Source organism: Perognathus longimembris, chromosome 5 (assembly GCF_023159225.1).
Source record: "Perognathus longimembris pacificus isolate PPM17 chromosome 5, ASM2315922v1, whole genome shotgun sequence".
Taxonomy (NCBI): Eukaryota; Metazoa; Chordata; class Mammalia; order Rodentia; family Heteromyidae; genus Perognathus; species Perognathus longimembris.
In genome coordinates, this window is record NC_063165.1 from 37,706,242 (window position 1) to 37,828,137 (window position 121,896).

A 121,896-nucleotide genomic window follows, 5' to 3' on the forward strand; every position below is an offset into this window, starting at 1 on the left:
ATATCTTCCTGGAATCTACTACCCAAAGTGTGTGGCACATTGTCTTATAAGCTGATAAACTCATTAGAGTCTATGCATTAATGAATAATAATGTCCCTAGCTTCAGGAAATAATTTGCATTTAAACAATGTTTAGTGCATTGATGTAAAGTGGGAAGTGATCTGAGAATCTTCTGGTGCCCCAAGCCTGGACCAGCTGGGATGGCCATAGAGAGAGCCCTAAAGTAAAATCCAGTCACAGCCCACTGGAACCCGTCTCCTATGACAGTGCTCTGTGACTCCAGCTCTGTGTGTGTGTGTGTGTGTGTGTGTGTGTGTGTGTGTGTGTGTGTAGTATATGTATATAATATACCCTCAAACCCTGCATACACACAACTAGGCAAGATGCCAATTAGAGGTAATAAAAACATCCTTTCCCTGCACAGAAAAAAGCCTGTCATCTGTGATATATGTACACACTCACATGTACTACCATCAATTCATTCTTTCCCTTAGTGCTTTGATAGCTCTCTGTCTAGATTATAGTTGTACTGGCACAGAACAGTTTGGGAGTGGGGGAGGAAGGAAATTGGATTGGCATAAGGCTTAGTCCTCAAAAAGGAAAGACCGGTTGGGTACGTGGCAGATTATTAGAGCACAAACCATAAGCACATCCCTCTCTGGGGCAAGCACACAGTTCAGAGTACAATGAGTGCTCTAAAGGTGAAGAGGAGGACTAGGTCTAGATTGAGAAGTACAACTTTTTCATTAAACAACAAATTAGGAATACCAGTGCAAGGACACCAGTAGACTTCCTCTGGAAATCTGGTATAGTCAGAAAAAATTACAAGAATAACCTGAAAGCAGAAGAGGGATTGATCCATTAACAAGTCTAACAGATTTGCCCATAGCAGCTCGTTGCATCTGCTCCACGCAGACAAGCAGCACTCGCATGTGACCTGTAGAAGATGCTGCTGACCTCCTCAGGACAGAGCAGGCGCAGCCGTGCCCTTTGCCTCATGTATCAAGACCAGCTCCTGGTGGGCTGGCCCTGTGGCTGTTGAAAATGAACACATTTTCCTTCCAATTGTGATAGAATATAACTTCTTTCTCCATTCATCTGTCCTCGGCCACATGGGTTCTTCTGAATTGGCCACCTGGTGGAATGGGTATTGATCTGTCATTCCTCCAGGGGACTCCTGGCTTTGTTTACTTTATTCTGTGGACAAAGAGACACCATTGTGTAACCACATGGAATCTTTCCATGTTTTTTTCAAAAAGGCATCTTGTACGTGAAAACTCGAGGGAAACTGGCACACATTTCACAAATTATCATGGTGGACATTTTGTAAATGACTCACTAAACTCACTAAACATGGAGCCAAAGAGTCCTGAAAGCACATGGAAGTACATGTTGATTTCTGTCACAACACAGATGGAATATTACACAGGTCCCTTTTAGCATGAGATGTTGGAGAGTGTCCACACCAGGGATTCCATTTGTGGCTTGCAGGCTTCATCTCCTGGGTGCTGGCATGGCCCACCTGACACTTGTCATCTATAGAACATCTGAGCTATTCAATAAGCTGGGGGACTGCTGAGCTTCTTGAGGGACTTTGCATTGAAGGGTCTCTCAGCAAAGGGAACAGGGGAGCTGATAAAACTGTCCATGATGGATCCCGGTGAGGGGAGCACCTATCTTCTGACATCAGGCTCCCCCAAACCATCAGCTCTCAAACTTCAGTATGACCCAGAATTCCCTGGAAGACTAACACAGAAAGTGCTAGGCCCTACCTAAGGTTCTAATTTTGGAATCTGGGTGAAGCAAGTGATTTTATTTGAAAATAGAGTCTTTGCACATATATTCAGTTAGGGATCTTGGAAAATATAACATGTAGAGTTAGCATGAGCCCTAAACCCTATGACTGGTATCTTAGAAGAAGAGGAGATAGAGACAGAGAAAAAAGTCTGTGCAGACAGAGTCAGAGATTGAAGTGGGGAAGATCAGGTCACCATAATCCAAGTTGCAGCTGTCAGCAGAAGCTCCAAAGAAGCAAGGGAAGATTCTTCTCAGACCTTCAGAGGGAGCCACGCACTGATGACACCTTAAATGTCAGGCTCATATTCTTCTCGTCTCAGTTCTAGTACTTAAACTCAGAGCCTTGTGCTTTCTAGTTAAATGTTCTACAATGTGTGTCACATACTCAGTCTCTTAGTTGTTTTGAGTGTTTGCTTGTATTTTCACTTGAGGTCCATGATTTTGCCTGGACTGATCTTAGTTGGAGGGATTTCCTCTTAGTTTCACTTCTACCATAGTTGAAATTATAGATATACGGATTTCCATCACGCTTTTGCATGCTCTGGCTGCTGAACCATCTCTCTCAGTTCAGGGCATGCTTAACCTGCTTCTTTCTTTCTTTCTTTTTTTTCTTTTTATTTCTTTATTGTCAAAGTGCTGTACCTGCAACTGAGGGAAAGTGTGTGGAAGTTGCAGATTCTGAAGCAGCAGTTAGCTGATAAGGGCATCAATTCCAGACTGCCACTCAAGACAGAGACATAAGGTTAAAAGGAAGTAGAACTGTTGCAAATAGATGATTTCACATGAATAAGTATTTCTCACCTGGCACCGTGATGGTACTTCATTCACTTCATTTTCACAGCCCACCTGAAGAGAGACATTGCATGCACAAGCCTACACCTGCAGCAATTGGTCAGAGTTAGAGACAAAGAGATTGGCAGATATACCCTGAGAACTCAGAGCATCAATAAGCACTCTTCACAAGGCAACTTTCTTTAGTGGTTTTGCACAAGTGTCCACAGCAGGGCAGAGAAGGGCATATTCAGAGAGCTGTGGTGTAGGTAGAGTACAAAGACTTCTCAGACATTTCCTGGCTGCTGGGGTGGGGAACTCATCTGAAATGGGATATGAGACTATCAATCAAAAATGCAGACAGCTACACTGAAGCAAGTTTCAAAGGATACTCCTGCCTGTTTTTTCCTAGAAAACTTTCCCCTGTAAGGATATCAAAAACAAAACAAAATAAAAAACCTAATCCTTTCTATACTTTGGCTCCAAAGAGTAACTTGAGTGTTGAAAAATGTTGCCTGTTGGGTTGTGACTAAGAACTGTGAGTGCACAGTGGTTTTGGTCCATTCAAGGATGTGTGAGGAAAGAAGTGGGGGGCTGTCAAGCCTGCTGGGAAGGGCTCAGAAGAGCTGGACTGTGGTTAAATACTGTACATGTCACTATCAGGGCAGATGACACATTTGTCTGTTCTTGTCAGATTTCCTTTTCAGGTCATCTGAGGGGGCTTTTTTCTGCTTTGTCCTCACTCCAGGACTGGGGCCGAGGGAGCAGATACTACCTGAGCCTTGCTGATAGTCATGACTGGGAGAAGGAAGAGTGACAAGTTGAACACTGAGTCTTGAAAGTTTTTGTCTATGAGTAATACACATAAATGAATTGTGTACTGTTGAAAGTCACATCACACAGAAGCTTTGCAAGTGATTTTGTTTAGCACATTAAAGGATCTTGGTATGATAGTATACCAGATTTAAAGTGGGCTCCAAACCTTGTGATTCATGTTCTTACATGAACAGGGGAGGGCATAGAAACAGAGAAGTCTGGGTGAGACACAGGGCAGAGACTGGAGTGAGGCAGCTCAAATCAGGAAAACCAAGCATCCAGAAGAAACCAGGAAAAAACAAGGCAGAATTCTTTGCCAACCTTCATGGGGTACACAGTTCTATTGACACCTTAACTTTGGACTTTAGTTCCGGGAACTGTGAGAGAACAAACTTCCTTTGGTGTAAGCCACTCATGTACAGGGAACTAAGGGAGTAGCCAAAGAAAGACACACAGTCTCCTTTAGTCATAAGGATGGAGAAGCAGAATCCTGCAGGGTTAGATAGTCTTCCCCCTCGTACCTACCTCCATCCTCCATCCTCCCATCTTATGCTCTGGACCTGAAAAGGTGAACTTTCCTGAACTGCACAATCAGATTTCCACCCCTCGCCCCATCTCTCGTTTCTCAATAATGGGAGTTTTTCAATAATGGTCGTTGGGAGAGAGGGGTAGATCATGAGAGTCCTTTCTCCAGCCAGGCTGATAGGCTGGCTCTGACTTGAAGGTCACAGATACTTCAGACAACCCCTTTGTCTGTTCTCAGGGCTTCTCATTACTATTTCTTTCTCGTTGTTCCTCCAGTTGTAGAGTATGACAGTTGACACCTCTTCCCTTAGTTCATCTCTCTACAAAAACTTCATTGGGTCAAGCCATCTGTTTTCTACTGAGGCCTAGTACACATATGTATTGTGTACCAAGAAGGACAACGTGGAAGCTTTGGTAGGCAGTGACAGCCTTGCTAAACAGAGCAGCAGCATTAGCAACAATGATAGGACATGAATGAGTTACATAGCCCAGTGTTGCCTGGCTTGACCACTTCTTTTTCTGTAGCAGAGGCAGTAGCAACAAGACACAGAATAAAACTCAAACCTCAGCTGTACCACTCATTAACTGTGAGCCTCACGCATAATGGTGATTTTAACAGTTCTTTCACTGGGAGATGTTGTGAAGGTTAAGAAGGAAAATATGAAAAGTCCCTACCTGTTGTGGACAGAATAATATCCTCTGAAGAGTTCCATGCCTGACTTCTCAGAAGCAGAAGAATATATCACTTTCTATGGCAAAGAAGCATTTATACCCTAAAATATCCCATGTTCTTCCTATTGATTTTTGTCTCTTCTATGTTTACCATGCTAAATCCCTAGCAACATACAGTTTTATGTTGTTTCCTTAGGTTTCATTTTCTGGAATGTCTTGTAGATGGAATGACAGTGTGTTTTTCCCTTGTAAATAGGGAGATCCCACCCCCACTCATCTCCTTGCATTACAATTCACTACTCTTTCTGGCTGAGGGATATTTTATTTTATGAATGTACCACTTTGTTTATGCATGCATTTACTGAGCAGCATCTTGTTGCTTTACTCTTCTCAATTTTCTTAAATTTTGTAGGATATGCATAGAATCGTATGACTGTACTCTCCACCACAACCCCTGCTTTTTTCTCAAACATCCAGAAATATACATGTGCCTGCTTTCATGCACATATAAGTTTTCAACTCCATTTCACTCCAAGGAGTGAAGTTTCTGGATTTTACACTAAGGTTATCCTAGTTTTGTGATAAACTGCACAGAATGGTCACAGCATTTGGTAGTACCATAACCAAAGCATGACTGCTCCTCTCCTGCTACAATACAGCTACAATACATGTCAGCATTTGGTGTGGTGAGCTTCGTTTTTTTACCTCTCATTTTCTGCTTTCCATATGGGTGTAAGAATCCTGTCTCTATGTGGTTTGTGGGTTGATTTTTATGAAGGCCAAACTATGTGAGAATATTTTTTGTGTGGCAGCACTAAGAGTTTAAACTTAGGACCTCAGGCTTGCTAAGGAGGTACTCTACTACTTGAGTCACACCCCTTGTCCTTTTCCTGCCTTAGTTTCAAATAATGTCCCCTGTATTTTTCCCTCGGCCAGACTGAACTGAAAATGTTTGTAGTTATAATTTGCATGTAGCTAGAATGAGAAGTGCATATCACTGATCTTTCAAAGGTGTATGCCTTTTGTATTGAGATGGACTTTAACATACAGCTGGGATTATAGGCACGATCCAGTACATTTTTTCTTGAAAGAACTTATAAAATTTAAATACACTAAAAAATGAAAACAATGGACAGGAAAGCAAGACAGGTTAAACACTTTCATACATGTATAAAAATAGAATAATTAATAAAAATTAATAAAAATAGAATAATAATTGGGATTGTTTCAAGAAGGGAAAAGGTAGATGAAGGAGGGGTGATTTTGATTAAGGAGTATTGTAAATATGTATGGAACTACAACAATGAAAACCCTGTGGCTCAGTGCCGGTGGCTAACACCCATAATCCTAACTACTCAGGAGGCTGAGATCTGAGGATGGTAGTTTGAAGCGCAGGAAAGTCTATGAGATCCTTATCTTCAGTTAACCACCAAAAAGCCAGAAGTGGAGCTGTGATTTAATGAGTAGAATATCAGCTTTGGGTGAAAAAGCTCAGGAACTGTGCCCAAGTCCTGAGTTCAAGTTACTGTAATGGCGTGCATGCATGCGCACACACACACACACACACACACACACACCCTTGTACCACTAATGTATGCTAATAGAAAGGTCTTAAAAATAAAATAACAAGGCTCTAATTGATTGGAGTGTTAGGCTGTACACCATATTTTTTCATTAGTCCTAAAATGATAAGGAGCATATTATGCAAATAAGATTTTTTTCTTATAATAACATGGTGTTATCTCACTGAATTAGTAAGAATCCTAGATGCTTTTCATCTGCTGATTATTACAAAAATAATTACTATCTTTATAACTTGACATTATTTATTCCTCTATAATTCAGTCCTTCCCTGGGCATTTCTGATGTTTGTTTTTACATTATGTGAAACAGCATATGGCCCTCTTCTAATTTCAGGCTTGGCTATCATAGCTCTAGCAGATTACATGGACTAGTGAACATGAAATTTATGAGTAAGTCGGTTTTATTTTTTGCAGGGCTTCGCTCTACCCCCCCATCTACGTGGGAAGGGGTCCTGGGTTTGTCTGTCTCTTCCATGTGGGATCTCTCACATCCCCTGGCCAGTCGGGATTAATTGCGGAAGGGGGGTCCCAATGAAGCCTCAATTCGCCTGTGGTTGCGAGACCCCATGCCCTCCAGCCCAAGGAAAGACACAGGCAGTGCGTGGGAGTCCAGGAGAAAGCCTCTGGGGCATTCTGATTTATTCAAATGAGGAGCCAACAGATATACCCCCAAAGGCAGGCACAGGCGAGGGGCCACTGGTTGGCCACAAGGACTGTCCCTCAAGTGATGTCAGGGGACTTCCTCTATGGGCGGAGACCCAGCCCCTAAGGACTGGGTTCTGGGGTTCCCCGGCCATCAGATAAGTGTTTGTGTCCAGGGGTGGGGGCGGAAGGGGACGGGCTAAAGCCAGCTGTCCCTCTTAAAGGCACAGCTGTCCCCAACAATTTTTGTTTTTCTTTGCCAAGAATTTCAGATCTATAAATTGCAAAATGCTTTAGTTGATTTCTCCAGTCCAGAAACAAGGAATGTGTTGATAACTCCAAAACTTAGAAAATACAATGCAAATGATAATAGTTTAAAAGGGCAGAAAGTACATAAATTAATGAAAAGTTTGGATTATAAAGAAAATGGTATGAATATGGCCTAGGGGTAAAGTGCTTGCCTCATATACATGAAGACTTGGGTTTGATTCCCCAGCACCACATATATAGAAAAAGCCGGAAGTGGTGCTGTGGCTCAAGTGGTAGAGTGCTAGCCTTGAGCAAAATAAAGTCAGGGACAGTGCTCAGGCCCTGAGTCCAAGGCCCAGGATTGGGAAAAAAAAAAAAAAAAGAGAAAGAAAAAAATGGCTTTATGTATTAGAATGTGTACCCTACTATATTAAGTAAAAGGAAAGATCTACTTTAATAGATCTGTAACAAGATTTTTGATTTTCCATTGCTTCTATGATAGAGCTCTTTTGCAGATACTTGTATTTGGTACTTGCTATATGAAGAGGCACAACCACACTGAGAAGACCTTACAGGAAAGCACTGTCCCTGAGCTTCTTTTTGCTCAAGGCTAGCACTCTATGTCTTGAGCCACAGTACCACTTCTGTCTTTTCCTGTTTATGTGGTGCTGAGGAATCGAACCCAGGGCTTCATGCATGCTAGGGGAGTACATTCCACTAAGCCACATTGCCAGCCCTAAATACCTGATTTAACTCCTCCCTCTGTCTAATAATATTCACCTAACTAGGAGCCAACATAGACATCCAGGAAATGGAGACCAATGCCCTCAGCGTGTCCTAGCAGAGTAGATCTGGATGTACAGAATACCTGGGAATGAATAGTTCTGTTGTAAGGTATACTGAGGACGTATTTGGAACTATTACACTAAAAATCTAACTTAATCTCTTTGCGTGTATCTAGTTTTAGTTTCCTACCTTACACTCATATGTTTTGAATGTCCCTTTAAAACTGTGTTTTAACATTTTCTATGATAAGTATAAAAGATCCATATCTTAACAACAATGAGAAGAAAAGAATTCCTTGAGAATTTATGTTGAGGTTTCTATTTCTACCAAGAACTTGAACAAAATATTTTTCTAGGAGCTGATTCAGGTGAAAATAAATGGAGCAGATACGAGAGGTCATCTTACAAAAAGGTAAAATACCAGTGCCTAAAAACAAGACAACTGATTTGGTGTAACTATAGCCTACTTTTATGTAAATGATTCCTTTAGCATGTCTGACTAGAATTCGTATAGTAAAGCTTGGGGAGCCCAAAAAATAAGAATGCCATTTATCTCTGAGTGTGTGGAGGGAAAAAGGCAAACCACTCAAGAACTGACATGTTGGGAAAGGGGTTACAAAAGCAACAGCAGGCTTGCAGAGACTAATGATTCTGGCTACCACGATAATTTGATGAATTCTTTCATCTCAGCTGGTATGCTGTTAATTAGCTTCCTAATAGATTTATATTTCCAAATAAATTTTATGCAAGGAGAGAGTGGAGAGACCAGCTGACCTGATGGTCCCTTCTTTTTCATTTTAGTATTATATGAAATAGTCTAAGGTTATTGTTTGTGAATTTCTCATTATAACCAAGATTTTGGTGAATAAAGGTGTTAACTCTATAGTTTATCGAGTTAGAAAACACTGAAATGTGATGTGACTAATACTTGACCTTGATTTCATGACTCCATACTTGTATGCAGTTCTGTGAACTCTTAAATATCTGACTCAATGTACGATCAATGTTCACATGCAGTAAAGACTTAAAAGACCCCATTAAGAATAACTCCAATGAGATAACATTTAAGTTTCTGATATTTCTCATGTAGTAAAGTTGGGGTTCTTATTTAAATTGTACCCAAGTGAGAAAAATAAGTTTAAGAATCAATTAAACAGTAATAAATCAAAACTAAACGCTGTCCCCCAACTCAAGATTATTTATACTCTTGGTTTTACTGAGGTGTATGTTGAGAAACAATGAAATTCACATCTTGTAAAGAAGGACTTCAAGTTTATTATTCCAGAAGAACATCTCAGAAAAGTTTATACATTAGGGGTTTGTAGCATTTTTTCACTGGCTAAGATCAATGATAAGTAGCCCACTGTTTACTATGTAACATGATTGACATCCTGATAGATCACTCAGGAGCCTTACAACAGATTCAATCCTATACTATTGTGAGTGCCAGACCAGAAGTGACTGTCCACTGTCAGCTATACAAGTAGTGAGGAAAGAGAACTGGACATGGAGTAAGAAGGTGAAGAAACTAAGGCCATAATTGCAACCTAGGACCCATGTCTTATCAATCACAGTCTCCATGTCAAGGCCACAGATCTTCTGTAGGAGAGGCTGGTGCTAGTCACTTTGCTGCTCTATGCATGTCTGGCCAGGACTTTCCAAAGTTGATGGAGATTAGCAGGAGCTAGAAGAGGGGTGGGCCAGAATTTTAGCATTTCAGAGAGTTACTACTAATCTCTGCTAGATCATCTTTCTGATCTGGAGTCATATTTTGAGCTATCACAGTGCCTGGGCCATTTATTGGCCCCATGCATATGAAAGATGTTACTTCACTCTTATCTACTAAACCTGGTGCAAATTCTCTCATTACTAACTTCAGTCCAGAGATAGGCAAAGAAGGAAATTCTTGTTCATATCTCTCCTACATAGCTACATTGCTGCATTACCAAGTCTCCACATTTACACACTGTCAGTCACTGAAGGTCTTGTGGAGAACATAGCCTTAGTGGTTAAACCTCACACCAACAACTAGCCTACTTGATATAATCTTGTAGAATCTGTATCAGTTGGGAAGTTGTTTTTTTACCCACAAGCTCAAAGTGTCTAATTGTGGCTGTCAACTCCATAATTAATGGTTAAAAATATAGAGTCAAGGATGTGGGAAAAGTTAGATAAATTAAGTAACAATTATTTGCCAACATGATCCAAAGGAATCTTATTGACATAAAGATGTCTTCTGAATCCTACTTATAAAGAGGTAATATGGACAAGAAAATAAACCATCATTTCTTTAACATTTTTAACATTCTTTAACCTCAGATTTTTAAAGTTTTCATCTACTGAAAATTTTCTTTGAAATAATAAAAAGGGAGTTTTCTTATCATTGAGAATCAAAGCAGCATCTCCATTAACCCTGGAAGCAAAAATATTTTCCTTAATTACTACATTTTTTTCTAATTGCATTACTTAAAATGCTTTTCACACAAAATAATATATATTTGTAAATGTTTGTTTTTTCTAAGACTTAAGTTTCATGGCATTAATTGGCACTCTCCTTGTGCTTCGCCACAAAATGTCCTTTACAAGAAGAAAAATGCTCATTCTTCATAGACCTGAAAAACAGAATGACAGTGTTTCACCAGAGGAACATGCATCACACCCATGCCAAGTTCTTTCCAGAGGTAAGGAGCCTCAGCCAACTCTTCATTAGCTTCACAGGGAGGCAGGGAATTCAGGCAATTATCTGCATTTCAGAGGGCAGGCCCTGGTAATTCACACCAAGGACATGCTGGGTCACTCTCCATTTCCTGCCTCTCTTCCTCATTGAAGGAAACCATTCTGTAACTACATCACTACAACCCTAGCACACAATTCTTTCAGAAAACCTTGCCCTTGTGTTAGGGCAGTTGGGGGATTAGCAGGTTTTTCTTTAGTGCATGAGAAATAAGTAGTTATTGTACTACCAAGAAGGCTTTCCTACTCATCTCTAGTTTCCCAGTTTTTACTTCATTTTATTTTTCAGTTATGAAAACCTGTGACAACATCAAATGCATGGCAATTCATTAGGATGCCCTGGGACCTCCTCTGTGTAAGGGGAGCACAGGAGGGGCACATTTCTAAGCCAGAAGATTTCATGGTACTGCTAGGTAGACTCTGCATAGAAGACTTTAATTCCAGTGTCACAACACTTCTCAAATTGAGGCCAGAGTTCAAAGCATGTAACTGGATCTCTATAGGGCACTTAGCTCTCAGACAGCTATTTCAGCCTAAGAAAGCTCTGGAGCTACCAATGATTCTTGTATTTCACTTTAAGTATCTTCAGAATAACCAACTTTTAGTCTCTCTGTTAAAGGAGATCATTGTGATCTCTCTTAAGGTACTATTTATTGTTGTTGACCCTATCAATTTATTATGAACTGACAGAGTTATGGTATTCATATATCATCAGTAAAAAGATATATGCACCCAATTATAAAAATGAAGGGATTTTGGCTAAGTGGGCTGGCAATTATTCTAAATACTTCATACTTATTCTTTGAAGAGTAGCTAATACCACATCTCCCAATTTCCTTTAACTCACCTCTGCTAAAGGTATATCTTGTTTAAAAGCTATGTTCCTGGGACAATCTCAGTAAAACAGCAGAAGTTCTTCTCTCTCTGTCAAACATTTAGTTCAGAGTTATTTGTCTCTCTGTCATTTTGCCCATAAAATCAGGGCACTGGCCTTGAGCACTTCATCAGCAACAATATTCAATAACCACAGAAATTTAAGAGATTCTCTATGCTTTGGGAAAAATACTCAGGAGTAAAGCTGAGACCTAGAAAACAGGACTCTGACCTTATAGTCCTTCATTTCTTTCATTTTAAACAACAGTTCCCATTTTGATATAGTACAAAGTCACATACTTGTCTACCATGGACAGAGTTTACTCAGAATTTCCAGGAGATTCATTTGTGCTTTGTAAAGTCATCTTTGTTCTACATACTCCCAAATGTTCTACAAGACAAATTGAAGGTCCAGAGTTCAGAGACCACTAGTTAACCTGGAATTAAACACTTGAGATATAAATAGGATTGGCTTCCCACTCAAATGCTTAGCACTTCAGTACGAGTGACAAGTTAGGATTTAGTCAATAGGGGAGAAATTTGTTTGAACTTGGCTTTTCATTGTCTTATAAGAAAGAATTATAAAAGAAAAATAAGAAATGTCTTGGTGTACTGCTCATTCAATGTCCTGAGCCCTCACCCAACATGTTGTGAGTCTGAGCAGACTCAAATACCTGCTGTACCTTTTTTTCAAGCTCTTTTGCTTTAATCTTGAGTTTATTGACTTGAGATTCTGCTGTCTCTGCCCTTTCCCTCATTTCATTCAGCTCAAGTTGTTGCTTCTTATATTTCGAGAGGTATTGATTAGCTTGTATCTCCTATTAAAAAAAAACAAATATATTGGAAGGATAGATATTGCCATAACTGTATTTTCTGCTCTGATGTGAGAAGTGGAAAATATGAGAGAAATATGAACTTTTAAGTATTGAATGGAGCCTACTATTTTTGTATAAGATATAAGTATTAAGACTTTCTAGCAGGCCTGAAGATCTGTGTTCATAACTGCTGTTCCTTGGCAAATCAGAATCTGGTGTGTAGATTCTACCAGCTGTTCACAGGACAGCCTTCACAGACTTGCTGGGTGATGTAGCAACCACAATTGTTTATCTAATACAATTCAACATCCTATTCTTCCTCTGAATAGAGGAAGCTGAGCTTTTAAATTATATGAATCAATAAATACAATATACAGAGCAGTGCTTATCCAAATAATTTAATCAATACAAAGACCCTCAAAATTATGTGTTCTTTTTTGTAAACACTAAAGTACATGGTACTTATCAACTACATTCCATGTAGCTCTAAATACTAAGCCAAAGATGACAAGTGTACCTCAATGATGGTGGTTTGTCCACAACCATGTTCATACTCATTAGGAAACACACTAAGAACTGCTTTTATGTTCACCTAAAGTTTAGGGGGAAGGTTCTATGATGAAACTCTTCCCCAAATCCCTGCATGATAGCCTGCTCTCATTTGGTTCATTTATTGTAATACATGTATTTGAGTGTAGCTATAAGATGCAGAGAAAGTACTCTGGTTTTCCAGAAGGAAAAGAAGCATAAAGCTTTACTATGAGCAATAGTCTTAACTTGAGCAAAACCTCACAGTAGGAAAACATGAGGTCTGGCTGATCCTCCCTCTCCTAGCTCAGGTCACTGACCACAAGTAAAGGCTGGGATAGCCAGGAGGGTGCAACTGACTAGGGCACTTACCGCTGCCTCCACTTGCTGCTTGTAACTTTGTACTTTCAGCTGAAGTTTGTCCACCAGAGTCTGCATCCTGCTCAAGTTTTTCTTGTCCTCCTCTGCCTGAAACACACAGGGATGCATGCATGTGAAGAATCTAGCAGTGTACACTGGAATGCAGCCTCCCATGTGGAAATAAAAGCTGGAAACTTTATTAAGTATCCAATAACCATTGTGTTTTGTAAAGTGGGCAGGTTTGACTCTATGAATCCCCAAATTTTGAGAAATTAATGAAGACATCTCTGAGCAATGACAGAGCCTTTTCTCTGGACCCATCCTAGCATCTCAACACCTTTGCTTAAGTGGACCTGAAAGCTATTAGATTCAATATAGTCTTTAGTTATTCTGAGAAAATAGTGAAGAAACAAACAGATGGATGGCTCTTCTGACCCTCTATTTTTTCCCATGCCCCTTCAACTAATGTATTTCTACTTTAGGCCTGTTGAAATGTCCAAAGAAAAAATACTTTGACCTGCCAAAAGATGAGGCTGACTTCATAATGACCTAACCTTTTTGCTCAGGTTTTTGTTTTGCCTGGCTCCATTTTACCTCTTCATCAAGTATCAACTGCACTGGTGAATGTTATTACTTGTATCTTCCCCAAAGGCATTAAGAGCATGTGTAAAAGGCCCACTTCCAAATTCATATATGAAAAAGTAGTGGAACTTTTGTGAAAGCAAAGCTCTTGAAAAGTCCTTACGTCATTGGGGCTGCACTGAAAGGAATTGCAAGACCCAGGTCTTTCTTTTATTCTGACCACAAGATAGACAAAATTGCTCCACTATGATGTGTTGTCTCTTCACAGGTCCACTAACAACAGAGCCAAACCAGTCATGAACTGGATCTTCCAAAAACATGAGCCCAAAGACACTTTACATTTTATAAGTTGGGTGCCTCTAGAGTTTTGTTATGGTCATGGGAATTTGACTTAACACAATGACTTTCATTGTCCACACTCTGCCTCACAACAGCCAATTGCAACCAGGCTTCTCTCTCCCTATATCCCCACAGCTCTCTCTCTATTTTGTCTTCTGTATATAAGTTCTCTTCATCACTGGAAGCTGCTTCCTCCACAAAGTTCAGTCTGACAGTAGACAATTACTAACGTTAAACTTACTGAGGCAAGATAAACTCAGGGCTGGACTTGGCTGGGGAGCTGAGATGAGCCTGTGTTTTAAGCAAAATTACTTCTGTCTCTTCCTCTGCCTATTCTCCAGAAACTTAGGCATGTGAAATTTAAAGACGAACAATTATCCACCTATGGAAATCAGCACAAGGTTAATTGCTAATAATAACTTACTGAGGAGGTGATAAAGCAGGCTACACAGAAGAAAGCTATAAAAAGCTAGAAATAGTTGCTAATGTCATTGGTGTTCCTCCCACATGGGAAGGCAATGCCTAGGTTCAGATCTCAGCTCTGAGGCATTCATTAACTGGTAGCCATGGTTGTATAGCAAATGCTCCTTCCAGAGAAGAATTTGCCATATACCTGAGAGATGTGCAGATATCTGATAGCATTCACTGCAGTGCCTTTGGGATCCTCAGTGCCTTCAGAATTTGCAATGCCTTCGGGATCTGGCCCTGAGCCCACACAGTCACCAAGCTGCCTCTATGCAATAACTAGGCATATCAGTTATACATACAGAGTCTGGCATACACCAGGCTCTGCAGTCTCTTGTAGAATCCTCTAGTCGACTATAGTAAAAACCATTTTACTAGGAAGATACATTACTTTTATCTTTGTCATGATAACAGCCTTAGTGTTATTTGTGATTTAGCATACATTGAAATGTGGGGTGATCACATTGTGATATTTCCATACATGCTCCCAGTATACTTTGGTCAGTGGTATTATGAAAAAGCTATCACGAACATCCTGCTTCATAGTATGATGTGTATTCTGATGTTACAGGAGGACTGATGTGACTCAGTACTGACTTTGAATATTTCTGAAGCAGGTAGTATTATCAAGAGGGACTTCTAGTGTTTCTCCCTCTTACAGTGTCTACTGGGTTATCTCACATAAAATAAGTGCTTACAAGGTATTATCTAAACAAGAAAGGTATTATCTGATGCAGTGGTGGAAAATCATTGTGTAATTGAATGGATCTAGTCTAAGCGCTGTAAAGACACTTAGAAGAAATTAGAAATGTGCCTCCACAATATTACATGAGAAATGTGAAGATACTGCAATGAAGTAACAAAGGTAAGCCGCAGTAGAGCGCCACCACATGCCTTGAGACAACATAAAACACACAAATGAAAGAGCATAGCTTTGGTGTTTTGTTCTATAACAGAAGGGTTTTTCTTGTCAGGGAAAGGTAGAGTTTTAGTTTATTCTACCAGTCTTGGAGCTAAAACTCAGGGCTTGGACACTGTCCTTAAACTTACTGGCCCAAAACTAGCACTCTACAACTTGAGCCAATATTATACTTTGAGCTCAATATTATACTTTGTTATTTTTTTGGGGGGGAGATGAGAGTCTCACAGATATCCCTGTCTATACTGGCTTTGAACCACAATCCTCGGACCTCAGCTTCCTGCATACCTAGAATTATAGGTGTGGCCCACTGGTACCTAGATAACATAAAATTATATAGAGAAGAAAGCAATAAGAGGAATCAATGTTAAAAGAAAAAGAAGAAAATCCTGGACATTAACATTATAAAATAGAATTTTACTTCATCAATATAGATGGTTTCCTAATCTTTTTCCAAAGAACAAAATAGCAAACTTCCATATTCCAAAAGTGTTTCTTTACTTAGCCACACATACCATGGGCTCATTCTTCAGTGTCTGTGATACACTTCTTGTTGTTTAACAAAGGTTCATCTTACAAAAATTCAGTCTCTTATCCACTAATAAGAGAGCTGTCTGAGTAGCTCATTTCAACCTAATTAGCTCAATTTGATGTTTCTGGAACATTCTGCTGTTTTCTCAAACACTACACTTCTGGCTTCAAGGAGTAAAAATTCTCTGAAATTTGACAGCAGGAACTAGTATCAGGACCACAGATCCTTAACAGTCCTGTCAAAAAAGCTGCAAGAAGGGGTGCCTAAAATGAGTTTGATGAATTGTGCCATGTGAGAGGGCTAGAAAGAGGGCATTCAAGAACTGAAATATAATGTACTGCAAACCTTTATGGGCAAAGAGAAATCGTATACATGCTTGTGGTCCTTATGAACCATATACCATAACCAGTTATACTGGCATAGAAAACTTCTTATTAACTAGTTAGTGTACAGGTGAAAATGCAAGAAAAAGGGTTTCAAGAAAAGAATACCCAAGAAAATTCACAGGAAAATGTTGCCAAGAAGCTTTTTCTTTCAAACCTCAAGAAGATCCTTAAAAAGTCTGAATAGATAGAGTTCAACACCAGAAGATTTTCATTAATTAATACAGGGTAAAGTTGGTGGTGCATTATCTGCTGGTGAGCCAATCTGAAATGAATATTAAAAAGTGAAACTCAGGAATAGAGTTCTTAATGACTCTGGATCTGTGTACAATCAGAAAACAGGAGTGGGAAGGTCCCATGGAGTGAGGAGTCAGCATCCTGTGTAATCTGCTGGAGATGGCCACCCTAAGCCTCTACATCACTTCATTTACGTGTTGTTCTCACTCAGCCTCTCACAGGAAGGCATCTTTCTGAAAGCACTGTGAAAAGGGACAGGCCTCACCCTCTGACAGCACAGAGCCCTTGGAGGTGAGTCAGAGTCTGCTGCTGAGGGTGATCTAAGCTTCAGAAGACCTCGGGGTCCCAGAGGCCATTTCAGGCTGTAAGGATAGAGCTGTCATAGATAGAGCCCAGCCATGCACACAAGGATGGTTTCCTGAAGTACCTGAAGAGTCAGCTCTTTGATGCTTCGCTCCAGTCTGCGAGCTTCCCTCTGGGCCTCTGCTTTGCGATGGAGCTCACCATCCAGTTCACCTTCCAGTTCACGCACCTGAAACCAAGCCAATAGTGTCAGACCACACATGGGTGACAAAGCTGCATTGTTATTTGCAAGCTGAAAAACCATTTGGAATTGGATGAAATAGTACAAGGAAGATGTGTCTGCTCTCTTTCTCATAGACGCAATTGCAAGCTGTCTGGGAAAACCTTCACTGCAATGAGTCAACTGAATTCTGTAATCTCATAAAAGGATTGCTAAGACCCTGAAGGATGCCAAAGGCTGGTACAAATAACGGAATAAGATTCTCTTCTTATGTTACAGAGTCATACCCACACTCCCACGTGAACATATGCATAGAGATCTGCTACACACACCAGTCATAGAGGATTCAACATATTCACTGCTTGATCTTAAGCTTCTTCCTCTGTGTTTGGCTCAGGCTCTAAAGAAATCAGACCCTAAGCTCTGTCACACACGTCACACAGCCTTACAGCCCTGTGTTGTGGAAGAGCTATAGTGTGGAACTGCCTGTGTCCATACAGAGATATGCCAACACGATCAGCACAGCACACATTACACAAGATGCACCACATACCAATGCTAGTCATAGAGCTAGAACTAAAAATGCCTATGGTTGACGTATTTTGAGTTGTTGTTTTTTTTACAAAATGACATAGAGATCTGAGTTTATTCTCATATGTGGATGTCAGTTTCCCCCCTACTATTTTTTAATAAGGCTACTTTAAAAATTTTTCCAATGTATATTTTTGGCAACTTTATCATGAATCAGATAGTGTGCTCAGTGCTGATGGTTCATACTTGTAAAAAAGCGATACATTATTTTTGAAAAGACTTTTTGAACTACCTATTTCCAGTTTGGCATTCTTTGAAAAAAAGCTATTTTCTTCTACTTTGTAAAATGTGTGTGTACTGTGCTATATACATAATCAATAGAAGTTGATTTAATAACTTAGGCTGGACATAGTTGTTCATATCGGAAATATAAGCTACCCAGAAGGGAAAAATGCAAAGACTGAGGTTTGTAGCTGGCCTAGCACAAGCAGATGACCCTATCTAAAAAAAGAAAACTAAAATGAAAAAAAGGGACATGGCTCATGTGGTATAGAAAACTGACAATCTATTAAGTCTGAGGCCCTGTCAAACCCCTCTGTAAAGGAAAATAAATGTATTTAATGACTTAATAGTGCTTCCTATGTGTTTTTAAGCTTTATAGAATAGATTCTACATCATTTCTGTCAGCTTTTGTTTTAGTTGCACTTAGTCTTTTTAGGTCATGGATTGGTTTGCCTTTCTTGGTTTGCATTCTCAGCAGAGTAAATGAGAGAAGTAGAGGTAAAGAAATAATACTTCAAGACTGTATTTAGAGACAGTGGGTCATGCCATCTGTAAAGAGCAAGAGCTAGTACAGAATGGAAGGAGACATATCCTCACCTAGCAGAAAGAGGGAAGGCACAGCTCATTCATGGTGACAAAAAGTCCTACTTACTGACTTAAATTCAGGCAAAAATGGATTGATATATTGAGATCAAACACCTTTAGAGATCTGAAAGTGCTAACAGTAAAGGTGATGAGGTGGTGAGGATATTATATACTATGACATTGCAGGACAATAAACTTTTGAATTGGGAGTCATCAAGTCTCCATAGATTCTCAGGAAAACTCCTACCTTGGATTCTAGTTTCTGGATTTGCTTTCTGCTCCCCAGCAAGGAAGTTTGCTCAGCTTCATCCAGCCTTTTCTGCAAGTCTCTAATTGTCTGCTCCATATTCATTCTCATTTTTCCCAAATGGGCATTGGTGTCTTGCTCCTTCTTCAGTTCTTCTGACATCATTGCTGCCTAGGAATGAAGGAAAGGCACTGAGCTAGTACAGTAACCAATCAATATTGACATTTCTACCAACTAGCTTCAGTTCCTGTCCTAACAGGATACCATTCTTTCCTAGATATATTTAATCTCTTGCTACCATGCTGTATTTATTAATTCAGTCACTTCCGGGTTATTGACCAGTGAGGCAATGAACATCAGCAGCTGCAGAGGAGAGCCTGGGCTGAGCAGTGGTGAAAAAAGAGCATCTAAACATTGGAAGATAACAACTATGTTGAAGAAAAATGGCCAACTAAAGCATTGGGTTTTAATTGAATAACATACCCAGAATGTCATTTGTTATTCAAAAGTATGGAAAACTGCCTATAAAAATATTTTTAAAGCTCACTTCTATAGTTCTGTGATTTTCTACTGTAAACAAATTTAGGCTCTAGGAATTGGGCAGCATCTGCTGTTCTCAGTGACAATGTGACACAAGCAAGCTGAGTTATGAGGCTTGCTTTTAACTTTGGCTATCTGTACAATGGCGGGCAGCCAACCCTGAGCTAGTGTCATCAAGGAAAAGCAATGCCATCAACAATTTAAAATTTGCAGATAAAGATGGTCCACCAGACCTCAAGCATTTCTTTACTAGCCTAATCTTACTACCCAAGCAGTAGAATGGAGTGCAAAACCTAAGTTACTAAAGCATTCATTTCAGATCATCATCATAAAACCGCCAGAGGCCCCAGGACAAGGATTTATAAGGAAACATAGAAAGAATTGTTTCTAGACATTTGGTGTATTGATTTAAAACTTAAGGGAAAAACTCTTGCTTCCAAAGATTTTGCTTCTAGCAATTCAACTGTTCCTTTCCATTGCCCCAGTAAGTTGGAAGGGAAGAGCTAATTGGCCTAATTGTGCAAGCTGAGCAGAGGGAGTCACAGAGGTCAGCTAACCTCCTGCTGATCATATGGGGAATCAATGGACTGTGTGGGGCAGCAAATGGGCTCCCGCCTCTGGGTTGCTGCTCCAGTGAACTCTGGAAGGCAGGTTCAAGCAGGCAGTCAACACACCCACCTCAACAGCAGCCTTCTTGGCCTTTTCTTCTGCCCTTTGACACTGCTGAATCATCTGTTCTGTTTCTTTCTGCATCCGACCAACATCTTCCTCCAATTTCTTCTTCTGGCTGAGGAGACTTATGTTCTAAGGAAAAGCAGCATTGCTGTCAGACAACTTGAGAATAGCAGTGCAAATGCAGTTGGTCTGTTCAGGCCAAGAAATAGAGGTGGCTCTTACAAGAGAAATCTTATCCATCAGTCAGGTTCACTTAAGCAAAACTTCCAACCCCAGATGGCTTTTGGTGTCAAAGACCTGTGTGAATGGAAGGGATTTCATCTATCTAGAGGATCAGAATGAAAGAGATGGCAGGCCCAGGCAGAAAGGAGAAACTTGTCCCAGATAACCTACAGCCCAAACATGGATATGATTTTTAACTTGGTGAAGAACATTTTCCTGCTTTTAAATGTGCTGGAAACAAGTATCTACAAGGGGAAGCTGGGGTCACCTGCAGCCCTCTGGGGAACATGAGGTTGGAGAGTGAAAGTCACAGTTCCAGCATGCTGCTCCAGGAAGAAAACCAATTTTCTTCTCTACCCCACTGCCTTCCTGCTTACTCTGCAGTGAGGAGAAAGTAGGCAAAGCAGCCCACCAAAACCCTAGCCTCCAGCCCCAGGACCCCCATTAAGTGGAGGAGGCTTTGTGCACCGCAGCTGGGGCTGCCCTAATTCTTTCCTTTCTGAGTCTGACACTAAGGCCAAAGCTCCCTGTGCTACATCTGGTCTGTCTTTGAAGCACAGCCTTTTTGAGGGTGTGAAACTTTAGCACATAGCACGTGTATAAAAGGCACCACTTTCTAGCTTTTATTTCTTCTTTCAGTTCATCCTTCATATTATCCTTTCCCTTTTCTATAACTAGAGCCTCTCTCAGGGGAAGGATTAATGCTTGGAAGTAGAGAGAAAGACATTCCAGCCTCACTGACTCTGCTTACCCCCTCCATGGCATAAAAGATCAAGACTGCTCCCCTCTGTCCTGTGGAAAACCAGGCCCTGTGCACCCTAAATCCCCTCCACCACACACACACACACACACACACACACACACACACACACACGTGACCTAGAAGAGGTGAGTGCATTTACATGAAGTGTTTTATGAGAGTTCACTCTTTATTTGTAAAGGAAGGCACACATTGGAGCACTCATTTGTTTGCAACAGAATCACTTAAAATGTGCTACAGACATAGCAGTTAAAATATTTACAAGTTGAAGAGCTCTATGATTGATACTTTTTCTTCCACGTTTCTGACTGTATTTTTCCTTCTCCTCCTTTTTCTCCTTTTCCCTGACTCACTCCTCCACTCTCTTCCTTTCCTTTACTCTCTTACTCTTGCTTTCTCTGTATCTATGTCTTTATCTCTCTCACTTCCTCCCCAGCCCCACAATGGGTTTAGGGTTTTTTTTTTTATCACACTGGGAATCCTGGTGCTTTATCAGTTATGATATGTATGCCACTATCAAGTAATTGATCACCAATTAGTTATTAAGTACTGCAGACACTAGATAACTGACCTTAAAAATTCCATATCCTAGATTCCACAGAAGGCTCAATATAGAACTCCCCTATGACCCAGCAGCCCCACTGTTGGGTATCTATCCAAAAGACCACAAACAAAATCACAGTAATGCCACCAGAACAACAATGTTCATCGCAGCACAATTTGTCATAGCGAGAAGCTGGAACCAACCCAGATGCCCCTCCATAGATGAATGGATCAGGAAAATGTGGTACATTTACACAATGGAATTTTATGCCTCTATCAGAAAGAATGACATTGTTCCATTTGTAAGGAAATGGAAGGACTTGGAAAAAGTTATACTAAGTGAAGTGAGCCAGACCCAAAGAAACATGGACTCTATGGCCTCCCTTATTGGGAATAATTAGTACAGGTTTAGGCAAGCCATAGCAGAGCATCACAAGGCCCAATAGCTATACCCTTTTGAACACATAAGATGATGCTAAGTGAAATGAACTCCATATTATGGAAACAAGTGATATATCACAGTTGTAACTACTTTCAACGTCCTATGTGTATGTGTAGTTTCTATTATTGATGATGTTCTTGTATCACCTTCCTATGGTTGTACCTACACTATCTCTGTAACCTTATCTGAGTATATTGGAAACCGTGTTTACTGGTATGGGAAGTAGGAAATTCAAAGGGAATACCAAATTTGAGAGACACAGGGTAAAAAAAGAGAAATAACTACAAAAGCAATACTTGCAAAACTGTTTGGTGTAAGTGAACTGAACATCTGGGGGGGGAGGGAAAGGGGGGGAGGGAGGGGGGCATGAGGGACAAGGCAACAAACAGTACAAGAAATGTATCCAATGCCCAACGTATGATACTGTAACCTCTCTGTACATCAGTTTGATAATAAAAATTTGAGAAAAAAATTCCATATCCTATTGTTTAATCCTATTGCCACATGGCACTGAGATAAACTTTGTTCAAGGAGAAATGATTTTTTTTTGTTTTCTCCTTTGGTATCTGGCATTGAACCCAAGGCACCTTACATACTAGGGTAGTCTCATGCTCGACCAAAGCTATAGCTTACCAGCTACCCCCAGGAAAAGAGGATAGCCTAATCAAAAGTGTTGGACTGCTTGAAGCAAGCATTTTCTCCATGATCTACAAATAGATTTTTGTGGACACACAATCAAACTGTAGCCATAGGCTAATTGGAGCATCTTTCATTAGACATTTCTACTTTATATATTCCTTGGTACAATCTTTCTCAATATAGGAAAATCTGAAATTCTTTGTGATGCAGGATTATCTAACACCTTGAAGAACTTGTAGTATTTCTGGACTCTGCCTACTAACTGTCAGTGGCACTTCTCAGTCACTGTGGTAACCAAAATGTCTCCACAGATGTTTCTCAACACCAAATATGGCAGTCTGTCTCTAGTTGCTTTAATCTATCTTTCAGAGCAATCAGCATAGTAAAACTTCTAAAATGTGATTGTGATAACTTCACTCTCCACTACTCAAAATTCTTCAGTGGATTCTCATTATCTGCACACAGAAATTCAAGCTTCATCAGTCTCAGACTAAAAGTCCTACCTGTCTCTGAACATCACTTCTGCTCACCTCTCCCATTCACTCTGTGCTCTGATATATGAGTATCCCTTAAGGGCCCCAATTTCCTTCCCCTCGGTACCTTCCCTGATATTTCTCTTTACCTAGCTGATTTCTTCCATGTTTCATAACATAGGTAAAGAATGGTGTGCATCCACCCATGTCTGGGGTCATCAGAAAAGGCTTTCTCAAGGGGTGGGGTATCTCTCATTGAAATACTTACAGAAGTGGAGTACATTTGTTCACTTAGGCCTTTGATGTTTGAGAACAGAAGTGTTCTCAATGTGGGAAGCTACATTGTACATTGTATGTCATTATCAGGTTTCCTATCCAGGTTGTGGTAGGCCCTAAAAATACTAATGTGATCCATTCATTTCAAGTTTAGGTCCCAGCCTTTGTGGCTCCTTCTGATTCCAGGAGAATAATGAAGGAGCTAAGAATTTACTTCATGGCACTTAATAACCTTACATGGAAACCCAGAGTTCTGACAGCTTAATTTTTCTGTTAGTAACCATTTGTTTTAGAGATTCCCTGTACTTGACAGGAACATTTTTCTTTAAGCTCTGGATGATGGGGGGAGGAAGTAGCATAAAGAAGATAGCAGGAAAATTGTTCCAAAATAGCAAGAAAGTCTGATCATTCCTGCAGCATCCTCACTGCGATGACTTCACAGTCCATTCTTCCACAGAAGGCCCAGCGTTGTTGACTGAACTGTATCTCTCAGAAAACTTCTGGGGATGAAATTTCTAAACACTAGTTTTTGGACATTGGCCCTAAAAGAAGTGATAAAGTATTCACATGGCTTCTATTCGGTATAATGAGTGTTCTTATAAAGAGGGGAAATTGGGGAATAGCTACCTAGACATTCATGGATGGAAGATGATATAAACCAAGTGAGAATGCCTTGGAAAGGCAAGGCAAGAGAGTAAGGCATTGACAAGACAAGGAATTCAAAAGATAGCCAAGGAACAATAGCATGGAAACATGGCTTTGATTTCGAATGCTCAGGATCCCTAGGGCAGGAACCACTACCTCCAACCCACCGATTCAGCTAATGGAGAGGGTTTATGGACCCCACCTGAGTGTGGAAAAGATTGATTTTTTCTGTAACTTCCAGGAGCTCTTTTTCAGCCAGCCTACGCCCACGTTCTGTCTGCTCTTGCAAGCACCTCAGTTCCTCTAGTTCAGACTGAAGAAGAGAGTTTCGCTGCTCAGCCAGAGTCACCTGTTCCTTTAGATCACTGTTCAGGTGTATGCTGTCATCAAGCTGCACTTGAAGGTCCTGTAAGAGGAAACATGAGCCGGGAGCACAGATCCTTCTGAATTGAATCTGGGATGTGCTCCTTTGCATACGTGCTCTGAAAAGATCTCCTCTTATTAGAATAGAATCACATTCCCTTCATCCTTGAAGGGTGAATTGTTTCCACCTTTATTACTCAGTTGGGTCTGTTGCTTAGTTTAGTAAATATGCAGAAATACTTCCACTACCATCTCATGTTATAGTTTGAAAATACCTTCATTTGACTCTGAAGTTGGCCCAAGGATTTTGTTGTCTGGGACACCTGTCGATTGGCAGAACAAAGCTGGAGTTCCATTTCCTTGAGGTCTCCTTCCATCTTCTTCTTCAGCCTGGTAGCCTCAATTCTGTGCCTAACTTCCGAATCCAGACTAGACTGCAGGGAATCCATTGCACACTGCTGTTTGCTCCTAATTTTAGAATAGCATTCAGAAGGAAAATATCACATATCCAAATCAAGATAACTTGCCTGCTGTGTTCACAACACGTTAGGAAATTTTAAAACTATATTTAAATTTAAATTTTTTCAGTCATTAACAAAATTAGTCTGAAGTGTTTAGATTTTATAAACAGAAGAGTTTGGGGGTTATGATAGTGAGCTCATTAGAACAGACTATGATTTCCAACCAAAATTCTGCAAAGAATCAAGGAAGTGCCCACATCTTTTCAAGGTTCCTGAGGGATAGAATAAGACTTATCTGAGATCATCTGATAGATGATCTAAGCAAATCCCTAGATTTCCAAGAGTGCCTAAAGATAAGGAATGGAGATTATTTTAGGCAGCCATAATATTAATTTAAACTATTCCAATGACAAACAAAAGAGTCTGAATAGGACCAGAAAGAGTTAAAAGTCCTAAGAGACAGCAATATTGCTCTAATGGCTTGTAGATACTACATCCTATCTAATCCTATGGTTATCTCTAATCCTATGGTTATCTCTCTCTAGGAGTTTGAGATGGCAGGATTGGCTGAGAAAACCCGATGCTCTTTGATATTGAATTATTCCTTCACAGAAACAAACACTTTGCAAAACCACATTTGCAAAGAAATGGAAAAAATCTATGAGACAATTGAGGCGAGTCAGAAAATTTCAATTCTCAATACTCTTTCTGAGAGCTGAAGACTGTAATTTAATGAGTTGAAGGACTTGGACTGTAGTAAGATGTACCACTAAAAGTCTCAATCAAATGAAATGTGTGTGTTTGTGTGTTTGTGAGTGTGTGTGTGTGTGTGTGTGTGTGTGTGTGTGTGTGCTTACCAGTACTGAGGCTTGAACTCATATCCTTGTTCTCTTTCTTGGCTTTGTTCACAGCTGGTGCTGGGCCATACCTCCAGCCCAGCTCTTTTGTTGTTTAATTGTAGTCCTGTAAACTTTTCTGCTCAGGCTGGCTTTGAACTGTCATCCTCAAGTTTCAGCCTCCTGTATAGGTAAGCCTCCTGGGTAGGCATGAGCCACTGGCACCCAGCTCAAATTTTTATTTGTGTGTGCCTGCATCAAAGGAGCCCACCTTCTAGAATGACTCTAAAGAGTGACTCATTTTCTATCTCAATCCACCTTGAACTGTGGGCAAAAATTAACTTATATTGTCTTAATTTATCAAGATTGGGTTGTTGTTCATCAGGACAAGTTCAGTCTTTCAGAAAGACCTGTCATACTAAGCTCACTCATCAAACAGGGCCCTCGTGCTGGTTAGATAACATGGAAGACAGGAGAGAGAAGTCCTTTCCTTCTTCCTCATAGAGTTTCTCAGAGCAGATAGAGAAAATGTAACTGTCTTGGGTCAAGAACAAAGTCACATTGAACTGTCATGGAGCCAGCTTCCTGACATCTGAAGTGACCTGAAAGCTACCTAGGCTGTAGGTGAGTAAGAGTATGGTTGGAATTCCCACTTGGATCTAAGGGAAACTCACTTTTAATGACAAGGTTTCTCTTCTGGAGGAAGGGAACTCAGCGGCAGTTACTGAAATGTATGAGAAGTAAGCCATCTGGCTCTATAGCCCAGGGTTAGAGTCACCGCTTTGCCAGCCTCATCTCAGGAGACCACACTAGTTTTCTTACCTATCCTTAGGCACTGTGACTTTGTTTACCTCTCAGAGCACAGTCCATTAGGCCTAGAGTTACAAAAAGTTAAATGGACTCTTAAAGGCTAAATTATGTATCTCCCAAATTCCTATATTGGAGCCTCAAACCCAGTACCCCAGAATATGACTGTATTTGGAGGCAGGACCTTATGGAGAGCCTATGAAAGGGTAATTGAGATAAAATTAGACAGTGTGGGTAGGGCACTGATTCCCTAACTCTAGTATCCTCATAAAAGGAGAAAGGCACCATACATGAAAGATCACACAGGGACACATCAAGAAGGCAGTCATCTTCCTGACAGCCGAAGACAGAAGCCTCAGGAGAAATCAAGTCTAATAACTCCTTCCTCTCAGATTTGTAGTCTTCAGAACTATGAGAAAATTCGTGTTGAACAAGCACCCAGTCTCTGCGTTTTGTGGTAACAGTCATTGCAAACTACTATAGGTGCACTCATACAAAACAGCACAGAATGCTTTAAAATGTTTTCTCTCTTCCAGAGGGGACATTCTCATTTCCCCATAGCCAGCTCTCCCTACACAGAAAGTCCAAAGCATCCCGGCTTGATAGTCAAAATCCTCAGTACAGAAATGCATTCTAAGGCAGCAAACAGAATGTTTCCAGTGTTGTCTATGCAACTCCATGGGTGCCCATGGACCAGTGATGTGTGCTATTGTTTAAGAGGGATGGAAATAACACAGGCCTGGAGAATGTCTGGTACACAATCAACACATTTTGTGCAAAATGAAGAATCTTTGAAATGTAAACTCCCTCAAGTATATTTTTGAAAGAAAAAAAATAAAGCAATGAAGTCTAGTGGCAGCTATGTAAGACATTCTTTTTGTTCAGTTTGTTGTTTTCTTTTTAAAACAAATACAAATTGAGAAGTGAAATTAAATGTTAAAATCTGGACAAAAAGGTTAAAATATTGGAAACTTTCTAATTTCAGATATAGTATATAATATAATAGTTCATTAAGCTAATTTTTTCTGTTATAATATTGTTCATCCATATTGGAGATACATGATTTTTCTCCTTGGTCCAAATATATACAGTTTAGCATATCTGGCCTGTATAGCTTTGATTTAAAGAAACAGATCAAATAAATCATATAATCATCATTAATTCCGCATGTTTACAATTGTACCTGTGATCTACAGAGTGTGAAGCACTTTACCAACATCACTTTGGTGGTATTCCTCACCTCCTTCTGTGATGTGTGGGGCCATGTTTCTCCCCTTCACAGCCCCGAGAACTAAGAAGTGTAATGTTTCAAGTCACCAGCTTGCTATAACAAAGTTAAAGAAAGATCTAGGCAAGCCAGGAGTCCTATCTAATTCACTTTTCAGACTATCAAAAGTTCAGAAAGTTTCAACAAGGAACATGGAGAACATGAACATCACTCTCTTTGATCAAACATTAACTTTAATGTACAGCACCAAATTATTAATCCTTTCTTCCTTTGGCCTTATCACTGTGTTTCTTGAAAGTTTAAAAGAACAACATACTGCAGTAGACCTGGACCGTATACCTAGTCCTTATATATGTGATTGTAGGATTGATTGATATGTTATCTTTGGTCTCAAGTAAGACCAATGTGGTTGAATACATAAGAAAACCACAAAAATTGGCAGTTATTGTGTATTGGAATTCCTTTATGAAATATACTGGTATAAATAATTGAAAATTCTTCATAGAGTTAGATCATATTTTTGAGGAAATGTTGCTTCAAGAGTCATCAGTATTCAAACACAATTAATATTGTTCATTCAAAAATTCTGAACCATGGCAGGAAGCAGATGCTCACACCTACAATCCTATTTACTCAGGAGGCTGAGATCTGAGGATCATGGTACAGGCTAGCCTAGTTAAGAAAGTTCATCATGAGACTCTTATCTCAAATTAATCACCAAAAAGCTGGAAATGGAGTTATGGTTCAAATGATAGAGCACTAGCCTTGAGAAAAAAAAAACTCAGGGACAACCCCCATACCCTGAGATGAAGACCCAAGGTCAGCATGCATATCCCCACCCCCACCCCAATCCTGAACCACGTAACCGTTGCTCATCCACATAATCTTACATACCTAAAATTGTCTATTTCTTCTTCTTTCTCTGAAAGCTTTCTTTCCAGTTCTTCTTTAGCTTCTAAGAGTTCATGCTGGAAATGAGCAATCTTGCATTCATTCCGTTCCAGAGCTCCCTGTAATGAAAAAATAAAAAAGGATTTGATGAATACTCAGTTGGACAAAAAGTTTTATTTCTTTTCTTCAAAATTGGTGTCACTAATATAACTCTTATTAGAATTTCTAGGAGGGTTTCATTTCAAATCAGGCCTCTAAAATTGGAAACAATGAAAAAAGTGACTGCTTTCCTTTCTTGTGCATCAGTCATTTAGCTGAAGCTCTAAAGATTGAATTGTAAGGGGCTGGAAATCTCAATCTTTTCTGTGACTCTATTTAAGTGTCTACATTTGATGCTCTTGAATTTTTCTGATATATTTCATCTTTGAGGTTAATCAACAAAAGTAAGCCTAGAACACAGAGGGTGTTAACTGTTATCTGCAATACTTTAACTCTAGACATCCTAGAAAGATAGAAGAAACGTTTAGTGCATTCAGAGAGCAAGCAACAGTTGAGCAAGCAAAGCTTGTAGTACTCAAATACCATTATATAATGAATAAATATATAAATTTAGGAACCACGTCACACAGTATCAGTGTGAGCCACTATCACCTTAATTGTTACTATTATACAAATAGACTGCTTTGACAGGAAAGGCAATCCTCTGAACTGGAGTATTTAAGTAGCCATGGAATTTAAGCCATGGAATTATTGATTTAAGGTGATTCAATTTCAAAAGTATAAGTTTTCACAGTCTTTAAATAGATTGCAAAAATAGTATATAAGAAAGAAGAATAAAAAACAAACAAGAGCAATAAAAGCATTTCAAGGCTACCTACTGTAAAGGACATAAGAGTGATTCAACTGATTGGTTAGTTACCTCTAGACAGTTTGAAGGAAGGAAATTCTTATAACCTGCTCTAGGAAGTACACTTATCACATAAAGTAAAAAGTAAAAGTGAGTAGCAATGTTCAAATAACATACAATACATTAAAGACTTTTGCTAAGGCCTCCTTTGCTCCTCTCTCAACACTCATATCAATATAAACCCAAAGCAAATGTTTGGATAGCAATTTTGTCAAAGGGAATCATACCCATCCTCCAGGGAGAAACTGGCATCTCTAACCCTCTAGAATTCACTTCGAAAGTGAACCTTTGGAGAAGGTGACCTGGGATAATTTGAGCTTATAGTTTTTTTTAATCAGATACAGTGTTTCATAAAGGCTCACCTAGAAAAAAATAACTGAATAATATAAATACATGTCCAAGTTTATGATCAGGCTGAATATAGAACTTCAGTAAAGGCTATTAGAATATACTGCCATCTGGTGGCACAGATGGTATGTGATCTAAAGCTCCAATGTCATTCCTACCTTTGACTGGTTTGATTTAATATACAATTGTATTTTTGTATGCTGTGGGTTGACTTAAACTTTACATGGGACTAATATTATCCATCGATCATATTTAAATAGATACTATAAAAGTTCTTTTTTTAGTGTACATGGTGGCCTGTAGCCAGATGACTGGAGAACCAAACACAAGGAAATGAAACATTCACCAACTGTATTAGAACCAGGCTTGCACTGGACACCACACTGGTAACTGAAGGGATTCTGCATAAAATGTAGCAGAGCTCAGAAAACACTTATGAATAAAAGAGCAAGGACTGCTAAGTAGAAGGAGTAATGTGGGTCTGCCTTACAATTTTTCATACAGGCATGCTGATGACTAACTTGTCAAGAGCAGTCCTTGGAGTCTTGTTTTCCATTATCATACTTTTAAAGTTCCCTGTCTAAGCCTGGCCGCCCTTGCCCTTCAAAAATAATTTTTGCTATTGTTTGGTATGCAGACATGAACTGTATTTCCATGTTTCTGGATAGTCATTCAAGTGTTCAATCAAGAACATGAGGTTCGGCTGGGACAGAAGGGGCTGCGGAGGCTGGGTAACCACTGGCAAACTGGCAGAATAAATTCCTTTTCAGTTTAACCTCTTTGGAATAAGGTCATCTTCAGGGTCATTTCAATCACTAGCACACACGCAGGAAGAAAGAAAGAGGCTTTTCCTGAACTTTGAATCCATAACACTAAAAATACTTTTGTAAAATAATCTACAAAGATGACTGCAGAAACAAGGTCATCTTGAGAACACTGCTTGGAATAACCTTTGACCAAAAGTTGTTTGGAGGTGGGGAGGGGGAGGAAGTGTTTTTGACAAACTTTAAATATTTAACTATGAGGATACTTATTCTTTCAACTTTGGTAATTATTTTCCAGTCTCCTCTTTTTTTTGTTTTTGTTTGTTTGTTTGTTTGTGTGGTTTTTTTTGTTGTTGTTTAATCAGTTTTGGGGCTTGAACGCAGGGCCCAGGCTCTGTCTCTCAGCTTCTCTCTGCTCAAGACTAGCGCTCTACCACCTAAGCCACATTACCACTTTCAGCTTTTTCTGAGTCCTTTATTGGAGATAAGAGTCTTGGATTTTCCTACCTAGGCTGGCTTCAAACCATGATCCTCAGATCTCAGCCTCCTGAGTAGCTAGGAGTACAGGTATGAGCCATCAGCACCCAGCACCAGTCCCCTCTTTTAGGCCAATAATAAATAGTCAAGGCCAGTGCTTGTCAGCATTAAGGTTCCATAGGAAACCCCACGTGAACTTGTTAAAATGAAGATCTTGATTGGACAGAACAAGCAAAGACTGAGAATTTGAATTTCTCACAAATTCCCAGGTGATACTCAAGCATCTAGCCAGATTTTAAGTAATAAAGCTCTAGACACTGGGGACATATAAGTGAATAACATAGTCATGGTTTTTGTGTTCATTCAAACAATTTGCAATCACTAATGATGATCCTCTTTTTGAGCCTCAACTTTTCCCTTTGTGAAGGGGGACAATAGTTTGCTGGGGTGACTATACAAAACTACATCTACCAAGCATTGTGTATGGTCCCCAGCATGGAGTAATCACTTGAATGAACATTAGGATGTGGTTTTTGGTGTTTCCACTAGAATGTGGATCTCCTGCAGAGCCTAATGAGGAAAATGTTCCCTCCTTCCTGGTCGTCAGACCTCTGTTTCTTCCAAGGTCACTTGGGCTTCAATTTTCTCTTGTTCAATCAATTTCTTCATTTTTTCCATTTTGGTTAAGTCCTTGGTCACTTCTTTAATCTGGGTTGTGAGACATGAGATCTGTTCTGGAGAGAGAGGGGAGAGCATCTGGCTTAGTGAAAGGGCTCCACTTCAAACCTGTGATACCAAGAACAGCACACTGCTCTTAAAGTGCTGCTAGACAATGCAGCCTGGGTAAACTGATGGCAGAACCACCCATAACCCACCAGGGACCTGATGCATTTTTAGAAGTTTTCTCTTCAACAATTTTTTTTCACTATCTGTTTGCCAGCTGTCACAATTGATGAGGATGGTGCTGAGAGATTTGTATGTAACTTCACATTGTGGTTATGTTTGTTCAGGTTTCTGCCAGTTCAACAGGGAGGTCTTCTCAGACTTCTCACAGACATGGAGAATCCCTGTAGTTCAGTGGTATGCTTAACTATCAGCACTAGTGGCTGCCATTGTGTCAGCCATGCTCAACACTGTGACGGGAACAAAACCCCAGCCAAGTCACTGTCAGCTGCCAAGGCATGACTCCAGATAGGCTAAACAGAAGGGCCTCGAGGAAAACATAGCCTTCAGCTAGAGCACATGAGAGTTCTAGCTAGCCTCTTATAAACACAAGCCTTTGACAGAGTGAGGAACCCAGAAGTAACAAATTCAACCACCTGATACTGTATTGCTATACCCGCATGCTGTGATGGAGAGCTGTGAATCACACAAGTAGTGTGGAGTAAGCTTTTCAAGCTTACCTGTTCTTATGGTTCTGAGACCCTGGGCTATGATGAGTTATATCAATTATTTTTTAATTACACACACACACACACACACACACGATTAGATTTCTCATGTGAGGTGTGCTCCTTCTCTGATAACACCATCTGTTAAAAGACAAATTCCCAAGGGAAAAAAAAAGAGCATCTTTTTCTTAACTCTGACTATACCTTAAAATTACTTGCAAATTTCCAAGAGAAAAAAAAACAAACAAAAAAGGTAAAATCTCAAGTCTTACTGGAGACCAACAACATTAGTCAGTTTTCTAGAAATAGAAATTTACAGGCTCAGCTACAGACCAAGGAATCAGAAATCCTATTTAAAAAAAATCCCAGGTAATTGAGATGTAGCAAATTTTTCTACCTCCTGTTCTCAAACATTTTCTCAAATGCCCAGCCTATGCCAAACATAGACAATATAGGTCAACAGAAAAAGGAATTTCCATTTATGTCTCCAACGATAATGAACTGGCTTCCTGTACACATAAGGATTTCATGTATCTCATATTGGTGCTGGTCTAAATAGTCTCATTAAATTACTGTTTGGCAGGGTATCAAAGTTTTAAATTCATTTGTTAAACCTAGCAATTCCTTTTCTAGGTATCTGTCCAACTGAAACATTTTCCATATGCATAGATATATGCATGTAAATGTATAAGAGACGATTCTGGTAATTGTGAATAATGAGTTCTAAAATGAATAAGGTCTAGTTAAATAAGTATTGGTCATCCTTATTATGAAACACTATACAGCATGTGGCAGGTCTCCATGGATACACAAAAAAAAAAACTGCAACGAGGTGCATGAGAAAGTAGTAAAGCCAAGCAATTAAGTGTGTACTTGCTGGAGCCCAGATGGCTGGGCTCAGCTATTAAATCTGCTGCTTACCAATTATAAATTCAGACAAGTTATTTAACCTGATGTGACCCAAAGCAACATCCATTTTGCAGGAATGAAAAATGTAGCATCGTAATTCTTGTTTGTGTCAAACAATTAATAGTTGAAAATACAATGATAGATAGTACCTGGAACAAAATGCAGACTAAAAAAAACAACCTATTGGACTGGGCCTGGTGGTTGATACCTGTAATCCCCTGTAATCTAATAGGAAGAGGTTGTGCGTTCATACCAACCCACGCAAAAAATCATTGAGACCCTATGTCAAAAATTATTAGGGCATAGTGGTTCCTTTCTGTAACCCAGCTACTCTGAAAAGGTAGATATAGTAGGATCACCATCTGAGTTTGGCTGGGGCAAAAGCACAAGACTTTATCTGAAAAATAAACTAAAAGCCAACAGATCTTGGTACCTGGCTTAAGTGGAAGAGCTCTTTCCTAGTGAATAAGAGGCCTTTAGTTCAAACCCAGTACCACTAAAAATAGTTAAATCAGAAAATATACTATTAAATGAAAAATAAAAGCTGTTGAATAATGTGTATTTGGGGTAGAAGATATACACATGAATATATATATATATATATATATACACATATATGGAAATCTTGACAAGCCCATAGGTAACAAAAAATTCAGGGGTCGTGGCCTTTACAAAATGGAACTATAGTTGAAGATTTACCGTTTAATAGAGCACTAGCCTTGAGCTGAAGAGCTCAGGGACAGGGCCCAGGCCCAGAATTCAAGCCCCTCAACCAACCAAAAATAAAAAATAAAAATATATACTATTTAAGTTAATTTAGTACAAATAAAATTTATAGTAAAAAAAACATAAAATATTAAAACTTGAGAACATGGATGGGAACATGAAAACACGCAGCAACTCTACCCACAGAAGGCAGCCTCATACAATGAGGTCATTCCCTTGGCTCCTTGCTCTTGCTTGGCTATAAGCCTAGCCAAAAGTACCTTGGAGACTCTTGTTCTCTCTCCTCAGGGTCTCCTGTCCCTCGATGCTTTCCTCATAGGCATGCTTGAGCTTGAGGATCTCAGTGTTGAGAGCCAGGGCCTCCTTCTGAGAGGCAGCCAACAATGCCTGTAACTCCTCCTCCTTCTGCTTCCTGTCAGCCAGAGCCCTGTCAGTGTGCTCTTGCTTCTGGTTCAGTATGGCTGCTACAGAGCGTGCCTTCTCCAGGTCGGATAGTGCATCCCCCAGCTGCAGCCGCAGTCGGTGCCTGGTCCTCTCCAGGGAGGCATTCCTGGTATGGATCCTTGCCATGGCTTCAGCAGCCTCCTGCAACCTAATCGCCAACTTCTTCCTGGGAAGAGGAGACCCAATGAGTCAGGGAACAGCAGTGCTGATAGAGTTCATCAAATCTGCCTTGGATTAAAGACAATGATTGAAAACAAAGCAGCATGGTCTGTGAAGTGGATTAACAATAATAGCACAGGCTGCACCTAAAACAGACAGAGCCCAGCTCTCCACTGACCACCCTCCTCTGGCTCCTCTGTCCACATAGATTTTATTTTCTTCACCCTTTGCCAATCTGGACTTAAAACTCAGCATCACTTTCAATTTTTATATGTAGTTGTGTATCTTAAAACTTTTTTAAAAATTCATTAAATGTCAATAATTATTGACAATTTTTCAAGAAATAGAAAAAAAAAATAAGATTGCTCCGAATATCTCCCCAATAGTAAGCTACTTGAAAATCCTTGGGCATGTTTACTCTCTATAGAACTTTCTTGGCTTTCAGTTCTTTTGCTCTTCTTCTCATTTTCTCTCCCTTTTCTCACGAGGCTCTGTAACATGATACAATTCTCTCTTCAAATGTTTTCTCCACATCAGTTTCTTTCCCCAGATTTATATCCCAGATGCAACCCCATCATGATGCCCGCATAACAATAACATATTTGTTCTTAGTGGTCCTTAGGCCCCTCTCTGTTTTTGTAGGATCACAGAGAAATTATGCTGTTTATGAAATTGCATTCTTACCATCACCACTTAGAATACTCTTGGGAATTGTAATGAATGAAATGTGTTGCTAGCTGTCCCATTCTTACTCTATCATTACAATTCTTCAAGAAACTATCTACCAAAGCTTTTCTGCCTGGATATTACAAAACTGAAAAAGGACCTTAGGAATTAACATATACTACACAACTACCCACAAAGAATAAGGTTATGATGAGTGACCCATTTGGTTGAATCCTATAATACTCAAGCTAAGCATCTTAGAAGGTAGGCATTGGGCTCTAATAGTCCTCTTCACTGGCAGAGAATGTCATTTTCTTTCTTTGCATACTTCTAAAGAAGAGATTCTGATGTTTATTGTAATCTAAAATGAGAGTCTGGCAAATTGATTTTACTTGCTTGTTAAGTGGGTTAAAAATGGTGGACTAATGCCTGAAAATGGAGTTTTTCCATTGGGCAACTGACTGAGCTAGTTTTCCAGTACAGAAAAGTTTCACTAGGACTCAAGAATTTCAATGCTAATTCAAAATCAAACTAGATCAATTGATCACTTTCATTTACTGGTGTTTCCCTTCTACACCCAACACCATCTACTATTTTACTCCTTAGCTTACCAATCATAAATAGCTACTTTGTTGCCTTGAATATGTAAAGGAGTCAGAGAGATTAAGAAATGAAAGTCTTATCTGTATGGAGCTTAGAATTTGGAACCAGTCACTGTTTTTTAGGTGAGCTTGATTCTGCTAAACTAACTTATCATATGAAACCCCATCTGGAAAACAAAGAAAGCAGATAGTTCTTTGACTTTGCAAATTGAAAAACATAGAATCCTAGACATTTTTATTAGCTGCCTACCTCCCTGTGGTGACTTAGAAGAGAAAAAAAATGATAGAGCAAAGTTTTCTTTATAGGGTATCCAAATACTTTGAGAACAAAAATACTTTGAGATATTACTGTATTTGCCCATTAATTTCTTTCATATACTACAGAGCTGGCTCTATCAAATGTATGTGGTCATAATGTGGTCTGTATTTGGTCCTTGCTTTCTATCCAACCTTTGTGGAAACCATTAAAAAGGATAGGTAGGTACTGACATTTTAGATTTTCAGTCATGAGAAGGGACACTAACCTTATACATAAGCAAAATGCAAATTTGGACATAGAGAAGCATTTCAGTTTGAAAGCCTGCTTTTCTAGGGTCCAAAGTTTGTGTAAAGTATCTATTACAGGTATTTTTTATATCTGTCATTCTGGAGGCCTTTTAAAGTTCTTGAAAATACAGAGATAGATCACTTGATATCCCTTTTGGGAGAGGACATGACAGTGGTTCAGCAAATACACATCAATACCATGCAAGATTTAGGTGAAGAACTGAAAAATAATTGGGCATAGCTAAACAGAAATGTATTGATCTGTGCTGGGTCTTCACTAAGCTACCAAACCTGGGACCTACTCTTTTGAGGCAAACCTATTTGGTCATAAGTTGAGGTTAGTTTGACATTTTATCTCAAGACAATCACTCAAGATTAACACCATAAGCTTCATTACTATACTAAGTCTTGGTTCAGCTACTCCTCAAAACTGTTGTAGTTCTGAAGAACTTTAAAGCTGTTTTGTGCAATTGCCTATAAAACTGATATTGTAATACTAGGAGTGGCCTGGAATGGCTTCTTTCAAAGACACCTTTGTTTCATAAGGTGTTAGATGGTAACATGTTTCCAACTACCACTGTCCATCTTCACAGAGCACTTAGTAGTCTACCAGGAGAACAATGACTTTGATGAATGGATGCACACTCAGTCATTCTGCTGTACCAAATGAATTGCAGGACTTTATGTGAGAGCCCAGGTTTCAAAGTAACATCTTCCATCAAGATTTTGCTCTACTGCTACAAAGAAGCTCCTTTCTCTCCCTGAAGAATGCTGTAAATCTTGATCATCTTATATTGTAAATATTAAACCCTTAAGTAGCTATGCTTCTGAACATTTCAGATTTGATTCTAGACTTGTTCGTGCACTTACCTAGGATTTGTTAAATACCTCCCATGAGACATAGCCTTCATAATCCTATATAAAACCAACTCCAGCTTAAGGTTATCTTTGCTTTACTCACTTGGCACCCTCCAACTCTTCAGTTCTCTGGATGGCATCATGTTCATATTTTTGTCTCCACTGCACAGTTTCAGTATTGCCTTTGGATAGGGCTCTGTGCAGTTTAGCCTTGATCTCTTGTTCTTCTTCATACTGCTCTCGCAGAAGATCAAAGTCATGTTTTGCTGACTGCAGGGCATGGGCCAGGGCACTCTGAGACTGTAGGGGAACATACTTTTTTTTAAAAAGATACCGCTGCAATCAACAATAAGACATTTGGAGGTGTTAATTTATTTTCAAATGGAGTTATTAATCACCTGATAAAATTCAAGCTAACCCTAAACAGAGTCAGATGACATCAAGGAAGGGAATTGTGACAAGAAGAGTATGCCAGATGAGTATGAGGCACTGAGTTTAAACCTCAATACTGCCAAAAATAAAAAGAATAAGTAAACTGTCCAGATTTATGCAACATCAATATTCAAAAAGTTAAATTTGGAGAAGTTCATAAGAAAAAGGAGACAAAGGGCATAGAAAATCTATTCAATAAAATAATAATTGAAAATTTCACAACCTTGTAAGAAAAATGAGCGTTTAAGTCCAGGAGAATCAAAGGACATGGAATAGCATATCAGACTTAAAAGCCCAAGAGATAAAGGGAATTCCAAAAACAGAAACAGAAGAACATCAAGTAACATTTAAGGAAGTCTTAAGTATACTAACAATAGTATTCTCAGCAGAAGCTTTACAAATCATGAGAATATAAAGTTCTGAGAGACGAGAAAATGCCAACCAAGATTATATGCACATTAAAATTAACATTCAGCAATGGAAGATAAATAAAGATTGTCCTAGTATTTCACCATTGGTAGCCTTCCCAGAAGAAATATAATTACTATCATAAAAATATGATCACACACACACACCCCACAAACAAAAAGCAAACATTAGAGAAATAGAAGTAAAGGACAACTGTAACAAACTAAAACTAGATCCTTATATATCACACTGCACCAAAAACAATTCCAAATGCATCAAAGACCTTGAGGTAAAATCAGATACCTTGAAAACACTACAAGAAGGAATAGGAGAAACACTTGGGCTCCTTGGCACAGGACAAAACTTTCTTAATAAAGGCTCAGAAATGCAAAGGAAGGTTGGACAAAGTAGATTGCATCAAACTACAGAGCTTCTCCATGGCAAAGGACATAGCTTTCAAGATAAATAGAAAGCCCACCGATTGGGAGAAGATATTTACTGGCCATACAACAGATAAAGGCCTCATATCTGAAATATATGTAGACTTCAAAATATTAAATTCCTCCCAAACAAATTGTCAAAAAGCCAACAGCCCCTTCAACAAATGGGCTAGAGACCTAAAAAGAGACTTCTCTGAAGAGGAAATGAAAATGACCAAGAGACACATGAAGAAGTGCTCTACATCACTGGCCATAAAGAAATGCAAATCAAAACAACACTGAGATGCCACCTCACCCCAGTAAAAATGTCCATTATCAGCAAAATTAATAATAACAAATTCGGGAGGGAATGTGGCCAAAAGTGAACCCTACTACACTGTTGGTGGGAGTGGTATGGAAGTTCCTCAAAAGACTGACTTTGTTTTAAAAAACAAAAATGTATCTCCTTACAGCAGGTTAGTCTTTTATACCTCTACCCTCAGAGTATATTGCTTTTGCAGTAGGATTATGCATAAATGATGAATGTTATGGTCTTACAACAAATATCTTAAACATAAACTAATAATGGGCTTTATATACCAGGACTCAATTATGTTATCTCTCTTCTTAGTAAGTATGGACTTACTTACTAGCAAATTTAAGTCTCACTGGCAGAAATGACTGATTTCTGTGATTTATTGACAATTTGATATGTGAGCTAAGTAAGCTAGGCCATCATTTTTATTCCTAGTTTGTTGTTTAATTACACTTCTTGGTCAGCATTTAAAATTCAAATTTATAGTGGCCTTTCTGCCCCCTGCTCAAGTAACAATGTACAGTGGGAAAAACATACTTTCCTTGCCTTGAATCTAGAAAACTACAGAAATGCTTTGAATCGTGGAAGACATTACCGTTTGCAGAGTCTGGCTGGCACATATGAGTTCTAGATGGTTTTTCCCCATCACATCTAGAGCACTATCCATTTTTTACAGAAAATATACTGAGAATGACTGACCAAACACTATATTTTTAACATGCAGTCACATTATTGGTGAGAAATAATAGACATATTACTCTAGTCTCCTCTTGTAGCTGTTCTCTGAGTTCTTCAATATGCACAGTGCAGTTTCTCTTTTCCCTAGAAAGCTGGTTTATCAGAGTCTCTTTTTCTTCCAGTCTCTTTAGGTACTCACCTACAGAAAAAAAAAACCCACAAAATTAATGAATTATAATCTTTCTCAGATCTTCCCTCACTCACCAACTTACTGGCTTTATGAGCAACCACAGTTACTCCTACCCAGATAGTTTTTAAAATTGTTATTGTAAAGGTGATGTACAGAGGGATTACAATTGCATAAGTCAAATAAAAAGTACATTTCTTTTTTAACAGTGTCACCCCTTCCCTTTCTCTCTCCCAGTTTTTCCCTCCCATCCTCACCCACAAGCTGTATAGTTCATTTTCCATATAGTATCTAGTGAATATCACTGCTGTATTTGTTCACCTTTTGTTTCACCACTTCTGTGCCCCACCCTTACTGTCCCAAAGACCGATAAAGAAACAAACAAGACAAAAGGAAAAGAAAACAAAAACAGCAACAAAGAAACTAAAACCTCTTGTTTTTATTTCCTAGAGTTCACTTCAATAAATACTACTTTTTATGATCAGATGCACATAGATTTTGAATCTTTGTGATCCTCTCCTGAGAATCCTCCTTTAGTCTCACTGTGTGTGAATGCCTAGAGACCTGTATAATTTGTTATGTATCACTGTGTTATTTTTTTGTTTTACCATCCAGTGTGTTTACTTGTAGACTTATTGGCACATTCTAGTTACCACAATTGAGGGAAGCCATGCAACCTATGATTCTTTGGGTCTGGCTTACTTCATTTAATATAATTTTTTCCAAGTCTTTCAATTTCCTTACAAATGATACAATAACATTCTTTCTGATGGATGAGTAACGTTCTATTGTATGTATTTATGGCACATTATCTTGATCCATTTTTTATTTTTAGTAAAACCACGGTAATGAGTCTTTCTAGAACTCCTTAAGAGTCCTTATTTTAGAATTTTTTTTTAAAGAGTGAGTTGATAACAAATAACGGTAACTGCTGTGTTTCGAGAAGCTTCTGTGTTGTAGGTACTTTATGTGCATTAGTTTAATTCTCAGCTCTATGAACTGGGGGCATTATAATACCCATTTTTCAGAGAAATAAACTGATCTCCACCTCACGAGCAGCTAGGCTAAAATAAATATGTGTAAACCACTGTCACCTAGCCAAAAAGTTCTTTATGCATACATAGTCTTAGTTACAAAGAAAATTAAAATGTTATGTACTTACCTTTGAGATACAATAAATTAATTTTTTGCTGCTCATTAAGAATATTATTGGCTGGGAGTATGCTCTAGAGGCAAGAGTGCTTGCCTCGTATACATAACGCCCTAGGTTCACTTCCTCAGCACCCCATAGGTGCTGAGGCCAGAAGTGGCGCTGTGGCTCAAGTTGGCAGAGTGCTAGCCTTGAGCAAAAAGAAAGCAGAGACAGTACTCAGGCCCTGAGTTCAAGCCCCAGGACTGGCAAAAAGAAAAAATATATATTATTAAGTGAAAATGACTTGAAAACTATGAGTACATGTTAGTGAATAAAATTATAATTAGCACAGTGTAGTGCAACTAGTTGGACTTATTAATAGGTTTCAGCACTTGTGACTGGCAATCTTTTTTGAACTATGAATGTAAATGGACAAATAATTCACAAAACAAGTAGCACCTAAGTATTGTAACAAAATATCTTTAAATCTCATAGAGACCTAAAGCATTTTGAGGATTACTGGGAGTCTGTAGCCCAATTTTAGTTATCTGTGGGTGACAGACCATACTTAAGAAGATTCTGAAGAAAGGTAAATCCATGAAGAGATTGGGGCTAGTGAATCACTTACATCACAGACACAGTGTCCACTGATGACTTAGTCATATGTGATATGTCTCCTCTGAGATCATGATGAGCTCACAGAATAGGTCATAAGACACTTACCATGTCTAAGAAAAATAGCAAAAAATCTAGTTCAATGGTCCAGTAAGCAGAATGGGCAACTAAGTACTTCAAATTTACACCAAAGCCAAAAGGTAAGTATAGGAAAGAAAGAAAAAAATTGAATCATAAGCAGAAGTGTCATTTCATACCTATTTTCACTTCACTTACTCATCTATCAATTTTCTCATCAAAAAAGTGAGTGGAAAGTTAATGCTACTCACCAGGGAGAAGCAAGCAGTGCCTAGTAAAACAAATTTTACACAGAACTTCCTGCAGGGCCAAACATAAAAATCCCATGGCTTTGTTTCTAATCTGTGCAGTTCATACATTGATGCCACCCCCAAGGACACAGACGGTCAACCTGTAGCGTTTTTAACAAGGTCCAGAGTCACACACTATCTGCAGTGGGAGAGCAATACCTGTTGGATGTTCTTATTAGAACCAAAACCTCCCTCCGAGTTTGTTATTTTGCTAACTTGTTTTATTTTATTTTTAAACCTTCTTAAAAGAATTTTGAGTTGTTCTAAAATTACTTATAATCAGAAGAATGGAAGAGCAAATTTAACAGCTTTTTTTGTTTGTTGGTGTAAACCAACAAAGAAAATTGAGATGACTCCACACTCATGTTTTGTGTGTTGATGATTAGCCATTAAAGCAACATAGCATTCTTCTATAGAGTCAACCACTTAAGAAGTCACAAGCACTTCCTATGGATTATTCTCATACCCTACAGCTTTATGAGCTTCCTGATGCCCCACCTCTCTTATCAATATCCTTTGTAAGACACAGTCATTCAAAGCAGAAATTCATGCCTTCTTCCCAAACTTCCATTATAAAATATACTGTTTTCTTCAGCCTGGAGGGTATCTTCCCAGATGCTTTGTGGGCATGCTGGTATTGGCTTAGTATGTTTGTCCCAGGACTTTGTTCTTTTATCTGTGTCTAGATCTGTAACATCTCGATAAAATCCTTTTGTTTCAGAAATCTCTTCTTTTCCAAAGTCTTATTTCAAAAATCCTAGAAACATTGATGTTCAATTACCAAAAGATATGCAAAACACAGTGATCCTTACTCTCTCTTTAAGTGTGTGCCTCTGTGTGTCAATATTACATTATACATTTACCCTCATAGCAATCCCATTATAGAAGTAAATCAAATTACAAAGTAATGCAAAGTAAATTCTAGTCCATCTGTTTGACAGATTGGGAACAGCTGTTATAAGTGACTGTGTTTCACACATACACACACACACACACACCACATAAAAAAAGCATATGACAACTTAAAGAAAGAAAATACTAAATAGATTTCTATAATATCAAGGGTTACAGTTTTAAATTTTCAAGAGTGGTTGGTGGAGATATCCATGGGACATTTTCCTAATTTACTTATTAAATATTTGTGGAATGCTGTACAGATGCAATATTGTGTAATATTGAAGGACTGATATATATCTGTATCCAAAACAGTTTCCTACCCTCATAGAACTCATATTCTGACAGATGAACAGAAACCTGTTCACTATGGTAAGTGTAAAGTTTATTTGAAGGTAACACATACTATGAGAAAAAATCATATCATTTTGCCTTCTCAACAGTACTATGCTGACTTTTCCTGTATATCCTCTTAATTGGCCATCATCTGCAAGTCTTTGCAGAATAAGTAAGATATTCCAAGTGAAAAGAATAGTTAGATCAAAACTCTAGGGTTGGAGTATGTGTTGTATATTCAGAGCAGTTCAAAAAGATGCAGAAGAAAAGTTTAGAGAGATAATGGGGGCACAATTAAGTGAGCTCATGTAAGCTATCCTAATTTGCAAACCTAGATTAAAATAATTTGCAAGCCTAGATTAAAAGCCTAGATATAAAATAATGTAAAAATAAAGTGGACTCATTATGTAATAATTGGAGGGAAACACCTATTCAATGAAGTCAAATTTATAGTCATGTTCATAGGTGATGTGGGTTTCTTCATTGGTCTCAAGAGTTGATCCTATCAAGTACATATTGCTTTTCACAATGGCATGGTCACCCAAAGAAGTACAGAGGTGACCTTTTCCAGACATATGCGTGTTGCTAGACCAGGGTAATTCCAGTATACATTTCTCTCCTAAAGTCTGTAAACACTGACCTAATCAGTGGGCAACGTGTGCTATGCCTCCATGGAGTTCCCGGGATAGATTACTTAGATCTGAGACAGCACATGTACTTACCACTCTCACTCTTCAGCTTTGTCTTCTGTGCTGTCAAGTCATTTGTCAACTGAGTCATCTCATCTAATTTTGTATTTGCTTCATTCAAATGCACTTCATACACACTACAGAGTTTTTCAGCATTAGCCTGTGAGTTGGTAAAAAAAAAAAAAAAAAAAAAGATTGGTCTGGAGGAGTTAGTTGTACTAGGAAGAAGGCAATTGGTGGGTCAAGGTCTAGTGTGATCTTTCCTATATTGAAGATCATCAGGAAATTACATATTATTTAAGGATGAACAATAAGTTTTTGAATCTATATACATAAATGTGGTTAATCTCTCAGACCATAAATGTCAAAGAAGAAATCCAACTGGTTGGATATCAGAAGCCTGTTTTTGCTCTTTTGAAGAAGGAAACACACCAAACACTGATAACATGTCAAACAAAATCATTTCTCGATGTTAAGGGTCTTTCTTTCCCGCTGGAACATAAATTTCATGAGGATTAAGATTCTGCTTTGCCAAAGATTCTCTAGTGCCTATAGCTCTAGTCCTCAATAAACAAGAGAGAATTACATAGAAGGGGGAAGAAAGAAGAAAGAGAATCTATAGGACTGACCAAGCAGACTAGAAATAAAGTAGATGTAGCAAGTATGCAATTGCACGATAGAAGGAATTTGAGCTGTCAAAAATGTTTATTCTTCTAATCACTGTAGCTCCAGACCCAAGATAATCCTCTGGGGCTCACAGTTAGATCTCATTTTTCAACTTCACAAAATTGAATTTTCATGCTTGCAGAAAAATATATGCCATTGGTTTTGAATTTCTACCTGATTTAGGTAACCAACCAAAGAAGCACATTCTTATCAACCACTGGTAACTGAAGCAAATGATTTAGAAACTCAAGATCCTTAGACATGACTAATGATTCTTAAATGCAAAGTGCATGGAGTGAAGGATGATTTTACCTAGTAGTTAGCAACATTTTATTATTTCTATGTCATAGTGGCAAATTTATATTAGCAAACTTCCTGAATTCACAGTTTTTGTGAAACTCTTCTACAGATTATCTTTGTAGTCTTCCATCTACCTGCTCCATGGTTGTTGCTGATGATGACACTAACAACTATAAAAATAACAGTTTACATGTATTTTCTACTTATTTCTTTTCCAGCTTTTTCTCTAGGCTCTTTGTATGTAGTAAATCTCAATTCATTCAATAGCCCCTGAGGCCTTTGTCTCTGTATGGAGTGTACTGTGTAATTAAAGACTAAGAACTCAGGAAAGGAGGAATTCCATCAGCATCAGCTTGAGAAAACTGAGAAACTTGGTGAAATGAGGAAAGCTGACAGTAAGACTACTAGTCATAGTATGAATCTAATCATTGTAAAATTCCAATGGCCAAAGACAAGGGGCATTTAAAATGATGATGTTAGGTCTGGTCCTCTGGAAAACATCTTAGTCAGCAAAAACCTTTGCATAGTCTCCTGCTTGAGACTGATGGATTTAGTGAGTATTCTGAACATCCTATGACAAACTTTTAACCTATACTTTGTTATATATTCCATGTGTGGCTGACACAAAATTACTTAGGAAATTCCTAAGGTACTCAAATTATTGTAGACATTAGTGGGAGATGAGCCAACCTACAGACGAAGTTCACACTCAAACTTTTCTCATAAATTCCAGCACCCAGATGATTGTTTTTTTCTTGGCTAGCTTATGCCTCACTGATTCACAAACAAACGAAGACCCAATTAAGAGCATGCCCACATGGAGATAGACAAGCAATATCATGTATTTTCAACAGGCAATTTATCCTCATTGGGTGCAGGCCTTTGGGTAGTTGCAAACCCAGACCTGGCAGAGATTCAGATGGTGGGTTTTCGTACAATGCTATTGGAGCATAGAGGTTAAACGCAGGCATGTTCACTTGTCCACATACTACATACACACAGCCAGAAAAAGAGTTGTAACTTTCTAAGTTGCCTGCCACTTTAAATCAAATAGTGAATGTTTAATGTTTGCTCACACTTCTGAAAGTAATTTTAACAAAGTTTGCATAGTCACTTTTTTCTCCTAATACCCCTCAAAAGTTGAGGTTGATTTTATTTGGTAAATGAGAAAACAGCCTCAAAGAGGCACACTATCTTGCATGAAATCACGATGCTAACAAGAGTCAGAACTGACTTGCACCTACCATATGAAGTAATAATTACAAAAGGAAAATGTTAAGAATTAACTGACTTTATATACTAGTGACTCAGATGGCCAAAAATCCTGGATCACTGAGGAAATTGGATACAATTGTGACTATGGGAACCAACATTGTTTTAAATCTCCACTGACAAATGACCCATCCATTGAGCTGGCAAAAGCCTATCCACGTGTGAAAAAAAAAAAGTGGACTTCTGTTTATAGCCCTGAATATGCCCTCATATATACTGCAAAGAGAGAAAAGATGTCTATCTGTGCAAGACCATGTCATCAAGAGTATCAGCAATAAAGAAGTCCCAGGTTTCAGGAGAAATTTCAGGATAAATCCATGTGGTGGTGGCCTGCTAAGCAATACATGTTTTTACTTTTCCCTTTTTTCACATCCATAGGTACTGCTAACTGAAGGGTTGGTTTTTCCAATTAGTAAAGTATTTATAAAAGCAGTATTTCTGGCCAGACAGCAGTGGTTAATGCCTCTAATCCTAGCTACTCAGGAGACTGAGATCTGAGGATCATAATTTGAAGTCGGCCCAGAGGTGGGAAAAATCCATGACATTCTTATTGCCAATTAACCACAAAAAAACAACAACAACAGCAACAACAACAAAACAGAAGTAGAATTGTGACTCAAGTAGTAGAGCAGTGACTACAAATGCTTAGGGACAGTGCCCAACCCCAAGAGTTCAAACAAAAATTAAAGCTGTATTTTTGGTAGATGACATGGATATTTATCCAAAGGTGGCCAATAGAGGGATATAGTATGAAGTGCAACAGAATTTCAAATTAAAGCATAAAAATAAACAATAAATTTTGATGCCAGGGAAAGAAAGTTAATGAAATGATGCACATTCATTTTAAAGCTGCTTCTTAAAATGATGCATAAAAATATTGCCTTGAAGAAATGTGGAAACCAATGGGAATTCAAAATAATCAAAATAACTGGAAGATTGCCTATCACTTCTAAACTGCTCTGGGATACTCTATCAGAATAATACATTTTGAAATGTTTCCATTTCCTTTGTATCACTGAGCATTGGCTTTCTTACCAGTATAATTTGGAAAAAGATAAAACCAACAATTCAAATAAGAGTTCAGCATAATGCCTTTGAACATAAACAGAATTAATTTATCCTCCAAAAAAATTAAGGCAGCAGCAGAATGTGGTCTACCATGGACATACACAGAATTTAGAATTGAGATCCAACTCTAAATTGGGTGACATCAGAACAATCACTGAACCTTTGAGTCCCAGGAGGCATATGTAGAAGAGAATGCCAGTGATTGAGTGCAGAATGTACAAAAAACTGAAAAATATAAGCAAAATGAGGCTTAAAGAGGGTTTGCATTTATGTAAGGCTAAATTATTATACAATTTCATAGTACAAGCAAGACCCTAAGAGTCTAAAAGAAAATTCAGAAACAGGCAAAATTTTAATACATAAAGTTGCACTGGAACATTGCAGAGAAGGGAATTCGTTTGGAAAGGACACATTGCTGACAAAATGAATATTTAGGGCTTTGATCCAACATTTTAACTTGGCTGAAATAAAGTTCATGTGTCAAAAAAACAATATCTAAAATTGGAAGACAGACTGAGCCTGACCATAGGTCATCAATTACCTTGAAAGAGAAAGTATGAAGTTCACTTGTAAACAAGAACATGATTCAATAAAGTCATGCTTTGGAATAATTAATCTAGGCACTGCATAGCAGTGGATTAAACAATGAAAAATAAATCCAAAAGATAGTTTAGGAAACCACCAAAATAGGCCAGTTAAAACAGTAGAAAAACAGCATGGGAATGGGAGAGGGAGTAATAAGCCTGGAGAACTGAACAGTTGTGACAAAAGATTGGAAAGCAAAAATCAAGACAGAAAATGATAAACTGAGGTTTAAAACTTGGGTCATGGACCCAAAGAAACATGGACTCTATGGTCTCCCTTACTGGGAATAATTAGTACAGGTTTAGGCAAGTCATAGCAGAGCATCACAAGGCCCAATAGCTATACCCTTTCGAACACATAAGATGATGCTAAGTGAAATGAACTCCATGTTATGGAGACAATTGTTATATCACAGTTGTAACTACTTTCAACGTCCCATGTGTATCTGTAGCTTCTATTATTGATGATGTTCTTGTATCACCTTCCTGTGGTTGCACCTACACTATCTCTGTAATCTTATCTGAGTATATTGGAAATCGTGTATACTGGTATTGGAAGTAGGAAATTGAAAGGGAATACCAAATTTGACAGACACAGGGTAAAAAAAGACAAACAACTACAAAAGCAATACTTGCAAAACTGTTTGGTGTAAGTGAACTGAACAACTCCGGGGGGGGGAGGGAAAGGGGGAGGAGGGAGGGGGGTATGAGGGACAAGGTAACAAACAGTACAAGAAATGTATCCAATGCCTAACGTATGAAACTGTAACCTCTCTGTACATCAGTTTGATAATAAAAATTTGAAAAAAAATAAAAACTTGGGTCATGGAAAGAATGAGATGCCAGAGACAGAAAAGTTCAGAAAGAAATATCAACTTCAGGAAAAAAAATATGTCAGGTTGGTTTTTACATATACTAGTTTGTGGGAAGAAAAACATCGCTGATATTCAATAGAACAACTTAAAACTGTCAAGAAAAGTGAAAGAAATAAAACCAGTTTGTAAGGGTTAAAGAAGTAAGCAGGTAAGGAGGGATACACCCATTTGTAGGTGAGAAAAATTAGGATTAAGCTTGATTTCGTTTTTGAGCTGTGGAAAGCTACTGATTTCTTACAAGCCTCCAGTGTGCTTGGTTATGTGGTGACTCCGGCATTCCTACAGTGCATGCCAGAACAGTTTGAAATGGTATGAGGCATTGCCCTGATCTAGAGCAAGCTTATAGAAATTTCAAACAATTGAAATTAGTATCTCCCAAAGATGGGCAAAGAAGTTTTATTTTGCTTATAGATTTGCATTTTTTTTCAGTATCCACATGTGCTCATAAATTTTATCACACCTTGTGGGTTTCAGTTCATTAAAGTAATTACTGAAATGGGCTCAATGGGGACTTCAAGATGATTTAATGTTAAATAGTTTAGAATACAGTCTATAGCTCTGAAGCTATTTTACATATTTTTGCTCAGAGTCCACAACTATTGAAGTATTTGGGGTTGTATTGGGGAAGTATTTGGGGTTAGAGCTTTACAAATCAGGCTCACAAAGGAGCAGAAGTTGCAGCCAATAGTTGTTTGTTCTGTTTCACCTAAACTAAAATGCCCTCTTATTACCAAAAGTTAGGGTTGTTGTTAATCATGATACGACAGTAACCATTTGATATGGGAACTTGAAGTGTATGGGTTAAGGGGCTCAGTAAAATAGAGCATATAATGAAACTTTCTAGTCAAGGCTGGTTAATGAGACCCAGAAGACACATAGAGGGGAAAATTCACTTTTCTCAGCAAGCATGTTTTTGTCCCCTGTTCTCAGATATGCTTTAGAATTAAGAGGGCTACCCCCATGGTGTACTCACAGCACAGTGAAGCCATTCTTCAAAAGCGTCTAGATAGTGTACCTTCACTTTTCTATCCTACTTCCTTATGCCATCACCAGAAAGATGAGGAACATGGCTGAGATTCTAATGAGAAGTCACATTCAGGCCATATTCAGTTGAGGTTGTATGACCTTAACCATACCCCTGAGGTCAGCCTGTTATATTCTGCCTCAATGATCAAGTTAGCCTCTGACTTTCCTTTCACCTCCCCTTGTCCTGCCGTCTTCCATTTTTCACAAGGCCCCAAGAGAGATTTGAGACTGTGTCTACCTTAGCTCTTGTCATCTGCTCAACCTGAGTCTGGAGGTCACCCACTTCCAGCTGCAAGTCACTCTTTTCTTGTTCCAGCTTCTGCTTGGCCTGCTGTAGATTTTCTACCTGACTTTTTAGCTCAGCCAGGCTATCTGCATGTCTCTTTTTCAAAGAGGCAGAAGTTGTCTCAAAGTGCAATGTGGCCTCCTCCATATCTTGACGAAGCTTCTGAAATCTTGCTTCCTGTTTCTTAGTTATTTCCAGCTGAACCAAACTGGCTCCTCCTGCCTCCTCCACCCTCTCATTCAAGTCTTCCAGGTCTTGAATGATGGCAGCTCTCTCTCTTTCTATCTTGGCCCGAGTGGTCCTTTCAGCTTCCAGCTCCTCATTCAAATTTCCTATATGAGTCTGGAGCAATAAAGAATTTGGGTTTGTAGTATAGTTTATTCAAGAGCTTTGATAAATTCATTCTATTTGTTTTTCTCACCAGTAATAAAGCTAACATAACATTTTTGGTCCAAATTTATAACTAAAGGAAAGGGAGCATATATAGACAAGTATTTTGGAACCAATAACAAGACTAAAATTATTACTTGCAGTTCTCTCAGATTTCACAGAAATAGACAAAGTCATTAAATTATATATACATGCAAAAAATCTTAGCAAAGGGAAATTCCTAAAAAATGCATATTAAAATTTTTAAAGAAAATTTATTGGAAAAAAGCAGTAGAGTTTTTAAACAAAACTTTGTCTAGTATTCATTTACCTAACAATGACAATAACAAAAGCTGCAAAAATCTCATCAGCTGAATAAACATCACGTTCAAGTATCTTGCTTTGTAGAAACATATCAATTTAATTTTGTACACATTTCTAATAAACTTATACATGTGGTCTTCTAGTCTTCAAGAGATTTACAGTAACATTGTCTTAAGTAATTGGCCACATTTAGGATTGGGTAGAAAAGGTCAGACGTTAGTTTAGAATGTTTTCCTTTCTATAAAATAAAATGTGTACAGAAATCTAACATCTGGATCATATCAAGAAAGTAAGCTCTCTGGAGATTAAGTATGACAGAGAAGTTACTAAAGGATTTCCACTCCAGCTTAATATGATCCCCTGACAAGGAGTCATTAGTCCAACAATATCATCATTAGGGCCAACAATATCCTAAACAATACTATCACTGAACTCAAATAATTCTGAATTAATTTTTCAGAACTAATTTTTGAAAAACATTTTTAATCCATTAAGAGAGTTTGTCTTTTGGATAGTGTGAACAAGGTATTTTCTCCTTCTTTTAGACAAATATAAAGTATAATTTGACAAGCATGGTAAATATTACAGTCACTTGATAGTTAATATTATTTGGGAAAGCAAAGCATATTCACAAAGCATATTATATTCAAAGCATTCTAAACAGAAGCATCAAAAAAATTCCCAAATTATTTTTATCTGGATGTACATGTACATGTGTGCATGTGAATATGATTGCCTTATGTATCTAAATACTGTACAATATGATAATATAGTATAAAATATTGACATGGTTTAAAATTAATAAAGAGTGTTATATTATCAAATAATGTCATTAAGTCTACAAGCACCTACAGAACCTACTAATTTCCAGTATAATTGCCTTGAAATCATAAATAATCGACATATGAATTAAACTGCTAAAAATGAATGTATCCTATGAGTTATGTACTGTCCTTACCAATTAAGCATACAGTTGAAGGATTAATGAAAAAAATGTTTGTCTAGGAGTTTAGTTCAATGCCTGGTTCACAGTAAACATTCAATAAATAAGCTACTTAGTTTATTATCCTCACAGTAAGGAAATTCATGCTTACATAAGTAATTTTTCCTTAAGTCATATATCTGTAAGATAGTTTACCTCCTCTCCTCTCCTCTCCTCTGCTCTCCTCTTTTCTCTTCTCCTCCCCTCTCCCCTCCTCTCCCCTCCTCTCCCCTCCTCTCCCCTCCCTCTTCTCTCCTTTTTTTCCTTTCTTTTCCCTAATCTTTCTTCCTTCTTCCCTCTTTCCTCCTGACTCCCTTTTCCCTCTTCTCTCCTTTTTCTCTCCTTTTTTTTCTTTCTTCCTCTCTTTTTTATTGTTATTGTAAATGTGATATACAGAGGGGTTACATTTTATATAATTCAGGTAAGGAGTAAATTTCTTTTTTAATAGTGTCACCTCTGTCCTGGTTTTCTCCAAGTTTTTCCCTCCTGATTCCCTTCCCCCACAAAGTGAGATCGTTTTCAACATAGTGTCTAGTGAGTATGACTACTGCATTTGTTCACCCCTTGTCTCCCCACTTTCTGTGCTCTCCTTTACCCTCTCCCAAGATAGATAAACCTACATACAAGACAAAAGGTAGAGAAATAAAAAACAGCAACAAAGGAGAAAACAAAAACAAATTTTTATAAAACTTTATTTTGTTCTTTCTTTCTTCTTCCCTCCCTCTCTCCCTCTTTCTTTCTTAATTTTTTTTTTTTTTGCTACAGGTTCTTGCTATGTAGCCAGAAATGGCATCAAACTCAAAACCTTGCTTCTGCAGCCTCACAAATATTAGCATACACACTATTTGAAAAGTGATTACCTGCAGCTCTTTAACCTTCTTCTGAAGCTGAGCCACCAGGCCTTTTTCGTTCTCCACCTTTGAATTCATCTGACTCATTTCTAATTCTTTCCTGTTTTGAAAAAAGTAACAAATAGAATTGTTCAGAATATCTTTTTATTGTAAAAGTGATGTACACGGGGGTTACAGTTCGTAAGTAAAATAATGAGTAAATTTCTTTTCAAACAGTGCTACATCCTCCCTCATTTTCTCCCACTTTCCCTTTCCCTTCACTCCCCCTGTTTAAAAATACTTAAATTATATAAATAATATATGAGTCCTCCTTATTGTAAAAAAAAAACTATTACATCAATTTATGAAATTTTTTCTTCTGATCTCTATTCTCCTCCTAGAAGAAACCAGTATAATGGTGTGAATTGTGCACACTTTTTTATAAGTACTCGTGTGTGTACACGTATATGTATATTTTTATACATATATATAATCATAGGGAAAGTTTCATTTTCTTTACTGTGAAAATTATAGTATTGTATTCATTTTATGTACAGATTTATACCTTATTGACACAGTAATATATTGAGGATATTTCTATGCTAGCCCACACATAGGTTAATTCACTTAATATTTAACTGTGACATAGCATTGCATAATTAGGACAAGCTGAGGTTTGTTTATAAATTTCCCTATAAAAACAGCCATGTTAAGATTCCATTTCTATAAGTTTGATTATTTTGGGTAGTCCTACTAGCATGAAGTAGGCCTTTGTGATTGGTGTCATCCACGTATCAAAATGTCCTCTAGGCTCATCCCTTTCTGTCACATATGGCAGTATTGCCTTCTCTTTAGAGGATGGTAATATTTCATTGTGTGTATATAACACACTTACTTTCTTGTTTCATATATAAATGGGTATTTAAGTTATGTCTATATCTATGCTATTGTAAATGATTTAGATACTTTAAGAGTGGTATAGATTTTTGCACGTTGAATTATTGTTGTTGGTGTTGTATGGGGGTTGTGGCGGTTATTTTGAGATAGGGTCTCCTGAACTTTTTCTGTCAGTTTGCCTGAAACTGTAATCCTTATACTCTCAGTCTCCCAAGTATTTAGGATTAGAGGTGTGGACCACCCAGCATATAATATACATTGAATTATGTCATACAATTGGATCTTGTAAATGGCATGAGGTAATAATTTAACTTTTATTTCAAGAAATATGTAGCTAATAATTCCCAAGCCATCTATTGCCTGTTCTAACCTGTCATCACTCATCAGAAATGCCACTTTCATCATGTGGTAAATCTTAAATATACATAAATCCAATTAGGGAAAGTTTTACAATGAAGCTACCATTTCCTGAAAAATACAGTTTCCTAAAATGCTGAACGTCTCTCTGATCTGTGGCCTGCCAGGACATGGCCATTTTCACTTCACCAAGTGAAATAATCTTTACCATCCAACACTAACACAAAACTCTGGCACTGTATTTTGCCTTACACCATTCCCAGTCCATTCATAAGGTTATCTGAGTTCTTATTTCCAAACGCCAGTGAAGTTTAGTAAATTACTAGTACACTTAGTCAAGTTTCACCATGAACATGTATGAAACCAACACATGCAGACAAACAAAAAGCCAAAAACTTAAAAGTTGTTCCCTTGACACTTTTTACCCCCACTATAGACTCTAACTTTGGATATGCTCCCAGCAGTAATCTGGCCTTCCTTTACATTTAGGCTTTTCTGTTTTTCCTTTTATTTGATCTAATTTTAATCCTTCAGTGCTTAAAAAAAAAAGTCTACTTAAACCAAAGAGGAAAAAGAGACAACGAGAGAGATTCTGTCTCACTAACTACTAGAAGTAAATGGAGTCATCATCTTTTCCTTGGCTCCTCCTCATTGGGAATAATTAGTATACATCTAGAATAGTCCTAGCAGAAGATTACAATAGCTATGTCCATATGAACATATAAGATGATGCTAAGCAAAATGAACTCCAAGTTATGGCAACAGTGGTTTATCATTGTTGTTATTATTTTCAACATACCATGTGAAATTATGCCCTTTTTCTTTTGTCTTTCTTTCCCATGGTTTTACCCCTAATATCTCTGTTACTGATTTTAGTAATCTGGATATTGTATATACGTGTGTTGGAACTAGGGAAAGGAAAGGGAATACCAAAATGGAGAGACAAAGGATAAAAAGATAAACCAAAACAACAGCAATACTTACAAAACTATATGGTGTAAACCAACTGTACAATTGATGGAGAGGAGGGAAATGGGGATGGAGGAGGTAGGGAAAAATGAGGGAGAAAGTAACAAGTTGGATAAGAAATGTACTGGGGCTGGGGATATAGCCTAGTGGCAAGAGTGCCTGCCTTGGATACACGAGGCCCTAGGTTCGATTCCCCAGCACCACATATACAGAAAACGGCCAGAAGCGGCGCTGTGGCTCAAGTGGTGGAGTGCTAGCCTTGAGCGGGAAGAAGCCAGGGACAGTGCTCAGGCCCTGAGTCCAAGGCCCAGGACTGGCCAAAAAAAAAAAAAAAAAGAAAAGAAATGTACTCACTGCCTTACATATGAAACTGTAACCCCTCTGCACTTCACTTTGACAATAAAGAAATGAAAATAATTAAATAAATTGATTTGCCTATGCCAAAGAAAAAGAATCCAATTGAATTCAGAATTTCTTAGAGTTTTGTCATTTTCAATTTTTGCTTAGATTTCAAAGCAAAATTTGAAAACAATGAAAAAGAAACTCTCTGGTTTATCTTTAAGTAGTTGTACAAAGGAGTTGCCATTTAGCAAAGCAGTTTATAAATACAATACATTTTGATCAACATCACCCCTTTCAACATTCTCATCCATCCCTTTCCTACTCACCCCTTCCCTCATTTTTCTTAATTTTGTAAGATATACATTGGATTTTTGGTTGTATTCTCTTCTTCTTTTCTTCTTTTATCTACCTCTTTCCCCTTGACCTTACCTCATCCCTTTCAAGTATCTTCTTTCATGTTTTTATAGTAAATGATTTGATGAAAATCCTCTATGTAATTACTAATGAAGAAGGTATATCTGGCAAGCAAGCATTATTCAAGTGATCAGAGAGTATTTCACACCATACCAATGACATTTTTGTCTCATTTTTCCTATGTTGCCATTGATTTGATTTTTTTTCAATGTGGGCAATTTTCATTTTTTAGCTGCAGTCTCAAATTCCCAGAAATTCACACTCTATATTCTTTGTAGCTCTTATTTTCATCTACTAGGCAGAAAACTTTATCAGTTATAGGTTCCAGATTATGTATTTATTTGGTTTTTGCCACTATACAATAAAGTACATCAAATAAAATACAGCCCATTTCCTAGTCTGTCATCTTTGGCTTAGGTCTCAAAATATTTGGCCTGACATCCTAATGCTAAAGTAAAAGATCTCCTTCCCAGAAACCTTGTGGTAACAGAAACACACTCACTTCCTCAGCTGTGCTGCTAGTTGTTGGTGTCTGTTCTCCAGGTTCTCTGCATGGTCCTGGATTGTCTTTAAATCTCCCACCAGTCTGTGCCTTTCCCTCTCACAGTTCTTTCTTGCTTTCCTCTCCTGTTCAAGGGCACCCTCCAGCTGAGAAAGCGATAATTTAGTTAAATAAGTTGGTAGAGTTTATACTTTGCTAAATGTGTTTGTTAACTACATTGGGAAAATGGAAGAAAATTACTAACACACACTCTGGAAATATCATCTATCTAGTTATTTTTTCAATTAAATGTTGCATGTATCAACAAATTAACCAAGGAATCAAGACATCATAGCGATAGAAATTGTCTCTGGAGATTGTGGGGTATGAGCTCTGCCTGTGTGAGACAACTAATAATAAGTGGCCATGGGGCCTGTTTGGTTACTTTTTGGTGATGGAAGCTCACTTCTCCATATGGCAGCTCATTTCATGGATGGATAATTTCATTTACTCCGGAGCATTTATTCATAAAAAATAGAAATATTCTCTGGAAATTATCCCCTGGAGAAGTACCAAGAACATCTATCTCTACAAGTCCATCCATGAGTATTTGTCAGCACGCCTGGTTATCACTGGCCTTTCATGAAGGTCTCCTATGCATGATTCAATCTTCCCTTCACCTCCTTGGTACCCATCCTTTCCCAGTCCATATCATTATGTTACTCTCATACCCTACCAAGCTGGAAGAGTATTCCAGTCATCCCCAAATTTGTGTTGATGGCAATGATACAGAGATTAATTTAGTAGAAAGATAACACTTATGATATAGCACTGCTTATTGTTATGCTTACTTTTCAGAAATAGAAAATATTTCTTGTTACTAGAAAAAGATATAACATTTAAATTACGTTGGGAGCAATACTTCTGGGAAGCATATGTAAAATCTTAAACTTTGGTGAATACATTTAATTCACATCAAATGTATTTGTCCCCTAAAAGGGTTCATAATGACATTCTCACCAGCAAATTGGTGGTATTAGAAGTGATGCTCTTGATGGTGAACAGGTCACAAGGATAGAGCTCTCCTAAGCAAGATTAGTGTTAATATAAAAAGAAAACAAAGAATTCCTTCCTCCTTTTACAAAATGAGGACAGAGCAAGATGAGTATGTATTGTTGAAGTGGCCTTTCACCAGAAACCAAATCTGAGCCGGAAGTCTCTAGTTCCCAGAACTATAAGAATTAAATTTCTGTTGTTCATGAGCCCCCAAATATATGCTAGTGTGTTATAGCACCCAACATGGACTAAGCATGCTGGACAAACTGGAGATCCAAAGTTCAAGCCATAGTTACATCATCACTGTAAAAACAGTAAAAGCAAACAACAACAGGAAAAAAAAGCTATCACTCCTGTGTCAGCAATTTTACGTAGGCTAAGAGAATGAACGCATACAGATCAGTTGTGGAAAAAGAAATGGAGGATTGTGAACACTAAGGTAGTTTTGAAGCTTCTTATTTCATAATGTATTTAGGCACAGAACAGGGTACTCTTTAAATTTCCCAGATTTTCCAACAATGTAGGTGGAGTGTAGCTTGTGAGATTTATATTATTTTGAACAACACATAAACCTCAGAACACAATATAAGCTTTAACACCAGAACTAGCATAATTATGGAGCAAAATCCAGGTTCTGTGCTGACTATGGGGAGAATTAGTCATCTTGGCATTCTCTCATTGCACAGAGCTGTATAACAGTTGCTTTTAAAAAGTGTGCTGGACCTCACTTATACTACAGAGGTTGAGTGTATATTAAGAAAACCCACCTCTTTCCTAAATAAAAAAGAAAATACTATATACTATTTATTTTTTCCTGAAACTACTTAGATAAATGTAGAAAAGTTGAAGGTATATATCTAGGAAGACAGATTACCAACTGCTAAGTCCATTACCACTTACCGCAACAGCTTGTTGCTCCAACTTCAGGTTTGCTTTGCTCAAGGTGTTGAGTTTCTCTTCCTCCATGTGCAGACAGTCCTGTGCCTGCTGATGAGCCTCCTTTACAGCCTCAGTTGCTCTGAGAAGCTTGCTGATTTCCTCACGAAGAGATTCCACCTCCTCAGTGAGATTCTTGACCTGTTGGAATTAAATGAGGGTAGCTTTCTAAGAACTATCAGTGGAAATGGAAGATCCGAAAGCCTCATGAGGAATTCTGTGTCATCATGTGCCTCGTTGAGGTGAATTCCTGATAAACTTTTAAAAATTCCAAGTTCAATTTTTCTTCCACAAAATAATAATCTATTATCTGATGGAGTCAGGAAATGTAATATTCTCATTAATCAAATATTATCGGCCCAGTTCATTGTCTGAATTGAAGAGCACCATATTATTGTAAAATAATAATACCACTAAAAGTAATTTAGCTTGCTTTTGAGGACTCAGGAAGTCATGAATTAATAATACTGTACCACAGTGTACCTAGAGTGACAGTTCAACAAGGATTTCAGCAGACAACATGCAAAAGTAGAAGCTAGCAACTGCAGGCCCATCTGCTTTCTGTGAAGGGGAGTCAGTGGACACTAGAGGTGCTACTTAATGATCAGCCAAATTACACTTTCATATTGGAGCTGTTTACCATTTGATACAGATTCTGCATTAATTTCAATCCACATCTAGATATACAAATTAAAACTCACAACTGAAACTGGAATTAAAGTGATTTCCTCAAAGTACTGGCAGAGCCAGAGAGTCAAACACAGCCTAAATCACTTTTTAACATACCATATCATAAAAGTTGTCCACCCAAAAACGATATTTAGAGGCCTGATGAAATCGATTATAGATGGAATAACACTAGAACAGACAACAGCATTTCATTGGCTGTACTAAATGGGGATCTATAATTATGAAGGGGAAATCTGAATTGGAACAACACAGTTTATCACACCCTTTGGTTTATGCTGGTTCTGGCTCACAAGGCTGTAAAGTTACAGTCTCCTGTGTTAATTAAGTTGAACACAGGACTCTGAGTTACCAAGCCTGATTTGAGAGTGGAAGTCAGGCATCTAGGCCCTGAATAACATCACAGAAGAAGTACCTTGTGCTCTGCCTGGTGCTTCTCCTTCTCTGACTTTGCCAATATTATTTCCAGGTCATCGATTTCTTTCTTCAACTCCGAACATTCATCTTCGAGTTTCCGCCCCCTGGCAATCAGCTCAGAATTTATTTCCTCTTCTCCCTCCACCCTCTCAGACAGCTCCTTCACTGTGGCCTCCAGCTGGATCTTGGTTTTAATCAGAGACTGGCACTGCTCTTCTGTATTTGCCAGGGTCACTTGCTCCTGCCATGATGAGAGGAAAATTGTTCCCAATAGCTGGAAGTAATTTATCAGTTATTTGAAAATTCTGCTTAACACATAGCAAAGGAGATAATTGCCTACTTTCGGCCCAGGACTTTCACCTACCTTTCTCAGGCAGCTGAAATAATATTCCCAGGTCCCTGATCCTGCTGTTGAGATGTGGGGGAATTATTTGTGTTTGGAGGAGCCTTCCATCTATCAAGCCTATTCAGTAGATTAAATGACCTTTAATGTACACTTAATAGAATTCTCATGGCACAGAGGTAACATGCTTCAAAAGTCAATACTGTGCTGCTGAAAGAACTAATGTGGGCACATATTTTGAAACTGATGCCTGCTTAAAATATGGTCTTTTAAGAAAGGAATGTTCTCTCAGGCAATATAATATTTATTCATTACATTATTTTAAGTGTCATGGTACAATTGTACTATATACATATACATATATGTATATATATGTAAATATATACATTTCTACTAAATTGAGTAGAGCTATATAGTTTAATATATTTGCTGAATTTAGGATTTACAAATTCACTGGAAAGTCACTAACTTGATTTCATTATTTTTTCTAATAAAAATATTAACTGTTTCTGCCACAAGCAGATTCTACAAATTACATGCACAGAGCCTAAAATGCTTCTTCATTTTAATGTTTTATACGTACTATTTCTACATCTATCCAAGTGATATCATTTGTATGATATAAACCAGATACAAAATAAATTTACTTTTTGTGATAGGACACCTTTCATAATTTTGAACCCCTGTATTTTATAGTACTTGTTATTTAACTCATTAAGTACAGTGTATTGCCATTTCAAAAATGGAACTAGTAAGCTATTTTTTATACTATGAACTTGACATCTACTGCACATTTCACATTCATAGTGCACCTCAGTTTGAACTAGCCACCTTTCAAATGCTCAGTAATTGCTTACAGCTAGTGGCTACAGGGCAATTCAGCACAGATATTAAATGCTTCTGACAATCTTCGCAACCACTCAATTCATTTGCCTCTCTATTCTTTATAATATTTGTTCTTTTGGCCTTTAAAGATCTTTACCCATTCTGCAAGTTTAATCTTCATTCTGGTCCTTATTTCATTTAACACATGGATTTTAATTCAATACAAACCCATTTGGTAATCCTTCCTCACTCTTATTTATTTATTTTGGTGGGGGGCAGTCCTGAGACTTAGACTCAGGGACTGAGCACTGGCTTCTTTTTGCTCAAGACTAGCATGCTGCCACTTGAGCCACAGCGCCACTTCTAACCATTTTCTATATATGTGGTGCTGAGGAATCGAACCAATGGCTTCATGTATACGAGGCAAGCATCTTGCCACTAGGCCATATTCCCAGCCCCTTACTCTTACTTATTGAGCAACTGTAATTCTAGTCAGAAAGTCACTGATTATGCCACCATCTTCAAATGTTTTCCTTCAGTATTGTCAAAATTTCCAGTCTTAAGACTTGCAATTCATTTTGAATTTTTCCTTTCACTACATGAGATACTTGTGATTATTCAACTTTCTCAACACCAATTTTTCAAAATGTCTTTTCTTCAGAAGTTCCTTTGTAAAATACAAACAGCCCTAACCATAAGGGTTTATTTCTAGATCTTCAATTCTATTCCACTCATCTCCATGTCTGTTTTTAATGCTCAGATGCTTTTGTCATTATATCTCGTGGTATAATTTGAAGTCAAATAGACTATTATGGTACCTACAGGGCTGCTCTTTTTGCTCAGGATTGGTTTAGATATTCATATATTCATGCTTCTGTTCGAATTCTTGGATTGATTTTTTGTTCTTATGTAGAAGAACACTAGAATATTTATGGGGCTTGCATTAAATTTGTAGATCATAGTCAGCAGTATAGCTACTTTCACAAGGTTCATTCTGCCAGTTCATGAACATAAGCAGTGTTTCCATCTTCTACCATCTTCTTCAATTTCTTTCTTCACTGTTATATAGTTTTTGGTGTTGAAGTCTTTTGCTTCCCTAGTTTTATTCCTAGGTACATTTTTCTTAAGGCTACTGTGAAATGAATTATTTTTCTGATTTCTTGCTCAACCTGTTCATTTTTAGTTTATAGAAAACCTCCTACATTTTGTATGCTGTCAATTTTGTTGTTTTTAATTTGTTATATTTTCATTATCTTTAAATAGTTATACAAAGAGGTTACCATTCAACAAATCAGTTTATGGATGCCATAAAATGATACCAACTGTAAATCAGGATAATTTAAACTCGATCCTTTCATCTTTGTATCCCTTTTATTACTATCTATTGCCTCATTTCCCTGTCTAAGATTTTGAGACATATATTTAATAATGAGAGGGAGAGAGAAAGAGAATGAGAAGCCCTTTGCTTCCTGATTTTAGAGAAAATTGTTTAATGTTTTCTCCATTTAGTATGTATAATGTTGGATATAATAGTGTTGTATGCAGCACTTATTATCTTGAAATACCTTCCATCTATTCCTAGATTCTTTAAGCTTTAACATAAAGGGATGTTGAATTTTTCAGAGACTATTTCTGCATCTACTAAAATGGTTACATGTTTCTGCCATTTGTGCTATTTATGTACTGTGTTATGTCAATTGATTTGTGTATATGAAACTATCCTTGTATTCCTGAAGAAATCAACTTGATCATGGTATATAAAGTTTGTAATGAATTGGGTTTTAAAACACTGCATTTTTAATAAATTTATGTCTTTGCTTATCTTTGTTATCAGGGCAATATTAACTTCACAATGAGTTTGGCAGTGTTTCTTCACTTTCTGTTTTATGCAATAGCTTGAATAGTACTAATAGTAATTCCTCTTAGAGGCCAAGACAATTCACCAGTGACTCCAGTTATGACATCATTTTAATAGATTATATATGCTTCAATATTATTGCTCATTACACATCTGTTAATGTGGTTGATGTCCTCTTGGTTCAATTTTGGAAGCTATATGCATCTATAGATTTATCTATTTTTCCAGACTTTATAGTTTGTCAGACTATATGTTTTTGAAATCTTCTTAATGAGCTTCTGAATTTCATTGATATTATGGTCTGTTTTCATGTCTAATTTTATCCATTTTGATCTTGTACCTCTTTCTTTTTTTTTTTACTGGTTTTCTTTTTTTAATTTAAATTTATTTGTTTATTAATTGAACACAAATTTTTTGACAAGGTGTTGTGCAAAAAGGGTACAGTTACATAGTAGGGCAGTGTGTACATTTCTTGTGATATCTTACACCCTGTTTTTCTATCTCTTCTCTAGGTCAGGTAGACATATATACAATATACAATGTATCAAGAACATATACAGTAGCCACATGGCCACACCCAAGAAAGTTCGCCTAGGGCTTTAAATGTAATGTTGATATTAGACCATACGTCGACAGTAGTCTTATATGAACGTACATACATAGCTTTTGAGCTATTGTATTCACCTGAGAGGTCAATTTTTGACCTTTATATGTTGAGTAATTGTTTGGTTTTAGTTACATACTGTTTGGTCGCTGCCCCAATCCTGTGGGGAATACTATTTGACAAGCAGTTTTTGGTTTCCCAGACCTGGTCTCTACTGTCTCTCCCTCTCCCTTTGTTAACAGTCATATATCAGGGAGATCATGCCCCTTTGTTTTCTGTGTTCTAGGCTTGTCTCACTCAACATTATTTGTTCGAGTTCTGACCATTTCCCTGCGAATAACAATATTTCACCATTCCTAATCACTATGTAGTATTCCATTGTGTATAAGTACCATATTTTGGGGATCCATTCGTCTGTGGAGGGGCATCTGGGCTGTTTCCATATTTTGGCTATTGTGAATTGTGCCGCAATGAACATGGAAGTACAAATGTCTTTTTGATATCTTGGGTTTTGCTGTTTAGGATAGATGCCTAGGAGTGGTATGGCTGGGTCATAGGGTAGGTCTATATTGAGCTTTTTGAGAAACCTCCATACTGTTCTCCAAAGTGGTTGTACTAATTTGCACTCCCACCAACAATGGAGAAGGGTTCCTCTTTCCCCGCACCCCCTCCAGCATTTGTTGTTGCCTGAGTTCAGAGTATAGGCCATTCTAACTGGGGTGAGGTGGTATCTCAGGGTTGTTTTTATTTGCATTTCCTTTACTACCAGGGATGTTGAGCATTTCCTCATGTGTTTCTTTGCCATTTTTATATCTTCTCTTGTGAAGTCTCTCTTTAGCTCCTTTGCCCATTTCCTAATAGGTTTATTGGGCTTGGAGGGGCTTAGTTTTTTGAGTTCTCTGTAGATGACAGATATCAGGCCTTTGTCTGTTGCTGTGCTGGTTGTACCTCTTTCTTTTGGTTAGTTTGGTTTCAGCTTTGTCAGTCCTATTTATCAGTTCAATGACATATTTTTGTTCATTTTTGCTTTGTATTGTTTTTTCAGTTTGTATTTAATTCATTTCCACATGTTCTTAATTATTTATTTATCTACTAATTTGGGGCTTGGCTTGGAGATACATCATTAGATTATTTATTTAATATCTTATATTTTTAAGTAGATACTCATACCTATAGAATTTCCTCTTAGCACTTCGTGACCTGTATCCTGTTTAGAAGATACACTGAATATTAAATTATTTGATTATGAAATAGCATTTTTAAATGTTTCCATTATATGTGCTTAGTGAAATCTATAGTATTCAAAAAACTCATGTTTCTGTTTGTGTGTTAATTCGTCTTTCTTTGAAGTCAACACTGCCTATGAAATAAGAGAGTTAACAAGAAGTGGATATACAGAACAAACCGTGGGACCACTCACGGCCTGAAGCTGAAGAAGTAGGTCATTCTTCTCCTGGAAGAAAGAGAGTTGTGACACTTTCAGTTCTTCTCTCTGTGCTTCTGATTTCTCCAAGGCTTTCTGCAGTTGTATATACTTTTCTTTCAGGTGAGATACCTCTCCCATCCCTGTAGTCTTAATAAGGGGCTTGAGCTTGAAGAAAAGCCTCATCCAGGACCAGTTCTTTGTAGCCAGGAAAGCTCTTATGTTGCATTGGATCATCAGAAGTGCATCTCTACATTAAGAATTTTTTAAAGCAAATTAACACAGACTATATGAAAGTATTTATATAATAAAGCTATTGAATAAACATACTATGTTAGGAGTAAATGCATTTTCATTATTCTTCAAAGCATTCTACATCTGGGTTCTCATTTGATTCTTACCAAACTCCTTGCAGGACTTATAGGCCTAAGTATATTGTAAACTACATATGAAAATACTCCAATAACAATATTTTTAAATGAGGAATGGTCCTGAAAGAGAATAGGAAACACAGAGGGAGCTAAAAACAGTAAGTGAATCCAGGGATAATTTGTCTGTGTTTATGGAAGGATGGAGTCAGTTTTGATGACTGTTCATATTTTCATATTAGGACAGCCCCATTATCAAGACTTATCACCTTTGCCTTTCACATCAAGGCTGAAACCTTCAATGACTTACATACTTCATGAAAAAGAAGACTGAACAATCCCCTTGTCATAACCCCATCATCATTTGAGGAATATCATTATTTGAAATAAAAAGCCTGAGATAGAAAAATTCAGTAATATGAATTTTTCAATGAGATAATTCGAACTTGAAAAATAATAATTAATAACAAATAACAAAATAACAATGATAATAAAAATAACTCTAGTGGCCATCATACCCATAGCTCATTCATCTTTCCTGTCCAGAATCTCCTGAGATCAGTGGTTTTAGCTATAAAAGCCAAGCTGTAAAAGATAGAATATATATATGCCTATATACATATATGTGTGTGCTTGTATATATATACACATATATGTTATATATGCTTATACACATATACAATATATTGTATGTACATATATGTATATACATATATAACATATTATATATGCCAATACCAATTCAATGCCATGAAAATCATGAATATCAGCAAAACATGACATCAAAAGAGGAATGAAATAAAACTATTAATCTTAAAGAAACAGATTTATGTCTTGATACAAGTATATGCTAGAGAGATAAACAGATTAGAAGTTATTAAAATAAAGAGAAAAAAACTGGTCACCAAGGAAAAGAAGACAAATTTCTAGGCAGAATGTCTTGTATAGACCTTTCTAAATCAAAGCTATCCTATAAGTGTACATGAGAAAAAGTACTTTTACTTTAAATGTATATGTACCAATGCGAAGATACAGGCTACATGAAGAATGAATAGCTCAGAATACAATTAGAAGAACACAACTAATTTTAATAACTTAGTCAAAAGAAATGGAAATCTATTAAGTGGTCAATAAAAATTTAAGTAAGCATCATGATAAGCTAGAAGAAAAGAACTAAACATAGTTGAAAATGTCCATAGGAAACTTCAAAGCTCATTCAAACAGATGGCTTGACGATGGATCATTTGAAATGATCAAATCAGAAGGAAAAAAAAGAACAATAAAGAATAATGAAGAAGATTATGGAATACTTCCAAACACCTTGATTTACACACTATTGAGCATTCTAGAAAGAGAGGAAAAGAAGGGACAGAGAAAACTTACATAATAAAATAACGATAAAACCCATAACTACTTAAAAAGAGAAATAAACACCCAGCTTTTCCAAGAGCAAAAGAACTCAAATAGATTAAACATAAAGATATCATCATTAAGACCTATTATAATAAAACTTTCAAATCCTCCCCGAAGGGAAAAATCTTGAAATTATCAAGACAAAATCAATTTCTCACATACAACAGAGCCTCTTCTGAGACAACCTGTGAATTTCCTCAGAAAACTCCCTGCAATCCAGAAGGGATTGCTTAACTGTGGTCAATATGCTATAAGAAGAATAATAAAACTGCCAACAAGGAACACTTGAACTGAACACAGTAAGATTGCTTTTTGATATGAAGGAGAAATAGACTTCCTCAAGCAAAAAATGTGAGTTCATCACCACTGCTTACTAAAATATATTGAAGCCAGTTCTTCAAGTTGAAATGAAAAGATGTTAACAACAAGGAAACATATGAAACTCACCAGAAAGGTAAGAATATAGTCAGATCCAGTGCTATACTGTTGCTGTGGTAGAGATACAACAAAAACACTCCTTAAAGGGAAAATTTTTATGATAAATGTCTACTTGTGCAAAAATGAAACAAATAAACTAATCTCTTTTCTCTCCATCAGTTTTATTTTCTTAAGAGTACTTACCAGTATTATACATCTTAGCTACCTCCTTCCTGCTAGTCCATGGAGTCAGGGAAACTGTCTTTTTCATCGCAACATTCCCCAAGCTTAGGAACATATACTTACTAAAAACTCACTGAAGAGGAGAAGGAAGAAAAGGAGAAAACATGACCAATGCAGGGCCAGGATCACATCCCAGAATTTCTTTCCTTCAAAACCTGTTTTAATTACTTCCCTACTGATGCAGTTCAGGACATGATGCTCCAAAATATGGCACTGTGGTAACAAATAAACTAATCTTACACCTTAAGGAAGTAGAAAAAGAAGTATAGACCAGAAAGAAGGGAAAGTTAAATGTCACCAAAAAACTGAACTAAGAATAAGGAAATTACTAGCGAGGTTTTTTAATGATAAATAAAATAGAAAACTTTTAGCTAGACTAAGAAGGAGAGGACTAAATAAAATAATAAATGGCATGAAGAGTCAGTATGGCACACCGAAAGAGGAACTGAATGCACTGAAACCATAACTGTGGCAAGATGGGAGAGGGTACTTTACATTGACAGGATCAGTCAATAAGCCCTAAAGTCTCCCTTCCCGTCATAATCATGGACCAGCATTCCTAACTACACAAAAGTTTCATAGACCTTATATACATGTATGTATGTGTATATTTGTATATAGATACATACATACATACATACATACACATACATCAACACTGTGTGTTACTCAAGTTAGACAAGTGCCATACCACTTGAGCCTCATCTCCAGTCTAGCATTGACATATGTAAAAGACAATAAGTGAATATAAAGATAAAGCTCATGATAAAACATAAATATTATTGACATAAAGACTAACAACATACAAAATCATGAAAATGATAAACTTCATGATAATACATAAATATTATTGACATAAAGACTAACATATACATAAGCATGACACTGGTTAAGGGTGTCTGTATATCTAGTAAAGCCATGAAAGCATACTTTTATATGACTTACAGTGAAACACAGAAAGATATTCATAAATTCAAAATCTAGGGAGGAAGGAATAGTATCAAGATTTTTTTTTTAAAAAAACAAGGTTTCAACTAAGTGTTTTTAAATTTGTTGAAAATTACAGGGAAAAATGGCTAAGAATTAGTGATGACTCCATTTATATGCACTATATTTTCTGCATTTTTATGAAGGAAACATTTTACTTTTTGAAGGAATGACTGAAAGTGGATTATAATTATGTCATTTTAGAAAGAAAGTTTGGCATTGAGAAATTAAAATTTTTACACAAACTTACATAACTAGCTCTATAAGATATGTTCCTCACCTCCAAATTCCCACACTATGGCCACAGTGAGATACAACTCTCTATGCAAGTCTCAATAACATCTATAAATTTTTACTTGCTTTGGGAAAACAGATGGAATTAGCAAATTTCCAGTTAACCAATTTAAACCAAGACCTGTAAACTTCTCTTCATAAGATGAAGTATGGTAAGAAAAAAAATCAATACAAATACTGCCAAATCAATCCCTTGTTGTTGTAAAATCTATTGTTGTAAAAATCAATGGTCCCTTTCTTTGAAGATTTTGCTTTCCATGCATCTATTGAAAATGGACAAATCCTATGCCAAAATTTCCAAATGCAGTCATGAAAGTCCCCAGTAACCCTGCCTTAAACAAAGTAAGGAATTTACCGTGAAGGTAACAAAATGGGCAGAACATTTACCCACACTGAAGCAAACTTTCACACAGAATAAGCTGTGGGGCATATATGCCAAACCTTTCAGTCTGTTTCTATTATTGTGAGTCACACCACCTTCAAAGATCTATGATCCTAAACCACAAACAATCCTCTCCAAAAGGAAGGCTAGAAGCAATGGAAATATTATCTGAATTGTGACTGTACTTTGAGTAACATAATAACTCCATTTGCATTCTTTGTGTGAACTATGATTGATATATTTTTTCTAGAAATCAGCCTAAGCAGAAGAGGCAACACTGTCCCAGAGCTTATAAAAGGCAATGAACAGATGATTATCTTCGTTGAGGTATCAATTGCCTCAGCAGTCAGAGGTGGAGGGAAGAAATACGACACCTTTCTTCCAAAATCTTCTGGAATTTGATTCGTATCAGTTTTCCTCGTGCTCTGGCTTGGAGCAATGTGAACACTTCCGATAGTCTCTTGTCTCTCTTTTTTTCCAATCTTCCCAAAAAGCTAGCTTTAAAAAATATCTGAAAGAAATAAGTTGAGTATTAGTTTCATAAATATTCAACGAAAACCTAGTGAATGGCCCTATAAACAGATGGCATACTTCGGGGACAACTTTATCAGTCCTATTTCTCTTTAGATTTTACTCAAAGTAACATTTCATTTTAAAACAAATGTGCTAAAGTGCCAAAGCTGGTGGCAAACATATGAAATCTCAGCACTTGGGAAGCTAAGGTACAAGGATGATGAGTGGGCTCCATTAGGAGCAATCTGATGCCGACTAGCAGGTAAGACCAAATCTATTATTCAGAATTTCTCTCCCAAATATATGGTCGCTTCAAAAAAGTAGAATGTAGAGAATCATATTTAAGAAAACTAGCTTCTTTGAATAGTGGAGTAGAATTGAAAGCTACTACATTATTTAGACTTGTATGAGTCATCTCTAAATGAGTACAGAGGATGAGTACAGTTTCACACAGGAAAGAAAATCACCTTAAGGAAGCTTGCTGTCATTTTTATTACTCTGATTATACATTGATTTTTCTAGCACTGAAAGGTTAATTGAGTAATTTATATATTTGTATGAATTTGGTTCAGATTAATTATAAAAATGGTAATGCAGTAAAGACTGAAATTTAAGAAACATTCAGTTTCTTTCTCAGAGAGAACTAGAGTTTTCATTTTGAACTGAGCTCTATTTTCATTTTTTTTCTGGTCACAAGAGCTGAAGAATACATTCTATTCATGTATTCATAGATAGTTTAGGATACACACTCTTTCCTGATATTCTTCTCCTAATGTATTCTTTGCAATTACCTTAGTAATTCCAAATTGATACTGAGTATGGTCGGTCTCCAGGGAGCTAAGTAGTTTCTCAGTTGCTTTCCTGCTGCTCACAAACTTGCTCTTTGAAAAAATCATTGGATTTAGGATGTAGTACCTAATTTAAAATGGGGTGAAGGGATCACACAATTCAAATAAAGATTAATCTGGACAAGAGAGGTATAAAACAATACAGATTTATCTTTCCTATCTACATGCTCAATTTCTGAAAAGCCCTTGGCAAAAATAATTGAGACAAGCAACAATCTCTTCCTCTGACAAAATAGTTATACTTTTCATGGTGCTTTAGAAATCAATCTCATTTGATTTCTCTGCCAAATTAGGAAGGGAAAAATCAGAATGAAATAGAGAGGGGAGGAAGCTTAAGCATGTCTATCATCTGACTAAGAAAACTGAAAATCAGAAATATTAAATTTCCTTCTTTTATTTTTTTCACCCTAGTGATGAGTTAATAGAGAATGAGAAACATTCCACTTAGTTCCTAAACAGATGCTTACTCTACTCTATTTTGCTCAAATTGCCTTGATGAGCTTTAATTTGCACTAGCCGAACGCAGGAAATAGAAAGCAAAGGTGCCTTTCCTGCCTCCTGTGAACCATCAGGTTGGCTTCCTTCCTTTCATAAACTTGCTAATAAAATGATAGCTTCATTGAGTGGCAGGTATTATTAAATATATACATTTCAGTGATTGAGTTCAGGCTGTACATCTTCTGCATATATTTCTTATGTGGGTCTATTATCTGTTAATAGAGATTTAGGGGTATGACCATTATGTGGATATTGGATTTCAGGGGATAGCATATTGGAACTCTGTCATCATAGATCTCACCACCACCAAAACACATCAGTTTGCAGTCTGGAGGATATTAAGCAAACAAACAATGTGTACCTAGACATTCAGAAAGGAAAACAGAATGGTCTGCCTCGAGCTTTTTGGAACATAGAATATATGTTTACCGTTGTTTAAAATCATCATACAGCATTCGATTTGGAAACCCTTCACGACATATTCTAATTCCTTCTAAGACCCCATTACACCGCAGCTGTTGTAGAACTAATAAAGGGTCCATTATACCTGAGGGAAAAAAAGAGTGATACTGAATCCATGCCCCAGAAGTTTATTATCCTAGATTTTGTCCAGATTGTTGTAAATTGGGTAAAAGAATTTGAATTTGGTGAGCTCTCCCTGATATTTAACAGAAGTTCACTTATTTCCTGCCCGAGAGCATTCACAGCATTTAATTCTATTATACTCATGTCTCTAAATGTGATTTATCTAATGTTATTTTTAACATAGAACAATTACTTGAGTTCACCATTAAGGAAGGATTTAGAAGCAAATAGTCTTGGACATTGAAAAAGATCACCCTTTTTCTTTTAGTTACAATATTGATGGTGTATATTATTTCCATTTGCCAACCAAATCCCAGCTAGGAAGGACAATCAGAGCAAAAACAGCAATTTCTATCTCTAAGTATGAGGGAGAAGGGACTACAAAAAAAAAATGGAAGTGAAAGAAAAGGGAAGATGGGGACAATCATAAAATTCTGTTTACAATCTTGCCTAGGAAAGATTCAGACACATCCCAGCCTCCATTCTACCCAGATAATATTGTCAGTTAGGTTTTATTGTATAATATATCAATCCTTGCATTATTTCTTTTTTTTTTTTTTTTTTTTTTTTTTTTTTTTGGCCAGTCCTGGGCCTTGGACTCAGGGCCTGAGCACTGTCCCTGGCTTCTTTTTGCTCAAGGCTAGCACTCTGCCACTTAAGCCACAGCGCCACTTCTGGCCGTTTTCTGTATATGTGGTGCTGGGGAATCGAACCCAGGGCCTCATGTATACAAGGCAGGCACTCTTGCCATTAGGCCATATCCCCAGCCCTGCATTATTTCTTTGTTCAACAAAAGCCTTACTATTACAGCTGTCAGTTCTAAACAATTGCTTGGGAGCTCAAGCACATTTTAACATGAGATCAAGAGACAGTTTCAAGGTAATATCAATTATTCTGATATTACTCAATTGAGCCTGCTTTGTAAAAAAATTTTCAGTATTATCCACTAGAATTTCAATTCAAAAGCAGCCCTGAGGAGGTTCCAAAAGTTCACATTGAACTAACTTACTTTCATTTCTATATCTGAAAATCTACTCTTGTATATAAAGGAACAAGAAAATGGTTCTTTAAAAAGACATTCTATGTAGTTAAATAAAATGCATTCTCTGTTGTGGGTTATAGAGATGCCTAATTCTTACCTGGCATTTTGTTCACATTAGGATTTATGCATCTCACAAAATGAGGTGCTGTTGATTTCAGGTTGGTCATCAATTTATTTAGGTTTTCCTAAGATGAAAATCATAATAAATACTAAATCATTTTTCAAGTCGTTAAAAAACACCTCAAAAATATCTTTAAATCTATCAACTAAGCCTGATATCCCACATACACACCAATGGCAAAATGATGAATTCATCTCTATTCTCTGCTTACCAAACACATTTTTCCTTTCTGGTGTCAAGTCAATATTTATCTGACAGACACAGCTCCATTGCGAATCATTTCAACCTGCTTTGAAATTGACAGCCATAACTTATGGCTAAACAATAAAATGGCTTGAAAAAATCATTTCTCAAGTTTTCTATCCGTAGAAAATCTTTTATTTTAGGTCAGAAGCTTTAGAAACAGAATCTGTAGTGGGGATTGTGATTTGAAAGATTTAGATGAGATGTGGGAAGCAGAGTAGAGCACAGGAATTAAAAAGGCAGTAGTGTTGATTCAACTTTGCTCTGATCCCTGAAGAAAGGACAGTACAAATACACCAATGTACCACAGATGTTTGCCTCCTGAGGAAAGGGAGGAGCCAACAACTAAAGGAGAAAATGTGCAGGCAACTTAGCTTCCCATTTGACCAAGGACAATACTTATGAATCTGTATTTACATCAGCTACAAGATGATCTAGGTGAGGCCCAATTGTGTACTTTAAATACTTCATAATATCAAATGAACCTCACTGTTCCAACTTGACTAACAAGATATTTAGCCTTTCATTAGAGATAAACAATTTTAGATGAGCAATAATATAAACCATTATAAAACAGTTAAAATTGGAATAGTTAACAACATAAAATTACTTTATACAATGATGTCACCAACTGGAATGAAGCTCTTTTTTTGTGTTTCTTCTCCCCAAAGTGCACTGCTAAAAACAGAAAGAAAAATAAAATTTGAAAAATCATTTTAAAAAACAATTTGTCACAGTGCCAGAATTTGTTGATGAAAACTAAATTCACCAAAGTTCTAAAAATAATACAGCAGTATCTAACAAAAGCTTCAAAACTGCACATGATTCTTAAAATACCTATGGCTCTGTCTCTTAAGCAAATAATTAGGAAACTGTACAAACATATGCAGAAAAGCTTTATTTAGTCATTATAAAACAATTAAGCAAAAGCAGAGGATGTAGCTCAGCAATAGGGCACATTCTTAGCATCTGCAAAGGTTCAATCTCAGAGCTTGCAAGAAAAAATTAAACAAAATAAAATTAATCAAGAAACATCCACAGAAACTTGGATAGATTATGAAAAAATGTGTACATAATGAAATATTTCTCTAACATTGGAAATGATGATCTAGGTATACATGATTAATATGGAAAGATTTCTGTAACTTTCTTTTATAGGAAAAAGTAGGTTATAAATCTGTAGTTTGTATATTATAATCTTGAATGTGCATATATTTTAAGTACACTTAAGAAACATATAATTCAAATTAATAACAGTTGGGTTATCTCTACCTGAAATGATAGGCAAGTTTAATGTCCTCTTTTAGTTTTGGCACATTGGCTATATTACTAAAAAAGTAAATCATTTTGTCTTAAAGCAGAAGAATCTATCTTACAAACAGTAGTATAGTACTAATTCAAGAAAATGAACATTGTCAAAATCTACAGCCAGCATGGAGAAAATATGCACCCTATTAACAAGGAAAGTTACAAAGAATGATGTGCGGGTTTCTTCACAACTATGCGGAGGCAGAAGTCAAGAAGCTCACTACTGATGTTTGTTTGGGAGGCCCAGGTCCTCAAGTGAGTCGCCTGACTTCTTCATACTTCAGTTATTCTATTCTTGAGTGTGGAATACTGTTTCCTTTTTTAAAACCATAACTCTGGCTTGACATAGTTAGATTCCATAGAGAAAAATATGATTATGGTGGGCAGTTTAAAGAGTTAGAAACTTGTGAGCATGTTTTTACAGGGAGTGCTTGAATGACTACAAAAGAAAGACATTCTGGACAATTCTTCTCTTCTAGTTCCAAAAAACACAGTGAACAGCCTGAAGAGTTAAAAGACAATTTCCTCCCTAATTCTCATCCAAACTACTGTCTGATCTCCCTTGATCAGACAATAATTCAATGGAGAGCCAAAAGTTCATATATGGACATAAACAGACTTCTCAGAGGCCCTTTTTAAGTTCTAAAACATGCCAAAGCTATGTGCAGTTGTACATGTCTTCAGTACTAGCTCTTTTGGAGGCTGAGACAGGAGTATGGGAACTTTGAGACTAATCTTGGTAACATAGGGAAATTTTGCCTCAATGAAGATAGAGTACTAGGTGCAAAGGTTTATGCCTGTAACCCCAAGCTACTTAGAAGGCAAAAATAGGATCACAGTTGCAGGTCAGCCAGGCAAAAGCTAGTGGAACCCGACCTCAAAGAACAGCCCAAATATGGTGGTCCATATTATCCTAGGAATTTAGAGGTCAGAGGAGGACGATTACAGCCTGAGGCCAGCCCCCAAACCCAGACATATCTGAAACATAACTAAAGCAAAATAGGTAGGCTTGTGGTTCAAGTGGCAGAATGCCTGCCTATATCAAGTGAGAGGCCCTGCACTCAAACTTCAATACTGCTAATAAATAAAAATAAGTAAAGAATTTTAAAATAAAGAACATAGAAGGGAGAAAGTCCATTGCCTGAAGATCAGCAGAATTCAAATTCAGTGGCCCCCTAATTTCTCTGCTTCCTCTAAGTCAGGCCCAGAGGAGGCTTGTTCCTGAACTATGTGTGCTAAAGACTCCTTCCTCCATTCCCTGACTACATCAGCTGGGAGCCCTAGCCTGAAGCTGGTTGTAAAACAACAGGAGGGTAAAATGGTCAGGAAGTGAGGGTAGATGGCCCAATGTAAAAAAAGAATGAAAGAAAGAAAGAAAGAAAGAAAGAAAGAAAGAAAGAAAGAAAGAAAGAAAGAAAGAAAGAAAGAAAGAAAGAAAGAAAGAAAGAAAGAAAGAAAGAAAGAAAGAAAGAAAGAAAGAAAGAAAGAAAGAAAGAAAGAAAGAAAGAGAAAGAAAGAAAGAAAGAAAGAAAGAAAGAAAGAAAGAAAGAAAGAAAGAAAGAAAGAAAGAAAGAAAGAAAGAAAGAAAGAAGGTCCACTCTGAGGGGATCTGAAATAAGCCTGGCTACAGGGTTTTTTTGGTTGTTTTTTTTCCCTCAAAATTTCCATTTTTTCAAAAGACAGGAAATACAAAAATGTAGGTGAAACCTGATTTTTCAATCCATGTGGAGTACACAAAACAAGTTTGAAGCCAGGTTCTGAGACAGAAGCTAATAATGTTACTTTTGCTACAAATTATGGCTAGCACTGTTCTCTTGTGAGATAAGTTGGGCTCAATATCATCAAACTTTTTATCTAATGATAAGATGTGCTTATTGAATAATCCTAAATGCCGTTGTTTCTGGGGAAAAAAAGTAAGAACAGAATAAACACTAGATTAAAAAGCTGAAGTCTTCCTACTTGCTAGGCCTTGCCATTTAGTACATTTATATCTGAAGAAAATACATTGAAGTTTGCTACATGTGTTTCTGTAAGATAAGGAGAGAATCCCTTCTATGTACATTTGAAATAGTCATGTACAAAATGAGTAAGATAAAACATCTAACAGCTCTTTTAAATAACAAGTCACTAGACAAGACTAGTTGTCTATTGGTTAATACATATTTATGGCTGTGTCCTGATTGGTGTTTGCTATGTGCTTGAGGCTACAGTAAAATCAGTCTAACACATACCTCAAGAAGCATAAAACTCCAAGTGTACACAGGATTATAAATGAGAATAATTTTTTAAAAAAGAGGAGAAATGCAAAAAGGGAAGGGAAGAGGTAGGAGAGGAAGGAGAGGGGGAATAACTGCATGTATTTCCAGTTGGGCTTGAAGGTTTCTGTGTTCATAATAAAATGTAATTTAACAAATGTAAAAATAGACTGGCGCCTATTCCTCTAACAAATAGCCATGTCTTAGCCAAACCCAACCAGCAACTGTTCAATCCATGTTCACATAAGATTAATGGAGGCTATATAATCAACATGCTCTCTTTATATCATAATTATATTTTCTTTTCTCTAACTCTACATACAACCTGCTCATATGATGGACTAGAATATTCACAACTTTTTTTTTTTTGCCAGTCCTGGGAGGCTTGGGACTCAGGACCTGAGCACTGTTCCTGGCTTCTTCTTGCTCAAGGCTAGCACTCTACGACTTGAGCCACAATTCCACTTCTGGCTTTTTCTATATATGTGGTGCTGAGGAATTGAACCCAAGTCTTCATGTTATACGAGGCAAGCACTTTACCACTAGGCCATATTCCCAGCCTTTACAATGTCTTTTATGTTTGTTTTACTTCAGACTACTGTCCAATTCTAGAATGATAAAGTCAGTTCAGATCTACAAAACTAGATATGGTGCAATTTTTATTTTTTATCATATATATTTGAAGATTATTATTGACCATATTCATCAAAATTATTATTTTTAGTTTTATCTTTGTAGGTTTGTCCAAAAAAAGCAAAAAGACAGAAATATATTCCATGTAATATCTCTCTTATTGTGCTATATCATGTCTTAAAACACTTCTAGCCTGAAGACAGAAGGTGAACAAAGGGGAACAACTTGGACCACATAGAAGAAACTGATATCACAGGGAAGTGGTAAGGATTTTTATAAAAGAAGAAATGCCTGTGAATGCTATTCTGAAGCTGAAATACCAAGCAAGATTGACTTACCATTCTCAACACTAACGTAATTTTCAAAAAGGTTTGCCAGCAGTTGGTTGGAAGACTTCTGGAAGATGGTCACCACGGTTTCATTAAGAAGGTCTTTGTTTTTCTCAAGCCAGCCACTGATATTATAAGGAACCTTTGGACACACATGAATTTCAGGCAAACAAGGGGAAAATATACAAATCAACATAGCATAAGCATTACTTGGGGGAAAAAAACCACAAATTGTAAAGACCCTTTCATTTTAAATTAATCGAATGTAATTTTACTAAATAATACTCCAGACATTTAGCAATGTTATCAAGGATAAATCACCTTGGGTTCAGGGAGATTTTCAAATTTTAGCATGTACATTGTCAAAATAAAGGAAGAAGGGACATAAAAGTAATAACCAGGTACCCCTGGCTCATACCTATAATCCTAGTTACTCAGGAAGCTGAAATCTTAGGTTTGAGGTTAGAAGCCAGCCTGGGCAGACAACTTCTTGAGACTCTAATGTCTACTTAACCAGCAAAAAGCTCAAACTAGAGTGTGGTGCAAGTGGTAGAGTGCCAGCAATGATTGAAAAAAAGCAGAGTGAGGGTATGAGGCCCTGAATTCAAGCCCTCCCAGCACTGGCATAAAGAAAAGTAATGAGAAAGGAAGAAAGAAGGGAGCAAGGGAGAGGAAGAGCGAGAGAGAAGGATGGAGAAAAAGGGGGAGAAATGGAGAAAAGATTAAATGTTATTTCCATGAAAAACAATTGACATGAGCATTATTCATAGGCAAGATTTCTCTAACACATCATAAGTACTCAAAACAGTTAACAAATATTTTTCTGTAAATATTACCCTACCTAACATTCTATAAGTATTAGAGAAGAGAATTACAAGCATATCTGGGAACAATTGCTAGGTCATTGTTAAGATGAGGTATCAGTTTTTCTTTCATCAGTTCTCCTTCTGTTAAACCTAGAATCTCTGGGAATAAGCAGTGGAAAGGGGCCCAGGTACCAGTGGGAAGATGAGGGGGGCAATAAATGCCATTAGAAACTTTTGTTGGTCATGGTTTGCTGACCACCACTTCACAGTTTCTTTATGAGGAATATAAAAAAAATCCTTTAATAAAAAGATCAATTGAAATCGCTCATTCATATAGTGTTCAGTTCAAAAAAAGGACAACTTTCATGGTCTCCATGCTTTTCTGAAGACAATATGCTTTGAGTTGGGGTGGCCTTTGTGAGATTTGTCACGTCTTTGCACAGGAGATGCTATAGTTGTATGGGTATTTTATTTCATTTCCCATGGGCTGAATACTCACCACCTTTTATCTGGCATTGAGATGTATTTGGCTCATCCCTTCCTTTAATCAAAACTTCATTTAAATATTACTGGAGGATTTTAGCTTAGTGCCTTTGAAATAGAGATAAGAACATTCTGGGCCGAAAGTCTAGAGGTAACATACCACTCCTGCATAATGGACAAGTTCAAAGTGAACTTCTTGCCCATCCTTCTTATCAGATGTGGGCTTCCGGAAATAAGTTGACTTTCCAAAATGGTTATCAAAGAGTTTGGTCTTCAGAATCATCTCTGTAGCCTTAGGAATCATGCATTCCTCTTCAAGGATGGAAAGGAGGCCCATGGGCTGTGGGGAAGAAGCATGAGAGTGTCAGATTCTTAACAATACCAGAACACAGTATGTTCAGTAATGTCTCAGTATGAATCTCTTCCCGAAGAGTAAGGGAACAGCATTCACTGTGCAGAAGTGGCCAATGATTCATTCAATGAACATATATTAAGTACCTATGATTTAATTCTGATAGTGGCAAGAGCGGGCAATGCAGCATCAGCCACATAATCTCCTCAGGATGCTTACTTACCTTATACTGGAGCAGACAGGTAATAGGCAATTGTGCAAAAAGTGCTATGAAGAAATAAATGTGGAGTGTAGAGATGACCAGTGTGGTATACTTGCAGGTAACAGTTTTACACGCAGTGGTCAGGTAATGCCTCTCTAATCTGAATAAGAACAACGCGAAATGATAGGGGTACAGATATTCCAGGGAGAAAAATAAATAGTATAAACTCAGCTTGCAACTCTGAGCTCCTGTCAGAATTGTGAACAGAAGCTAGATAGAGAGGTAGCTCACAGGGGCTGAGAAAAGGTCATAGAGTTAAATGCACTGGGATTCCACAGACCTTCTAGGCATACAGGGTTTAAATGGAGCAGCCTTTGAGGAGTTTGGACATGAAGTGATGTGACCTGATTTATGATTTAAATGAATTACTGAGAACCGAAGAGGACAAAAAAGATTGGAAAACCATAGACAAAGAATGATGAATTCATTTTATATTTGTAATAGTTATAAAAACAAAAAAAGGCAGAAAACTTTATGACTTCCTTACTGTTTTTCTGTCTAAGGGCTATCTATATGTTTCCAACCATCTATACCTTTCCATCCATTGGGCAATGAAAGCAGTTACTAACATGCAAACCAAATAGGAAGCAATGTTTAAATAAAACTTTAGGTACAAAAACAGACAAGTAGAGCTGGGAGTATGGCCTAGTGGCAAGAGTGCTTGCCTCCTACACATGAAGCTCTGGGTTTGATTCCCCAGCACCACATATATGGAAAACGGCCAGAAGGGGCGCTGTGGCTCAGGTGGCAGAGTGCTAGCCTTGAGCGGGAAGAAGCCAGGGACAGTGCTCAGGCCCTGAGTTCAAGGCCCAGGACTGGCCAAAAAAAATAAAAAAACACAGACAAGTATGACAAGAAATATATACAGTACCTTACATATGTAACTGTAACCCTTCTGTATATCACCTTGACAATTTTTTAAAACTCAGACTGTAGGCTAGATTGGGTGAACAAAGTCATACTTTTCTGACCCTTGGTCTGGCTAGTCCTTAGCTTACAAGATATCATTAGAAAAGAAGTTTATGTTGAACTGAGAGCTGTGTTACTACATTCTGATTGTTAAATGGAGTATAAGGGAAAAGATGATTGGCTTGAGCAACTGGGTAACGGATAGTGCCATAAGCCAGCATGGACATATAAATACACAAAGGAAACATGTTTCAGGGACCAGGAGAAAAATCAATGCAACAAAGGCAGCACATTCAAATAAACAAGATAAGAGATAAAACAGGTAACATCACCACAGAAATAACCGAAATTCAGAAAATAATAAGGGACTATTTTGCAAACCTTTATACCAACAAATTCGAGAACTTGGAAGAAATGGACAATTTCCTAGAAAAAATTCATATCCCCAAACTGAACCATGAAGATTTAAACCTCCTAAACAGACCCATATCCAGTATTGAAACAGAAACGGCAATAAATGATCTCCCATCCAAGAAAAGCCCAGGTCCAGATGAATTCACTGCAGAATTCTACAAGACCTTCAAAACAGAACTCACACCAATATTTCTCAAACTCTTCAATGAAATTGAAAGAGAACGTTCACTTCCAGACTCGTTCTATGAAGCCAGTATAACCCTCATCCCAAAACCAGGCAGGGACTCATCACGGAAAGAGGACTATAGACCGATCTCCCTGATGAACACAGACGCAAAAATTCTCAACAAAATTTTGCCCAATCGACTTCAACAGATCATAAAAAAAATCATACACCACGATCAAACTGGATTCATCCCAGGGATGCAAAGCTGGTTTAATATACACAAGTCAATTAATGTAATCCACCACATCAATCAGAGCAAGGTAAAGAACCACATGGTTTTATCTCTGGATGCGGAAAAAGCGTTTGATAAAATCCAGCACCCATTTATGCTAAAAACCCTGGAAAAACTGGGATTCCAGGGAACATTCCTGAATATAATCAAGGCAATTTATGACAAACCAACAGCAAGCATAACTCTAAACGGTGAAAAACTAAAGCCATTCCCTTTAAAATCAGGAACAAGGCAGGGATGTCCACTCTCTCCCCTGCTCTTCAACATAGTACTAGAATTCCTAGCCAGAGCAATCAGGCAAGAAGAAAATATAAAGGGGATCCAAGTAGGTAAAGATGAAGTTAAACTCTCTCTCTTCGCAGATGACATGATCCTATACCTAAAGAATCCCATAGACTCTACCCCCAAGCTACTAGAGCTGATCCAAAACTTTGGCAAAGTTGCAGGATATAAAATAAACCTTCAAAAATCAATGGCCTTTCTGTATGCTAACGACCCGAAGACGGAGGCTGATATTAGGAAAGCAACCCCCTTTGCAATAGCCTCCAAAAACATAAAATACCTAGGAATAACCTTAACCAAAGAAGTGAAAGACCTCTTTGAGGACAACTTTAAAACCTTGAAAAACGAAATTAAGTCAGAACTAAGGAAATGGAAAAACCTCCCATGCTCCTGGATTGGGAGGATTAATATAATCAAAATGGCAATATTGCCAAAGGCTATCTACAAATTCAATGCAATACCCATTAATATCCCAACACCATTTTTTGATGAAATAGAGGAAGCAATCCAGAAATTCATATGGAATAATAAAAGACCTAGAATAGCAAAAACAATCCTAAGCAGAAAGAACAGTGCTGGAGGAATTACAATACCCAACTTCAAGCTGTATTATAAAGCTATAGTAATAAAAACAGCTTGGTATTGGCACCGGAACAGGCCTGAAGACCAATGGAACAGAATTGAAGACCTGGGAATGAACCCACAGAACTACGCCTACTTAATCTTTGATAAAGGGGCTAAGACAATAGTTTGGAAGAAAAATAGCCTCTTTAACAAATTGTGCTGGAAAAACTGGCTCAACACATGCAACAAACTAAAACTAGATCCTTATATATCACCCTGCAACAAAATCAATTCCAAATGGATTAAAGACCTCGAAATCAAAACAGACACCCTGAAAACACTAAGGGAAGAAGTAGGAGAAACACTTGGGCTCCTTGGCTCAGGACGGAACTTCTTGAACAAAGACCCAGAAAGGCTACAAATCAAAGAAAGGTTGGACAAATGGGACTGCATCAAACTGCAGAGCTTCTGCACAGCAAAGGACATAGCTTGCAAGATAAACAGAAAGCCCACAGACTGGGAGAAGATCTTTACCGTCCATTCAACAGACAAAGGCCTCATATCTAAAATATATGCAGAACTAAAAAAATTATTTTCCTCCAAAACAAAACCACAAAGAACTAATAGCCCACTCATCAAGTGGGCTAAAGACCTACAAAGAGACTTCTCTGATAAGGAAATGAGAATGGCCAAGAGACATATGAAAAAGTGCTCTACATCACTGGCCATAAAGGAAATGTAAATCAAAACAACATTGAGATTCCATCTCACCCCAGTAAGAATGTCATATATCAAGAAAACTAACAATAACAGTTGTTGGAGGGGATGTGGCCAAAAGGGAACCCTACTTCATTGTTGGTGGGAATGTAAACTGGCTCAGCCACTCTGGCGAGCAGTATGGAGATTCCTCAGAAGGCTAAATGTAGAATTCCCCTATGACCCAGCAACCAATTTTGGGTATTTATCCAAAAAACTACAAAAAATCAAAGTAAAGCCACCAGCACAACAATGTTCATTGCAGCGCAATTTGTCATAGCGAGAATCTGGAACCAACCCAGATGGCCCTCCGTAGACGAATGGATCAGGAAAATGTGGTACATGTACACAATGGAATTTTATGCCTCTATCAGAAAGAATGACATTGCCCCATTTGTAAGGAAATGGAAGGACTTGGAAAAAATTATACTAAGTGAAGTGAGCCAGACCCAAAGAAACATGGACTCTATGGTCTCCCTTATTGGGACTAATTAGCACAGGTTTAGGCAAGTCACAACAGAGGATCACAAGAGCCCAATAGCTATACCCTTATGATCCCATAAGATGATGCTAAGTGAAATGAACTCCATTTTATGAAAATGGTTGTTATATCAGAGTTGTAACTACTTTCAACATCCCATGTGTATCTGTAGTTTCTACTATTGATGATGTTCGTGTATCACCTTCTTGTGAGTGTATCTACACTATCTCTGTAATCTTATCTGAGTGTATGGGAAACAGTGTGTACTGGTATTAGAATTAGGAAATTCAAAGGGAATACCAAAATTGAGAGACAAAGGGTAAAATACGAGAAACAACAACAAAAGCAATACATGCAAAACTGTTTGGTGTAAGTGAACTGAACACCTCAGGGGGGGACAGGGGGAGTGGGGAGGGGGGTATGAGGGACAAGGTAACAAACAGTACAAGAAATGTATCCAATGCCTAATGTGTGAAACTGTAACCTCTCTGTACATCAGTTTTATAATAAAAACTTTAAAAAATATATAATAAAAGGATAAAAAAAGAAAAATCAATGCATTCTTGTATTCATATCTCTACTTGTGCATCATGTATTAGGAAAATGCTTTAATATCGAAGACAGAAGGGGAAAAACTGTTATCAGAAATGAATAGACATTACAAATTAAGTTTGTTTCAGTTATACGTTAATTTTAAAAATGACACTACATAAAAAAGTTGATCTAAATAGGAAAATTTGAAAGTCTTAAACTTTAAATACTTATCTACTTTACTGGGTATACCTAAACTTTATCCCAAAACTGCAGAAGAGTAAAATGCAAAATGGGTGCTAGTGACTCACCTCTACAATCCTAGATACTCAGGAGACTGAGATCTGAGGAATAGGGTCAGATCAAAGCCAGCCCTGGAAGATAAACCCAGGAGACATTTATTTCCAATTAACCAGCAAAGTTCCAGAGCTTGAGGTGTGGGTCAATGAGCAAAATGCCAGTTGTGAGTGGGAAAATCTACTTGAGAGCTTAAGACCCTGAAATCAAGCCCTTGTATTGGCACATGAAAAAAGAATAATGAAATAAAGTTTTTACTACTGTATTATAAAATAAATTCCTAATTCTAGATCAAAAGAAAAAAAGAAATCAAGCCAAAGTTTTAATTCTCAAAAGAAAAGTAACTTTCTGGCAACTAAAATCAAGCTGAAGATCAGTCATATTCACATATGATTGAAGTGTCTTCTCTAATCAACTCACTGTATCAAAAATTTGGCTTATACCTAGATGAATCAGAAATTGACTATGGATCTAAAATATCTATGCAAAAAGACAGAGCATTCAGGTCACATGTAGACAAGCAAAAATGATAAGACAGAGTGACACATGAGATATTTTGAGACTTCCAAGGTCTAACAAAGAAGATATTTTTTGCCCCAACAACATAGATATCATGCTTATTTATCAATCCATTGTGCGTAAAAACCATACAGGTTTGGAGGAGGCATTGTAAGTCTAGTCCAAATTTCCAAATAGATCTTTGAATTACTGTCATAAACTTTGTCTAAAGGCCAAATTGCCTTACATTTGACTACTTTCTAGAAAGAATACACTTACTTTGAGTCAATGTGGAGGTATAATGTATTAAGACAAAATTCATTTGTAATTTAGACTTGCTTATTCTAAATTTTTCCACTGAAGCTATAAAAATGGGTCCACTGTGTACTCTTTATAGTAGCTCAGCAGATATCTGAAGACCTAGTATGCATACCAAGATTTTCCACATCTTTTTATTTGGTCTTAGAGTCTGAATTGTCTAGAACATTCCAGTGATCAGTCTTGAAGAATTCTGGGTGTCTTTGTTCATGTTAAGAGTCTAAATGGGGAGTGATCTGAAGCAGTGAAATATTACAAGTGAAGACAAAGTACTCCAGGTGAAATTAATACCTGTTTTGCTCATGACAACACTGACTTTGAGATATTTGCAAAGTAAGAAATGACAAGGAGGAGGAAGAGTATGAATGTGAAATACCAATTAGCAGGAAACAAGAAACAAGAAACATCACAAATTAAACAGCTAATGCTCTAATATGAGTTCTTAGAGGCCTAGGCTCAACTCCTACAATGTATTTTCCTGCCCTAGGTGGAAAGGGATTATTTTAAAATTTGAGCATCTCCTAACATGGTGCCTGTTAACAGAAAGGTATGGCAATGTCTTGTCAGGAGTGGCAGCCCCATCATGCAGATCTATGGCCTGTCCCTGAGGTTCTCAACTTCCCTGGTTGCTAGTGAAACCAACTTCTTCGTTGGGATGAATAAAAGTGTTATATAAAGCAAATATAGATTTCAAGTCTCAAAATGAAACAATCATACCACTGAGGAGAGAAAAAGTAGTCTGTTTCTTTAGTGCTTAAGAAGGTATAAAGTTCCTAAAAAAACATAAAATGTGAGAAAAAAATAATTTTCATATAGGTTGGAGAAAGTCATTATTTTCTGCACCAGTTGTCCTATAGGACACAGTAAAGGGTTTGGACCAGTTGCCCTGACCCAGAGCACAAATGCCATCCCATCATGCTCTCCTGTCACTTTTGTATGACTTGTCTGTCTGCTGGTTCAGGATTGCTAGATTTCTTACCAACTCCATGTCAGCTTCCTACCTGGCCTTCATTTTAGTCTTTCCTCCTCTCATAGACATTAGACAGAATCCCACCACATGAAACATTAGCAGCTCTGACTTTGCCATTGCCCAGCTCAGAGTCTTTGTCACTCATTGCCTTAAAATAAGGCATTCATTAATTAAAACTGCTGTACAATTAGACCTTCCTTTTTCCTTAAGTACTTCCTGCTGCACTTTCTATGCTCCAACCAAGACTACCTAGGAGAAGAGACATTTCTTGCTAGTGTGTTTGCATTTGCTTGTCCTCCCATTTTCTTATTTATCTTACTATCTTACCCTAAGATTATATCCAATCTCTAAGATTTTATCTAAATTTTACCTTCCTCCTCATCTGGTCTTTCTACATTCCTACAGGCAAGTAGCTCTGTTCTGCTCATATTAAGGCTTTTTTATTTCATTATTATTACACATAGTAATTTATATGCATCACATTACATATAATAATGTATGTCATACATTCAATACATTGTGTAATATATTATTAAATATAGGACTTATAATAATCATAATTTCACAACAAATATTACATATAATTTATATGCCTCATATAAGCTTTTTATTGCATTTATATTACATAATAATTTAAATACATTTTTACATTTAACTTACAGGTCCTTTATTTGCCTGTTTACTTCCTAAAGGTAAGAGCTTTCTAGGACAAAAGCTGTTATTACCAGTGTTTAATTCAAAATCTTATACACAGTGAGGTATGTATAATTAAGGCCCAGCACTATGTGAGCAGTTGTCAATAAGACTCAGGTCTCCTCCTCCTATTGTAGCCCCTCAGTTTGGTCCCTTACAGACATCCCTGAGCATAGGGATTCTTATTCCTGAGATGGGTTTCAATTCCTGGTGAGTGTGTGGAATTATAAGAACTTGGCTCACCTCACCTTCCTGTTACTACAGAGCTGATTTTTCCTGGCCTCTGTTTACTTTCTCTGTTTGAAGGACTCCCATATGAGTATCTAACTCCCTGGAGATAGAAGCATTCATGACTCATGAGATCATGATCTCATCTGCCCAGTGGTAGATATCACATGTTTAATCATATCATGTTCCCATAGCATGGAGCCAGGAATGCTTTCCCTTTACCAAAGGAGTAAAGAGGAAGCAATCAAGTACCTAATTAGCACATTTACTTGTTTGCTTAATTAAAAAAATAATAAAAAGTCTTGGTTCAAAGATGTCTTCCTAATTGCATCAGAATTCCTTAAGTGCCAAGATGACTAGTTCTAGAGTTTGCATTCTTCATCAACATTAGCATAGCAGGTCTTGAGATAACTGAAATCATGGAAGTCCTCAGAGAATTTCTTGTAATTAATTGACAGATGAGCCATGCTTTATGTTTAGCCATGAAAAGTTTTGAATTCTGCAACATGGGCTGTTTTGGCTGTGATCAGCAATAAGACAAACCCTAACAATTGCCAATATGTGTTTAAATAAAATGTTCCCTAGAATCTGGGCACTAGTGCCTCATGCCTATAATCTTAGTAACAGAGAAGACTGAGATTGGAGGAATAGTTTGAACTCAACCCCCTGCAGAAACGCCAATGACAATATCACCAAAATAACTAGGCAAAATCTGAGTGGGAGGCATGGTTCAAAAAGTAGAACATCAGCCATGAGCAAGCAAGTCAAATAAGATTATAAGTTTATATCTGTGTGTGTATTCACTAGACATCACTGTGAATAAAGATAGCAAAATTAGCACATTAAAGAAGCTTGCTTTCTAAGGTAACAATATTTACATAATGCTGAGATGCTGCTAAGGCTTAAAAGATCTTAAAACTATATTTGGAAATTTTAATACATTTGACAACTAACATTTAAAATTCTTGCCACTTTCATGCAACTGAACAATTCGAAGTTATTCACAAAAAATTTATTTATTCCAAGTCACAAAAGTAAGGAAAATAATGTGATCCTTCACGTAATAGTTTGGACTCAATCTAGTAAGATTACAAATTCTGAAGTGAATTTTCTCTTGAAGCCGTATGACTCCAAAATCTTTGCTAACTCTAAACTTGAGAGGGACCTAACAGAAAGGCTGAGCTACTGAAGGAAAGATATGACCTTTCAAAATGATACTAAAAAAAACAATACTTACCAACCGATTTGGTGTAAACCAACTGTACAACTCATTGGGGGGGGGGAGAAAGAAAGGGGGAGGGGGAGAATGAGGGAGGAGGTAACAAGTTGAACAAGAAATGTACTCACTGCCTTACACATGAAACTGTAGCCCCTCTGTTCTTCACTTTGACAATAAAGAAAAAAATGCTTCTAAAAATATAAATAAAATACAGAGGGTAAACCAAAAAAAAACCTATACTGAAACACTGAGAAGTTTTTAAATGTATAATAATGTAAATATTTGTTAAGAAATAACAGAGATATTAATTAATGGTTAAGAACAATTCGTCTCTTTTCTACTACCTTAAATATTCCTCAAAAAAGTAATCTTACATGAAGAACTTAAATGTAAATTAAGTTCTCAACTAGAATGTTGAAGTCATGAAATAAGTCACAAAACAAGTGTGAACTCAACTATAACAGATTTATTCACTGCATGCACATATATATGCATATATATGCAAGGAAGTCACTGAAAACTTGAGGATCAAACTAACAAATGGAGTGAAATTTTGGCAAATGATGTTAAAATGTTTATTTCAATATGAGATAAGCTTTTTGTGCAGTTAAAAATATGAAACTTTGGCACAGGCATAATGGCTCATACCTACAACCCCAAGTAATCAGGAGATAGTGATCAAGAGGATCATGGCATAAGGCCAGCTACAGCAAAAAATTAGTGAGACTATATCTCAACATAAATGCCAGGTGTTGTGGTCTCCTCATACCAGCTGTATGGGAAGTCTAAATAGAAGGATTGTAATTCCCGCCAGCTCAGGGGAAAAGATACAAAGCCCCACCTGAAAAATAATTACAGCTGTCATTTTTACCTGCATATTTAATAAATAGGATCCCCTCTGACTACCATGGTTAAATGCTGTGAGAGTGAAAAAGAAACAAGCTTTCCTTAAAGGAAGGAAAATCAGACAACATTCACAGAAAAATAAGAAATCATGGTTCTAAAGGATTAAGATAGAGGGCAGAGTTCACAGATGTTCCAACTGACATTTAAGGTAAAACCTGAAAGACAAGGACACAGAGAGAGAGAATCCATTCTGAGACTCTTTCCCATGTTTTCTTGTTCCACATTCACACCCCACCTACAGAAGCTCTTATTAGCTTCATTTCAAAGATGGAAGAGATTCAGGTTTACAGAGATGGTATTCCTTACCAAAGATACATAACTGATCACAAGAAAATAAGGACCAGACTTATGTTCTGTCTCAGAAGATGGAGTTAAAGGAAATGAAAGAAAGGAAGGAAAGGAGGGGGGCCAGTCAGAGAGAGAGGGGAGAGAGAGAGAGGGAGGGAGAGGGGAGGAGAGGGGAGGGGAGGGGAGGGGATGGGAGGGGAGAGGAGGGGAGAGAGAAGGAAGGAAGGAAGGAAGGAAGGAAGGAAGGAAGGAAGGAAGGAAGGAAGGAAGGAAGGAAGGAAGGAAGGAAGGAAGGAAAAAAGAAAGGAAAAAAATTGCTTTTCCATATATACACAGAGGATATATATGCAATAAGACATTTTTGTATGTATTGATGTCTCTTAGTTGTTTTAAACTTTAAAACTTAACATGATTCATTGAATTTTAAGAACTAAGTTTGATCTTTAATACTAACTACAAGTTTTCTTCTGAGTCCAAATCAATATAATAGATCTTTTCAAGCTATTGAATCTTTTCAAGAGAGGTTTTGTCTGACCTGAAGTCTTTTGAAATTGTTCACAGCAACTAAAGCCCTATCTTCACCTTCTACCACCTGGTCAGTATATTTTCTCATTTCATCAAATCAGAAGGAAATACGACAGGAAATTACATCCATGTTGCTACTGTATGACTTGAAAAAAATTGAGGCTGGCATAAATGAGGTGATAACTTTCAGGTCAACTAAAAATCAATAGCATTTACACACCTATCACGATCTGAACAATCTCTATTATCTCTTTTTTCTGTTTGAAAATCGTAGCTTGTCATAACCAAAGCAAGCAGATATTAAGGTGACAATTTCCAAAATTTAAATCTGCACTTCTGGATACTTCTAGATCTCTGTTGCATTCCTAATCAGAAAACAACAGCTTTTATAACGCATAAAACATTTACCATATCCAAGTTGTTAATTATTTTCATCAACTTATAGTGCATCCATTATCATTGTGCATTTTACTCAATGTATTCCACATGATCCCAAGAAGTTCATGGAATGAAAGATAAATACAGTCAGGGCTGGGAATATGGCCTAGTGGTAGAGTGCTTGCCTCGTATACATGAATCCCTGGGTTCGATTCCTCAGCACCACATATATAGAAAAAGCCAGAAGTGGCACTGTGGTTCAAGTGGTAGAGTGCTAGCCTTGAGCAAAAAGAAGCCAGGGACAGTGCTCAAGCCCTGAATTCAAGCCCCGGGACTGGCAAAACATACATACATACATACATACATACATACATACATACATACATACATACATACATACATAAATACAGTCAATATAATATCTGCTGCTTTTAGGAATGGTTACCTGAGGTAAACATTTTGTTTTATTTAAAGCTTAACAAATAAAATAGGTAGAACATGGATTGTTAAAATCTGAGGCTTGCAATACACAATGAGAGATCACTCTAGCTCCTTCCTGACAAGAGTCCAGAGAACCATATCTGAAATATATGGCTAGAAAACTTTCAGAAGGTTAAAGACTTCAACCTCCCAGACCTTTCACCAAAATGCATTGTAGTTCCTGATCACACCAAGAAACAAGAGACATGTTGGTGCTACCATTGTAACATGCTTGCTTCTATGGGCAAAGCTACAAAACAAAACACACAGAAATCCTTCAGAAAACTCTATTAATCTCCAGAGGAGGGGGAAATATTTCAAAGCATGTGGACTTGGCTGTACTCAGAAACTATACAATGAAGATAATTTCCTAATAAGCCATGAAACACTGTCACAAATTACTTAAACTAACTGGCACTTGTGCAATTAAGTGAACAAATTAAATTCAACAAGGTAGTGGCCTGGAGGATTTATGAGACTTGTTTGTTTGCATTCTAATTTGTCACATTTCCTTATGTTTCTATGGGTTTACTCCTTCACTTTATACTAATCAACCAGGCCCTACAGACGTCATGTGTTCAGCTTTATGTTTTCTATTCCACATTCGAGATCATGGCCATTTTTGATCTTGGCAAGTAGAAGCCATTCATAAGAATGTACAGTGACAGGCCAAATGAGCCATGAAAGATTAGGGTAAATGACATTATAGGTTAGCTAGGATGCCACACATGTTGTATAAAAGTAGCACAAAACAAACAAACAAGCAAACAATGCATATCTTTCCAGTCCCATTTCCAAACTTCTAGCAGAGGCTGCATCCTAGCATGAATCAACACAGTGAGTAAAGATAATTCTCCTTAAATGAAAATGGAGAAAGAAGAAAACCAACACCATAACAGAAATCCATCTATTACCTTCTCAATGAGATCTAGGCAGGATTGCAAATTCAAACTGAAGTCAATGGGCACCCAGTCAATACCTTCTTTCTTGTATTCCTCTTGCTCCAGAATAAACATATGCTGATTGAAGAATTGTTGTAATTTTTCATTTGTAAAGTTAATGCAAAGTTGCTCAAGGCTATTTATCTTCAAAGGTATGTGAAAGAAGAGACAAAAATGAAATAGAAGTTTCATGACAAGAATAAACAATAAAGAGAAAATTATATCTCAATCATATGATATCAAAGAGATCTAACCAGTAACATTTCTCAACTAAATTGTTTCCCTTAGCTGTATCTACAAACTAAAGAGTATTGTAATAAAATGTTTATCCATAATTAAAATATGCAAAAAATTAACCTCTAGTTCACCTTTATTTAATACTCAAAAATTAAATTTTTAACAGATATTGCAGTAAAATAGTTATCACTAATTGTAATTCAGATAATTCTGATGGTTTTAACATAATGATTCTTAACTTATTTTCATATTCACGTGTTCTTGTCACATTTTCTAATTACCTTGTAAGGGAATTCCCTGAATTCCCTCTTATCACATATACTTACTTCAAGGATTTCAAAACCAGAGATATCAAGAATGCCAATGAAGCACTGTCTGGACAGCTTGATGTCTAAAATGTTGTTCATCCGTTCCACAAGCCATGTAAATATTCGCTCATATATTGAGTTTGACATGGAACCAACAGCGTAGATTACCTAGAAATCATATTGAAGATATTGCTTTTTTCTGACAGTAGTGTTCAACATAATTGTGCACATTATCAACACATACCTTCTATTCAAATCAGAATGTATTTACTGAGCTGTGGTTTGGGGCATTCTGCTGATTGCAATGAGGGAAAGAAAAGAAAGAAGCAAAACAAGGGAGCGAAAAAGGAATCAAGGAGAAGAGTAGAAGAAAGCATTCAGCTAGTTTCCCAAAAGCACAGGCGAGAGAAATTATATTCCTCTTAATAAAGGGCCACAGAGGATGAGGGAAGGTGTGGCAATGTGCTTTGTAATCTTGTTCTACACTAAGACCAACATCAGTATCACCTGGGAGTTCAGGAAAAGTTACGAATTCTCAGGCCTAATTCTAGCATTGGATCAGACTCTGTAATCTAATTGCTCTTATTGACAAAGACTTTTATCTGTCTGTTTTCAGTCTGCCTGGCCCAATTGCACTATAAATTCTCCTAGGTCACTTTATGGGGAATCTCATACCTTTGATATATGATTATGTTTCTCATCCCCATAGATCAAATTCTTAACATGTCATTAGCAAGAAATCTATTCAGCCAGTTCAGCAACAATCTCCCTACCCTTCACATTTCCTCTTCATAATCTGCCACTGATCTCTTTGTCAATAAATCCCTACTTGTCTGGGTTGTGTTTGGAGTTCAGCCCAATGTCTCTCTACTATTTCATCAGACCTGAATAGCATCTTTTTTACCATTTTAACAAAGTGGCTGAATAATTCTTTCTTTACCACTATGTGGAATCAAGTTTGAAGGTATTTAGTAGAGTACATAGGAATCTTTCATTCTTGTTTTAGTGTTATTGCTGATTTCTGATGAATTTTATAACCATAGTCCAGTGAGCTGCCCTCTTCACCTAAGTAATATGTGTAATATTGTTTTATAATGTTTTTATTATCTTTAAGTAGTTTTACAAAGAATTTGTCATTCAACAAAGTAACTTATGAAAATAGTGGGTCTTGATCAATGTCACCCCCTTTCAACATTCTCACTCACCAATGGCTCTTTCTAGTACTGGCTTTCACTTCTCACTACACTAGTTCACAGCATGGCCATGAATGGACGATGGCCTTTGGGAGCATCATTCTGACACAAGCTCTGCTACTGTCCAAGTGAGGCTGCATGTGCCCCACCCTGAGGGCTGAAGCACAGGTTTACGGCTAACTTACTAGGGAGAGCTTCAGTCTTCATGCTTTATTAATGCTGTGCAAAGGCAGATCCTGCTCACACAATGCAAAGTGCTGCAGTAGAGGCAGCACTTCACACAGACTCCAAGTGAGAGTACATTTCAACTAGAAACTCCTCAAGCCTGAAACAATGTTTCCCAACACAGAACATGCAAAACAGGCCTTTACAGCCATTCTAACCAGGAGGACAAGGGAGTAAGCACCCAACGGGGCCAACTGGTATCCAGTGTGATTTAGTGGTGAGTCATTCACTCTCTGATTGTTTATTATGAGTCATTTCCACAGTAATTCATAAGCTGTATGGCATCCATTTTTTAATTATTGGCATCAAGAGTACATTGTACAAATAAAGTGTCAGGAATGATTTTTACCATCTGCAACACTGAGGAAATCATTCCTTCTACAGCCATCTGTTTGAAACCTAAAAAACCCTTTTTGTTCCCTAAACACTCAAGAAGTCAGAGTGGAGAGAAGATTTTGATACTTGCAGAAAGAAACACAAGAAGAAATCCTGGAGATGTGGGCAGAGGAAGATGCAAAGGGCAGAATGTCTGCTGAGTGAATTAATAAGACCATAGATCAATATACTGCTCACTAAGTAATCATTCCAACCTTTTCCTCACTCTCTGTCTGTTGAAGGTGGGAGATGGAGACTGAATCTATACCTCCACTTTTTAGGAGCTAAAAGGACTCATTTCTTAGTTATTTTTAAAATAACCTCACAGAAGACTGATTCCTTCAGAGCTATCATGCAAGATAGAAAACAACAAAGTACAGCAGACAACAAAAAAATGGCCAACTAGTCAAAATTTTAACCACTTTGATACCTTTCTCATCAGTCATAAAATCAATAAATACATCCACCTCTAAGAGTTGTTGTGAAATATCCACACCCAGACCATTCATAGAACAATGCTTCAGAGAACACAGACATTCATACTGGTATCCAATAAATGTTAACTCCACCTTTTATAGCCCCTTTCTGGTTATTACCATTTTTCATCTTCCTCTAGTATTTACTATCTCCATCACTTTGAGCAATTAATCTTTCTAACAGTCACTGTTTACTCTGAGAAATGGAAACAGTAATGCTTACTTAGCTTATTATCAGAGGGAATAGGGTACTCCATGAAAACCACCTGAGACAGTATCCATAGTAGGCACTCAGTGAATGCTAATTATGGTTGTGTCATCACTACTAATCATAACACTTCATCAGCTTATTTCTTCTAGACATGGCTATAACTCTCTTGGAATCATAAAATCCTAAACCTGAAGGATCTTACTTCTTCATAATTATGCATAATGGTTCTCAAATTGGGAGGGATACTTTTGAAAATATGAAGGGCAGACAGGTACAAGTGGCTCATGCTTGTAATCCTAAATGAAATCTGAGGATTGTAGTTCACAGCCAGCCCAGGCAGGAAAGCCCATGAGACACTTATGTCCAATTAACTACCAAGCAGTAAAAAAAAAATCCAGAAGTGGACTGTGACTCAAGTGGTAGAGTGCTAGCCTTGAGAACAAAATCTTAGGGTCAGTGTCTACCTAGGCCCTGACACACATAAAGACAATATGAAGGGTATTGAAGTGCATGAATATAAGAAAGGTATGAGAGAATTCTTCCAGCATCTAGTACTTGGGGTCCAGACATAGCAAACATCTGCAAGGTATAGCTGATTCTCTTCCACGAAAAACGATCCCATTCTAGATGATAAAAAAGCCTCTCCATTGAGAAAACAAAGTTGCTCAAACTCTTCACCACAGGAGAGTTAAAAAAGATCAAGACACTTTACCAAAGTACGAGAGTGGATTAGAACTAGAGCTAGAACTAAACTTTATAAAGAGTGTTAAAATTGCAGGGATGTTTCATCTTTTGCAATGACCATCAACAGAGCACACATTTCTGTAGCTCTAGTAGTGCCAATTGTCTTTATAGTTAGTAAAATTCCTAAGAAGAGAAAGGCTTTAATTATAGTATACTTCCTCACTGTCTCCAGGACAGGGGAGAAGGAAAGAGGAGAGGAAATAAGAACAAAGGGTTTTTTTTCTTTTTTTTAATACTGATATTGATATACTAGCTTATTTCATTGATTCTGTTATAACACAGTCTGTAAGAGTGACATAGTCCCTTACAACACAATATTAAGGAAATGAATGTTTGATTTCAGCTTTGAAATGGCTAAACAACCAGTATTTAATCACAAGTGAAAGGTTCACCTGCATCTGCAAAGAGAATTTTTACCCAAGAAAACTGTCAAAATGTATATTTCAGGAAAAAAAGACTTATTTAAGAAACATTAGTGTGCATAATAAGTAAAAGTATATTTGGAATACTTGCCACAGTAGCTCTCCTTAGGTATTACTATGGCTGGCATTGTAGAAAATATACAATATAGTATTGCCAAAGGTAGAATCATAGTGCCCTTGAAATACTACCTCACCTGTTGTATATTTTGACTTTTGGTAACGAATTCATTACCAACTTTGATTCTAGGATAGATGAAGCCATTCACCATCTCGGAGGAGTTAATGCCCATGAGGAATGCAGCTTTTTCAGCACCTGGTCATGAGAAAGGAAGAAAGACAAGAAGGAAGAAAAGAAAAAAGTGCATAAGAAAGGAAAGTGATATAAAAATCCATTCTATTGTAGCCAAATACACTACTCAGAAGATGGGAGAGTAATGGGTTTAGGCTGACATAATAAGACAGATTGTAGCTTTAAAAAAAATGGCTGAATCCTGGGTTTTGTATATATGCCTACCTGATCTAGGGAAGGGAAAGTAAAACGAGGGTATAAGATATCACAAGAAATGGGGCTGGGGATATGGCCTAGTGGCAAGAGTGCTTGCCTCGTATACATGAGGCCCTGGGTTCGATTCCCCAGCACCACATATACAGAAAATGGCCAGAAGTGGCGCTGTGGCTCAAGTGGCAGAGTGCTAGCCTTGAGCAAAAAGGAAGCCAGGGACAGTGCTCAGGCCCTGAGTCCAAGGCCCAGGACTGGCCAAAAAAAAAAAAAAAGAAAAAAGAAATGTACTCACTGCCCTATTATGTAACTGTACCTCTTTTGCACAACACTGTGTCAACAAAATTTAATTAATAAATAAAAAAAAAGAATGCAAAAAAATTTTTCACCCTAAGACTAAAGTACAATATCTGAAATAAAATATCTAGGGAAAATGGGACATAACTAAAATTTAAAAAATGGCTGAATCCTAAATATTTTAAAGGAGGGTTTTTTTTAAATAGGTGCAAATCATAACTACATTAAAATGTCATTTATATGCACTCCTAATTCCTATAATCAAAAAGATACAGGAAATAACAAGTTTGGGTGAGGATATGGAGAAATTGGAGCCTTGTTTACAATGTGGTTTCTATAGAAAATGGTGTGGCAATTACACAGAGGTTAAAGACAGAGTTACTGTCATAACCAACAATTTCACTTTTACGTATGTATCTAGGAGAAATAAAACCATATATTTATACAAATAATGTAATAATGTTCCTAGTAGCATTATGCGGAGTATTTAAAGAGTGGTGGAAATACCTATCAACTCATGAGTCAATGAAATGTGACATATTCATATAATCATTTATTATTCAGTCCAGAAAAAGAATGACAAGTGATGTATGGTGTGACATGGCCAAAACGTGAAAACATTATGCTAACGGACTAAGGCACAGAAAATAACATATTATAGTGTTGCATTTATACAAACTGTCCAGAATGAATAAGTTTGGAGAGATAAAAAGTAATTTTGTGGTATGAGAGCCTGAGGTGAAGGGAACTGGGAATAATTACTAATGGCTATAAGGTTTCATTGGGGAAGATGAAATATGATGTGCATGTGATGTGCATGTAATGGTTGTACAACCTTGGGCATACACTAAAAGGATTTGATTACATATTTTAAAAGCATAGTTTGTGAATTATATCTCAAACAGTAAAAGAACCTATGTCTTGAAAGAATCTATGTCTTTTGTTCCATTTGTAATGAAATGGAAGGACTTGGAAAAAGTCATACTAAGTGAAGTGAGCCAGACCCAAAGAAACATGGACTCTATGGTCTCCCTTATTGGGAATAATTAGTACAGGTTTAGGCAAGTCATAGCAGAGCATCACAAGGCCCAATAGCTATACCCTTATGAACACATAAGATGATGTTAAGTGAAATGAACTCCATGTTATGGAAACAATTGTTATATCACAGTTGTAACTACTTTCAACGTCCTATGTGTATCTGTAGCTTCTATTATTGATGATGTTCTTGTATCACATTCCTGTGGTTGTACCTACACTATCTCTGTATCTTATCTGAGTATATTGGTAACCGTGTTTACTGGTATTGGAAGTAGGAAATTCAAAGGGAATACCAAATTTGAGAGACACAGGGTAAAAAAAGAGAAACAACTACAAAAGCAATACGTGCAAAACTGTTTGGTGTAAGTGAACTGAACACCTCCGGGGGGGGGGGGGGGAAGAAAAGGGGGGGAGGGAGGGGAATATGAGGGACAGGGTAACAAGCAGTACAAGAAATGTATCCAATGCCTAACGTATGAAACTGTAACCTCTCTGTACATCAGTTTGATCATAAAAATTTGAAAAAAAAAAAAAAGAATCTATGTCTTCAAAAGAACCTTGTGGCCTCTTAAAAATGACTAGTCTCAACAACATGGAAAATTTCATTTATCACTGTCTTTTTTCCACTTCTACGTATATGTTTATAGATTCTTACAAGCAACAGGAACTTCAGCCGTGAAATTTAATAATTAGCAACCAATCTATGGAAGTCAAGACACTTTGCCAGTTAACTATCATAAACCCTTCTTTTTCCTGTTTAAGTCAGCTTGCTCCATGGTGCCCTCTACTGCCGAATTGTACTAGGACTACATACACCCCATAAAACTATTCCATAAAAGATGTGAAAAAGAACAGATGCCAGAGGAAAATGTAATCAGGTATAGATCCCAGTGGAGGTCAAGAAGTGACAATACCAGAAAAGAATACCACAGGTAAAATGGTGTGGGCATATTAAAAATTGTTCATTATTTCATGTATTGAACAAAATGAATATTACATTCATCTGGAAACTCTTTTGTGTCTTCTGTTTTAAATTAGTCTTAAGATATATATATGTATATATATATACATATACATACATATGTATGTATATATATACATATGTACATATACATATATATATCTGATATCAAATACCAGAATTTCTTGCAATAGAAGGTAATGTGCTCTTTCTTCACTTACAGAGAGAGAGAAAGAGAGAGAGAAAGAGAGAGAGAGAGTTTTCTTGGCCATAATCACAAGGAATAAAATATGCTTCCATTAGAAAGAATGGCATTGCCCCATTCATAAGGAAATGGAAAGACTTGGAAAAACTATATTAAGCAAAGTAAGCCAAACTCAAAGAAACATGGGCTGCATGGCTTCCCTAATTTGTAATAATTAGAATGTACCTATAAATCTACAAGTAAGCTCAATGATCATAAAAGACAAAAAATTATATTTGGACATGATAAACTGAACAGAATTCTAAACATTTACATAGAGAGACCAAAGGAGGATATTCTTAGGAGAGGATCACCAAGGCTCAACATGTATGTGCATATGATCATATAAAATGATACTTATCAAAGTAAACTCCAAGGGGGCTGGGGATATAGCCTAGTGGCAAGAATGCCTGCCTCGGATACACGAGGCCCTAGGTTCGATTCCCCAGCACCAAATATGCAGAAAACGGCCAGAAGCGGCGCTGTGGCTCAAGTGGCAGAGTGCTAGCCTTGAGCGGGAAGAAGCCAGGGACAGTGCTCAGGCCCTGAGTCCAAGGCCCAGGACTGGCCAAAATAAAAAAAAAAATAAAAATAAAATAAAAAAAATAAACTCCAAGGAATGGAAACAAGAGGTTTTTTTATTGAACTGTTTTCAGTTCTTTCTTTTACTTTCCTTTTTTTCTTCTGGTTTTTTTTTTTCTCTTTGTAGCTGTTTTCTTATTTCTATACCCTTTGTCTTGTATGTAAATTTCTCTGATTTGGAGAGGGGAAGGAGAAGCACAGAAACAGTGGGACAAAGGGTGAACTAATTCAGCAATGATATTCACTAGACACTACATTGGAAATGAACTATACAACTTGGGGAACAGATGGGTCAGGTGGGGAAAAACTGAGGGAAAATGATGGAGGAAATAACACTGTTCAAAAAGAAATGTACTCATTACCTTATTTTTGTAACTGTAACCCCTCTGTGCATCACCTTTACATTAAGAAAAGAAAAAAAAAGGAATGAAGTAAAGAAAAAAACATACCAACACCGATGTCATTTGTGTTAGTAGTATCAGTCTCCATTCTGTAGTTCTTTACAGCATTCACAGAGGGCTAAGAAGCTTTTAGATGTTTGATTTGCTTATAAAGCAAAACCAATGTATATTATGCATTCATTCTTGCAGGCTGTGTACATAGTTTATGCTATGTTAATTTGCACTGATAATGGCTTGGGTATTTGGTTGCTATGAATCCTTTCAAAATGCACATTTTATCTGGGGAAACAATTGGAAAATCAAGGACCGAGGGAGACAAATAGACAGACAGACAGACAGACAGACACACACACACACACACACACACACACACACACACACTCAGAGCAAACATGTCTATTCTAGGTTAAGATGTATCTGCTAAACATGCCAGGGTTAGAAACTAAAACATGGATTTTTTTTTTCCAATCGAAAGCTACCAGTCAAAATTACAGACTTTGAAAGAGACTAGAAAGCATTTAAACCCAGGTGAAAAGATTTAAAAGAGATGAAGAAATAAAAATGTACCTGGCCAATCTGAATGAAGACAAATAGTAATTGACCAGGTGAAAAATGAACAATTCCACAGAACTTGTCCAGGTCAAAAATAAAAAATAGAGAAGCATTTGATTTTTTAAATATAGAAGCATTCTGGTGGGTCACCCAGTTTATAACGGACCCAAAGAATAAGTTGCTGTGTCAAGACAGGTTTCATGCATCCTTTTTCCTATATTAAGTTTAGTCCTTTGAGTCCATTTTCATCTACAAACAAAGCAGATTATGTGTATCTCACATTATGTGTATCTCACTTTAAGCTTTGAGAGAAGTAGCACCAATGTTACAGATGATTTCTCATCTATTCTAGTGAGCACTGAATATTCAGACAGAACTGATGTACCTGCAATTTATCCCAAAGATTTACATTACAATCACATATTTACTTTGGTTTTTCTCCTTGGTGTGACAAGAAAATAATAGTTTTCATCATGTGTCAAAAAAAACCTTACTTCATTTTTCCTAAATGTTTAAAAATTCTACAACAAAAGTGTAAAAAAATAGTTTGTCTACATATGAGTGTCCGTCTGTGTTAGTGCTGCTACTGTAAACTTAGCAATGTCTATACAAACATTTTCATGGTGTTGCCAAAATGGCTTTATGAGATTCACACCAAGAAAAATCAATTCTCTGAAGACCTAATGAATGAACACAGCAATTTTAATTAGGACTTAACCGTAGGTCTTAATTAAACAGCATGGTCTTATATGGAAGAGGTAACATTTAGTTAGAGCAGTAGTTCTCAAATACTGTGTCTCAGAATAGCCTGGAGAGCCAGGAACAGACTTTTAGGTAAACTCGCTGAAACAGGTTAGAATCTAAGACTGTCAGGCATACCAGGTTACCCTGGCAATTCTAACACAGGGAAAAGCTTGAAATAAACCTTTTTATTACAGTGGTCTTAGACCTTACTTCCTTTGGCCCCTCTGTCTTCCCCAGAAATAATGGGATTTGAATTCAGGACCTCATATTTACTTGCCTTGGCTTTGCACAGCTGGTACTCTAGGAGTAAAATAAACTGGAAATGAAAGGAGGAAATATATGATTCTGTTTGCTTGAGGTACCTAGTGTAGTCAAACTGAGAATGTCTGAAAAGTAGAACAGTACACAAATAATATTTCTTTTTCTCCTCAGTAGTCTGAGATCTGGAGGATTACAGTTCAAAGCCAGGGAGAGACAGAAAAGTCCCCAGGATCCCACTCCAACCCAAAATAACCAGCAAAAAGCCAGGCTAGAGGTATAGGTTAAGTACCAGGCATAAGCAAGCAAGCCAAGTGAACACAGGGTCCCTGAGTTTCAAGTAAAACTGTTTTTAAAAGAATATATATTTCGTAAGGTGAACAATAACAGAAAAAGTTTCATCTTGATGCGTTTCCATTGCCTTTGAAATTACAAGGGCATGTGTTCACACCTCCACTATGATACCCATCACACTCGATGATAGTTTTTTCCCATCTCTTACTTACATGCTAACAGCAAACAGACTATGTTCTCATCAAACCTGCTTTAACCAAGTGAAATTCACTGTTCTTCTGTCCATTATTAAGTGGGATGTGTTTCTTACAGTGTGCTAGAAGAAAACTACATTTGAACGATGCTGACAATACCTTTTAGGGTCAACAATCCATGGAAACCACATTGACTAGCTTCAATATTTTTCAAAAACCCAAGAGATCAGATCAACTACAAAGAAAAACCAGGGATTTTTCTTTTAACACAATCATAAACCATGTCTTCAAATTCTTACTCTCGGTGCCATCTGCTTCCAGTTGCTCTTCTCTGGGTTTCTGTTTAAATTTCATGTTTCCCAAGTGCATGATGGCCCCGATGAGTTTATAGAGTGCACATTTCTGATCAGCAAGAAAGCCCAAGCTGTCCATGGCTTGCTGTGAAAGGAGAAACAAATGTCCATGTCTTCTTTTACCTACTGTTAGCACTAAACCCCACCCAACTTTGTGCCACAGGTATGTAGTATCCTTCACTAGCATAGAGACTGGCAGGAATGAGAGTTTGCCTTCCACAGGGAGACAGTGCTGCTTAAAGCAATGTAAAGGCTTCTGTTAGGCCTTGCTCACCAGTAGTCTGCTTGTCCTCTTAAAAGACAATCGTGAAGGCGCAAAACTTATCTGGTTCAACAGCCAGTGGTGCTAGAACTTGCCTTCAACACCCTGCTTCTAACTCTTCTCCTTTCCAGCAACAGATCGATAACTGCCTATATGAGGTCAATTACTTTGCCTTTTGTGATTATGGAGGAAAACACTCTAGCTGCTGAGTGAGTTGTTCCTGTGATCCCACGGGGTCTCCTGATTTTATTTCCAAGCCTGCTCAATACCAAGTCTGCTAAGAGAAGTGCTTAAGTAAATCTATGCTGCCATAGAATCACTTTTCTAAGATAGGCATTCCCACACACCTGAAGAGAGTGACAATGTGTGCAACAATTCTGTGGGTTGTTTTAGAATATATATCATATTCATGTACCATAAAAACTCATACTCTTTAATCAGTTATTTCAGTTCTAAGTATCTTGCATGAATTGAGCCCCAGAAATAGTATTAACTTACAAAATTTTTACACTAACAAAAGGAAAAGCAACACAGTAAGCCATAAGACAAGTGTCTGAAAAAATACTGATTATCAGCTTAAATGTTTTGTGAAAAGTTTGTAAAAATAGAAGATTAATTTTTTAAGTGTAAGTCAAATAGCATACACAGTATATTATGAATTTTTAGAATGACAACATCACAGTAACCACACAGAGGAACCATAAGTAGATTAAAAACATAATAGATTGTAGAACTATACACTAAGCAAAATAATTTGCCATTGTGTTGAAATTTCTTTCTCCTTTTCTATGATTCCAAAAGCACTCTCCTCACAATGCATACTTTTACAATGTAAATAAATTTGGCAAAGATCAGCCCTCCACCACTAGAGGGCGAAGTCACTTCTTCAGGTCCCTTAAGAACAAAGCTCTACCATGCTTCTTTCCATCTTACTGTCAACAGCAAAGGTTGCTTTGACAGCTAGCAAGCCTTACTTCAGTAGCTAGAAATTGCTCAGCATCATCCATGCTCTCCACAGCAGCTACTCCACAGGAACAATTGTGAAAGTCAGAGGCACTGGACGACACCAGGAGCATATCTACAGGGGAAAACAATCATTAAACCTCGTTAGAGAAACATACAAAGCCTGGGGAAATAATTGACTAATGTTCACAGTTTACTTCACAGCTTACAGCATATTTGTAAACAGCCAAAATAAAATCCATCTTCTAGATCCAACCTTGTAAATAAAATTTTGCCTTCTATTGACTTGTTGGTCAGGTGCCAATGCCTCTCAAAAGATCAGGCTGGCCAAGGCCAAAAGTAGACTCAACTGCCACAATTTGAAGAGGGAGGTGAGGAGGAGACAACAAAAAACAAAAACAAAAGATCACAACAACAACAACAACAAAAACCATAGTGTATGTTATCAAAACTTGGAAAGCAAAGCAGGCATGAAGACTCATGGATGAGGGCCAAAAGACAAAAAAGAGAAAGAGAGAGGGGGGAGGGAGGAAGAAGGGAAGGAGGGAGGGAAGAAGGGAGGGAGGGAAGGAAGAAAAAGAAAAACTTTTGTGAAATTAAAAGTAGATCAGACCTGATCTTCAAAGGCAAGTAACAGCCTGGCCCTGGGGCAGTACCTAATAAACATAAGCAATGTAGCCTGTCATATCACATTCTCCCACTTCAGAGTCTGGGTTTGTCTTTCCAGGGATCCACAAATCAGTGACTCTAAGACTCCTGATGTAATTCACTTCATCAGGAAATGATGCAGGCCAGAGCCAAGGCAGACTGTCAGCAGCACATCATCAACGGACTTAGCAGAAATCACTATCCTATTGCCCACTTGTTCCCAAAAAACATTTTTTATACTGGTCTTATTTACTGTTTACATTTCACTGAAATGAATTAAAATTTGGTTTACATAAATGTGCACAGCAACTTTATTTGGTAACAAGCTACACGTTTCCACCAGGTGAATCAGTAAACAAAACTGTTGCATATTCATACAACAGACTACAATCCCCAAAGTATGAATTCCAGTATGGAAGACTCTCACCCCACAATTATGCGGATTGAAATCAGCCAGACCAAAAGAGTGCACAAAGTAAAACACAACCTAAATCAAAGTGACAAACTGCATATTAGCAATGGCTTTGCAGAAAATGAGTACACAAAGGAAGAATTAGAAAAGATTCAAAGGAAACTTTTCATGAAGTATGTATCTTAGTGATTGTGGTAATGATTTCTCACATATAGATATTTTCCAATACCAATTGTACACTTCAAAAATGTCACTGAAATGATGGAGGAGGTAACAAATTGTACAAGAAATGTACCCATTGCCTTACTTATGAAACTGTAACCCCTCTTCACATCACTTTGACAATAAACAAGTAATTATTCAGAAAAAAAAATGTCACTGATTTTAGGTCAGTCATCCTTCAAGAAAGCTCAAACAATGGCAAACATAATACACTTATTTGTATTTTAAAATATTTTATTTACTCATTAAAAATTGAAAAATAATCTTCATATCTATGTTTCACAACATGATATTTTGATATGTATAGATGCACAAGGAAACGTACCTGGTATTTCTTAAGGCAGATATGTGTGTAATACCTTAACCCATCTAATTCTTTTAAACTTTACCTTACGTACACATCTTTTATTTCATATTTAAACATGGTATCTTTTAATATAAAATACTTAAAGCAGAAATGTCTTGTTATAATCTTTCGATCTTTCATATGGGTTTAGTTTTTTCCTTCCTTCCTTCCTTCCTTCCTTCCTTCCTTCCTTCCTCTCTTTCTTTTTATCAGTTGCATACACATCTTTTGTGTGAACAGAATATTTAAAAACTACTTTGTTGAGTGGGCATTGATGGCTCACACCTATAATTCTAACTATTCAGAGAGCAGATATAAATTAGTAGAACCCCATCTCAAACAATAACTGGCCATGGTAGTTGTGTGCCTATCATCCAAACCATAGTAGGAAGCATAAATAGGCAGTTTGCTATTCAATACAGCCTGGGCAAAAAGCAAGACACTACTTCATAAATAACTAGAGAAACAAGGGCTGTAATTGTAGTTCAAGTGATAAAGCACTGGACTAGCAAAACCCAGTACCACACCATCCCCCCAAAAATTAGAAAATTAAAAAACTAGACATTCTCTTATCTATACTCCTCATTGCTTAACAAATATAATTACCATGTTCAGTAGTAGATGTCTAAACTTACTTGGCACATGTGCATGAGTGTGTGTGTGTGTGTGTGTGTGTGTGTGAAAGTCAAAGAGAGAGACACAAAGAGAGAGAGAGAATGTGAGGGCCTTAATCCTGAGGCTTGAATTTACCTTCTCACTTGTTTGCTTTTCCCCCTCAGGCTGATGCTCTATAACTAGAGCAATGCCTTCAATTCCAGCTTCCAGTTGGCTAATTGGAGATAAGAGTTTCACATATTTATTTGTCTAGAATTGCTTCAAACCTCTATTCTCAGAGCTCTTTCTGTGCCTGGCTTAGTTTTACCTCGCATAATGTACTCCAGGTGCAATTGAAAGGACATTATTTTGTAAGGTTAATATTTGTGTGTATGCATGCACACGTGCGTGCATGCATGTGTGTGTGTGCACCATGCTTTCTTTATGCATAGATTTTTAGTGGGCACAGAGATTGATTTACTGTCATGACTGTTGTGAACAGTGCTGCAATGAACATGGGAATGCAAGGATCTCCTCCAGTTTGAGTATTCAGTTTTAGGTGGGATTGCTGGATCATATGTTAGTTTTATTCTTAATTTTTAAAGACACTCAATATTGTTTTGCATACTGCTTTTTGTCATTTACATTGGCACTAACCATATATAATGTTTCCTATTTCTCCAAGTCCTCACCAACACTTGCTAAGTCTTATCTTTATTGCTAATGACCATTACAGCAGGTTTGAGATAAAATCTAATGTGATTTTGATTTGCATTTCCCTGATGATCAATGATGTTGAGCATTTCTCATAAACCTAGTATTCACTTGAATGTATTCTTTTGAGAAATGTTCTTTCACGTCCTTAGTTCACTCAGTTTGTTTGCTCGTCTGGCAATGTTACCATGTGAACCACACCTCTGGCCCTGCTTTTTCACTAGTTATTCTGGAAATAGAGTCTAATGAACTTTTCTTCCCAGACTATCCTTGCACCATCCTTCTGTATATTCTACAGCTAGAATTCTAGCTAGAATTCTAGACATTAGCCATGGGCACCCAGATCCTTTACCCACTTAAAAAATATATATTTATCTTTAAGTAATTGTACAAAAGGGTTTCATTTCAACAAATTAGTTCATTGGGTCCAATATCTACCACTTTTTCCAATACTTAATTAGCCCATTTTCTTGCAATCAGTTGTTTCTGACTCTTACATATATGTTAGATATTAACTTCTTATCAGATGTCTGGTTTGCTATTGTGTCCTGGTCCACTGTTTGTTTCTTCACTATGCATTATTTTTTCATACTATTGGGAGAACTTGGGAGCAGTAGGCTAAATGTCAAGGACACCAAAAGACAAGGGCTTCTTAGACAATGATCTCTCTTCCAAGAGCTTATGCATCACTTAAATAGCAAGAATGGGCAGAACCAATCACTGCAAGGGGGAATGTCTGAGAGATAAAAAGAGGAAGAGAGGGAGGGGAAGGTAGATGGGAAGGAAAAGCAAGAGAAGGAAGAAGTAACTCGGGAGAAGGAGAGGAGGAAATAAATGCAGGCCCAGGCTTTAGAGAAAATGGACAAGGTGGGTTTTAGCCATGCCTGGGAAAAATGTCAGCCTTAACTGAGGACAAAAAAGGAGGTGGGGGGGGGGGGAATTTCATGACCATGTGCAAACTAGATGAACTCTAGACCCAAGACAACCCACCACTTATTTTTTTTTCCATTTCTCCCATGGATGGACAACTTCTACTCTGTGATGTTTTTCCATGATCAATAATTTTTCTCATACTGACAAATAGAGCTAAGAGATCTAGGCATCATCTTCATTTTGTAAGATGTTCCCTCTTATTGCAATCCTCAGAATGTTCCAAAACTTTTTTTTTTCAAACATGGATGGAAACAATACCTAGTCCTTCCTTTGTTTGTTTTTTTCCTAATCCTGGGGCTTGAAATCAGTGTCTGCGCACTGTCCCTGAGCGTCTATTGCTCAAGGCTAAAGCTGTACCATTTGAACCACGGTGCCACTTCCAGCTTTTTCTGTGTCATTTACTGAAGATAAGAGTCTCACAGAGTTTTCTGCCTGGGCTGGCTTTGAACTGCAACCCTCAGATCTCAGCCTGGTGTGTAGCTAGGATGACAGGTGTAAGCTATCAGCACCTGGCTACTTCATACTTTTAAAAAATGTTTCCCAAGGATATGAGAGGCTAATCTCGCTTTCTATTTTGTCTATTGCTTAGGTTTGTCCTGTTGTCGGAACTGCCCTCCTCCCCCCAAAATGTTGTGGCACATGCTCATGCATAAAATGTTAAAATAAGTATATCCTTGTATTTGTATTTGTTTTCAACATTGCCAAGGTGCTATGGGAAATTAAAATAACTGAATTAGAAAAAATGAAATTATTAAAAAGCAAAAAAAAAAAAAATGAGAGGCTAAACAAATAACTTGACAATACCCAATTTATACCACCAGATGTCACCAATTGCACAATAATCAGTCTGAGCAACCCTAAAATCTCAGCAAGAGAAATGAATTCAGGATATGCCTGAATTTTCCACAGCAGTACATTTTATAATGTCTCTCACATATTTGAGGTAATGGTGGTTCCTAAGATGCCCTGCACAGCATAGCAGACCATGTCAATAAGGTTAAGATTTGCCAGGGAGTCATTGGCTCATCCCTGATGTTCTAGAGGCAGACATCAGGAATATTTCAATTCCTCAAATCCATCATTCCTGGGCAAAAAGTTCAAAAGTCTCATCTCAACCCATCACTGATAATGGCAATACACACCTACACTCCCATCTACCTGGGAGGATGAAATCAGGAGGACTGCCTTCCTAAGACACAATCATCTAGGTCAAACACAAGGCCTTGAATTCATACCCCAGTAACACTACCAAAAAAAAGAATGTTAAGAATGTTAGACAGGAGCTGGGAATATGGCCTAGTGGCAAGCGTGCTTGCCTCGTATACATGAGGCCCTGGGTTTGATTCCTCAGCACCACATATACAGAAAATGGCCAGAAGTGGCGCTGTGGCTCAAGTGGCAGAGTGCTAGCTTTGAGCAAAAATGAAGCCAGGGACAGTGCTCAGGCCCTGAGTTCACGGCCTAGGACTGGCCCCCCACCCCCCACCCCACCCCCCAAAAAAAAGAATGTTAGACATTATTAACAGAAGGAAAAATAACTATTCCAGGTTTAGCTGGAAGAAATAGTCCCTGCTTATACATCATTAACGTTACACCTATGCCTTAAATAACTGTCTATAGGCTTTAACTTTTGGTGAAAGCTCTTAGAAGTTAAAGTCTAGGTGGTCAAAACTCTGGCAAATTTAATTTAAATTACCTGTTAATTTGCTAGCCCCTATCTGACAAACAAGCCCATACACACCCCCATGGCAGGCAGCATTCTTCTTCTCATGTGGTTACCACAAATGCAATTTAATCAGCTTTGCCTTCTGCTCTCCCAATGATTTTGCATTGCATAACTCATTGTGCCAATACCTGGCAGTACTGTATGATTTGGCATCTGCCTAATTTTGCCAATCCTACCACTCCACTGTATCACCAACAGTGGTGGCCTATTGCTATTCCAAAATCTAATAAAATACATTTAGCAAAGAGTTGTACTAAAATAACATATTTCAGACTCTGGTCTTTCTCTCTTTTGTTCTAGAATGACCCTCGGTTCTAGAACCTTATACATACCATGAAGTTCTTTTCTTCCAGCTATAATTTGATAGAAAATGTGGTAATTTCTCTCACCCGGCTGCTGGTACGTCACCCGGGATTTTTCAAGCAAATCTGGATAGTATAAAATGAATACAGATTCAGATTTAGTTAGAAGTTCTTAGAAAACTTAAAAGAAAAGTTGCCAGATAGTGCAATGGCTACTCACAGATCTCAATGTCTGCAGATGAAAGCATGCCTCTGACATCAAAGTGCAGCCTGATGAATTTCCCCTAGGTAGACACAGAACACAGTCTCCTATTCAAACTTTCTAAACAGGTGAAATGTCTTCATTGTCTACATAACACATGACTACTTTCCCAAAAGATGGAAAAAATGAAATACAGCATAGGCTTGAGACAGCACCTGTTAATATATAGAAGGAGCTAGACTGAATGTTAGGACTGACTAGTTCTGATCCTGAGATCTATGCTCAGATCTACCTTTTGGTAACTGTGCACCCTTAAACCTTCATGTGTGTGCTATAAAATTGCTCTGAACCTCAATAATCATGTCTAAAAATTAATATCCTCTCAGCAGACTCCTACATTCATTCACTGAGCATCTGTTACTATCTCCAGGAAACCTGCTCCAGGTTTACTATCTCCAGCAAACACTGGAGGTACCACAAAAGAAAACTCAGGCATGGTCCCCACTCTCATGAAGTATATATTCTAGAGGGTAAATGGCTTTTGTGACAACTCTCAGACAGTAACCTCTAGCATGGTTTGAATTCAAGAGAAAAGCTACTGTTTTGCAGCCTAGAAAGCAAGGTAAAATGAAGCATAAAAGCAAGTACAGAAGATCCATAAGCATCATATCATGGAAGTCCTGAGGAACACAGGGCAAAGTAGGGCTTCATCTCATGTGTGTTCAGGAGACATTGGCAAGTTCAGGCACGAGGGGTGGTGTGATATCACTCACATGGGGTGTAAGCAGTCAGTCCAGTGGTATAACTTGTTCCCTTCTCAATACAAAGCTATACGGCAAAATCTAGCAGGGCAGAAAGGCTGTCCAGAGCTGTCCAGGAACCATTTAAAAGTCTGTTAATTGTCTTCTGGGGGGAAGGATGAGGACATTGGAGGCAACATTCAAGCAGAAGTCAACCTGGCAGATGTTGGCCCATGCTAGAGAAAGATAGCAGCCTAGAAGATGAAAGCGAGTGGCTATATCCACAGAGACTGAGCTAGTAAGTTAAAAACTGGAAGACAAGCTGGCTGGGGTAGCATGCAGAGGTAATCCTAGCACTCTGGGGGGTGAGGCACAAGGATAAGGAATTCCAGAATAGCCTGGACTATACAGTAAAATCAACACCAACATGGGCCACATAGTCAGACTCTGTCTCAAAAGCAAAACAACAAAACAAAAGAATAAGCAAGCATATCAAAGATGGTTTTTAAAAGAGGAGAAGGGAAAGGGCTTAAATATAATAAAGGGTGTGAACTTAACAAAATACACCATTATACATATTTAACATTTTTTACAGGAGGAACCCCATGCTAGCAACGAATACTAAATTTAAAAATTAAAAATAAGACTGGGAATATGGCCTAGTGGCAAGAGTGCTTGCCTTATATACATGAAGCCCTGGGTTCAATTCCCCAATACCACATATATGGAAAACGGCCAGAAGTGGCGCTGTGGCTCAAGTGGCAGAGTACTAGCCTTGAGCAAAAGGAAGCCAGGGACAGTGCTCAGGCCCTGAGTCCAAGGCCCAGGACTGGCAAAAAAAAAAAAAAAAAAAAAAAGAACCTGGCTTTTGGGCTGGGAATATGGCCTTGTGGTAAAGTGCTCGCCTTGTATACATGAAGCCCTGGGTTCGATTCCTCAGCACCACATATATAGAAAAAGCTGGAAGTGGTGCTGTGGCTCAAGTGGTAGAGTGCTAGTCTTGAGCAAAAAGAAGCCAGGGACAGTGCTCAAGCCCTGAGTTCAAGCCCTAGGACTGGCAAAAAAATAAATAAATAAAAATAAGTGAAAAAAAATCAAAGTTATCTCGCAGAAAAATAACTTCTTAAAAATGAAACATCTTAAACTACTAAAAGAGAATATAAGTCAGATAATGGGAACTACAGTACACACACATATCCGTGTGTGTAAATATGCACCAAGACACATTAAAATGTACTTGCACACATACATAGTGTTGATAGAAAGAATTTAAATTAAATTATTGAATCCCATTTTTCTCTCTCTCTCTTTCTCTCTCTCTCTCTCTCTCTCTCTCTCTTAATTTCTTCCTTTCTTATTTTTTGTTGTTGTTGGTGGTAGTGGTGGTGTTGATTATGGGGCTTACACTTGGGGTCTGGGACCTGTCCCTGAGCTCTTCTGCTCAAGGTTAGCACTCTACCACTTTGAGCCACAGTCCCACGTCTGGTTTTCTGGTGATTAATTGGAGATAAGAGTCTCAAGGAGTTATACTGCCTGGGCTGAATTTGAACCTCCATCCACTAATCTCAGCCTCCTAAGTAACTAGGATTACTGCTGTGAGCTCACCGCTTCCCGTTTTCTTTCTTCTCCCTTTTTTCCTTCTATTCAGCATTGTGTTTACTGTTTCATTTGGTTCTCTATCCTTCTGCCTTTATTCATAGCCTGTTTTAATTGCCTTGTTTCCTTCTTAATCTCTCCTCCTACTTGTTCTTTTCTTCTTTTTAAATTACTTTTTCTTTTAATTTTTTTCCACTTTTTATTCTTTCATTTTCTCTATCTTGTTTCTTTTCATCTTTCTGCCTTTCATATTTTATCAGAATATGCTTCATTCTGCATTTTTTTAAAATCCCAAATCTAGCAGCTGCTTTATCAATCAGTATTAGCAGCTGAGGTCACAAGGCCAAAATTGTAGATTTGAGTGAGGATGGAGCAGCTCTCAAGCTTTGGATGGAAAGTAGGCAGATCAGCATAAGGCTATTATTTGATTATGCCCAGAAACTCAGACTTTAAGACTTCTGCAGATTTCTCTATAAATTATATAGTGGTCTCTTGACACTCATTCTGGGCACAAAATGGATTTGGGGGTTCTAGTTATCAAAAGCTATTCAAAAAATGCTTTTCCCAACAAAAAGAAAAATCCCTAGTGAAATAGAGAAAGAGAGAGGCCATCGGCAGAAGTGGAAAGAATAATTGCAATAAGAAAATGGGAAATACCTACTAACTTACCCTATGAAAATGAGAGGAAATTATGTGAAAGAAAGTATTTCAAATCTGTAACATGTAATAAGATATAAAGCCAAGCATTAACTTGTTTATATAATTTGTTAGGTGGGCTGCCAGGGAAAGAAATTGCAAACGATTAGGATAAAACCATTCTTCCTGAAATTAATCACATAGAACTATCTTAGTATCTGTAGATTAGTCTCAAGGGTAGTTGATTAAAAAATTGAGAAGTCTGACAATAGAATTTCATCAAAGACCTTCTCTGACATTCTAGAATTCTTTTGTGCATGTGCTAGTTCTGAGGCTTGAACTCAGGGCCTGGAGGCTTTCCCTGAGTGTTTGTGCTAGTGCTCTAGCACTTGAGTCACAGCTCCACTTATAGATTTTTTGGTGTTTAATTGGAAATAAGCATTTCATGAACTTTCCTGCCAAGGCTAGCTTTGAACATGATCCTCAGATCTCAACCTTCTGAGTAGCTACGATGACGCACATGAGCCACCAACACCCTGCTGACATGCTAGATTTTTTTTTCATATCTATGCATTTAGATACAAATTTTATCATTGCTTGATAATTAAAGACTCCAAAAAAAATAAAATTAAAAACGGATATTATGATAAACCATATTACTTACGAAACGAGAGGAGTTGTCATTTCTCAGGGTTTTGGCATTTCCAAATGCCTCCAAGATAGGATTCACTCGCATGAGTTGATCTTCTAAAGTCCCCTAGAATTCATGAAAAATAAAAACAGCTGTTTTTTTTAACCTGAATTCCATACTGCGAAGCCCTCAATTCCATCCTCATTTTTCCTTCAATAAGTAGTACCCCAAAACTTCTTCGACAAATTACTTTGGAATTAAAGTTCAGAAAATCAAATAGATGAGATACTGGTTCTCTTATGAATATGTAGGCAATGTATTTAGTTTGTAATTAATTCACAACAGATTGATAATGAAAAGAAAATGGTTACTTGACAAAATAAACATCAGACAAATGATGCTATATTTCTTTCTTGCCATGAAACCCTTATACAAAGAAACTTATACCAAGACTCTAGGCTTCATTAAGTTACATTTTTGCTTCTACTAAAATGTAACTTTAAGTGTAACCTCAATAAACAGCATCTGGCCCTTGAAGCAGGTCTGAAGTTTGTGATCATGTCTTCAAATTATTGAGTTAGAGGACTGATGGTCCTCTGTTAGGGCAAAGGACAGAGAGAAAACAAGACTTTTTCAACACTGTTCAAGTCATTCAGGGTGTTTGTTCATCCTTATTTCTCTTAAGACTGATTGGTCTACCTCATTTTTCCCTAGAATGGTGTGTGAACACTTACTGGTTTTTTCCTGGATTCACTCGTGGCTAGAGTGGTGGTGAAATACTGGAGAACAAATTTAGAATTCACAGTCTTCCCAGCACCAGATTCTCCCCTGTGGTTTGAATTTTAATGACACAGTTAAGTGGTTCTGATGATCAATTCAGCGAAAGTTAACTAATTCTATCAAGCCCTTCCCTCTTCTTAGGAAAAGACTTAACAATCATTGTACCAGGCAGTTGTGCTTTAGGCTTCCTTTTTGTCTTTGTTAATCAGGAAATTTGTAATGTTGGAATATCCAGAGGTGAATTCCTAGACTCATTTCCCAAAGCATCATAGGATGAAGACCTGCTTTTATCTGTATGAAACTTCACAAATTGGTCTAGACATGCTACAAAAAGCTGAATTCTACCATCCAGTTCTATGATTGTAAGGCCACTGATCACTCATGGGAGAGCAGAAGTCATTGGAGAACCAATCAGTATGACAGAATCAACATTGCAAATGAAGGCCAACTACTGGCTATTAGCCTCCTGTTGAAAGTTACCTGCTCTACCAATGTTCTTTCCATCAACATTAACGTCCAATAGAAGTACCATTGAAGCTCTTTCCTTCTTTCCTCTTCACCATCTTTTTTCACTCAAAGCTGTATTACCTTTTTGTTCTCATTACTATAGCACAACCTTCCCAAATCTGGAATAGAATGGCCTCTACATTTCTTTTGTCAGAAATAAATCCTTGGTCTTTTGCATTTGGCTTTTAGGCTCTAGGTTTAATGAGTGAATCAAAATGCCTTTGAAGTATTTACTTGGAAGAGTGAAGTTTCCTTTACCCAGAAGGTGCTTGCTTGAGCTCACGCACCAGTTTCTAAAGGTGCCCTAAAATAGTGGGGAGGGGGGGGAGGCAAACTACCTACCACCATTATTTGGAGCAATCACTTACTAAAGCATATGACAATTTGCTTATTATCTTATTCTTGTCTAGAATGAATTTGGCATTTAAAGAGAAAACAGTTTAAAAATGTCAAAGTTACGTTTTATTCAGAGGAATGCAGATGTCTGTTTCCACTGAAAGTTCCTGCAGGCCCAAAAGAAAGAATAAGGCAAACACTTACGTGAACAGTAAGGACTGATTCTCTCGATCTACAAAAGAAAGAAATAGCCAGAATATTTTTATGTTAGAGATTTATGTATTTGTATGAATATTTTCATTTCCTTATATATAATTTGAATTTAGATACAGGTGAAAGGAACTGTTTCATTTACAATTACCAAAATATTTCATTTAGACAGCACAGGATAAAATAGATTTCTCTACGTGCATGAGAAGAACATATATAAGTATTCATCTCTATGTCATTAAAACATATAAATCTATACAAGTGGTTGCTAGCTAACAGTTCTGATTTTTACCATTTTAGGCTCTTTAAATAACTGCCATGAAATAATAACTATACAATAACCTCTTTGGTCAAACAATATAGCTGATATTTTGTTAAAGCAAAAGCCAATAGCTACAGGAGGCTTACTCTGGTCTCGCCACCAGCCCCAGCACTGTAAATACATTATTTTTCTCAGAAGTATGAAGTAATTGTTCATACTATCAACAATGAGGTCCACAGAATTTTGCCCTCATTTTATCCAAAAGGAAATGGAGGGTTTAAAAGATTAGATTATCATAAAGGCCATGCTCTGCTCATGGTATCTAAGAGGATCTCAGTGACATTGAGAATATATGGATCCGATCTTTTTTTACTTTTCATCTTCTAGAGTGGTTACTTACTGAGATGCATATCCTGAAAGGCATTTTCAGCAACAGCAAAGATGTGGGGGGGAGCCTCGGATGGCCTCTTCCCTTTGTAAGCAGTCACAACATCTTTCTGATACACTGGAAGCCATTTATAAGGGTTTATGATCACACAGAAGATCCCTGAATAGGTCTAAATAAATACAAGGAAATGGACAAGAAATTCTTCCACTTGTCAGCTGGAACTCATCAAGTAACATTCTGGTGAATATTTATGACAGAACACAAAAGAGGAGAGTTTTTTAAACTCCTTAAAAAAAGGGACCTTTAACTAGGAGAACCAAGTTTAACCACATTGAAACTGAGGATTACCCCTTCTCTGAGAGATCTGCTATTTACCAATAGTTGTAGTTTATACAGCTTTTAGAAGAAGAGAAAACACAAAACCAGGTCTGAAGAAATTTTTGTTAGATGGTCATCAGTCATTTGAGGCCAGAAGGGAATCTCTGCCTCACCAAGATTAGCCAGTTGTCAGAATGTTGAAGGGAATAGAAAATTGAATGCAAACCTCTCCATCACTGAAGTGGTTGAGTTGTGGCTCCCCAAATAATGTTTCTTTGTGTTTTTCTTATTTGTTTGTTTGTAGTACTGGGGACCTAAGTACTAACTATTTAAACTATTCCACCAAATCCCTTGCTTTTAGATTGTTTTTCAGGTAGGGTCTTGAGTTATCTTTGTCTGGGCTGGCCTCAAGCCATAATGCCTTCAAAGTAATTGGAAATGAAAAATGTAATACCATGCCTGGATTGTTTTTAAGATAATTTGCCCAAGCTGGCCTCTAGTCAAAATCCTTCTGTCTCCACAAAATGGCATGTTTATATACTAATGCTCAGAGATAGTGAATGTTTTATTGTTTGTGGAACTAAAGTCTCTACAGATGTAATCAAATGAAAGATCTGAAGATGACCCCTTAACTTTCCTCAACAGGAAAATCTGGGCACGGTGGTGTGCGCCTGTCATCCCTGCTATGGAAGGAAGCATAGAGGAAGATGAAGGTATATACTTGACTAGGCCAAAAATGAGACACTATGTAAAAGCAACCAAACCAAACAGGGCTGGGGGCATGGCTTATGTGGTAGAGCATGTGCATAGCAAGTGAGAACCCCTGGTCTCAAACTCTGGTTCTAAGAAAGAAAAGCATGACAGCAACCTGGTATGCCTTGAAGGCGCTCATCCTTTAATGGTGACGATGATACATAAACTCCCTGTTAATCAAGATTCAATTGCTATCATAAACATAGCAATACTTTGGAGTCTGTGTTCGTTTTCTTTCCTAAGACTGAAACAGAGTTTCCCTTACAAGATGCTTATGAACCTCATACCTACCTCTCCTCAGTCAGTCATACACGTAAATGTTGTATACTTATGTGCAAATACAAACATGGCCTTTTCACAAAACTGTGACTGAAAAAGAAATCTGAAATATATTTTCCGCTAGGAAAAAGAAACTTTAAGAAATAAATCAAGATCCTTAACTAACAAGTAGCAGAGCTAGCATTTGAACACTACTCTAACAAGTTCCATGTATCGTGCTTTTAACTTAGAATAGCAGCTTGTGTGAAGGAACATGTCTCCCCTATGCGTGTTTCTCAAAGACTGTTTCTATCTGAGTATGCCTAAATTGAATAAGATTCACCCAAAGAGAGGTTGGAACATTACAAAATGTGAGTGCCAGCATGGTGTGCCAGCTATACACACATAGATCATCCAATGCTCATAGCGTCTCTTCAGGGTGTGCAGCACAGAGGCTTCATTGAGGTGAGTCAGCATTGCCAAGTCTTCAATCATCTCAAACTTCGCAGGATTCATCTTCTGAATTTTGTCCTCCTCAACACTCAGACGCTGCAGAAAAGAGGAAAATTTAACAATTCTCTCTATGCTTATTTTTTTAATCCATGCAATGGATAGAATATTCAAAGTCATAAAGAGATGTCTTCTTAGGGAATAGGGCCAAACAAAGTTAAGCCAATTTTCCTGGAAGAAATAGATTGCTCCTACCAAAGTCCTTTTTTGGCCAGAATTTGAAGAAACTTAATTTTTTCTCTCACATCAAAGCCAAAGAGGTGGGACTGCCAAAGGCTTTGGGGCCCGCTATAGTTTTGGATCTTGAGTGTCTTTCAAAGGCCAGTGAGTTAGAGGACTGGATTCCAGAATGATGGTATTGAGACACATAGGACATGATCTCTAACAGCTAAAGCCTATTGAAAGACTTTAAAAGTATTTAAGTGTGTGGTGAAATACAGACAAAGGGGACTGTAGGGCTCAGCAGTTTCCAGACTCTTTTGCCTTCTGGCTATGAGAAATGTGGGGTTTTTCTCCACTATGTGATCCTCCGATGTTGAGTTGCTTTTCCATAAGCCCTGTAACAAAATTCTCTCTCTCTCTCTCTCTCTCTCTCTCTCTCTCTCTCTCTCTCTCTCTCTCTCTCTCTGTGACATACACACACACACACGACTATATCCACTCATTATAGGATACAACGTCATATAGACTTCAAAGGACAGAATTGGAAAGAGTTTAGAAAGGAATGGAATTGTGTGTGAAACCTACGAAAACATGTTCATCCAAGTCAAGAGGGACATAAATCCCACATCATGACAGGAGGATGGCGGTCAACATTCAGTCTGAGGTGAGCTTTCCTCTCAATACGACATTATTGCGTTGAATGACATGATAGTGTTCAACATCACAGGGAATGTCAAATTGAACCACTCTTGCAGGACTAGTTGTTGTTCATGTAAAATAAATAGGAAAGGTTTGTTTTATCTTGACTAATGGTTTCAGAGGTTTCATTCTGTGCTTGCTTGGCGCCATCACATTGCACCTGGCATGAGGCTGAATATTATGGCAGGGGGGTGAGGGAAGCAAATCTGCTCATATTATGGTAGCCAGAAAGCAAAAAGAAAAGAAAAGGAAGGAAGGAAGGAAGGAGGGAAGGAAGGAAAGAAGGAAGGGAGGGGAGGGAGGAAGGGAAGGAGGGAGGGAGGGAGGGAAGGAAGGGAGGGAGGGAGGGAGAAAGGAAGGAAGGAAGGAAGGAAGGAAGGAAGGGAGGGAGGGAGGGAGGGAGGGAGGGAGGGAAGGAAGGAAGGAAGGAAGGAAGGAAGGAAGGGAGGGAGGGAGGGAGGGAGGAAGGGAGGGAGGGAGGACCCAGAAAAGAAAAGGAAGAGAGAGGGAAGAGGCTGAGATCCCAGGATCATTTTCAAGAGCAAGCCCCTAACTGTCTCCCACTAGGTCTTACTGGAGACAAGGCACTCTGCATGTGCTTTGGAGAGATATTTAATGTCCATACCATTAAAAACTACACATTCTCTCTATAAGGCCCACAAATTTTTGTTTGTTTTGTTGGTTGTGGGTCTTGACTCAGGGCCTGCATGCTGTACCTGAGCTTTTGCTCAAGGCTACATCTCCACTTCCAGTTTTCTGGTAGTTAATTGGAGACAAGAGTCTCACAGACTTTTCTGCCCTGGCTGGCTTTGAATGGCGATCCTTAGATCTCAGCCTCCTGACTTAGCTAGGATCACTGGCTTGAGCTACCAGTGCCTCATGATCCCACAGTGTTATCATCCAGCATTTGACCTAATTAACCTTCTCTTTCTGTAGTCATAGATAACCTCCTCCTAATAATGAAATTCCAGGCTTTTTCTAACTATGTAATCACCTCCTTTAGCATTTCACATCAGTGGACATTGCTCCCATTTCTTGACATCTAGACAAAATGCTATTTTTTTCAAATCATATCTCTATCTTGATCTTACAAAGCCAGCTTGACTCTGTAAGTCATTATTCACTCAAAGGGACACCTTTAAAATAAAGAACTCAAAACTTATGAAAGAAGCGGAAATGACCTTGAGTTCTAGAGTCAATGATATCTGCTACTGCAATTATTTGGTTTTGGTTTGTTGAATGTTATATTCATTAAATCTTGGAGGGTAAGTGGAAGTGTCTCATGCCTATAATCCTAGCTAATCAGGAGGCTGAGATCTGAGGATTGTGGTTCCAAGCCAGCCCAGGCAGGAAAGTCTGTGAGACTCTTATCTCCAATTAACCACTGAAAAACTGGAAGTGGAGCTGTGGCTCAAAGTGGTAGAGCACTAGCCTTAAGCCGAAAAAGCTCAGAGACAGTACCCAGACACTGAGTTCAAACCCCAAGACTGACAAAAACAAAAACAAAAACAGAAAAACAGGTGAGAGTGGTGAGAGAAGAAATGGGTAGGGAATGGATGAGTGAGAATGTTGAGAAGTGTGACATTGGTCAAGATATATTGTATTCCTAAGCTGCTTTGTTAAAAGGAAATTTCTTTGTACAAGAAAAGATCATTAAAAAAATTTTAAAGATGAGGTTTCCAAAGTGTGTCAGTCATATCTCCTACTGTAGGTGTTTAATGAAAATACTAGAAAAAATACACTTGATGATTTAATTAAACAGGTAAAATAGACATTCTTAAGTGAAATAAAGATTCCATTACCTTTCCATCTCTAGTCTCTACAATTATTTTTCCATCAGTTTCACTCCCTTTAACCTCAGCCTCAGTATAAGCATTCTTCTCATCAGGAATCCAGCATTTCTTCTCCTCTAAAGAGAAAATATGGATCGTAATACAGAAATATGCATCCGGTGCTTTCAGACGGATAGATATAATCTCATAACTGAGAAGTCCACTTGTTGACTTGGTGTCACCATGATAGGAAGTTACAGTACTTCAACCTCCACTGCCCAGAGAGAATGTTTGATGAGATTCATCTTTTCGCTACAGATTTTTTTTTTTTTTTGCTAGTCCTAGGGCTTGAACTCAGAGACTGGGCACTGTCCCTGGACTCTGTGTCCTCAAGGCTGGTACTCTACCACTGGAGCCAAAGTACCAATTCCAGAATTTTCTAAGTAGTTGACTGGATACAAGAGTCTCACTGCCTTTTCTGTCCAGGCTGGCTTCAAACAGCGATCCTCAGGTCTCAGCCTCCTGAGTTATTTACAGGCATTAGCCACTGGTGCCCAGCTTACAGGAACATTTTTAAAAATTTTTGTAATTTAAATGCCTATATTTTAAGTAATTATTTATAGTGTTGAATCTGTGAATGAATCATCCAATTATCCCTAGTGCTTTGACCCATTTTGATTTTCTCCCCAGCACCACAATTAGAATCTTGTCTCTTTGTTATCTAACTACCTGGACTAAACCTCTGCTGGACCAGCTCTGACCTCAGGGATTGCTCTGCTATTGTATTTGATTTGCTAGATTATAATTAGCAATTCTTAAATCAGATCACAGTAATGAAATCCAATGACTGAAAATGGGAATGGAACCAGGATTGTTTGGTCTGTAAAGGAAATGCAATGTCTTACATGACTAGTTTGAATTATAATTGGTCCTGTTAAAGTCTAGAGTTGACTAAAAATTTTGTGTTCTAGAACAACATCCAGTTTTTATGGGGAACTATTACATTGTTGGGGTCCATCTTTCTCGCCTTTATGGAAGGGGCTTGATGCACCTCCCCTAGCTGGGGAATGCGGCCCTTCCACCCTCTCTACATTGGAATCCGGAGAAACCGGTTGGGCAAATAGACCCCCGACTTAGCTGGCAGCCAGCCCGGCGCCTACCAGCCCCACCCTGGTTTGGCGCCCTCAGAGTGACGGCAGCCCCTTGGGGGTCACGTGACAGCTCTTGGCCTATCGGAATCCTGGCCAACCCCCTTCCTTCGGAATCATCTCCCCTTGTCCTTCTCTCAATAAAGTTAGTTCGCTCTCAGAAGCCTACTCCATGGTCTATGTACGCTAGCTCCCAGGGAAGGATAGCGGTCACATTACCACGTAGGTCGCGTGCCCGCCAGACCGGAGTAACCCCTACGTCTCACTCTAACTTACCTGCAGGCCGAGGGTTAGAGGAGAGGGCGATACGGAGGGTAAAAGGAGAGAAAGAAATAAGCATCGGAGCCGGGTCAGAGAAAGAACCCCAACATTACATGATTTTGAATTAAAGAACATAGGTGACCTGATACAAGATTACACCATAAATCTGACTTCTAAATCTCTATTAAGCTCACATTCAGAGAACACCTATGAAGCACAGGTATGCAATCAAGTCTGGGAAGGGGAGTATCATATACTTAGAGATTTTAATCTAGAGTTTGACCATTTGCATGAGGCTAAATCTTTGTTAGCCTTTGGCCTTGCCTGTAATTACCAAGAAATTGTGAATCAGAGTGAGTAAATCTCCCAATTAATTATCTATCCTTTCCTGTGTGCTAAGTGACTCTACTAACCCAGAGGCTACCAGAGGGCCAAATTCCAATTTTTTTTAAATGCCTCATTCTTCAGCCTTTTCAGCTCTTCTCCTTTCTTATTCTCACATTGTACAAACCTCACTTCTACTCTAGGTGAAAGAAGGTATTATAATAATTTCATAATAGTGACTCCTGGAAGAGAATCTTTGTCTGAAGGCCATGTAAGTAACGCCTAAGTAAGCCTGGACTGCCTTCCAGCCATCTTCTTCTTTCTTGAAAACTTCATTTCTAACCTGGACACTCAGCTCCTCAACAGTTCAGTCAGAAATGTATAGAGACCAATTGCACCCCAAACCAATAAGTTAGGCATCAAGGTTTTGGTTCATCTCAATCAATCACATAATTTAATGGCAACCTTGGAGCAGTAAATTGTGGCCAGAAACTACTATACATGTCTTACCATCAAAGGACGTGGCTGATAGCTGAGGCAAGTCAGCCTCATTTCTTCTGAGGAAAGCTGCAGCTTCTCCAAACTCTGCTAGATCCATTCTTACATAAAGATTCAATGCAAAAGGTGAGGTCTGAGAGGGCTCACGCTGCAAAAGAAAGACACAGGTGAAACTGAGGTGTCAGTCCTTAAAGAGAAAAACAAATCACAACAAACATACTAATAATGGGTAATTTTAATTTCTGTGTGCTCTTTCTTTCTCCTTGTTATGTCCCAAGTTTATGCCAAAATTAGACTTAAGATCATCTGACCCTTAACAAATACAAGTGGTCCACTAGCACTGGAAGGCACAGTGCTTAGGGCCAATAGTGTTTTCAGGGACCTATGAAAATATAACAATCCCTTCAAAATCAGGAGAAAAAAATAAACTTAATGATATATGACAATGCTAGCCTCTAATTGCATTTATCTCTAAACCAATGTGACTCTAAAATATAATTTTGACTACTGTTTTGTGGACGAAACTCAAAGGACAAAATTGCTTAGGGCTGGTAAAAGTCAAAACACAACCAAGGGGGTCTGAGAATGTGGCTTAGCAGTAGATTGCTTGCCTAGCA

At 37.6% G+C, this 121,896-nt stretch overlaps 1 protein-coding gene and 1 non-coding gene across 2 annotated transcripts; one reads left to right on the forward strand and one right to left on the reverse strand.

Annotated features, from left to right (window-relative positions):
* Positions 1-10,437: 10,437 nt before the first annotated feature.
* Myh15 (myosin heavy chain 15) lies at positions 10,438-121,379 on the reverse strand. Its single transcript, XM_048345811.1, has 41 exons — positions 121,292-121,379; positions 119,079-119,185; positions 116,311-116,454; positions 114,589-114,745; positions 113,921-113,948; positions 112,828-112,921; positions 112,127-112,219; positions 108,509-108,572; positions 108,319-108,414; positions 102,403-102,506; positions 101,113-101,251; positions 94,941-95,059; positions 91,119-91,268; positions 90,529-90,699; positions 77,966-78,145; positions 76,526-76,658; positions 72,602-72,669; positions 71,725-71,812; positions 70,430-70,547; positions 69,446-69,569; positions 68,516-68,652; positions 64,035-64,287; positions 58,983-59,225; positions 57,845-58,021; positions 55,910-56,055; positions 52,459-52,549; positions 49,876-50,265; positions 43,880-44,006; positions 39,706-39,824; positions 37,476-37,672; positions 34,358-34,707; positions 31,681-31,805; positions 28,579-28,694; positions 24,628-24,820; positions 24,192-24,395; positions 19,993-20,118; positions 18,775-18,945; positions 17,034-17,138; positions 13,162-13,257; positions 12,121-12,264; positions 10,438-10,452 (listed from the first exon to the last, which is right to left on the reverse strand). Exons 1-41 carry the CDS (start codon positions 121,377-121,379, stop codon positions 10,438-10,440), a joined length of 5,790 nt encoding a protein of 1,929 aa, XP_048201768.1.
* On the forward strand, positions 48,846-48,972 carry LOC125352098. The gene has a single exon (XR_007211103.1). It is a non-coding gene; the product is annotated as a small nucleolar RNA SNORA9 (small nucleolar RNA).
* Positions 121,380-121,896: the final 517 nt, after the last annotated feature.

Coding starts and splice junctions, on each gene's coding strand:
- Myh15 (XM_048345811.1), bottom strand. CDS start 121,379: ATGGATCTAGCAGAGTTTGGAGAAGCTGCAGCTTTCCTCAGAAGAAAT. Junction 56,056..57,844: donor TGGAGCAACAAGCTGTTGCG/GTAAGTGGTAAT, acceptor TCGCTTTCTCAG/CTGGAGGGTGCCCTTGAACA. Junction 31,806..34,357: donor AGAGAACAAGAGTCTCCAAG/GTACTTTTGGCT, acceptor CTCTCTCTCCAG/AACAGATCTCATGTCTCACA.